Below are 138568 nucleotides of genomic sequence, written 5' to 3'. Positions count from 1 at the left end.
CACTACAACAAAAATGACCTTTAACGGCATTTAAAAGTGTCAGTAAAGATAATCTAAGCTGACACTTTACTTTTCCTCACACCTCGGACAAGTGTTGTCCCTTCTAATGTGGGGATAGGTTCGTACTATTCAAGGTGTTAGGAAAACTATGCTATTATAGCATCTCATCTGCCAACAAAAATCCATTTTCTTAACAATGGAAAGTATCAGAATATTGTCGAAGTTGTTGAGCTATGCTGACACTTTTAACTGCCCGGATTTTTTTTTTTTAAATAAAGAAGCAACCTGATTGTGCTTCCTGCTATACATTCCGTCAACCATATACCCAAAGGACTTGTAAAATTATCCCAAAGAATAGAATATTGTCGTAATTTAAAAGCAAAAGCAAAAGCTAATGCTCAAATAAAAGCAAAAGCTAATGCTCAAATATCATTTATTGAACTAAGTGTCAGTAACAAGTACTAACATAGCTAATCGAAACTGGGTTACAGAGATTGGCACATAACTGGGTTACAGAGATTGGCACATAACAAGTACTATTATAGCACCCATAAACTGGGTTACAAAGATTGGCACATAACAAGTGCTATTATAGCATCAATAAACTGGGTTACAGAGATTGGCACATAACTCTGAGGAATGACATGACCAGCTGCTGCAATTGGTGAACAATCACGTATTGCATTGCCTTGTGGCATGAGCCTAAAGACGAGAGATGTCCTGCAGGGCAAAGTGTACTGATCAGTTGAGAAATTTCTTCAACCTATGACATTCTTGGGCAACTATCAAATTACACTTAAGCACCAATATCTACCTTCCGCCACTAGAACGATGTGAAACCGCAGGCCTCAGACCAGCTGTAGCATGGATGAGAGCCTTGCCTGTGAGAAATAAAAGGTCCCCAAGAACAAAGCCACTATCAGCCAGGTACCAGCGGCCATGGGGGTCACAAACCTGGAAATAATAGGAAAGAACTGGTGGATAATTAATCAAGAAAAACAAAGTGTTGAAGCATTACAATTCCAAAAATGATCTAGTTGAAATGTAGAAAAAATGTATAAGCAGTTAAAAAGGAATCCAGGAAATTAGTATATATTGTTGCAACCTAACTACTGATCATTAAAAAAAAAAGTCCAAATATAGGTTACAACACCTGAAGTCCAGGAGCATCTGAGGAAATTAGCGTCAACAGCCCCTTCTCTACTTCACCAATTCGACTCAGCTTTCCACCTCCCGTAGATCCTTTTCCATTTAGTGAGTGTGTACTGGAAAAGGTTGCAACAAGCACTGATGAACTAAATTGTTAGCAGGCAATGGGCTATCGTCAAGCAAGTGGTTGAAAACACTGCTGATACATTCTAAATACAGATAAGAAAACACTAAAGTAGACCACTAAAAGCAAGCATATATACTCCAAAAAACATGACTTCTATTTTAAGTTCAAAATAGAAGTCATCTCTAAGAAATCCCCACAAGCATCTTGATATGATAAAAAGGAATCAATCCAAGAAAATGATCAAGAAATGTAGGCCACTAACTCTCACTCCTCCTCGGCTATTTGCCCCTTCTCACTGACATAGATACCATCAAGGAACTTCCGGATATCTTTGTTCTTCACATGGCATTTCTGTCCACAATAAGAAAAGGTTGTATATTAGCTATTTAGCCAGATGAACTACATTTTAAAGACAAGTGACAAGGAACAAAACTTGTAGATTCAAATATCATAAATATGGCACAGAGTGTCTCTGACTTGGTTTATCAGGGCAGCAGATCGGGAAACAAGCTCAATGTCATTGCCATCCAACACCAATTCGTCCTTAACCTTCTCAGACCAGATAACAGTGACTTCTTCAAGCATATCCACCTTCCTCACCTGATGCAGAAAACATCACACATTACAAAATGTTTCCCTATCAGAAAACATCACATATTTTTTTGGTTCTGATCTAACATTTAAGGGACTGACTGCAAGTAATTAATTATAATTCATGACTAACATATGAAAACAAATAGAGTATATCGCTCAAATATTGCAATTTGACTTCGAAATCAATTCTCATGCTTTCTTAACAAATCCAACACGGTTAGTTTATCTTCCATTTTAGAGATAATTTCAGAAATCTCTCTTTAAGGTTTCTAACAACTCCTTCATCTTTAGGTTTGATCATCCTTTAGGTATTATTAAACTTACATTATACGCAAGAAAGATATATGCATATGTATAATCCTCTCTCTCTCTCTGTATCTGTCTCCGTCTGCTGCGATTTCAGCAGCGGACTTTTGTGCATACCAAACACATAACTAAACTTACAACCAATTTATTAGCCAACTCCTGACTTTGGCTGGCTAATAAATTAAATTAAAGAGTTCCAATGGTAGCAGCAATCAGTTGAATTGAAGCTGTCACAAAATGATCGAAGCAGGTTTTGATAACTACCCCTTCCATAACTAAAGGAAAAATATCCAAGAGCCTACCAATACCAATTGTACAAATAGCCACTTAACAAGACTACAAAAGAGTCCTTGCCTTGATAACAGAGGCCTATCTCTTTCTTTATTTTAATGCCTTCTCTCTGTCAAACATTGTCTCAATTGCAACATTCTTTCCCTACATTTCTTATCCACTTCGATTTGATAACAAATTTAATTCGTGATCATGTCATTGTCATGCATCATCATTGTAGGAAGACCTTTCATATATTGGCTTTAATTCTTCTTTTAAGCCTATAGATTATCGCTGACACGAATAGAAAAATACCTTGTCCGCTGCTAGATGTTAGGAGTACATAATATAGATGCAGACTTCCCAATGGCTTCTCGTCACTCATCAGGATAACATTAACAAACTACCACTAAGGACCGACGTTGTCTTAGTCATGTGCACTTTGGAATCTTTTACAGCATCAATACTACCTTCTACTTTGGAATCTTTTTTCAGATGCCAACACCACCGGCATCCACTCCTCAACCACCAGAACTTCTGCAGCAACCACCACCATCATCCTCTCCTCCTATGCCAACAACCACAGCTTCCACCACCTCATCGTCCGCCGCTCTTCCACCACCCATCACCGCCACCACCTCCACCTCTTCACTCCCTTCCACAACCATATCACCTCCTCTACCTTTTTTACCTTCTCCTTCCCAAAACCCTCAACCCCCAACATCCACCCTCAACCCCCAAATCACCAACTGACACAAAATAATTATCCAAAAAGAACTCAAAATCAGACAAAAGTAAACAAAATGAAATTAGAGAAAAATTAGAGAAAAATTAGCGGATGGTTTACCAAGACGAGAGTGCTGGTGCTGGAGTAGGGTCCAGGAGGAGGCGACATTTGCCGCTGATCGCTGAAATCCAAGAAAGAATAAGTGCAGATGCTGCGAATACCGCCCTAAATCTAAGGCCTCTCTCAGACTCAGAGCCCTAATTTTCGGCGGACACCAGTTTGGAAATTAGAAATGTTGGGGAGATCGACCAGGGCTTCCCCTAGCTTCTGCATTATTCAGTAAGGCAGAGGACAGGAGAGTGGCCGAGAGAGGCGGAGGGCATAAATTGGTAAGAAAATTCTGCGGGGAAAGCAAAATTTTGACCAAGAGTTTTGAGAGAGAGTTTGCCGAGAGAGAGAGAGAGAGTTTGTGAGAGAGATAAGAAGAAACAAAATTTCACGAGGAGGCAAAATGAAGTTTTGAGATTCACTTAAGTGTTTAGGCAAAGAATCTTCCGCTAAAATTAAACCACGTCGTTTTGTGTTTTAATTTTTCTTGATGTATCTCACATTTTCACAAGTGTTATGATAGAGAGCCTAAAGATACATTATTATTTTTATATCAGATAAAATAAAATAAAAATTAGAGCATATATTATTAAGTTGATAATAAATGTCATAATAGAAATGCTATAATGACATAAACCAGTAAGTGTCCTTATAGACATGTCAGAAAAGGTCATTTTTGTTGTAGTGATATGGCAAAGCTGCACTGGGCACCACTTTTTCTCCCACTTTCTTCTTTAACAATGACACATGGAAAACGGGGTGAATCTTCGAGCCTTCTGGTAATTTCAACCTATAAGCGACAACTCCAATCCTTTCTGTGACCTGATATGGTCCGTAATATCTGGCAGCAAGTTTCATGTTCTTTCTAAGAGCCACAGAGAGTTGTCTATATGGCTGTAATTTCAAAAACACCCAGTCTCCTACAGCAAATGTCCTTTCTGATCTCTTGTTATCTGTATACTGCTTCATCTTTGCTTGAGCTTGCTCCAGATTTTCCTTTAGCACTTCCTCCATAACCTGTCTGTTCTGCACGTAGTCTTCCACTACTGCTACATTGGTTTGCAAGTAGGGTCCGATGGCCAGTTGTGGAGCCTTGAACCCGTAAAGAGCTTCAAAAGAGGTCATCTTAATGGAGGAGTGGTATGAAGTATTGTACCACCATTCTGCAAAAGCCAGCCACTGGTGCCAAGACTTGGGTTTCTGATGAGCCATGCACCTTAAATACATTTCTACACACTGGTTCACCCTCTCGCTTTATCTATCACTTTGAGGGTGATGCGCCGAGCTAAAGTGCAATTTAGACCCCAAAAGTCGAAAAAGTTCCTGCCAAAACTGGCTAGTGAATACTTTATCTCTATCAGACACTATACTTTGAGGAATTCCATGCAACTTACAGACTATATCAAGGAAAAGTTTGGCTACCCCAGCAGCACTAATTGGGTGGGAAAGACTCAAAAAATGGCTATAGTTAGTCAACCTGTCCACTACCACCATAATTACATCCTTCTCCTCAGATTTTGGAAGTCCCTCTATGAAGTCCATGGTGACATGGCTCCAAGAGTATTAAGGAACTGGGTGAGGTTGTAACAGCCTTAGTTAAGCAACATTCTCATGTTTGCACCTGCTACACACATCACACTCCTGCACCACCCTTTTGATATCCTCCAACATGCGTGGCCAGTAGAAAAATTGTTTAGCTCTCAAGTAGCAAGTCTGTGCTCCAGAATGCCCCCCCCCCATATAGGAAGCATGAATTGCTTGGATCACTTTCCTTTTTATGTCTCCTCCTCCTCCAATATAAATTTTTCTGTTATACTTCAATATACCATTTTGGTAGCTATACTCAGTGTTCTCAGTAGGAGCCAACAGTAAGTTTTGAATTCTAGTCTGCACATCTGCATCCTCGCTGTAGCTGTCAACCACTTCTTGCAACTAGGCTGGTACCACGGTGGTTAAGACTGCACACTCCATTTGATCCACCCCTCTCCTAGACAAGGCATCAGCTACTACATTCTCAGCTCCTTTCTTGAACTGTATCTCATAACTCAATCCAAGCAACTTAGTAAGCCATTTATGCTGCAAGGGAGTAGTGATACGTTGCTCCAGTAAGAACTTCAAGCTTTGATGATCAGTTTTAAGGATAAAGTGATGGCCCTCCAGATAATGTCTCCATTTGTTGATAGCAGTTACCACAGTTAGGAGTTCCTTCTCATAAATAGACATGCCCAGGTGCCTTGGCCCTAGTGCTTTGCTTAGGTAAGCTAGAGGTCTTTTCTCCTGCATTAAGACTGCCCTAATACCCCCATAACAAGCATCTGTTTCCACAACAAATGGCTTGATGAAGTCTGGAAGTGCCAACACAGGAGTGGAACTCATAGCTATTTTTAGCAAATCAAAGTCTTCCTCTGAAGCATTAGTCCATACGAATGCATCCTTCTTAAGCATGTCAGTCAGTGGCCTAGCAATGGCCGCATAACCTCTTACAAATTTCCTGTAGTACCCTGTCAACCCTAAGAATCCTCTCATCTGTTTCACTGATGTTGGCTTTGGCCAGTTAGTCATACTCTCAACCTTACTGTTATTTGCAGCCAGCCCCTCAGAGCTAATAATGTGGCCAAGGTATTCCACTTTTGGCTGTGCAAATGAACACTTACTTCTTTTTGCAAATAGCTGCTGAGCTCTCAACCTCTCCAGAACAATTCTGAGGTGCAGTTGGTGCTCCTCTAAGCTTCTACTATATACTAAAATATCGTCAAAAAATACAAGTACAAACCTCCTCAATTCCTGCTTGAATATATCATTCATCAAGTTTTGGAAAGTAGCTGGCGTATTAATTAGCCAAATGGCATGACTTTGAATTCGTACAAGCCTTGATGTGTTCTGAAAGCTGTCTTGAAGATATCCGTGCCTTTAACCCTTATTTGATGGTAACCAGCCCTTAAATCAATCTTCGTGAAGTATTTTGCTCCATATAGTTCATCTATGAGTTAATCAATCAAAGGCATAGGGTACTTATCCTTTATAGTCAACTCGTTCAGCTGCCTATAGTCTACGCAAAATCTCCAACTTTCATCTTTTTTCTTGACCAACAATATGGGCGAAGCAAAAGGGCTATTGCTAGCCTGTATAATCCCATTTTCTAGCATTTCCTTAACCAGTCTCTCTACTTCTGCTTTCTGAATGTAAGGGATTCTATATGGCCTTAACTTGAAGGGCTGAGCACCCTCCTTAAGAATGATTTGGTAGTCATGGGATCTTGGTGGGGGTAGTCCCTTAGGTTCTGCAAAGACATCCTCAAATTCAGCTAGCAAATCCACCACTTCTTTAGGGACAGGTTCATCCTCCCCTTGTTAACTCTCCGTACTGGAACATATACATCCCAAGACTCCATAATTGTGTTTCCTGAACCACTGTTTTGCCTTACTGCCTCTCAACAAACTCAACTTCCCGTCACAACACTACTTAATGTTACTGTTTGACCATTTTTATTGAACTGAATGAACAGTGAGTTGAAATCAAAAACCCCTGGACTATATTTCTTCAACCAGTCTACTCCAATCACCATATCACTTCCCCCTAACTTCAATGTCCTCACCTGACGCTGGAACTCCAATCCGTCCATTCTCCATATCAAAGGGCTACAAATATTCCTACTATACAGCTTTGTGCCATCAACCACAGTTACTCCCAGGGGTTTGGTAGGCTTCAGTTTGCACTGTAGTTGCTTGGCAAGTCCTTCATCAATGAAACTGTGAGTGCTACCACTATCGATGAGGATAGATATTTCGCTATTCTTAATAAAGCCCTTAATCCTGATAGTTTTGAAGCTCACATTTCCTGACAAGGCATTCAAGGAAATTTCAACTTGTTCATTATTCTCCAACAGTTGACCCTGGTCATCCAGACCACCCTTCTCTAAATCTTGTATCAAGTATTCTTCAGAATAAGAATCATTAGCTAAAATGAAATTAATATGTCTAAACTGGCAGACATGACCAGGGGTATATTTCTCATCGCATTTGTAGCACAACCCAAGCTCTTTCTTAGTCTGAAAGTCTTTTGGCGAAATTTTTTGGAACTGGTTTGGTTTTTTCTGGTAGTTGGGATTGGCTGGTTGGTTTCTTGGTAGTTTTGGATCTTTTGAAGGAGCAGAAGAGGGAAACAAGTTCCATTTGTTAGAGGTTGATGTTGAGCGGCTTGTGTTTTTTTGAGTAGAAAGTGTACTGGGATTTGGCTTGGTTATTGGTTTGGAATATCAATTAATGGCAGTGACAGTGATTTCTTGTTGGATTGCAATTTATGTGGCTGAGGTTAAGGTATCTGGTTTTAGCATCTTCACCATGGATTTAATTTCTGCTTTTAATCCACTAGTGAAAATAGCAACATAAAATGATTCAGACATGTGAGGAAGAGAAGCCATTACCAGGGCTTTGAGTTCTTCAAACCTTTCCACATATTCTTCTACGGTTCCTCGTTGCTTGATTTTACTAAACTCTTCCACAACATCCCCTGGTGTCCCTTCTCCAAATCTTCTACAAATTTCAGTGGCCAACTCTTCTTATGGAAGATCATCCTTCCCTGCTTGAAATCCATGGAACTACGTATCTGCTTTCCCCTTCAAGTACATTTCAACGATAGGGCTTTCTGGTCCTCTGGGACCTGATGAATATGGAAGTATTTCTGAGCCCTCCTCACCTATTCCCTAGGTCTTTCACCTTCAAAGCTGGGGAAATCGATTTTGGGCAGTCTTTGTCCATTCCTCTCCTCACTCCTGTTCGAGCTCCCACATGGACTTCCATTTAAGTTCCCGCCAGAATTTCCTGCTAGATTTACTCCAGACTCCTGCGATTGAGATCCTTGACTGTTCCCAGGCCTCTGAGAATTTCCCAAGGATTGTTTTTCCTTGGCGAAGTTCTTAAAGTCTTGTGACAACTGAACCATCATGCTCATCAGATTGTCATATTTAACATGCAGATCGCCTACTGACCCCCTCCCCCAAGTTCTTAACCGATGCTCCTAAATCTGTGAATTCTCTATCCAGTCTCTTAACATTCTCTTCTGAAGATTTACTTCTAGTTTCCGCCATTGCCGCAGGATCGACTTGCTCTGATACCAATTGTCACCAAACTCAAGCTGATTCCAATGGCTTCTTGACAGAAGTATTGGGATTCAGCCTGAGGGATAGAATAGGGACGTGATAAGGTGGAGGGAGAGAAATGTACGATGGAAGAAAAGTTAGAGGAATCGATAGAGGAAGGAATTATTCCATTCACTCTAGGAAATCTGTTACAAAATATCAGTCGAAGTATCCAGTCCAGATGCAGACCTACTCTACTAATACTAGTGCTTGCGGATTGCATGCAAGCTGCATGTAATTAACTGCTGACCTAGGCTAACTCTGGAATATTCCTTCTAACGACCTCCCTACACGACAAATGAACAAACGACACCTTACTATAATAATGAAGGGAATAATGAAAGGAACGACACCGTAATACTAATATTAATGACAGCTTACAATTAATGACTCAATTGTAACCCTAATTCAGTTTTGTCCTATGACATCTGACTATGGTTAGCAAAACAGTCTTGCAAGTTACTCTGGCAGAACAAAAAGTTAGCCGAAACGTTAAAGGCAAAGGAATTGACTAGTCAATGGCAACTTGGGCATTTTGAGAAAAATCGTTCTGGCAAAACAAATAATCGCTTCGGCTGTTGCCAGCCATCAGAATATGCTAAGAAAATCAACAGACAGAAGAAATAATAAATTCATAAAAAAATTCTCAAGAAAAGAAAAGGTTTGGAGACTTTTTTTTTCTAGCAAGGAATGAGTGGGATTTAAGAAGTAGGAAAGGATAGGGGAATTAAAATTCAAAACCTCTGTGTTCTATGAAATAGATTTGGAGATAGTTGTTTAAGGGAAGAGGAGAATGCAATAGGTAGTCTTGGACAATTGCCCAATTTGACACAGCTTACTCTCCATCATGCTTATGAAGGGGAGATATTGTGTTTTAAGGTTGGAGGATTCCGTAAACTCCGGCAATTACAGCTTGTGCAGTTAAAAAGACCGAAATGGGTAAGAGTGGAAGAGAAATCGATACCTAGTCTCCAAAAATTTGTTATTGCTGGATACAAGCTTATGGAGGGCTTGCCTTTGGGCCTCCAAAACTTGACCGAGCTTAAATTTCTTGGGTTGACTGAAATGTCTGATAAGCTAATCCACAAAGTACAGAATTTGAAAAAACAAAGTGAAGATTATCAAACAATTTCTCATATCCCTCAAGTTTGCACTGGACACTTGATAAATGGTGAATGGAAAACAGAGTTAATTCACAAAACTTGACCGGGCTTAGATATCTTGGATTGTATGATATATCTGACGAGCTAATTCACAAAGTATGAAATTTGGATAAGCAAAGTGAAGATTATCAATCAATTTCTCATATCCCTCAAGTTGTCATTGGATACTGGACAAATGATCGATGGGAAATAGAGTTCCTCTAAAAGAAGAGTAGGTAAAAGACAATCTCAATATTTGACTTACAGTCTTCGATGTCAATTATATTTTTAGGGAAAAAAAATCTAGTTGTGGCCTTCTTACTTTTTCGTACTTCTTATCTTTCTAATAAAGGCGTGACTCTGGATTGTTGTTCAACCACATTTAGTCCTTAGATATGTATGTGTTTTATGTGCATAAAGATTTGATTTGTAAAATTGTCTTGATTCTTTGTAATAAATCCTTTTCTTTTTCCTTTTCTTGTGTCTTTTGTTTTTTGATTTTGAAAAAGTTATTTTTTTTGCTCAAAAACAAAATTCGAAACAGTGTTCTAGTATCACTCTTTGGATTAGGATAGAGGTGGCAATTTGTCCCAAGTCCCAATGGGTTATCCATGCCCATGGGGACTTTGGGCGGGAGGGTATTGTAATTTGATATTGAGTTTAAAATAGGACAAATTTCAATTGTACCCATTAATTGATGAAAAATTTTGGGAAATACTTGGGCCCAATATCTCACCAAAAAATTTAATTTATTCAAAATTTATCTCTAACAATTTTTCTAGTCATACCAGCGAATATAATCTAGCAGTCTTCCTAGTCATTATCCACAAGAATTTCTAGCATTTCAGTCAGTTTAGACCTGCTATCATTGGACAATGATGAGAATAAATATTCAACACCCTAAGTGCCTTAGCCATCTTGATATCTGTTGGAATATAGCTATATATCTATCTTTTCCTTTATTTGTTAATCCAATTTTTGGTGGGAATAATGAGTATAAGGCACTTGCATGTTTATTTTCTTGTTAGCTATTTCCTTTGCCTTTTTGTTTTCATGCTTTTAAGGAAGTGAAAACGTCAATTTCATATATGAATAAACCAAAATGTTCATTCTTTTGGTTTAATCCAGGGAGAAGATATGTTCATTTTTACCAAAATGTCATATCTTTTTTAAGCAATTATTGATCATTCTAGAGTGTAAATCAATGTTATTCAGGCTCAGTGGACTAATTTGATTACCCAATGCTGCTACTTGCTAACTCAAAGATCATTTTTTATGGTAATATGATTTTGTCCGAAATTGCATTACATTCCCCATTTGATGAAAAAATGAATTCATGAAAATATAAATTCACAATAAGACTAAGAGAAATTTAATAAATCAAAAATATTAAAGTTATATAAAAAATAAAAAATGAATTAAATATTTTCAAGAAACGTGAGGGACTATATTTAGCATTTTTCCTAATATATTATTAATGATGTTAAAGTCCAAAAAGTGGGCAGAGAATGCTTTCAAATTGCTTTGACGATCAAGACTGGGTCCCTTGCCAAGTCCAAATTATGTGATACAATAACAGATATTAATGTATCATCCTATATATCTCTAAGTCACTTTCATCCGATATTCTAGAAGAAAAGATCCCTGCAGCGTTTCATCCGATATCTCTAGCTGCTTTAACTCACGCGGATATCTTTTATGATATCATTCTTCTTTTCTCAAGAACAAATACATATCTTGACAAAAGTTTATAGAACCAGCTGAGTTGGCCACTAGGAATTTAAAGCTCTCCTTGGATGTAGCGCTTGCATTCTTATCTAGGCTTTTCTAAAAATTTAGCGGGTGCCAGTCTGGTCTGATGTGTTAGGAAATTGGCTTAATTTCTTTTAGGTAGAATTCTTATTTTATGTGGAAGTAACTAGTTTCCTAATTGGTTTTAGTTACTTGAAGTAGTAGTCAAGTAAAACCCTATTTAGCTAGATGAGTTTAGGAAATAGTATTGGTTTTCAATTGTTATTTGGTTTTTTGGCAGTAATGTTCTCTATAAATAGGTGGGTTGGCATACTACACAAGAGACACACAAGGAGACACAAGGGGCATCATGTAGCCTTATACATGGGGTGTGAAAGAGGGTTCTTGGGAGATGAGAGATGGTATACAAGGGTTGGGATTGGGTTCAAGTTGTATTCTTTTATAGGGTTTTCCTCTCATAATAAAGAACAGGTTTCTCTCCATGAACGCAAGCTCAATGGTGGAGCCGAACCACGTTAAATATTGTGTGTCGTTTATCTTTCATGCTTGTAGCTTGTTCCTCATTAAATTGTTATACACTTGATATCTCAATAGTTGTTTATTCCGCGTTTGGATCCTAACAAGTGGTATCAAAGCTTGCTTGCGAGACTGGGCTACTCAAGGTTCGTAGTTGGATCCTAATTAACTATTGAGATCAAGTGGATTGGTAGTTGTTACTAATTGAACAATTTAATGAGTGGTATCCTTGTTTCAATGGCTTGGTAAAAAAACATTGATGATGAAGGATGGAAAATCGAAAAGCATGGAGATGCTTGACGGTAAATATAGGCAGGTGATTCAAGGATCAAGGAAAAGGTGGAGTCCAATGTTGATTTTGGACGTGAATCAATGGAGACTTTCTCACACCTTCAACGGTTGATACTTCATCCCGGTGGATTTTAGATTTTGATTATGTTTTTTGGGTGGTGTAGCACGTGTCCCAAAGAAACAAAGAATTCTAATTTCTATGCGCCAGAAGACTCTGACAGTTACGAGTTTTTCGTTTTAGGTGGAGTCTTGGAAACCACACATGGCGAGACAGTCCTGAAGATGGGAAGAAGTATGGTGATTTTACCACTTGGTTGCCTCAATAGTTAGGGTTAGAGCTCACAGAAGGGGATCCCGGATTGCAAGTGGTGGTGAGAAAAAATCCTGCAAAGGGAGATGGTGAATTGAGTCACCTTCTCACGAGTCAACTGGAGGTTAGACTCGGGGCAACTACACATGTTCGTTTGCCGATTGAATCAATTTGGTGTCAGGACTGTATTGATTTGGGTGTGTAGTTTGGTACCATATTATTTGGTAGTTAAAGGCAAATGGTTGCTAAAAGAAATTTTTGCCAAGGTGGAGATTTGTTAGGAAATTGGCTTAATTTCTTTTAGGTAAAATTCTTATTTTGTGTAGAAGTAACTAGTTTCCTAATTGGTTTTAGTTACTTGAATTAGTAGTCAAGTAAAGTCCTATTTAACTAGATGAGTTTAGGAAATAGTATTGGTTTCCAATTGTTATTTGATTTTTGGGAAATTTACCAAATTGGTCCCTAACATTTACCAAAAACACTTTTTTAGTCCCTGATATATAAAATCAGCCAAAATGCTCCTTCACATTTAAATTGTGAGCCAATTTGGTCCTATTGCTCGTTTTTGCTCATTTCTCCGGCTAAAAATAGCACGCCCCTCTCACGTGGTCATATTTTTAGGGGCAAAACCGGAAACACATTTCATTACCGGTTAAAAGTAAAAGGATAGGGGACCACCACCAAAATACACATTTTACCTTTGGCTCTCAAATTACCCTTTACCCTCTATGGAGCCACCGGAAAACGACGCCGTGGCTGTTGCATCAGCTGAGAAAATCATCCTCCGCTGGGACTCCACAGCCTCCGAGGACGCCAGGGACAGAATGATCTTCGACGGCGATCGATATGAGATCGACAAATACTTCCAAGCCGTGGATGAAATCCAACGGTCAATGGAATCCGCCAGCATCTCAGACGACTCTGCTAAGGCCAACAGCGTGATCCAGATCGCCATGGCCCGCCTGGAAGACGAGTTTCGCAATATTCTCATTGCTCAAACTTCCCCTCTCGAAGCCGACACTCTGACCGATCCCAACTCTTGTTCCTTCCGCTCCACCGCTTCTATTGGCAGCAGCGACGGCCACTTGAGCTTGCTGCCGCCGCCGCCGCCGCCCCTGCACACCGAGGAAGACGACTTCACCGAGACCAGCTTGGCAAGTTTGGTAAAGAAAATGTGATCCTTCCAGGAAACTTAGCCTTTCTTTTCGTGTGATTCCTTTGCCTAAAAGGGGCGGCTCAAGCATCATGTATGGAAGGTGCACAAAGTATTCAGGATGCCACAAAAAACTTCACTCATTCAGCGAAATCTTCTCGCCAGATCAGGGCATAAAGCTTGTGAATTCTCCATTTTCCAATCTAAGGGCGACCATTCACTCTTAAGTTGAATTGTCCAATTTTCAAGATTGATTATAACAAAATTGTCCATTCACTCTCAAATCACCTTTGGTTCCATATGCTTGTTAATTCGGGGATGCAAATAGGGTTTCTTGAAAGGGTAATTTGAGAGCCAAAGGGAAAGGGTACTTTGAGAGCCAAAGGTGAAATGTGTATTTTGGTAGTGGTCCCTATCCTTTTACTTTCAACCGGTAATGAAATGTGTTTCCGATTTTGCCCCTAAAAATATGATCACGTGAGAGGGGCGTGCTATTTTTAGCCGGAAAAATGAGCAAAAACGAGCAATAGGACCAAATTGGCTCACAATTTAAATGTGAAGGAGCATTTTGGCTGATTTTATATGTCAGGGACTAAAAAAGTGTTTTTGATAAATGTTAGGGACCAATTTGACAAATTTCCCTTGATTTTTTGACAGTAATGTTCTTTATAAATAGGTGGGTTGGCATACTACACAAGAGACACACAAGGAGACACAAGGGGTATCATGTAGCCTTATACATGGGGTGTGAAAGAGAGTTCTTGGGAGATGAGAGATGGTATACAAGGGTTGTCCTTGGGTTCAAGTTGTATTCTTGTATAGAGTTTTCCTCTCATAATAAAGAACAGATTTCTCTCCGTGGACGTAGGCTCAATGGTGGAACCGAACAACGTTAAATATTGTATGTCGTTTATCTTTCATGCTTGTAGCTTGTTCCTCATTAAATTGTTATGCACTTGATATCTCAATAGTTGTTTATTCCGCGTTTGGATCCTAACATGATGTTAGGAGGTTAGGCATTGAGTTCACATTCAGCCTTGAATTTAATCACATCTTTTACTTGACATCAGTTGCAGGCTTTCGTAGTATTCCATCAAATGCAGCGTAGATGCCAATCCAAATTCCAAACTAAGTAAATGGAAAATTTGACTTAAAGGATTACATGAATTAGCAGTTCAAAAAGTTGACTATTGGAGGTGATATTCTTGCTAAATGCAAAGGCTCAACTAAAGACAGCAGTGATACTTAAATTCCACTCTTGCACATTTTCTTCCCCTGTTCCTCACTCACTTCGATGCATAATACCAAGGGAAAGGTCATTTTCGTGTTTATGCCATGAACAGTCAACTTCTTATGAAACATCAACTCAGGAGATGATGCATATGCTTTTGTTGCATATATGCGTTAACTATCATATATTCTGAGTAGTTAACTATGCATATCTGCTTTTCTGAGCTTTAATTCTTGTAAGTAATGGCATATGAAAGGAAGAATTTCAGGCTAGGAAGCTCATCTCGTTTTTTGTTTTCTACTCTCTTTCATATCTTTATTATTGCTTCTACTGCTGCAATTCATTTTGAGACGAGTAATGAGACAGACTACCAATCTCTGCTTGACATCAAGGGTCTAATAAAAGGAGATCCATTCCAGGCTCTAAGCTCCTGGAATGATTCCATTCATTTTTGTGATTGGCGTGGAGTCACATGTGGCCGGCTTCATCAAAGAGTCACTGTCTTGAATATGTTATCACTTCACTTGGTTGGTTCTCTTTCTCCCTCCATAGGAAACCTTACCTTTCTCAGAGAACTCAATATTCAGGATAACAATTTTCATGCTATGATTCTTGAAGAAGTAGGCAGACTTTTCTGGTTCAGCAATTGTAACGAGTGTGTTTGGATTGCACATTATTTACACACACACACACACATATATATATATATATATTTTTTTTTTAGTGTAAGCAGGAAGACTCGAATTCGAGACTTCTTGCTTACACTCCCTCCCCCGTACCACTCAACCCATCCCTCTCCCATCTTATTTACACATATTGACTTATTTGCATCATCAATATATTTTTCAACTATCTTTTTTTCTCATATTCATTAGATCAAAAAAGTAGTACTGTATTTTTTTTTTTACAATATTATCTCAAACACACTTGTTGACAGTTGTAAATCAGAACTTTCTTTGCAATATCCAGCGCCACCACCTCCGTCTTCTCACCCTTCTTCTTTCCTTCACCAGCGCCTCCCCCTCCACCGTCCGCCTCCAACGCCACCACAAATCGACCCCTTTATTATATCCCTTCCCATCTATTGGCTTCCCAGAGCAAGACTGGTATCCTATCCGCAGCTAAACTTTCAAGGAAACAAGGGCAGGGCAGTTATAATTAGCTGTTTTGAAATCACCCCATTGATCTATTTATTTGTTATTTTCATTTGGTCAGGTTAAGAATTAAAGTTGTGACTTTTTCTAGTATATTAATCGATGGATAACGAACGAACTGACAATTACCACTTGCCTATATTGAGTTGTGTAAAGGGTCTTGCTTTTTCTTGCAAGATATCTGTAAATATTTGTATGCAATTGAAAATTTGGAAACGCTCTTCTACTATTGTCCAACATTTTATAATTCATGGTTATTCTGTTTGTAGTTTTTGGAGTTCTTGGCTTTTCTTTTGATTATTTTCAAATTCGAATTTTTGAATCACTTAATTGCATGGGGGAAACTGTACATTGCCACTAATATTACCAGTTTTTCTAGAAATACGACTATGTTTGAGTTATTTAGTTCAGGATACGTGCGGGCTTTGGTCGCAATTTTTTTTTTTTTTTATCTTTGCTGTGGCCATGTTGTGAGTTTTGTCAAAAGTTAGCATTAGGTACTCTTCATGTTCTTGTACACGTGTAAAGCCCAGGTGTAGTTTTGGCTATATTGCTCCGTACTAATGTTTGAACAAATCTATTTTATGACTCAGATGATTTTGACATGGAAAAGTTTTAAAATAGTAATAGTAATAAAGACTCTCTAAAATTAATTGTATGAGTATGTCATTTTAAGTCGATTAGTAGAATCATGGTTTTGATAAGTTGTACATGTTGGTATATGGGCCCTTCTATTCTACTTGATCATTTTTTTAAGGGTAAACATTTGATTGCAATTGCATTTTGACCAGGTTTAAATTGTTTGTTTTCGAGCAAATGCATAAATATTTTTTTTCACTTGATATGGACAATGAGAACATAATAACGAATAGGGAATAACATAAATGCTTGATTTCATGTAATTTAATATTTTGTTAGCTGGTAATTATACTACTAACATGAATGCTTGTTTAATAAATGCATTACTTATTCTTAAAGTAAAGGAAAAATGTCAAAGTTCCCAGTATAAGGTAAACAAATAGCACAATACAAACAAATAAAACAAAATTAAAAACATATGTTGTCCTACGACATATTTAATGATAATTAAGTTAAGTCCGTACAGATTTTATTGATGCTTGTTTTAATAAATAAACACACCCAATTCTAACATCTAAAATTTGATTATGCTAAATTTAGAGATATTATTATTATTTTCTTTATAAAAAAAATTCTATCAGCTGTATGTTTCAAAAATCTGTTAAAAATAAGTTATTACCAATCAATGATGTCTGTATAATTGGGCAACACAAAGAAAGTCTATCAATTGTACGTTTCAATCATATATATTAAACCCGATCCGGTCCGATGGTCGAACTAATCAACTCGATGAACTTGTCACTGGGTTGGGTTGGGTCTCTAATTAGACCGTCTAAGCACAAAACCCGTTGACTGGTTAATGACTCAACGGTTCAATTGGATTAAATTGGAACCCGCCCGGTTTTGTGGACGAATCGATTTTGTGGAAAAAATTTTAACAAGCTCTTGCTAATATTCGAATTCGAGACTTTAGGCATATATCTATGACATGCTTACCACTAGACTATTTTGTCATATACTATATGAACGTTTTGTCAATTTTATCTTTATTTTTTTATTTTTCAAAAGCAAATTTATTTGGAATCTTTTAATTAAAACTTATGACCCCCCAAATTCTATAAGTTATAAAATGAATTTTAAAAATAACATATTACATAATTTATTTTAAAGACAAATATTGTTTTTAATAATTGTTTGCACTTAAATTTCGTAAATAACCTTGATAATTACATTAAACACAGATAAAATTTTACACTTGAAATTTCATGGATTACTAATTAAATTAATGTTTTGTCGATTCTTTTATGAATTAATTATTCTATAGCGAATTAAATTAAAGGAGTATTTGCTATGACATTGTTTATTATACTTTATATCATATATCCTATGTAAAAAATTATAAAATATAATATTTAAATATATTTAGTGACCCACTGATTTAATCAATCACTTACTAGTCGAATCAGTGATCCGTTAACCCATCTCCCTCGTTGGATTCTTTTCTGAGTCGGGTTTAATAACTTTGGTTTCAATCTAATCGTAAATTCAAAGAATCAATAGTTTAATCAAATCCTATTTAATACAATTATTTAAAGAAATTCATAGTTGTTTAATTCCATTTGAAAGGGAATCTTCTTCAACAAGTTGTCAGGCACGTCACCATCGTTGTAGTTCGACAAACTATCACCCATAAATCTCTATAGACAATTGACTTTTGCTTACAAACTCCGTGTACAAAAATGCCTCCACACACATCAATTATTCCACTAAAGTCCCTGGCCAATTAAGACCCTTAAACATGTACAAAACTGTGGAAAAACCAAACGGTCAAGGATCAAGGGATTTTTTTCATCGATTGGATAGCCGTTTTCCGTCGGAAAATTGTGTCATTTTTCATGATCACATTTTTCTATTATCTTTTTTCCTCATATACATTAAATCGTTACAATAATTTTTCTACAAAAAATCCTAGAAAATGCAATCCAAACACCAAAGTTTTAGTTTCTTTTTGAAACATATGTTAGCAATTATTTTCTTGAGAAAATAATTTCTAATTTTCCATGCTCTAATGTTCTTGGATATTCTATTATTTTCCATGCTATTTTAGGCGTCTCAAATCACACATATTTAGTCACAAGTTGTTATTGGAGTTAAATGAAGTTTTTTGGATTCTTGCTTCAGCTGTATACGAGATATGTGATTCTGCAATTTTTAATGGGGCCGCAAGGATTCAGCAGAGTTGGATAAATTTCTTTTTTCTGCTCGAGAATATTCAGCAGAGTTGGATTTCTCTTGTGGAAATTACCAACACAGAGTGTAATTGCAAAGAATATTTTCTCTAAGATAAAGTGCACACTATTATTTGAAAGGTTAATAAGACGTAGACAACAGAGGGAATTTAGAGGAACAAAGATTAAAAAGGAGAAATTAAAGAACACTTACCATAAGTACGAATTCGTACCACAATAGGATTTAAAAAAAAAAAAGCAATTGATGGCGATTCCTTGAAAATGCGAAATGCAAAAAATGCAACAATAGCTTTTGAACACTGTATCGTGATTTTAATCCAATTACATTTTGCCACATCGTCTAATGATTCAAATTATTGAATAATCTAACAATTCATAACTCTCATTCAATAATAAATTTAGTTCTTGTTTGGATTGCATTTTTCTGAACCTTTTGTAGAAAAATTATTGTAGCGATTTGATATATGTGAGGTAAAAAGGTGATTAAAAAATGTGTCCATAAAAAAATATAGAATCTTCTCTTTGAAAACTTGCAATCCAAACACTTTCGATCAATATAGGATTTGAAAGGTACTACAAAATTCCCCTAAAAACAAATATTAACTCTGTATTATACCCAAATTAAGAGAATACATGTTATCTAGTATTTGAAAATATTGACGGTGAATCCGCCTATTAGTAATCTGCCGCCTCCATTGTTTTACTTTGCCTCCATCATCCATGTCGCAAGTTCCTCTTATATCTCATCTTTGGTATTCATCTATTCATAGATTTCTTTAGGTTCTTGAATATCTAAATAAAACTAATAAAAAATAATTCTTTTTTTTTTTTATGAATTCTTGTTCGCTTATCACTTGTTAAACGGCAGCAAGAATATAAAGTTGCTTTGTTTGCGATTTATTTGATAGTAGTGTTGGTGATCACAGAATCCATAGCAGCGCAGAATTTATCTATAAAAATCATAACTTGGTCTAATTCAAAAAAAAAAAAAAAAGAAGAAGAAATCTAAAAGGTTCTACAGAAACAGCCTTGCAAGTTTGACCCAGAGCACAAAGTTCGATGAAAAAATATTCAACAGCTAGAAGAAATAATATTGATGAAAAAAAAATCTCAAGAAAAATAAAGAAAAAAATTTGGAGACAAATGGTTGCTAAACAGATTAAGAAAAGGAAAATGTGATAATCCTCAATTTACAAATACTAAATTTGCTATTATAAGTTTTTCATGTTTACGCAAAACTGTAAAAGTTTATATTAATATGAGCAATAACGTTTTTTACAAGAGAAAAAGCTCTCAAGTACATAAAAAAACCTATACTATATACAAGAGATACAAATATACATAATCAGTTGAGAAAATTTAACAGACAATCCCCATTCCAAAGCTATCAGACAATTTTCATGAGTTTCAATTATACAGATTCATCTATGGTGGAAGCTGACTCACCTACGCATGGTGGGAAGAGCAAAGGAACAACACATCACTGTGGAGTAGGGCAGAGAAAAGCTATTAAAAGTAGTGACCGGAAAGTAGAAGAAGTTTCACACAAGGTTCATTGTACTTCTAGGAGAAATAACATGTACGCCGCTCAACAACTTATGGGCATTTGTATGCACCCAAAAATTGTCATTAATTTTATATAAAATTTATTTTTTATGTAATTAAATTTATTATAAATTTATCAAAGAATTTTGGTTTATAAGGTTATTGTAATTTAGTAGTTACAATATTTAGAGTTGTTATATTGACAAAATGTGATTAAATAGTCAGAGCAAAAATTAGTTTTTCTTTAAGGATAAAATAGAAAGTTTAAAAAATGGCATAAAAAAGTTTACACTAACAGTGATCCCTCTAACTTTATCTGTTGCATAGATAGTGGCTTTTAACTGGAATCAAAATTATAGATGAATTATTAGAAACATAATTAACATAGTGCTTCAAGAAACCAGAATCGTGACATAATTAACCTGGTGGATTTTAATTTAAATTTAGAAATTAGATAAGTAATCTTATACGTAACATTGTGATTTTTAAATCGAAATCGAATTTGTAGATTTGTAATCATAAACATAGCTAACATAGTACTCCTAGAAACTAGAATTGAGATTGTAGATAAAATAATCATAAACATAAATCACATAATATAAAGGTTTCAAAGATTGAACATTTCAACTATTGAAATAACTAGATGGTTATCAACTTAATTCATAGCTCCGCAGCTAGTTGTACTGGACATGACAAGTTATGAATCACAAATTTGACTAGTAAAGTAGTGTCAAAATTTTTTGGCTTTTTAAATATTAACATTGCCTAATGATAAGGATAACCAAATTATAGTAAAAATCAAAATTTACATAAAATAAATAAAACTTTAGTTGATTAAATGGATGTTTCTTTGAATTGTAAGTACACTCGAGAACTTAATATATTATTAACTTATCAATTAACTAGTAACTCTTTAAATTAATAAAAATTGTATAGTCTCAAATTTATTAATTTGTAGAGGTTTTACAATAATTTTAATCACTTGCATACGCTTATAATGTGTCTTGTACACTAGTATAATATAACTTAACAAAAATACTAGAACAAATTGAGAGAGTGAAGAAAATTTAGAAGAAAATGAAGTAGGAAAATGGGAAAAAAATGTAAAAGGTATACCTATATATTTTTAGGGACCGTTTGGTTTAGGGGTTTCGGTATTTAGAATTACAATAATTTCAATACTGCGCGCTTGGTCTAGTGTAATGGGAATTGAAATATTGGAATCATACCTTAAAATTTAGCCGTTCATGATTCCCGACCAAATTAGGAGGAATTGATCAAAACTCTCATTAGTGGACCCTCTATCCATCATTCCATTTCCCTTTTCAATTCCAAAGCAAGAACCAAGCGCCCCTTAGTTACCAAACATTTCATGGGTTCAACAAAAATCCACTATCATTAACTAATGTTAGTGATAGTGAATAGAGAACTTTTAGTAAACAGTTAGTTTTAGTTACTTGGTTTAGTAATAGAGTTGGCCACCATAAGAGAAATTGGAGGAATTTTTTACAATCATATGCACAGAAATTGAATATTAGTAAAATTGGAAAATGATGCCATCGGATTCATGTCTTGAGAAAAGGAATTTGGCATTTATGTCTTATTGTCTCTCGGCTCTTTATGTTCTCCCAATTGAGCATTTAGCTCGATGATGATTAATTTATCAACCCAATCTAATGTACGTGCATAAATCCAATTTAGTCTTATAGAAAGTCCCACATTCCTCTGCTATGTAATTCACCTACGATTGCCTGCGGGTTGGCTAAGCCCATGTGGACCCATAAGCGTTTGACAATGGTCCCAGGCAGAGTTGCTATGATTGTAGTGGTTCTAACCAAGGTGGGAGGAAATTCCCACTTTGCACGCTAGATGCAACCATACCAATTATACATATAAAAAAGAAGCAAACGTAAAAGGGATAATTTCAGAAACTTCTCCTGAGCTTTCTGACAATTTCATTGAGTTCTCTTAAGGTTTAAAAAATTACACTTACCTTCTTTGATTTGATAATTTTAGTAATAAAACCTTAAAATAATATCGAGTTGAACAATTTTTAAACGAATACTCAAAAATGCCCTTGTGGAATGAGTTTAAATTTATTTTCCTATACAATTATAAGATTATTTAGTATAATTATAAGGAAAATGTGCCAAATTTTTCATGTCCATATCTACCATTTGATAAACAACTATAATAATAATAATAATAATAAATTTATTACTCTGATATGATATTTTTAATGGTATTTTATTATGGATTTAGATTTATAATATAGAAAAGAAAATGTTGAAATAATTCATTTAGAATTTATAAATTTTTTAAGGAGTGGGATTATCATAATTTAGTAGTACCTTTGGCCCATTTCCTTTTGATTTATTGTTAATTTTAATATCAAAAAATAGAAAACAAAGATCAGCAAAAATATTGGATTATATATAAAATTAACTCGTCAAAAAAATCACTTGTTTGGCATTTGATTATAATAGAAACCTAGAGATAATAGTAGTAGTTCTACAGTTTTATTAACAAAAAATTTTAAAAAAGGAATAAGAAGGAAAAAGATTGAAAAAATAATTTTAAAACTCATTCTAAGTATAAGCATATCAAGTAAGAGGATTTTATTAAAATATTTAAGGATAAAATTATTATTTTAAATGATATGGGAGGTATGTATAATTTTTTAAATTCTAAGGGAGTTTAGTGAAATTGTCAGAAACCTAAAGGAAGGTTTCTGAAATTATCCCAACATAAAAAGCACGAAATCACGCGCAAGTGCACGCGTTTTTGTTTTATATACCAATTATACGCGTTTTATTTCTAAAAGGAAAAGGTATTGACACACACAACAGAACAACGACTTCTTACCTAACAAAAGCAAATAGACAAATAAATGCTAAAGAACGACGACTTTACGCCCAACAACAACTCCTGGATAATGACACGACTTCATACGTAACAAGGACCGAAAAAAAAAAGGGGGAATGACTTTATTACAAAGAACAACGACTTCATCCCCAAGTTTACATTGGACCATAGTTAATAAAATACGTGATGGGTATAATATGAGATATTATATATATGCATAATATACTGAATTTTTTTGAAAAAATATGAGTAAAAGTTCGACATGAAAATATGTGTTCGAAAAAATTACGCATATAAATTCTTACATGAATAGTGTGAACATATTTGAATGTTACCAAACTAAAAAAAAAAGGGATAAATTTATTATAATTTTCGAAGACTATACTACATGTATACCAATTTTAAACTTATTTTTATGTATGAGACGTTAAATTTATTAAAATTTTATCACTTTATCACTTAAATATGTATAAATCTACAATTGTTATGATATATGTTGTTGTTATTTTATATATAATTCAAAAAATATGTCATTATCTTTACTCAAATCTTAAAATTTTTTAAAAATTTATTATGCATTATATATGGTTAATTGAAAAGTATAAATATTTTTTAGAATATTTTTAAAATATATGAAATATGAAAATTTTTTGAATGAAACGTACGAACATGTGTTAAATGGATATAATACAAGTATTTACTGACTATGCATTGGATACAGAAAGTCTAGATTGTACTCCCTTCAAGGCCAAAAGAAAAAAAAAAAGATTGACGTTGATTGTGAATTTTGGCATCTAGGTCTACATATTCGGTCTTTTCCTTTTTTTCCAAATTTTGATTTACTCATCTTGATTTTCATGTTAAAATCAACTGGGGCTAGCAAGCAAGGAACAACAGAAGAAAGATCAGTTCGGGACCGGGACATAGTAAAGGAACAAAGACCGGGTAAGTCAAGTCCTCCAGATTCCAGGCATTCAGCTGCCACTTTCCATCGATGGAGCCCAGTAACGCAAAAGAAAGTTTGATTTGTTGAATTCTGCATGTCTATCTATATTCTAGCCACTCGATATTCTACGGACAACTTAAATTCAAGCCCCACAAGTCACAGAAAGGAAAGGACGACTTTCCTGAACATGATCTTGATATTTCCAGCAAGCTAGTTAACCCTCCCCTTTCCAGAAGAGAAAACAGCATACTTTTTCTTGTGATTATTTTGGTAGGAAAACCGACTCCTGTGAAATTTATCTAAGGAATATGGCTGAGAGTGTTGTTGGCTTTTTAATTAATCAGCTCTCCACCTTACTTTCCCAAGAGAGCACGCTTTTGGGAGGACTTCGACCGGATGTTCAGTTCATCAAAGATGAACTCGGCAGCATGAAAGCTTTCCTCCGACAAGCTGAAGCAAAGGAGGACAATGACTCTCAACTCCAAGAATGGGTAAAGCAGGTTCGAGAAGTTGCTTATGATACAGAGGACGTTCTCGATGATTTTGCCTTCCGCTTTGCTCTTGGTGATGCAGATGGATTCTTTGGCCGTGTTGGCAAGATCTACAACTCGATTAAAAATCTGAAAGCCCGCCATCGGATTTCTTTGGAGATAAAAGATATCAAGGCCAGAGTTGTAGAGATTTCTGCAAGGCATCAGAGGTACCAGTCTCTGTATGGTACTCAAGAAATAGGCTCCAGCTCTTCGCACGTGGCAAGCGCAGATTGTGATATTCGTGACCAAGCACTCCTAATTGAAGAAGCTAAGCTTGTTGGCATCGATCAGCCCAAAAAAGAGCTCATCTCCAAAATCCTTGATGACCATTCCCACTTGAAACTAGTTTCAGTGGTGGGAATGGGGGGACTCGGTAAGACCACCCTGGTGAAAAAAGTTTATGATGATGCTACAGTGAAGAAACAATTTCAGAGCCATGCCTGGATAACTGTCTCTCAGCATTTTCAATTCAATGTCATCATCAAGAACTTGATTCAACAATTGTTTGATGAAATCAGACAACCGGTCCCTCCCCAAGTGGAATCCATGGATCGTGTTAGACTAAGTGAATTTGTCAGAGACTTCCTCAAAGAAAGAAGGTACTGTTGGAAATAGTTTCTAACGAGAATGTTGAAATTCATTGTCCCACATTGAAAGAGGATAGAGTGCTCATTGTCTATATATGCATCATTGTCTTATTTTCTTTACAAACTTGTTCCAAAATATTAGTTTGGAGGGAAAGTTTGGTGGGAAAGTTATTTTCAGTTTATATCTCATACACTTGAATATGAATTGAAAGATATATAAAATCACACTTGGATAAGGTGTTAATTAGAGGTAGTTAATGACGGTTACATTTAGCAAACATATCTGTTAATTGGTTAGCTACCTATACACCTATTCAATAAGGATTGCATCCTCTGATGGTGCCTTAGATAGGTGCTTCAATCCTATTAAATAGTAGGATTTTGACAGAATTAAATTACTTTTTACTTTTCATTGATAGTTCTTAGACTTTGTTATATCTTAGAGGTAATTTGTCTAATAGAGGCAAATAATACCTTAAGGAAAGTGCTTTCACGCCTCAAAGTCTTTGCATTTGTCTAGTTTAGTTTTGTTATTTACTACAATTATCTGCATTTGTCTAGTTTAGTTTTGTTATTTACTACAATTATCCAACAGGTACATCCTTGTCCTTGATGATGTGTGGAGTCTAAATGCTTGGGAAACTATCAAATATGTATTGCCTGACTGCAATATTGCTAGTCGTGTTGTTTTGACAACACGAATAGCTGATGTAGCTTCTGCGTCTTGTTTGGCATCCCATGACTTTGTTCATGAGATGAAGCCTCTCTCTTCTGAAGATTCTTGGACTCTTTTTTGTGATAGAACATTTCAGAGTAATAGCTGTCCTCCAAATTTAGAAGAAATTTCTAGAAAAATAATGAAAAAATGTGAGGGTCTACCGCTTGCAATTGTTGCAATTGGTGGTGTTTTGGCTCTGAAAGACAAGGTCAGGATAGATGAATGGGAGATGGTGCTTCGTGGCTTTGGTGGCGAGGTAGATGGTAGTGGGAAGATTGATAGAATTAGAAGGATACTCTTTCTTAGCTACAATGATTTGCCTCACCATCTCAAAAACTGCTTATTATATCTAAGCATCTATCCTGAAGATCATCCAATTATTGTCGATTATTTGCTTGATAAATGGATAGCACTAGGATTTATAGGGGAGAAAGAAGGAATGACAACCACCGATATTGCTATGAGCTATCTCAAAGAACTCATCAACAGAAGCTTAATCCAAGTTAAAGAAAAATGGGATGATGGCAAATTGAAGGAATGTGGTCTTCATGATTTTCTACGTGAAATCATTGTCTCAAAATCTAAAGAGCAGTGCTTCGTAGCCATAGACACTGGATGCTGCACAAGATGGCCTGACAAAGTTCGACACCTAACAATCCATAACTTCACTGAGAATCCTCCACAAGGCTTCAGCAGCTTAAAGTGGCTTCGGTCGGTGGAAACATTTGGGTATGAAGATCCTCTCACAACTTCATTTTTGTCCAAGTTTTTACGTGGTGGTTCCAAGTTCCTGAAGGTTTTAAATTTAGAGGGAACTGAACTGGACAACATCCCAAAGGAAGTTTTCAAACTATTTCATCTCAAGTATCTTGATCTAAGTAGCACTAGAGTTAAAATCATTCCAAAATCTGTTGGGCTGCTTCAAAACCTAGAAATTTTACTTCTGAACGGAACCACTATAACGGAGTTGCCTGTGGAAATTCTGAAGCTAAGAAAACTCCGTTCCCTTACAGTAGGCAGAATGGATGATTTTTCAAATAACTTTGCAGTTTGGGGCTTTAAATCTCCGGATGGAATTGGAAAGCTTACTTCCTTGGAGAGTCTGGCATATATAGAAGCAGATAGTGGTAAGATAGTAAGGGAGGTTGGGAAGCTCATTCAATTGCGAGAATTATTCATAACAAAGCTCAGGAGAGAAGATGGAAAAGAGTTGCTCTACTCCCTCTTGAGGCTGACCAACCTTCGAGAGTTACACATCTGCTCTGTTAAAGAAGAGGAGATCCTTGATCTCCAACATTCCATCTCTCCAAGACTTGGATTTCTTACGAGTCTGTTCTTGAATGGCCGTTTAGAGAGAGTACCAGAATGGGTGATATCACTTCAATCCTTGAGCAAGTTAGTCTTGCACAATAGTGCATTGAGTGAAGATGAGAATGCAATTGGTTGTCTTGGACATTTGCCCAATCTGGCATCGCTGACTCTCCATCGTGCTTATGAAGGGGAGACATTGTGCTTTGAGGCTGGAAGATTCCAAAAACTCCAAAGATTAGAACTTTGGCAATTAAAAAGACTAAAATGGGTAAGAGTGGAAGATGAATCGATGCCCACTCTCCAAGAGTTTTCTATTCTTGGTTGCAAACTTATGGAGGGCCTGCCTTTGGGCCTTCAAAACTTGAGCGGGCTTAAATTTCTTCGATTGTTTGATATGTCTGATGAGCTAATCCACAAAGTACAGAGTTTGGATAAACAAAGTGAAGATTGTCAGACAATTTCTCATATCCCTCAAGTTTACACTGAACACTGGATAAGCACTGAATGGAAAGAGAAGATTGGTAAAAGAAAATCTCTTGCGGTCGTCAATATTTGACTTATGGTGTTTATTGTCAATTACATTTTCAAAAAATCTAGTTGCGGCCTGCTTACTTTTTCCTACTTATTATCCTTGTATTAAAATCATGACATTGGATTGCTATTCAAGCACAATTAGTTCCTTAGATAAATATATATGTGTTTCTACGTGTATGAAGATTTGATTTGTACAATTATTTTGATTCTTGGTTAAGAATGTTTTGGTTTAGCAAAAAGATATAAAGACAAGTAGCATCTAAACATTATGAGATTGATTGCCTCTCACAACCATTGCATGTTCAATTTTCCCTCTTCTATAATTGAAAATGGAGATTAAATTAAAGGGGATAAATTTTCATTAGGAGTAGGTAAACCTCGCTAATTCATAAAGGGTATACATTATTTCCTAGACTTCAACAAAATTTTTGGTGAGGTTTTCCTTTTTTATTTATTACCAAATCCTTTTTTTTGTGGCTTTCTTTTATTCCAAGATAGTGTCCTAGCATCATTTTTTGGATTAGGAACCCGAATCTATACTTGATGGACTAAAAGGAAAAATAAAATATTTTTGCGAAATGTGAGGAACTATATTTATAATTTTCCCTGGTAATAGATTATTAAGGATGTTAAAGTCCAAAAAGAGAGTGGAGAATGCTGAGGTTTTCAAATTGCTTCAATGATCAACACTGTGTCTCTAGTCTCTTGTTAAGTCCAAATTCTATGATAATAATTGATGTTATTGTATCATCCTATATATCTCTAAGTCACTTTCATCAGATATCCTGGAAGAAAAGACCCCTTCAGCGTTACAATCCCCTACCTAATTTAGAAACAATTGCTTTAACGTACGCAGATATCTTTCCATAATATCATTCCTTTTTTTTCCCCTTGATATTATAATTCATCTAAGTATCTAACCAAGAAAGCTACTCCAATATAAAACAAATACATATCTTGACAAAAAGTTTATAGTATCATATTATATTTTGATATAATACATGTATATATATTGTTATATTATATATTCACTAGTTGACTTGGCCAAATCCTGGTGGGAGGTTAGGCATTGAGTTCACATTCAGCCTTGAATTTAATCACATCTTTTACTTGACATGAGTTGCAGGATTTCGTAGGGTAGAATAAAGAAAGTTAAAGTAGCATTCCATCAAATGCAGCGTAGATGCCAACCCAAATTCCGAATTATGTAAATGGAAAATTTGACTTAAAGGATTACATGAATTAGTAGTTCAACAAGTTAAAGAAATTTTTGTGATGTGTATAAAAGAAGTCAACAAGAAACTCCTATTTTCATTCCAAAGTTGATTAGTTACTTCTTGGAACTTTACTTCTAGTAACCTAAAAAGAGTTATCTACCTTGATTTTTCTAATTCTTTTGTACTCGTAAAATTGATAGATCAATAAGGACACCAGTTGTACAAGCTGTTGAGGGAGCAAGAAGATGGACAAATTTATTCGAGAAAATTGTTCAAAACGTTCCTCACATTTTGCAAGATAACCTTTATAGTCCCTCATTTTTAAAAGTGTACTTTTATATCCCTTACAAATTTACATTGATCAAATTTGATTTCTATCTACGTTTTCGACTAGTTTTTTGTTGGAATCCACCACGTGCCTTGCATGTGATCCTTTTTGAAGGGCAAAATTATGTAAATGAAAATTTACATAATCCAATCCATAGTCTCTCACATTATACAAAATGAATTTTTTTGCCTCTCAAATTTCACAAAATGAATTGTTTCATCCCTCACATTTCACAAAATGAATTTTTTCATCCTTCATATTTTATAAAATAAAATTTTTCATACCTCATTGATCATGTTTACTAATAACTTTTATATTTATTTGATTTCACCTGAATAATATGAATGGCATGTAATATATCTCTATTTGATTTCTCCTAAACATACTGTTCAAATAAAATTAAAATAGATATATACAGGGGTTTGAAAAATTATTAATTTTTCACTCATGTTCATTTCCTTTTACTCGAAAATTGAAAATAAAAAGACATTTAATCCTAAACATTATCAAGTATTTATATTGAATCAAATTTGGACTGAAAAACAAACATAGGAAAAGTATGACAAAAAGAAATAAGTGATTGACACAGGCAAGAAATTCAACTGTTAGTCTTAAAGATGGCGAGTAAAAATTTCAAATTTAAACTGCAATTTATTAGCGTGACTGTAGAATTCGAATTAAGACTGATCAATTAGATGGCCTTATTACACAACTCAATAAATGAATTATTACCAAAATAGAAAAGGTTACAAATATTGAATAGATTCACATGTTGAAATCAAATAGATATTTTATATATATGTGGATTTAAAACAAAATTGTTAGATTTAAACTCATGCATATATCTATTGAATATCATATGCACAACGACAATTAGTCTGTTTAGATGAAATCAAATAGAGTTATATTATATGCTATTCATACTGTTTAAGTGAAATCAAATAGATATATACATGAATTAAAAAAATATTATTCGTATACATGGTCAATGAAGGATGAAAAAATTCATTTTGTGAAATGTGAGGGATGAAAATATTTATTTTGTGAAATGTGATGGACGACACAATTTATTTTGCAACATATAAGGGACTATAGATAGATTATGTAAATTTTGATTTAATAATTTTGTCCCTAAAAAATGATCACATGCAAAGTACGTGATGAATTTCTGTCAAAAACTAGTCTGAAACTTAAGTAGGGATCAAATTTGACCAATATGAATTTATAAGGGACGTAAAAGTACACTTTTAAAAGTAAAGAACGAAAAAAGTTATTTTACAAAATATGAGGAACGTTTTGAACAATTTTTCCAATTTATTATTCAGAAGAATTGCAATTGCAAAATAAGAATCTGTTGGGTGCGGGAAGAGCACAAGAGGTTGAATATGCGCACATTTTGGTGCCAGTTCCAGGGAAGGGAAGGGAATGCAGGAGTTCAAAACTCTTCAAAACAAAAGTTTGACTACTCAATTAGTGGCTGAGTATTCCTTTTGTTGTACAAAACAAAACTTCTTGTTCTCTACAAAATGAGTTTTATTGACTATCAAATACTACTAATTATGGTAAGATGAATTTTAATTGTATTTGGAATTTTAGTGTCAGGTTTTGATATATTGATAACTATTCTGAATCGGCATTCTAAAATCCTCACTTTATATTTTAAAAATTGCGATTACCTAAGCGGATTGGAATTAGAAAATGTTCATGTAATCCATCCAGATGTGATTTATGTGATTCTCAAGAACCCAATTTGGAAAGGCTACAAAAAGTTGAATCCAAAAAGATGGGATAACTCATGTACAAATTAAGAAACAAATAAATATCAGAAGAAATTAAAGCACAAAAATTTACAACCTCAACAAATCGAAACCGAAATTGGCAAAATAGAAGGCTTATTTCACTAAATATTGTTGTTTTTAGTTGAAATTAAGGGGCCGTTTGTTAACCTCCATGTATTTAGGGGGAGGGAATGTAAGTGAGGGTCCTTGAAGCCCTCTCGTGTATTTACATTTGTACTTTTGGTAATATGAAGAATACTCCAGTTTTGTTTCTTTTAAGGAAATAGAACATTTTTACTTCAAAAACCACGGGATTTGGTACTGATTTATTTTTATTAGTGCTTATGTTTCTACAATTATCATTTCTCTACTCACAATTATGTCTATATATATATTGTTTCCCATTTAAAAATAAAAAATTAAATTAAAAAAAAAAGCAATAGAAGAAGAAAAATGGCATGCCTTCATAGAAGAGTTTAAAGGGGAATTTTTTTTCCCTTTAGTGTTTATGAAATCAACTTCAGAGGAAATTAAAAGGGATAATTTCAGAAACCGCCCTTTAGGTTTTTAGCAAATACAGAGAGTTCCCCTCAAGTTTCAAAAATTCCACCTACCACCCTTACTTTTAAAGTTTATGTAACAATATAGACCCAATGAACTATGATTTTTCACAAATATCCTAAAATACCCTTCTTCAAAGAATAAAACAAAACAAAACAAGGTTTTAATTTTTAATTTCTTGTACATGTCATACTCACTAAAACAAACAAAGTCCAGCAACTCTAACTCATTTCAAAATTCATTACTTGCTAATTCTTGCCTAATACAACTCACTACCACCACTACCAATATTAAACTAAGAAATGCCCCCATGTCCCTAAGAACATAATTCATTATTGCTTTAGCACTCTTAGAAATAGAGACAAAATTTTACCTTTATAGTAAAACGACAATCAATAGGTAAATAAAAGAGAGAACCAATGAGTAATTGCTAGCCTTTTTTGCTTAACAAACATAATAGTCACTTCTTGATATTCCAACTCTCAATTTCACTTTTTTTTCCTCACTGCCACCTTTTTCATCTTCTCTTAGTGTAACAATAAAATCCACGGTTTGCACCTTGTTAATTTGGTAACTTCAATTGGTTAACATTTGTAAAGAGTAAAACTATTGGAAAAAAAAAAAGAAAGGGTCTAAAATTTTTATAAAATGAAAGAGACAAGAAGACAAAAATACAGATAAATTGCAGAGATAGTAAAAAATTGATAGTGGTGCGGTTGGTAATAATGGAGTGCGGTATTTGATGAGAGGGAGAAGCGGTTATAAGAGAGAAAGAGAAAAGAATATGAAAGAGGGAGGAGGGATGGAGAGATGAAAATTAGAAAATTGATGGAGATTATTTTTTGAGATTAGTAAATGACAAGTAGAATAATCAGAAGTATTTTTGGCTTTAATTGTCCCTTTATGAATCAATTATTAAGTGGATGACATTTTAGTCATTTGATTGGTCCAAGGGAGGTCTCTGTAATTATTAAAACTGTAGGGGAGCCGAGTGAAATTGTTAAAAATCTCAAGGAAGGTTTCTGAAATTATCCAAAATTAAAACGTTGGAAATAGCCAGCAACCGATCATAACAGTTCCTAATCAGAACTTTCTCCACAATTTCCAACGCCACCACCTTCATCTTCCCGGCTAATTGATTAGAATATAGGTGTAAAAAAAAAAATTCAGACACTTGCGGATCTGACAGGGATTCTGTATATATCTATGGGTGCCGGGCTCTGTCAGCCCGGCACCTGACACCAAACAATTTTTTTTTTTTTTTTATAAAAGGCACACGGGTGCCGGGCCCGGCACCTGACAAAGACTGCAAAAGCTGGCTGCCGGGCCAGTCAGAGTGCCCGGCAGGCTTCAAAAAAAAAAGCTGGCTAGCGCTCCTTGTCCCTTGGCTTCGCTTTTCTCATGGCCACCAGTTTTTTATTCCATCCCACAAGCAAGCACTTAATACTATGTGAATTGACGTAAAATCTAACGAGGCAAAGATTCTTTGACAGCCTACTAGCCTAGCCTATTGTAAAGGGGTCCGTTTGGATTAGCTGTTTTTGGGGTTATTTTTTAAAAATAATACTGTAGCATTTCGTTTTTGAAATATAAGTCCGTTTGGATTAGTTGTTTTTGGGGTTGTTTTTCAAAAACTATATGAAAAACTTTTACTGTAGATGCTTTTTGGATTATTTTTAGAGGTATTTTTAAAACATATTTTTGAGTATTTTATAATTTATAATTTATATAATTTTATATTTATATACATTTATGCATTTATAAAACATTTATAAATATTTATAAATAAATATATTTATATATTTATAAAAAAATATATCAATATATTATAAATGTATTATATTATACACAATACATAATATAAATATATTTATAAATGTATAAATGTATATTATTATAAATGTATAAATTATAAATGAATATTATATAAATGTAAAAATTATAAATTATAAATTTTATATTTTTAAATAAATATATATTAATGCATTTATAATACATTTATAAATATTTATAAATAAATATATTTATATATTTATATAAAAATATATAAATGTATTATATTATATATAATACATAATATAAATATATTTAGAAATGTATAAGTGTATATTATTATAAATATATAAATTATAAATTAATATTATATAAATGTATAACTTAATATATCATAAATATATATTAATATTAAGTATAAATGTATTAATATAATTAATATAAATATATAAATGTATTAATATAATTAATATAAATATGTAAATGTATTAATATAATTAATATAAATATATAAATGTATTAATATTATGTATAAATGTAAAATTAATATTATGTATAAATGTATTAATATTATATAAATGTATAAATGTATTATAAATGTATTATATTATATATAATACATAATGTAAATGTATATTATAAATATACATAAATATATATATTATGTATAAATGTACATTTATATAAATGTATAATCTATATAATATAATATAATATAATATATATTATTTATAATTTTATAATATATTTTTTAATATAAATATATTATAAATATATAAAAATATATATTAAATAAATAAATTATATATAATATGAATACATAAATATATAAATATATTATTTATAAATATATAATATATATAATATACATTAATATTAATTATAAATATTTGAATATTAATAAATATGGTGTTTATATAATATTTCAATTTGTAATATTTATTGTATATTTCATTATATAAATATTTATATAATATATAAATATATAATATAAAATTTTGCAATTTGTATAATATACATAATATTGTATATATATAATATAATATACATAATATACATTTATACATTATTACATATTATGTATATTATATATTATACATAACATTATTATACATTATTATACACAATAATGTACATAATAATGAAAGTACTTTAATAATGTATATATTATAATATAATGTACATAATATATTATGTATAAATATTTATACATTTATGTATACAATATTACATATTATGTATATTATATTATGTATAATATTAATGTATATAAATATTTATATAATATATAATATATAACATATAAATATATAATTTTCAATTTGTATATTTCAATTTATATTAATATAATATATATATAATATAAATAATTCAAATAGACAAATTGAAATATACATATTAAATTTGTATATTTGGAGTTGTTTTTGATATAATGTTTGGATATGGGTGTTTTTGGAATTGTTTTTGAAATACACATTTACTGTAGCATTTGGAATGTGAAAAACAGTTTTTCAAAAACAGGGTTTAGGGTTTAGGCTTTTAGGGTTTAGGGTTTAGGCTTTTAGGGTTTAGGTTTACATTTATGTTCATCTTACATTGATTTTTTTATTGCATAATTTCAAATAATTATAAAATCTTTATTTCAATTAAAACTTAATAGACAACTAATTGAAATTCCAAAAAAAATAACTGTTTACATATTATTCAATCGACTTAACGTTATATAGTTACTTATAATATAATAGAATATTTAATTAATTATTTTAATATACCAAATAAAGTATTGAACATTAAATAATGAATAAATTTTTAAAAGGACTTTTATTATAATTTTAATATATATAATAATTTTCATCCATGCATAATTCGTTTTTTCGAGTGTCCAATATACTTCTTTATGTATCTCCACATTTGCATTGCTTCTGCTTATTGTGCGCAGAAAAGTGAACTTTCCACCATAGAAATGTAACCAATGTTTAATTCTTACCTCCACTTTAATTCCGTGGATGGAAGAATATTGTCAAAAATGCATTCTTCTGTGGCTAATTGATTAGAATATAGGTGTAAAAAAAAAAATCAGACAGGTTTAAAAACAACAGATATGTTCCTTTTTTTAAAAAAAGATATCAGCCTGGCACCTGACAGATTCCCTATTTTTAAAAAAGATATCAGGTGCCTTTTTTTTAAAAAAAAAGATGTCAGGTGCCGGACTGGGTCAGCCCAGCACCTTAATTAAATACATTTAATCAAATCTCTTTAAATTAATTCATTCAATTAATTAAACTAATTAATCCACTAAAATAATTAAAATAATTGTATACTAAAAAACGTAAACTAATTATCAACTATCTTAACAAATAAAGTGAATCGCATTAAACTAATATCACTAGTTTCGAAATTAAGCTATGCGAATTACATTAATTTTATGTATTTATTTTATTAGCATGGATATTATTTCAAATACTTAAATTGCCCCGACTAAATGGCTATCTTAATCAAAACTCAATTGCACAAATTCGTTCAATTAATCCATTCAATTAATTAACCTCGCCAAATACATCTAAATTCATTTAATCATACCTCTTAAAATTAATTCATTCAATTAATTAAACTAATTAATCCACTAAACTAATTAAAATAATTGTATACTACATAACGTAAACTAATTATCAACTATCTTAACAAAAAAATGAATTGCATTAAACTAATATCACTAGTTTCGAAATTAAGCTATGCTAATTACATTAATTTTATATATTTATTTTATTAGCATAGGTATTATTTCAAATATTTAAATTACCCGGACTAAATGGCTAACAGTTATCGTACGTAAATTTTTCTTTTGGTTCAGCTTTTTTGCTTCACAGGAGCTGCCTTCTTTTCACTTAACAAATTGCTGAGCTTTTTTTCACTTAACAGGAGCTTTCTTTCCTCCGCAATTTAGCTTCCATTCCCAACTCCCTACCGCCTCTACGTATATCCAACAGTGCCCCTGTAACCCCTCCTCTTTCTTCCCCAACAAAAAGAAGGCTCTATAGTTTAGTACCTTGTTTCGCATTTTTTTTTTCTAAACAATTTACTGGCAGCCAGCTTTTTTTTTCAGCCTGCCGAATTTTTTTTTTTAACAATTTCTGCCCGGCAGCCAGCTTTTGCAGACTTTGTCAGCCCGGCACCCATGTGTCAACTATAAAAAAAAAAAAAAATTTTTGGTGTCAGGTACCGGGCTGACACGGCCCGGCACCCATAGATTTATACAACCACCCTGTCAGACCCGCAAGTGTCTGACTTTTCTTTTATACACCAATATTCTAATCAATTAGCCCATCTTCCCGCCCTTCTTTCATTCACCAGCTCCTCCCCCTCCGCCGTCCGCCTCCAACGTCACCACAAATCCACCCCTTTATCATATCCCTTCCCGTTTTTTAATCTGCCACCGCTATTGGCTTCCCAGAGCAAGACGGGTATCCTATCCTTAGCTAAACTTTCAAGGAAACAAGGGCAAGGCAGTTATAATTAGCTGTCTCGAAATCACCCCTTGAATTTCTTTATTTGTATTTTTCATTTGGTCAGGTTAAGAATTAAAGTTGTGACCTTTTCTAGTATACTAATCGATGGATAACGAAAGAACTGACATTTACCGCTTGCCTATATTGAATTGTGTAAAGGCTTTGCTATTTCTCGCAAGTTATTGATGCTTTGAGTGCTTTGAGTGCTTTCTTCCGCATAACAAGCTCCAAAGGTAGTATGTCATCCTCAGTTTCATCATTAGTAGAATTTTGAGTGATACTGGCAATAATTTCTTCTAAACTTGATACCTTTGAACTTGTATCATTTTTCATTCAGATAATTCATTAGATAATTGATTAAATGAGTGTTTTTTTATTGAAATGTGAGTACACTAGACAGATTAATAAATTATTAATTTATCAATTAATTAATACCTCTTTAAATCAATAGAATTTGTATCATTCCAAGGTTGTTATTTATAGAGATTTTATTGTAAATAATAATCAGTAATAATAATACTTCTCACAGTAGAAGAAAAAGACTTTCTGAAACAATTTTTTGGATTGTACATTCGCATATGAAAAATTTTACACTCGAATATATAAGCGATTGTCCCATCTTATGCCCTGATAGCCATAATGCTCTACTGCAAGAATAAAAAGAATTGAAGTCTCAACCTTGAGGAGAGGTTTATGTGCCTTCAGTCATTGAACAGGTTTAGTAAGCATTCATAAGATTGTAGTACATTGGAAATAATACGCTCTCAGGAAGAAAAAAAAAATTTTAGACAAAACATTAAGGTTCCTTGATAAAACATCAATAGAAGAATCGCAAAGCATCAGATACAAAATTCTAGTCAAGCTTATTTAAAACTTATTCCTCTCTAGCATAGCCAAATTCCAGTCACTTTACTCAAAGTTCACTCAATTTTCGCCAATTATGCCTTTCTTGCATCTTTGATCTTCCTCGATTTGTAGTCTAGAAGGGTCGTTCTTCATCCACACAGAAAGTTGCAATCGAGGTCCGTAACCAGCAAACGTTTTATGAACTAATTAAAACATAATTGCCCTCTTATTAAGACAATTGACTTTTTTTTGGGGGGGGGGGGGGGGACAGAGATGCAAGAAGAAACAGAAAAAAGAAATGGTTTTACTGTAGAATTCAGAGAAGGCTATTGCAACAACCTATAAAAGGTTTAGTCAAACGTATCGTCAATTGTTTAGTTTCCAATTTCCATTGCATTTGATATGCAGTATGATGACAAAAACCTTAGAATTTAAAGATTCCTTTCCAACAAAACAAATCAAAATTTTATCTGTGCCTTCTATCATAGGTCAGTATCAATTCCTCTATGCTTGGCACATTTCTTAGGCCATGCTCAATATGCTTTTCCCTTCAAGGTAGACTAACGTTTCACTTTTTCACCACGATGAATTTATGTTATTTTGCAACAAAGTGTAAATTCCAAGAACAATATTCTTTGAAATTCATATCATTTTTGAATTGGCTAAGGTCATGAAAAACGCATATTCTATGCACCAGGAAAAAAAAGAAAAAGGAAAAGGAAAAGGAACAACATAAATGGGGAATTGAACATTTCTCAAGAATATCGTCATATTGTATATCTTCCAACTTAAAGAGTCAAAATTTTATCTTTGCCTTCGTAGCATAAATGAATATGTATTCTATATGCTTGAGCCATTGCTTATATTATTCTCAACCTTTCATGATTTCACTACCATTATGTTACTTTGCAAGTATTATGCCAATTTAAAGACAATCCTCTTTGAAATTGATATGATTCTTGAATCGGATAGATTATGTGAAACACATCCTTTATAGCACAAAAAAAAAAGTACATTTTTTCCTTCAACTCTTGCAAGGGAAAAGGGGGAAAGGGAGGACGCCATTGACTAATGCCTCTACTTCAAGATCATGTTCTTTTTCTATCTAGTGGTTTTACTTAGAATTATGGATAGATGTTTCTTTTTAGAGCAAGTTAAGAAAATAAGAGAAGGGAATTGAATATTATCTCAAGATTATTAGATTCTATAAGACAAATACCTTCCTTTCCTACTTAAAGTATCTAAATTAAAAAAAAATTAAATTTTCTCTATGCCTTTCTTAGACCAAGAGAATACCTATCCTTTGCCTATTTCTTAGGTTATGCTCTCTATTCTTTTTCTTTTCAAGTAGACTAATCTTTCACTTTTTCTCTACAATAAGTTTTGGTCATTCTGGGCATACTACCAAAGTGCCAAATAAAACTCAACCTGTATACTGGGAAAGGAAATAAAAACATATTTTCCTAAATTCATATCATTCTTGAGTGGCTATTCTTTTGAAATCATATCATTCTTGAGTAGCTAATCTTTCACAACCTCTGTACTACAAAAGAAAAAAGAAAAACAGCACATTTTCCGAATTTTGCAAAAATTCTCAAAATTTTCTTGATAAGAAAACTAGCACTTCAGAAATTTTTTTCAGCAATATGGCTGAGAGTGTTGTTGGCTTTCTAATTAACCAGCTCTCCACCTTACTTTCCCAAGAGACCAAACTTTTGGGGGGCCTTCAACCAGATGTTCAGTTTATCAAAGATGAACTCGGAAGCATGAAGGCTTTCCTCAGACAAGCTGAAGCAAAGGAGGACAATGATTCTCAACTCCAAGAATCGGTCAAGCAGGTTCGAGAAGTTGCATATGATACAGAGGATGTTCTTGATGATTTTGCCTTCCGCTTTGCTCGTGGACATGCGGATGGATTCTGTGGCCGAGTAGGAAAGATCTACAGCTCAATAAAGAATCTAAAAGCCCGCCATCAGATTTCTTTGGAGATAAAAGATATCAAGGCCAGAGTTGTAGAGATTTCTGCAAGGCATCAGAGGTACCAGCCTCTGTATAGTACTCAAGAAAGAGACTCCAGCTCTTCCAATGTGGCAAATGCAGATTATGATATTCGTGATCAGGCACTCCTAATTGAAGAAGCTAAACTTGTTGGCATCGATCAGACGAAAAAAGAACTCATTTCTGAAGTCCTTGATGACGATTCCCACTTGAAAGTAGTTTCAGTGGTGGGAATGGGGGGACTCGGTAAGACCACCCTGGTGAAAAAGGTCTACGACGATGCTGTTGTGAAGAAACAATTTCAGAGCCATGCCTGGATAACCGTTTCTCAAAATTTTCAGTTCAATGTCATCATCAAGGACTTGATTCAACAATTGTGCGAGGAAATCAAACAGCCGGTGCCTCCGCAAGTGGAATCCATGAATCGTGTTAGACTGAGTGAATTTGTCAGAGACTTCCTCAAAGGAAGAAGGTACATCCTTGTCCTTGATGATGTGTGGAGTCCAGATGCCTGGGAAGCTATCAAATACATATTGCCGGACTGCAACATCGCTAGTCGTGTTGTATTAACAACACGAATTACCGATGTAGCTTCTGCATCTTGTTTAGCATCCCATGACTTTATCCATATCATGAAGCCTCTCTTTTATGATGATTCTTGGACTCTTTTTTGCAATAGAACATTTCAGAGTAATGGTTGCCCTTCAAATCTAGAAGAGGTTTCTAGAAGAATACTAAAAAAATGTGAGGGCCTACCGCTTGCAATTGTTGTAATTAGTGGTGTTTTGGCTCTGAAGGACAAGGACAGGATAGATGAATGGGAGATGATTCTTCGTGGCTTTGACGGCGAGGTAGATGGTACCGGTGAGATTGATAGAATTAGAAGGATACTCTTACTTAGCTACAATGATTTGCCTCACCATCTCAAAAATTGCCTAATATATCTAAGCATCTATCCTGAAGATCATCCAATTGTTTCTCAACACCTATTTACCGATCCTTTGAGAGAGCCCTTTAGTTTCTCTTTGGTATCTTTCCTGACGATGGGATATCAAGGAAGAACTATTTTGTGGTATTAGGAAATACGACAACTAGAATGATACGTGTGACTTGGGGACTATAACCTTATTTATAGGTAACATTCCTGTTACCTTTTGGAACCCTATTTTAGTCCATCATAGAAATAGTAGCCCTTAAGTCTCTACACATTAAAGGTCCACTTCCTATTAGATACATTAAATCCAAACTATATTTGATCACTTTAATTGAGTTTAACCTTAATTGACAGTTTGCAATACATAATTATTCACATATAAGTCCAATGTTAAATTAAGGATCCAACACTAACCTGTACTGAAAAAAGGAGAAGCTAACAGGAGAATCCGAAGAGAACAAAAGCTATAGAAGAACAAGATATTTCAAAAGTCATGTACAGCAGAGGATCTTCTAAGTAAGGAAAAGAAAAAGATTCCAAAAAGGAATAGATTCGTAGTAAAAAGAAGGAGCAAGGCAAAAAAAGAGATAAACCATGAATTTAGAACAAAGCAAACGAAAGAGAACAACGAAAAATTCAGAGCATGCAGTAAACCATGCCTACCAGCTGTTAGCCGAAAGTTGCAGAGATGCAAGCAAGCTTCTAAACAGGAAGAAGTCTAGTTAATCGTTTACGAAAGAGAACAACAAGCAAAACTAAAACAAACAACACTAATCATAATGCAGGGCTCCCAAAAACCAACGGGCAACTGACACTGAGAGGACGAAGGATGTACGAGATTTTTTTCAGCAGTCTCAGCAGCAACGAAAAGGAAAAAGAGAAGAAATAGCAGAAAGCCATTCTTTGTCAGCATTTCACAGCGTCTAGAAAGGCAATTTTACACAAACAGGCCGGTCAAAGCAAGAGGGCCTCTAATGCAGAATCTGCAATACTAGCATAATACTCAGGGTAAAATTGTCATTTCAGTTTCCATGACCACCTAACCGTTGTCATTCAAGAAGACATATCACACCTGCTACCATGTGGCATAACCATTACTCTCAGAACTCTCTTCTTCATATCATCAATCTTATATATTTATTATATATTATTATAGGCCTATGTGTCACTGTAAACCAGGCCTTATAGTCCTCTGTTATAAGAAACCAAAATGGGAACCGAACCAGAATACAACGCAAGGAAATTGGAGAAGAGAAGATGAAGTTGGACGAACACTCTCCAACCAATCATGTTTGCCCACATCACCAACACTACACACTCTTGAGGCATGGCATTCACCCTTTTATACATATGCTAATAACGTGACGGGTATAATACGAGATATTATATATATGCATATTATATGGAATTTTTTTGAAAAAATATGGGTAAAGTTTGACATGAAAATATGTGTTTGAAAAAATTACGCATATAAATTCGTACATGAATAGTATGAACATATTTGAATGTTACGTAACTAAAAAAAAGGGTAAATTTTTTGAAAACTATACTACATTTATACCAATTTTAAACTTATTTTTATGTATGAGACGTTAAATTTATTAAAATTTTATCATTTTATCACTTAAATATGTATAAATCTATAGTTGCTATGATATATGTCGCTATTATTTTATATATAATTCAAAAAGTATGTCATTATCTTACTCAAATCTTATAATTTTTTGAAAAAATTGAAGTATAATACATTAAAAGTTTGTTATGTGTTATATATGGTTAATTGAAAAGTATAAGTATTCTTTGAATATTTCTTAAATATATGAAATATGAAAAATTTTTGGAATGAAACGTACGAACATGTGTTAAATGGATATAATACAAGTATTTACTGACTATGCATTGGATACAGAAAGTCTAGATTATACTCCCTTCAAGGCCAAAAGAAAGTCTACATATTCGGTCTTTTCCTTTTTTTCCAAATTTTGATTGATTTTAACTTTCATGTTAAAATCAACTGGGGCTGGCAAGCAAGGAACAACGGAAGAAAGAGCAGTTCGGGACCGGGATATAATAAAGGAACAAAGACCGGGTAAGTCAAGTCCTCCAGATTCCAGGCATTCAGCTGCCACTTTCCATCCATGGAGCCCAGTAACGCAAAAGAAAGTTTGATTTGTTGAATTCTACATGTCTATCTATACTCTAGCCACTCGATATTCTACGGACAACTTAAATTCAAGCCCCACAAGTCACAGAAAGGAAAGGACGACTTTCCTGAACATGATATTTCCAACCAGCTAGTTAACCCTTCCCTTTGCAGAAGAGAAAACAGCATACTTTTTCTTGTGATTATTTTGGTAGGAAAACCGACTCCTGTGAAATTTATCTAAGGAATATGGCTGAGAGTGTTGTTGGCTTTTTAATTAATCAGCTCTCCACCTTACTTTCCCAAGAGAGCAGCCTTTTGGGAGGACTTCGACCGGATGTTCAGTTCATCAAAGATGAACTCGGCAGCATGAAAGCTTTCCTCCGACAAGCTGAAGCAAAGGAGGACAATGACTCTCAACTCCAAGAATGGGTCAAGCAGGTTCGAGAAGTTGCTTATGATACAGAGGACGTTCTCGATGATTTTGCCTTCCGCTTTGCTCTTGGTGATGCAGATGGATTCTTTGGCCGTGTTGGCAAGATCTACAACTCGATTAAAAATCTGAAAGCCCGCCATCGGATTTCTTTGGAGATAAAAGATATCAAGGCCAGAGTTGTAGAGATTTCTGCAAGGCATCAGAGGTACCAGTCTCTGTATGGTACTCAAGAAATAGGCTCCAGCTCTTCGCACGTGGCAAGCGCAGATTGTGATATTCGTGACCAAGCACTCCTAATTGAAGAAGCTAAGCTTGTTGGCATCGATCAGCCCAAAAAAGAGCTCATCTCCAAAATCCTTGATGACCATTCCCACTTGAAACTAGTTTCAGTGGTGGGAATGGGGGGACTCGGTAAAACCACCCTGGTGAAAAAGGTCTACGATGATGCTGCAGTGAAGAAACAATTTCAGAGCCATGCTTGGATAACTGTTTCTCAAAATTTTCAATTCAAAGTCATCATCAAGAACTTGATTCAACAATTGTATGATGAAATTAGACAACCGGTCCCTCCACAAGTGGATTCCATGGATGGTATTAGGCTCAGCGAATTTGTCAAGGACTTCCTCAAAGAAAGAAGGTACATCCTTGTCCTTGATGATCTGTGGACTATAGATGCCTGGGAAGCTATCAAATACGTGTTGCCTGACTACAACATCGCTAGTCGTGTTGTATTGACAACACGAATTACCGATGTAGCTTCTGCATCCTGTTTAACATTCCGTGACTTTATCCATAAGATGAGTCCTCTCTCTTATGAAGATTCTTGGACTCTTTTTTGCAATAGAACATTTCAAAGTAATGGTTGCCCTTCAAATCTGGAAGAAGTTTGTAGAAAAATACTAAAAAAATGTGAGGGCCTACCACTTGGAATTGTAACAATGGGTGGTGTTTTGGCTTTGAAGGACAAGGACAAGATAGATGAATGGGAGATGATTTTTCGTGGCTTTGGCAGTGAGGTAGATGGTAGCGGTAAGCTTGATAGAATTAGAAAGATACTCTTACTTAGCTATAGTGATTTGCCTCACCATCTTAAAAACTGTTTATTGTATCTAAGTATCTATCCTGAAGATCATCCAATTGATGTCGACGAGATACTTGGTAAATGGATAGCACTAGGATTTATAGAAGAAGAAGAAGGAATGATAGCCACTGATATAGCTATGAGATATCTAAAAGAACTCGTCAACAGAAGCTTAATCCAAGTTAAAGAAACATGGGATGATGGCAAATTGGTGAATTGTGGTCTTCATGATTTTCTGCGTGAAATCATTGTTTCAAAATCTAAAGAGCAGTGCTTCACAGCCATAATCACTGGATATTGCACAAGATGGCCTGACAAAGTTCGACACCTGGCAATCCATAACTTCACTGGTAATCCTCCACAAGGCTTCAGCAGCTTAAAGTGTCTTCGGTCCGTGGAAACATTCGGGAATGAAGATTCTCTCACAACTTCATTTTTGTCCAAGTTTTTATGTGGTGGTCCCAAGTTCCTAAAGGTTTTAAATTTGACGGGAGCTGAATTGGACAACATCCCGAAGGAAGTTTTCAAACTATTTCATCTCCAGTATCTGGATCTAAGTGGCACTAGAGTTAAAATCATTCCAAAATCTATTGGGCAGCTTCAAAACCTAGAATTTTTAATTCTGGCCGAAACCACTATAATGGAGTTGCCCGTGGAAATTTTGAAGCTAAGAAAACTCCGTTCCCTCAACCTATACGGAATAGGTGATTATTCAAATAACTTTGCACTTTGGGGCTTTAAATCTCCGGATGGAATTGGAAAGCTTACTTCCTTGGAGAGGCTGCATAATATAGAAGCAGACAGTGGTAAAATAGTAAGGGAGATTGGGAAGCTCATTCAGTTGCGAGAATTATCCATCACAAAGCTGAGAAGAGAAGATGGAAAAGAGTTGCTCTACTCCCTGTCAAGGCTGACCAACCTTCGAGAGTTACACATCTGCTCCATTAAAGAAGAGGAGACCCTTGATCTCCAACATTCCGTCTCTCCAAGACTTGGATTTCTTACAAGGTTGTGGTTGAATGGGCATTTAGAGAGAGTACCAGAATGGGTGATATCACTTCAATACTTGGGCACTTTAGTCTTGCTGAATAGTGAGTTGAGTGAAGATGAGAATGCAATAGGCTGCCTTGGACATTTGCCCAACCTGGTACATCTTTTTCTCCTTCGTGCTTATGAAGGGGAGACATTGTGTTTTAAGGCTGGAAGATTCCAAAAACTCCAGAGATTAGACCTTGTGCAATTTCAAAGACTAAAATGGGTAAGAGTGGAAGAGGCATCGATGCCCGGTCTCCAAGAGTTTGCTATTGTTGGAAGCAAACTTATGACGGGCTTGCCTTTGGGCCTCCAAAACTTGACCGAGCTTAAATTTCTTCAATTGTTTGACATGTGTGATGAGCTAATCCACAAAGTGCAAAATTTGGATAAACAAAGTGAAGATTATCAAACAATTTCTCATATCCCTCAAGTTTGCACTGGACACTGGATAAATGGTGATTGGAAAACGGAGATCCTCTCGGAGAAGATAGGTAAAGGATAATCTCTTGCCGTCACAACATTTGAGTTATGGTGTTTGTTGTCAATTAGATTTTCAAAAGATCTAGTTGCGGCCTTCTTACTTTTTCCTACTTATCGTCCATGTAATAAAATCATGACTTTGGAATGCTATTCAAGAACAATTAGTTCCTTAGATGGTTAGATATACATGTGTTTCTACGTGTATGATGATTTGATTTGTACAATTATCCTGATTCTTGGTTAAGAATGTTTTCGTTTATCAAAAAAATACAGAGACAAGTAGCATCTAAACATTATGGGATTGTCTGTTACAACAATTGCAGGTTCAATTTTCCCTCTTCTATAATTAATATGAAGAATAAATTGATATGGATAATTTTTCATTAGGAGTAGGGAAACCTCGCTAATTCATAAAGGGTATATGCATTATTTCCCAAACTTCTATAGGATTTGTGGTGATTTTCCTTTTTTGATTTATTACTAAATCCCTTTTTTTCCTTGTGGCCTTCTTTTATTTCGAAATAGTGTCCTAGCGTCATTTTTTGGATTAGGAACCCGAATTTATACTTGATGGACTAAACGGAAAAATAAAATATTTTTAGGAAATGTGAGGAAATATATTTATAATTTTCCCTAATAATAGATTATTAAGGATGTTAAAGTCCAGAAAGAGCGTGGAGAATGCTGAGATTTTCAAATTGCTTCAATGATCAACATGGGTCTCTAGTCGCTTGTTAAGTCCAAATTCTATGATAATAATTGATGTTACTGTATCATCCTATATATCTCTAAGTCACTTTCATCAGATATCCTGGAATAAAAGATCTTCGGCTTTACAATCCCCTACCTAATTTAGAAGCAATTGCTTTAACATGCGCAGATATCTTTCCATAATATCATTCCTTTTTTTCCCCTTGATATTGCAATTCCTCTAAGTATCTAACCAAGAAAGATACTCCAATATAAAACAAATACATATCTTGACAAAAAGTTTTAGTATCATATTATATTTTGATATAATACATGTATATATATTGTTATATTATATATTTTCACTAGTTGACTTGGCCAATCCTAGTGGGAGGTTAGGCATTGAGCTCACATTCAGCCTTGAATTCATCAGTTGCAGGCTTTCGTAGGGCAGAATAAAAAAAAGTTAAAGTAGCATTCCATCAAATGCAGCGTAGATGCCAACCCAAATTCCGAATTATGTAAATGGAAAATTTGACTTAAAGGATTACATGAATTAGTAGTTGAAAAAGTTAAAGAAATTTTTGTAATGTGTATAAAAGAAGTCAACAAGAAACTCCTATTTTCAATCCAAAGTTGATTAGTTGCTTCTTGGAACTTTACTTCTAGTAACCTAAAAAGAGTTATCTACCTTGATTGTTCTAATTCTTTCGTACTCATAAAATTGATAGATCAATAAGGACACCAGTTTGTATGAAGCTGTTGAGGGAGCAAGAAGATGGACAAATTTGCAATTGCATGTTTGGATTGCATTTTCTTGGATTTTTTTGTAAAAAAATTACTATAGTGATTTGATGTATGTGAGAAAAAATGTAATAAGAAAATGTGATCACGAAAAACGACGCAATTTTCCGGCGGAAAATGGCTGTCCAAACACCAGGAATCTGTTGCCTGTGGGAGGAGTACTGCCAGTTCCAAGCAAGGGAAGGGAATGCAGGAGTTCAAAACTCTTCAAAGCAAAGTTTGACTACTCAATTAGTGATTGGGCAACCCTTTTGTTGTTCAAAACAAAACTTCTTGTTCTCTATAAATGAGTTTTATTGACTATCAAATACTACTAATTATGGTAAGATGAATTTTATTGTAGCATTTTAATTGTATTTGGAATTTTAGTGTCAGGTTTTGATATATTGATAGCTATTCTAAATCAGCATTCTAAAATCCACACTTTATATTTTAAAATTATCTATTACCTAAGTGGAATCGAATTGGAAAATATTCATGTTATCCATCCAAATGTGATTTATGTGATTCTCAAGAACCCAATTTGAAAAGGCTACAAAAAGCTGAATCTAAAACGATGGGATAACTCGTGTACAAATTAAGAAACAAATAAATATCAAAAGAAATTAAAGCACAAAAATATACAACCTCAACAAATCGAAAACCGAAATTGGCAAAATAGAAGGCTTATTTCACTAAATATTGTTGTTTTTAGTTAAAATTAAGGAGCCATTTGTTAACCTCCATGTATTTAGGGGAGGTAATGTAAGTGAGGGTCCTTCAAGCCCTCTCGCGTATTTACATTTGTAATTTTGGTAATATGAAGAATACTCCAGTTTTGTTTCTTTTAAGGAAATAGTGTTATGAAACAACTAAAAGTGTGGATGTCTCTTTGTATTTCTAAGAGGATTAATTTATGATTTATGACTACATTATGTATAGAAGTTACAATCCATAATTTTATTCATGTAGTGGAGAAACCGTTTCATAAATTTCTTCATATTCTTGTAATAGTGGGTGTTTTATAGGATTGATGTACCTTTAATCTTATAGTACCTATAAATAGAGGTACATTGACATCCTTTGGGATAACTTTTGGTATTGATTGGAATATAAGAATATCATTCTCCCTTTCTCTATTTCTTTCTCTAATATTTCTATTCATAGTATAGTAGTTTATTAGTTTTACAACACATTATCAACACGAAATCTCTACTTTTGAGCAAAAGGTGAAAACGGAAGCTCTACCTTAAACAAAGGTGAAGCACAAGATTTTGTCGAAATTCTGCCCATATTTCTTTAAGAAAATTCTGAGAAGAAATGGATGTCAAATATTTAGGATTAAATAATGGTAATGATGTTATTTGTCTCATTGATAGTGCTACTACGCACACTATATTGAAAAATAAAAAATATTTTTCTTGTTTGAAAATAAGAGAGACAAACGTTAATATCATTAGTGGTAGTGCAAAATTGATTGAAAGCTCCGAAAGAGCCACTATATTTCTCCCTGAAGGGATTAAAATTATGGTAAATAATGAACTATTTTCTCCCAAGTCTCGAAGAAACTTATTGAGTTTTAAAGATATCCTTGAAAATGGATATCATATTAAGACAATGACTGAAACAAATGGTGAATTTTTATTAATCACAAGTATCATTTTTGGGCAAAAATGCATAGTAGAAAGATTATCTTCTTTTTCTTCTGTCTTATATTATGCACAAATTAGTGCAATTGAAATTCATCATCTAGTAGACCAGAAGTCTATTTATTCCAATGATTTTATAGTTTAGCATGATCGTCTCCGGACATCCCGAATCTATAATGATGAGATGAATAATTGAGAATTCACATGGTCACTCATTGAAAAATCAAAAAGTATTAAAAGCCGATGAATTCTTTTGTGTTGCTTGTTCTCAAGGAAAATTAATTATTAGACCATCACAAGCCAAGTTGGGACTGAATCCCTTACATTTCTAGAACGAATTCATGGTGATATATGTGGGTCTGTAGATCCACCATGTGGACTATTTCGATATTTTATGGTGCTAATTGATGTATCAACTAGATGGTCATATGTATGTTTATTATCTACTTGCAACCTGGCGTTTGCGAGATTGCTTGCTCAAATAATTAAATTGTGAGCACAATTTTCAGATTATCCAATAAAGAAAATTCGTCTAGATAATACTGGTGAATATTCGTCACATGCTTTTGACGATTATTGTATGTTCATTGGAATAACTGTTGAACATCTTGCAGCTTATGTTCACACACAAAATGGTCTAACCGAATCACTTATTAAACGGCTACAATTAATTGCTAGACCATTATTGATGATGTCTAAACTTCCTTCATCTGCTTGGGGACATGTCATTTTACATGCAATAATACTTGTGAGAATTAGACCGACAAGTTATCATATTTGTTCTCCTTTACAATTAACTTTTGATTATGAATCCAATATTTATTATTTACGAATATTTAGTTGTGCGGTGTATGTCCCAATTGCACCACCCCAACGTAGTAAATTGAGCCCCAAAGAAAATTGGGATATATGTCGGATATGAATCACCGTCAATTATTAAGTATATATGGAACCATTAACAGGTGATTTATTTACTGCAAGATTTACAGATTGCCATTTTGATGAATCACATTTTCCGACATTAGGGGGAGATAAAAATCAACCTAAAAAAAATTACTTGAAAAAAATCGTTGAATTTCCTTGATTCTCGTACTAAAGAATGTAAAGCAGAAGTTCAAAAGATTATATATTTGCAAAAAATTACAAATCAATTGCCAGATGCATTTAATGACTCCAGAAGAGTTACTAAATCACATATTCCTGCTAACAGGGGTCGAGTCTGTGCAATAATAATTATTAAAAAGTCCTAGTTACCATCACAATTAATTATAGAACAAATCCAACTACTGGAGCAGGGACCCTAGGTGTGCAATGAATTACTTGATTTACCCTGTTTCCGAAGAATTTGCTTGATCCGATATATCAGAATTGTCTATAAAAATATTAAATTTGCGTACAATGGCACGTAGGGTCGATTCCACAGGGAACGGATAGGAAGTTGTTTCTTTCTAATAGAACAAAATTGGGGGATATTTAATGGAGTGAAAATGAAAATAAAATAAACAAAATTTAAAAGCTAATTCACCAAATACAATTTACTAAAAATAGCAATTAATGAAATTCTATCCAAAGGATCAATTTCTCAGGTACGGTCCAATTAAATGATCATCGATGCAAAGATATTTCATTCATTTATCACTACGTTGGTTATTGTTATCAACAAGGTCTGACAACCAGTTTTTCCTTACTTTTCTGACAGTCTAAGGTACGACCATTGACTGCTTCTCTAACCAGAAAATAACCCTAGGTACGACTATAGGAATTTAATTATCCGGTTGTATTAAAGTTAGAAGAAGCTAACCCTAACCAATAAACACGCTAAGAGGGTTTATTTAAACTAGATCTTACGTTTCACCAACATAAAGTCAATTATGATGGTTGCCACTAATTGTCAACTAAACGAACAATTACAGATTCAATTCAGTTAGCGTGGCAGTAGACTATTAGATTAAATTAAATATCCGGCCGTTGATACTCAATTAATAAAATACCCATAAACAATTAATCCAGAAAATGCATGAATAGTAAGTAATTGGAAGAAATAATGAAAATTCAATTAGATCTCACAGATATTATGGACCACGCCCTCGTGTCGACCTTTGGGTAGAGGAAAAATCTAGTCGCTGCTCATCGTATCAATCTCGCGTGATTTGATTGATTCCATCCACACAAACATTAAAGAATTGGGAACGATGAAGTAACGAAGAAAGCAAAAGGAAAAGTCTTGATTGTCTCTAATTTTTTTTTCTTTTTGTTCGTACTGAAGCAAAGTTAAAAAAAAAAAAACGATAGTCTAATGGAATTCGTACCAAAAGCAAAAGTAGCGAGTAAATTCGTCTTACAGGGAAAACAAAACTAAAGCCAATCTAATTGGTTTGACGTGAATCTGGCTTTTTTTTTTATATCTTCCAAGTAGCCGCCGCTAGCAGAAGCAAAGAAACGTCAGGGAGCAAGACTTTGTCTAGGGGTTTTAATCCCATGCATCTCCGCGGTTCACGTGGACCTGATTTCCTAATTGGCCCTGTTGCTACCAATCCTGCAGGTCCGGCTTTTGGGTATCCTTCTACAGTTTCTGGCGTGGACACGCTCTGAGATGAAAAGTTTTTTGAAAATTCTCTCAAAGATACCACTTTTTACACCAACCGCCTGTAATTTACACAAATATCAAATATGAGCAAAATCTCAATACTTAGCACCGTAAGTAACCAAAATTATGACCAAATAACATCGCAAATGGTGCCGAACAATTGCTCTATCACCTGCTGAAAATGCTCCGATTAAAATCGATGTCCCTGAAGGACAAATTACAAGTGCTATGAGTCCAAAGCACGCCTGAAGCGTGGGAGATCTCTTGGTTCCAAAGATAAAAATTCTCAAAAGAAAATAGGAGTAGATGAATCAACAAATAGTGACAAAATTCAAACTCCTGAAGAGGTCACTCCCAAAGAGCCAATTCTTGAAGAGAATGAAATTTTAAAAAATTTAATAAATTTTGTCACTTCAAGAAAAAGTTGGAACCGAAAAGAAATAATTATTAATAGTATTTTTGCATATAATGTAGCACTTGATATTATGGCAGAGGACGAGAATCATGAGCCTAGATCGATTGATGAATGTCGAGGTAGAAATGATTGGTCAAAATGGAAAGATGCGATCCAATCTGAATTGGACTCACTGGCTAAAAGAAAAGTTTTTGGACCTGTAGTCCAAACACCTGAAGGTGTCAAGCCAGTAGGATATAAATGGGTATTTGTGAGAAAAATAAATGAGAAAAATGAAATTGTGAGGTATAAAGCAAGACTTGTAACCCAAGAATTTTCACAAAGGCCTGAATTTGATTATGATGAAACGTATTCACCTGTAGTGGATGCTATCATATTTAGATATTTTGTGAGTTTTGCAGTACATGAAAAATTAGATATGCGTCTAATGGACGTCGTTACTGCATATTTATATGGGAATCTTGAAAATGATATTTATATGAGAATCCCTGAATGATTCAACATGCCTGAAGCATGCAAATCAAATCCGAAATATTTATTCTATTAAATTACAAAGGTCTCTGTATGGGCTCAAACAATCTGGACATATGTGGTATAACCGCCTCAATGAATGTCTTACCAAAGAAGGTTATACCAACGATCCAATATGTCCATGTGTTTTTATCAAGAAAAATGGATCAAATTTTGTGATAATTGCTGTATATGTTGATGATCTAAATTTGATTAGAAGTTCTGAAAAGATTCAAAATAGTGTTGAATATTTGAAGAAAGAATTTGAGATCAAAGATTTTTGAAAGACAAAATTCGGTCTTGGTTTGCAAATTGAACATTTGAAAGGTGGAATTTTTGTCCACCAAACTGCTTATATCTGGAAGATATTAAAGCGATTTTATATGGATAAAGCACATACATTAAGTACCCTAATGATCGTCAGATCATTAGATCCTAATAAGGATTCTTTTAGACCATGAGAGGAAAATGAGCAGATACTTGGTCCTGAAGTACCATATCTCAGTACAATTGGTGCACTAATGTATCTTGCTAATTGTACAAAATCTGATATATTATTTGCAGTGAATTTATTAGCAAGATTTAGTTCCTCACCCACAAGACGACATTGGAATAGTATTAAACATATTTTTCGCTATCTCCAAAGAACAATTGATTTTGGTTTATTTTATTCAAATAAATCCAAATATGAATTGGTTGGTTATGCTGATATTGGATATTTATCTGACCCACATAAAACAAGATTTTAGACTGGCTATCTATTTACATATGGAGATACAACCATTTCTTGGCGATCTACAAAACAATCATTAGCTGCCACTTCATCGAATCATGCTGAAATAATAGCAATTCATGAAGCCAGTCGAGAATGTGTTTGATTAAGATCAATGACTCACTATATTCCGAAGAGTTGTGGGTTATCTTCCGAAAAAGAAAATCCTCCAACTATACTATATGAAAATAATGTAACTTATATAGCTCAATTGAAAGAAGGATATATTAAAGGAGATAGGACAAAACATATTTCACCAAAATTCTTTTTTACTCATGATTTGCAAAAGAATGGTGAAATTGATGTGCAACAAATCCGATCAGATAATAATTTGACGGATTTATTTACCAAGGCATTGCCAACTGTAACATTTGAGAAATTGGTAAAGAGTATTAGAATGCGACGATTAAAAGATCTCAAATGATGTTTGCATCAGGGGGAGAAATTAATACACAAGAATAGTGTATTCTTTTTCTTTCACTACGATTTTTGTCCCGATGGATTTTTCCCTAATAAGGTTTTAACGAGGCATATTCTTTGTGTAATGGACATCCAAGGGGGAGTGTTATGAAACAACTAAAAGTGTGGATGTCTTTTTGTATTCTCAAGAGGATTAATTCATGACTTATGACTACATTATATATATAGAAGTTACAATCCATAATTTTATTCATGTAATGGAGAAATCATTTCATAAGTTTCTTCATATTCTTGTAATAGTGGGTGTTTAATAGGATTGATGTACATTTAATCTTGTAGTACCTATATATAGAGGTACATTAACATCCTTTGGAATGATTTTTGGTATTGATTGGAATATAAGAATATCATTCTCCCTTTCTCTACTTCTTTCTCTAATATCTCTATTCATACTATAGTAGTTTATTAGTTTTACAACAAATAGAACATTTTTACTTTAAAAATCATGGGATTTGGTACTGAAATTTTTTTTATTAGTGCATATGTTTCTACAATTATCATTTCTCTACTCACAATTATGTCTATATACATTTTGTTTCCCATTTAAAAATAAAAAATTAAAAAAATTTTAAAAAAAAAGAAACAGAAGAAGAAAAATGGTGTTTATGAAATCAACTTCAGCGGAAATTAAAGCGTTCGAAATAGCCAGCAACCGATCATAACAGTACCTAATCAAAACTTTCTCCACAATTTCCAGCGCCACCACCTTCGTCTTCCCGCCCTTCTTCTCTCATTCGCCAGCTCCTCCCCTTCCACCGTCCGCCTCCAACGCCACCACAAATCCACCTCTTTATCATATCCCTTCCCGTTTTTCAATCTGCCACCGCTATTGGCTTCCCAGAGCAAGACAGGTATCCTATCCTAAGCTAAACTTTCAAGGAAACAAGGGCAGGGCAGTTATAATTAGCTGTCTTGAAATCACCCCTTTAACTTATTTACTTGTATTTTTCATTTGGTCAGGTCAAGAATTAAAGTTGTGACCTTTTCTAGTATACTAATCGATGGATAACGAAAGAACTGACAATTACCACTTGCCTATATTGAATTGTGTAAAGGGTTTTGCTGTTTCTCGCTAGATATCTGTAATTATGTGCATGCAATTGAAAATTTGGAGGTGGGAATTATTTGGTTAATCATCTATGCCTGATATGTTAAACCCATGTGGAAACACTCTTCTATTTTTTTTTTTAATGAAATGGATGTTATCAAACATTTTATAATTCATGGTTATTCTGTTTGTAATTTTGGGAGTATACTGTAATTGCTTTTCCATTTCCCTTCTTATCTTCTTTTGATTATTTTCAAATTCGAATTTTTGAATCACTTAATTGCATACTCCCCTATTCCCAGAATGGGGGAAACTGAACATTGACAGTAATATTACAGTTTATCTAGGAATGCTACTATGTTTGAGTTGTTTAGTTCAGGATTCCAGTGGGCTTTAGTCGCTAATGGTATTTTCTTTATTTTTTTTGGTAGCTATTTAGGGTAGGAATAATGGTATTTTCTTTATCTTTGCTGTGGCTATTTTGTAAATTGAGTCAAATGTTAGTGTTAGGTACACTTCATGTTTTTCTGCATATGTGTGAATTTAAGTAGTTTTCTCTAGGGACAAAATGCAGAATATTTGTCATTCTCATACCGCACAATTACAAGAAATTTACACCTTGGGGATTTGAGGCACTTGAATTTTCTTTTGGTGTATGCTAGTTAGCAAGTCTTTTTCATGGGATGATAGACCACTTATTTGATAGTGAGAATGATTAATCTTCTGTAGTTTTGGCTGTATTATACTGTACTAATTTTTGAATAAATCTATGATATGACTCAGATGATTTTGACATGGAAAAGTTTAAAAATACTTCTAAAACTACTTGTTTGAGCATGTGATTTTAAGTTGATTAACTGAATTGTGGTTTTGATAAGTTTTACATGTTAATATATGACCCCTTCTATTCTACTTGTTCATTTTTTTGAAGATTAAACGTTTGAGTGTTTGACTACAATTACATTGTGACTAGGTTTTAATTATTTGTTTTAGAGATGCTCCAAACTTAGTGTTTTAACCTGTTGATTACTGCTAGTTCTAATATTGATTTTAGTTTCTAATATTGCAGGGTCACGTCAATCCTTGTTGAGTGGTAACAATGGTGTCCAACTTAATTAATGCCAATCCAGTTGTATATGAGAAAAAGGATCGTCGAACCCGAAGTGCGGTAAATGACGTGGATGAATATGTTGGTGAACCTATTGACCAACAAGAAATTTTTGATATCCTTTTAGCTTGGTTACTTTGTTTGAAACAGTGTGTACGCAGATTAAATTTTGCATCTTATATCTTTGCTTATTATGATGTAAGATTGCAGCCTGTTTGAAGTATAATAATGCTTTTTGAACTGAATGATCTCTTGAGCTAACCAGTGATTGTATTCTTTGCATGTCTACACTAATGAGCATTCGAGAAGGATAGGCAAAATGTGGTTATATTACCTTTCGACGTGGTTTTATAAGAGTCTGTATATTGTAACTTTCAAATTTAATACATGAATGGAAAGCTGTTGCAGATTATCAATGCTTTGGTTCATTTGGAATTTTAACACGTTCTATTATGCATAGTGTAAATTAGTCTATCAAAGTTTTGATTGATGCAAGAAATCTTGGCACACAGGTATACTCTTATTAATGAAAGGAAAGGTAACAAGCAGATAATGATACATTTTCCTGTTGAAGGGAAAATCACCATTTTGGGAAACATAATTTCAGAAATGCATTGAGAGGCTTCTGTTCATCATTATTGTCCCGTGACTTGAGCACTTCCAGGTGCTACTCCTGAATTTTCACTAGCGGCATGTATAAAGTTTGCATGAGTATGCATTATAACAGCATTGGGCTTTTAATTCCCTCACTTGCAAATTGTATTTGTTATTTTTCAGAAAAGCATGCACAGATGGACGTGCATAGACACTGAACTGTATCTTAGTTTTTTCACAAGGTTAATCTTTGTCATTCACTAATGGACTATTGATCATATATTATTCATACATGGGCTGCACCTATAGTGCAAAAACCTTGCTGCTTCTTAACAGTCTAACATCATCTTAGAGACATAAAGGATCCAGAGCATCCTTACTCCTTGGAAGAGCTGAAAGTCATTACAGAAGATGCAATTGAGGTGGATGATAATCAGAGCTATGTAAGGTATGAAACTTGGTTGTGTATGCTTGCAAATTAATGGACAGGCCTTATTTTTTGTGTTATTAGATTGTAATAAAGTTTTTCGATTCAGGGTCACATTCACTCCAACAGTTGAACATTGCTCTTTGGCAGCAGTTATTGGCCTGTGCTTGCGGGTGAAACTCATGCGATGTCTTCCTTCACGCTTCAAGGTATGATGATGAATCTTTTTTGGCTTTGTTCAGAATTTTTTTTTACTTGAATGTGCAACATATGTACTTAAATCTGTTTATTTTTGTTCCCAGGCTAATATTTATCTTTTTGTGCATTAGTGTGCCTCAAGTAGAAAATGATTTTGATCAAGAATCACGTACAATTTGTTATCTTCACTTGATCTGAGCGATAATCTGCTCTGTCTGTAGTGTGACCTGGATTTTTTCACTTGAATGTGCAACATATGTACTTAAATCTGCTTATTTTTATTCCCAGGCTAACATTTATCTTTTTGTGCATTAGTGTGCCTCAAGTAGAAAATGATTTTGATCAAGAATCATGTACAATTTGTTATCTTCACTTGATCTGAGTGATAGTCTGCTCTGTCTGTAGTGTGAACTGGATTTGATAGTAACAAGTGGTGGAATTCAGCTAACTGTTTACCTAATACACGAATTTATTTTAAGAACATTGTTTCAGATTCGGGCAATGGTACTGACAAAGTAGAAGATTGCATGGTAATATTTTTTTTTTATTTATCTTTCATTCATTGAGGACTGTGCAGTTCTTCCCGACAAACAAGAACCATAGATGCATAATGATCCTCCTTCCATCCCACTGAATGTGTTATGCTTACTTTTCTTGAACTGTCCCAAAATTATGCCACGTGCCTTCTCAAGATTTACACTTTTTCCCGTTTCTACCCTTCACATTCCAATCGGTTTCACATGCTTGGTGGGTCCCATTGACATGCAGATGTCTTTGAACAAAGAGGTGCAAGGTCGTGCATGTGATGTGATGCACACACGTTCAAATGATAGCAATTGTCAATCACACATCAACATGAACCTGATTCTGTGGAAGTTTCATGCCCAACATGGCATCCATGTCAAACTTACTATAAAAAGACAACAGAATTTGACTGTGGTTTAGGGGTGAAACTGGAAAAGAAAGCTCAACCTGTTTCTCTTTACCCTATACAGAAATTTTGGAAGTTCCCAAAAGTGACAAAATTCTTGGAATGGATGGAGTGTCAAATACAACTGCAATGTCAGGACAAAATTCCACATGCATTTATGATATAACATGCTCACTGTTTTGGAATATTAAGTTTCAACTTTTTCTCTTTACATCATTTTGTACTACTTTTCACTGTCGCTTTAATGTATGTCATAACTCATGGTGGTTCTCCTGCATGGTTTGTTTGCATTGGTTTTCATTTTTGCCTAATACAGGTGTATGCTTTCGATTCTTCTTGTGTTGTCCCAATAAGCAATCTGTTCACTCTTCACCTATGCAAAATCTTTGTGCAGGAAGTTTCATGTATCTTCAATAATGTTAGAACTTAAAATTATATGGTTTTACCAAATTAAACAAACATCTTTTGCTCTAAGTTCGAATAATGTTGATGGACAATGTTTGCATTCTACTGTGAATGTAAATATAATGTAACAGGCGACCTCCATAACGAATAAGTTGAAGAGTCGAACATTTTGGACCTTGTAACCTTGTGCTGCCTTGGTTGGGATTAATGGGTGTCATACATATCTGCCTTGTAGAAAGTGATAACCATTAACTTCTTTATGGGACTGAACCTGGAATATATTTGATTTAGGCTTGGAGTAAGATAACTGTGTATCAGCCGGTTGGTTCATGGCCTTGTAAGCTATTATATTGCACGGGGCAAACACCATTTTTGCATATAGACCTTTGCTATTGTAGTAACTATTTTGCAATCTCAGTCCATGTTCTTAATAAATTTGTCTACAAATTTTGTATGATGACTGGCTTTGAAATATTTATGAGAAATTTGATAGAAATATGGCCATAGATGGTAATTTCTCGGTTCATTTTTAACAATTCCAAATTTTAGTTCTACACAATCATGAATTTAGATGGCAATTATGAAACTTTAAAACCTTTAAATTGGTTTTTGCTTGCCAGTGTACGGTCTGTAATGTTTTGAGAGTTTCTAGCGGTTAGCTAGCTTTTTAATAGTTGTTGCCCGTGTTCTGTATTTTGGGTGACACATTTTCACTTCTCTAATCCTATTAATGTTTGTTTCCTTTCCAGGTGGACATTAGAGTAGCACCTGGAACACATGCAACTGAAGCTGCAGGTCCTCTCTCTCTCTCTCTCTCTCTCTCTCACATGCATACACACACAAGCTGTATCTTGTTATTCATGTAAGCAGCTTGATTTCAAAGACAAGTGGCTGTTTACAAACTGGTCTATTATGTGCCTGTTTCAACTCTGAATGACATATTTTGGTGTGTTTCAGGAAACTCATGCTGTATTTTGTTAAGCTCTTGTGCCTCTGTGCTTATTGATTTCTTAATAAGGCTAAGACATGTAGAGTTACCTTTTCCTATCCCTGCCCTCGTCCCTGTCCCTGCATCCACATTTTGCGCCACCCTGCAGAATCCTTCCCCTTTTTTCGGTGTTTTGTGTGGGTGTGCGCGTGTGGTGGCAATGAGAAGATGGTGAAAACAGTGTTTGATGGTTGTGGAAGATTTCAGTTAGCCCCGTGAATGTGTTTACCTGCACTACCCGTTGGCCCATCATGGATCTTGCTTCTTGGCAGTCCATTTAACGTCCCTTAGATTCTGTTCGCTACATGCTTTTTTAGTTATTGATGTTGGCTACCGGGTACTTCTAGTTTTTGTTCCTCTTATGTGTAGATGCTGAATTATGTTGTTTATAACGTTCTTATGTTGCAGTGAATAAGCAGTTGAATGATAAAGAAAGAGTAGCAGCAGCTTTGGAAAGTCCAAACCTATTGAATATGGTTGATGAATGCCTTGCTCCGTCTTATGCCTCATGAGCAATGTATGTGAAGTTATAGCTGATCAGTGAGGAAGATCCCAGGCATTCCGCAGCTATCTCTGCTCGCCTTGCATTCAGCGGACTGTTTTTTCTAGGATAATTTTCCTCGTTTTCTATGAGTCTCTCTTTTTAGCTATTAATTTGAAGTGATTTTTCTGCATTTCTCCTTACATTACTCGATTGTTCAGATGTAATATTGGCTCTGTAGGCCGTATCATATGAATAAAGTAGTCACCTAAAGAACACATTTGTAAATTGCAATTACAAGTTTGCCAACACTTTATTTTCGAGGAATCAAATGATGCCTAACAATGGAGTCATGTTGAACAAAAAGAAATGATCCAGAGCCTCTGTGATGGATCTCTCTTTGCCAATATCAGCGCAAAATCTTCCCCGCTCTTCTTATTTTCAATTGTTTTTTCCCCATACACGTGCAATATAAAGCTTCAAAATTTTGGATAAATAGGAGCTGAATAGTCTCAAGTGAAGTGCAGGATCATCTGAATATCCGCAAGAAAATAGCTGTCTCATTTCTGTTGGATTAATTCTAGCTGTGAATGCATAGTCGAAGATCTGTATACAAATACAAAAACAGGCAGAAGCAAGGATGCTAAAGAGAGAATTTCACGCCCTCATCATCCGTAGAAGTTCCTTTAAATATGACAAGCTTCCCTTTGTGTTCTAGCAGTTTCAGAGCTCGCATTAGAACTGATCGGTCGATTCCATAGAGCTCTGAAGTACAGCAATACGAGGTGAGAGTTAATAACGAGAAACTTCAAAAACAGGATAGAGCTTTATAAAGTGTGTGAAAAAAGCAGTCTCAGATGAGTCATTACCAAAAAAAATTACTGCATCACCATTACATTCTAGTTGGCTATGCATTCAGGATCAAGAAAACCGTTGCATAATTCTACTGAAGCTCAATAGCCTAACCGTATGAAACATTTAATGAAGTGCTCAAAAGCAAGGATCTCATGGTGATGAACAGTCGAGTAGCATGCAACATTATCACAACATGATAACTACGGGCTTAAGGAACTAAAAGTGAATTTTCACAAAAGGTTTTAGCATTGCAAAACAATAAACAGCCAATTACCTGTTCCTCGGGATTCAGTCCCTGAACGAATTTCTTCAACTGTCATAACATTGTCCTCCAACCCGTTCTCTTTCACCTAATTAAAAACACAAAATATCATTAGTCAACCGTTTATTCATTACCAGTGTGAACTGTGCTTTGTAGAATGACTCACAAAGTGCACAATCAAGTCAGCCCACTCTTGAATTCGATGCCAAAGGATTAGACATTTTTTATGACCTTTGTCTGTCCATTCTGCACGTCCTGCAGGATAAGAGGATTAATCAAGCCATGAGGATTGCAAGATGCGAGGCTTCAGATAGTATATTCAAAGAAAAATGCAAATTGAAAAAAATTCACACAAAAACAGACCGTCTGAAACAAGGGCTGAGAGAAAAGCCACTCTAGCTTCATGACTAAGAGATCCTGGACAGACATATATAGAGCGTGAATTGACAGTGACAAAAAATGACACAAGGACACCAGCAAGAAAATGGAAGATCAGAAGCCATTACCACATTTCCCAATTTAAACATGAACAGTGCAGTTAAGTTGGACATGGTATAACATCACTAAAGCAATCAGTATCCATTATATGCTAGTTGAACCAGTACGTTTTAATTTGTCACACAAGTGACAAAAATATAATGTTGTGGCTATGCTAAGGTGGGAAAATGACCATACTATGAAACTTGATATTATCATCCATGAGCAATACCTTAGTATCAGCCATTTGGATATCATGTAGAAACAAGTGCAGTTTCTTTCACATGTAAAACGTTTTGCTCATAAACAATTAGGCCACATTCAAGTAAGATTCAGACCAACTTTGCTGCAAATTGATTCATTCTAAGTTTAGCATGCGGAGATATTCAGCAAGACTAAGAAAACCTAAACAACAATAAAGTCAACTCAATCCTGCGAATGCATATCATTCAAAAAAGAGCTATAATGAGAAGGCCATTTCATAAGAATCTGACATAAAACAAGATTTGCTTTTCTCACAACCCACTTATAAACTTGTGACAAACTATAATTGGATACTCATTCTAATTAGCACAGCTCTACTCTAAAAATCACGATGTCTACCTGTGCATCATCATCAGATCATCCCATTATATTTAAACAAAAGAACATGTCCAGACAACTATTATATGGAGCATCTGTAGTAATCTAAATTACTAAACCCAATTGGAATAACATTCATGCCACATTTGAACTCTATAGTGAAAGTTATATCAGGTTGGGAAGGAAGATGACTCCATGATGCCAAAACCCAAGCCTAGTTAATTCAAATAGCAGGACCTATTGATTCATATAAGACTGTTTAATTCTGCGATAAAATGCCCACTTCAACTAGAACTCGAATAGGACATAAGTAATCACAGTTTGAAACATGGAGCGGATTTATTTAAAACATCCTAAACAAGGTCAAACTCTTGATGCCTAAATATAGGATTTCCTGGATTAATGAAAAACGTACGAAACACTAAGACACTTGATATAATACAGACAAGTACATTTTTTGCCAGAGTATCTTATTCCTCATTACGGACTCATAGCTTCTCAGATAGGCTCCAGATGAGGATGCCAGTTGTACCCACTACTGATGTAAAATTTTCCACCATCAATTATCATAAAACTAAAAGTGATTATGCCTTAATATCTCAAGGATGCTAGTAGCTGCATGAGCATGTGTTGAAGCCAAAAAAACGTCAAAATAGGACAGTTCTTTTTGCATATACATTTGACCATGGAAAGTAGACTAAACGTCTTTTGATGGTTTTCTTTTTCAATCAAGACACTAGGATAAGGAAACATGGAATAAAACCAAGCCACACCGGAAACTGAAGATATAAATTGGATATATAAGCTATGAAATATAACAAAGTTTGTCCAATAAAATTTATGTCAATGTAAGACTGACATATGAATATACAGTTGAAATAGGTTCTGCTTATGCTAAGTGCCTCATCTTGAATTCTTTTTACAACAAGAAGAAAAGTATACATGAGTCCCTACATACACGGATAACACAAACAAAAAAGTAGATACTGTACACCAGTATGTAGTTATGCACTTGGAGTGTTCAATTATGTCTTGTATACATGAGATGTGCAGTATTTCTTGCTGAGAGGAAATTTAACATCCAGACAAAACAGCATGAGAACATACTTACTCTCAATTGCACAATTGCTGAATAGAGGAAAGTCTTCCTCCAGTCCGATTATAAAAACTTTTTGAGCTCGGCAGTACTCAATTATTAGCTCTTTCCATAGTTGTACCTGCTTTTCTCGAGTGTCCCTAACTGGTTGTAAACTAAAAAGTGGAAGGAGGAGAGAGAGAGAGAGTTAGAGAGGTTTAGTACTTAGTGGAACGTGATAATAACAGTAGACGTCAGCTATGGGATTCAAAAATTTTACAATGATCAAAAGATCAACCTTCACTTTTCATAGCTGGATAGATTAATCTAGACAATGTATCAAATGAAAACGAAACAGAGATTACAGAAGAGTTTGAATTGAACTACTGAAACACATAATTGAAATTTTAAAGGCAACTCAAGATGATGGCAGGAACATCTACTAGCAGTATTATTATCTGACAACTGTAGGATTCAACTTGAATTTTGTAACTATGTAATCAAATATAAACTGTAGTTGTTCCAAGAACAATAGTGCTGGCAAAGTTCTCAGTTATATTTACAAAAGGCATTACACGCCTGTATGCTGAATTAATTGATAGGTGAAGAAAAGGCAGATAATAGGAGAATTCAACAATATAATAGGACGCCTGCAAGGCAATTTAAGAGAAAGTGAAACCATACATGGAGCTACACAAAGAAGAGATTGATACAAAGCATGAATGACAACAATCCATAGTTCTTACAAAAAGCTCTGCATCAATAACATGTATCTTAACTTCGTCTTGCTTACCCAAAGTATCCACAGGAGATGATTTTTAAATATGAAACTAATGAAATTTGAAAACAAAAAAAATGGTATTAAACAAGTGCAAAACATTGCTGCATAAAAAGTGATCCAGAAAGAATTCTATACAACACTTTCACAAAAGATCACTGCTTATCAAATTTCACTAAAGTTCATTAAATCCAGCCAAGAACTCGTGATTGTATCAAGTAATTTCACTTTATTTCCGTCTTTATTGTCTCAAGCTTTCTTTCTCAAACAACAATGTGAAACTAAACACCAGATTCAGCAGAGCCCACGAGAAGAGAAGCTAGAAATCAAGGCAACAAAGATGACAATTTCCAAATAAAACCCAAAACTTTCCCATAAATAAGGGGAAAAACCAAAAAGAAAAAGTTAGGCAATTATCAAACCAAAACTCACAAATTGGAAAGCCAAAAGGGATCAAGAAATTACGTAAAATAAGGTGGATAGTTGAAAAAGTGGGGCAGCTTAAATTCCCCCAATTTCTGCATATCCCAGCTGTTCTTCAAATTCCTCTCCGATTCAAAAATATTCTGCAAAAACATATACCATCAATCAATAGCCAAAAGTGACTTTCAAAATGGGTTTTAAGAATTTTTTGCTAAAATTTTCCCTTTTGGGCCTAAAGCAATGAAGAGACCTTACCGACCGGTAGAACAAGCTTTGTCTACTGGAGTGGAGGGCGATGGGCGTATTTAGAATTTTCAGTTTTTCGAATTTGGTTCTTTCTTCTTTCTTCTTTTTTTCTTTTCCTAACACAAACGAATGGAAATTTTTGTAGTTATAATCTTCTGAAATGCTGCTGGTAATTGGTAAGTTATACTAACATTAACAATTTGGTTTTGACTTACATATATTTATTTCATTCAGATTTAGTTTTAATATACGAAAAATAATTTCCCATTTGTATATGCTTTGTAGAATCAAAATTGTATACACCCTTGGTGCCAATTGACCTACGCTGATAAGAATGCGCCTATGAATTACATGGAATTTTCTTTTTTTCAAATTCTTCCACAAAACGTTATATTCACATATATTATATCACTATGAAAAATAAATGAACATTTTCCTGTATAAAAAATTGAACTAATATGAAATCATATTTGATCAATTTCTCGAAAACTGCAGGATATTAAACTACCATTCCCTAAGGAGAAAATAGTACTAGTAAATAACAGAGCATGCACTTGAAATGCATCCTTGTAGATGTTAACTTACAAAGAAATCAAAGGAAATGATATATGCAATGTACCTCACTTTTTAGCTCCATACACTAAAATCTTATCTTTTGTTAGGTCAAAAGATTCACCACCTCAATAAATTTGGGAAGTGTTAATTTGGTTCCTAGTTCAGAATTGGAATTAGAATCAGAATCTTCAACCCAAGTATGTGTTATGGTGATTTTTCATTGCATGTCTAATTTGGAAGTATAATGTATTTTATTTTAAGTTAATGATATTTGCACTCCACGAAAGGGGAAAAAAAAAAAAAAAACTCTAGGTCCTTTACCATTTTTTCCTACTTAAAAGAATGAAGCACAAACCTATAAAATGTTTTAGGAGACAAATTGGCCCCTCTATGCATTTACTGCTAATTAACTTTCTCTCTTTTGTCTTTTTTATTTTATCAATTTTCTCCACTATTAAATTAGTTTCAAATTGTTGGACTACTAATAATGAATTAAATTTCCGATGGCTATGATTTTGAGAATGTCATGTGACTATGAATTATTTTATAATCCTTGAATAAAGTACCAATCTTTTGTAGTTTGAAATTTTCTATGACTTCATTTTCATGGAGTTTTACAACTTTAAAAGTATTGTAGTTTTTTTTGGTCCTCTTTCTGAAAAATTTTAAAATTTTAGTAGTTGAGAGTATAGACATCTCCATGAAATAAATATAAATTAATTATCGACAATGGCTTGAGGGGTAATTTTGGTATTTAAATTATTAGAGAGTATAATTGTGGGTGTTTGTGTTATTTTAAACCATAATAAGTAGACGAGGAGTATTTGGAGCTTTGTGCCAATACTATTACTCTTATTTTATTATAAAATTAATTAATTTCAAATCCAAATTATATGTAGGAAAATGGTAAGAGATAAGAGTAACATTGGATGATTGGTGCAATGATGTACCAAATAATAATTATGGACATCATTAACTTCAGTAAATATTGCCACTTGTACCAATTCACCCTACACATCCTTACTCTTCCTTGCCAACGAAAATTACAAACTAAAATACCACTGAAACTTATACACTTGTTTGTGGAAATTTAATATTGCTTTATCGTGTATAATTAGCTCGCTGGTCTATTAATAGGAAAATATGGTTCATTGGAAAGGAAAAGAAAAAGAGGGAAAAGATCATATTGCCTCTTTTCTTTTCTTTCTTTTTTTTCTTTCTTTTTTGCAAACGCCATAAACAAGTTAGGACGATAGTCCAAATTTTATCAATAATAAAAAGAAAACAACAATGAGGAGGAGGGTTTAAACCTAACCTTCATTACGTGAAAGAAAATAGTAAAAAAAAGAAGTACTACTTCCTTACATTAAAGAGTTTGACCTAGCTAGGGGACATTGCCTCTTATTTAATTTGATTAAATAAATTAAACCAACACCCTTTCCCCCAACCCCAAAAAGAAAAAAAGATTGAAAATTGATCAATGTTTTTTCTTTTCAAAAGTCAAAAGGATCAAGTGATCAACTTAACCTCATGTCCTCAACCTCCAAATTCCAAAAACAAGTCAAAATGGGACATGAAGGCATTGAAATAACAAGTCAAATTGCCCGACTCCAAATCCTTCAATATCCTTGCCTAGTAATTGTAGTTCCTGCCAAACTTTCAATCGAGCATTCAATTTCTTCGGCTTGTTTTGGCTTAAAATCAAAATGGTTTCTAATTCCAAACAATTGTTGAATTTAATCTTGACTAGCATAGCCTATAGCCAACAAAGTAGCCAATAGTTGTTGACTTTAAAAGCGTTAGAAGTAGTGCCGCCATTTTTAATGTACTTCCATGCGATCTACTCTAAAATCAATAATTTTTTCTTTAGGGAAAAAATTTATATGTATTCTTAAAGTGTTCATGACTAATTAATTCTTGCTCCCTATTTTATTTGCAACTTTAATCTAGATTAATTTTTCGGCAAAATGTACTACACGAGTAGCGGAAGATGACGAGCTTAAAGTGAATTTAGAGGGTGTCATTATTTCTAAGTATGGAAAGTCCAAAATCTTTCCGGAAATTTGAGACCGGATGCAGCAGAAGCATTAGCTGCAATTGAAGGAACGTATGCAGGATTGAAGTTTCATGATGGACAGAATACTTTGGAAGGTGATGAAGCAAATGTTATTAATGCACAGAAGGAGGCAGAAGATTATGTATCTGATGCTGGGAACCTGATTGATGATGCCAAAGTATACTTCAAATGAATTCATGGGTGTAATCTTCAATGGGTTAGGAGAGAGGCCAATGAGGCTGCACATTTTTTGGGACAGTTCACAAGAGAGGTTGTGGATAGTATTGAGTGGAATGGTAAAATCCCTCCCTGTATTCATATGTGTTTTACAGGGATTTGGATAGATTGAAGCAATTAGAAAGGGAGTTTTTTTACTATGAAAAAATTTAAATTTTTAAAAAATACATATATTTACACCAATAGTTTTAGATTTTTGATACATATACAAAAGGAGAATTTTAGCATGGAGGAAGCTAGCTAGGGGTATGAAGGGCCTACTTGCCCCAAGACCTAGAAATTCTAATCCCATCCCTATCAAATTTGAGAATTTTCAAAGAGTTATTTCTTTTAGAAATAAATAATTGCCCCTACAAAAATTCACAAGAATTGCACATCTATGCTATATAGTCTATATAATACTAAATCCCCCACCCCCCTCCCCCCATGCAAAACCCCATAGTAAAGTTCTAGTTCCGTCTATGGATTTCAAGTTTGACCATAAAATTTTATTTCATGCATTTAGTTGTGTTTACGTAGAGAATTTTTACATTGTGGTATAAGAAAAACTAATTCATTCTAATACGAATTGGTAAACTAGAAGGAACTAAAACTACCATCTTTACGAACTAAAGGAAGTGCATCTAGAAAGACTTGGGAGGAAAAAAATGGAAATATCTAATAAAATATGGACCTGCTGATCAGTAAATTCTATAAATCCAGTCAAGTTTGAAATTACACTCCTTATAGAGTGAATGGCCAAAAATGTTACTAAACTATTAAGTATGATATGGATCAAATACCAAACATTTGATTACGGCTTCCCAGGCTACCTTGAAGAATGGCTGATTTGACTATCTGTTTGGGCAACGTGTGAAACAATTTCTCAAAACCGTGATCATTTTTGATATCCTCTTGGCTTGAAGAGTTTGCTTTTGGGAAGTTGGATAATTCTTCCATTTGAAGGTCAGAGGTCAGAATTGTGGTTAACGTATATTATAGATGCATATGTGGATAATTTTTGCTAGTTGGCAAGAAGTCAACTGTGAAGAAGCTAGATATGTACTCGCTCATAAATGTTTTTTCCAGAAGAGCAAAAATTAAAGTAAAATTTAGAAAAAAATATTCAATTAATGAAAGAACATAAATGTGGTTTTGGTGCCCATTTATTCAATTACCTTTCTATCTTTTATCAACTCAAAAGATTGTAAAAATCTCCATATTTTCAACATCTATTAAATTTTTATTTTTTCGCAGCATAAATGGCAAAATGTGGATATCTAAGCAAGGAAATAAAAATCAAATTGCCAGGTTTTTGACTATGAATTCCAACCATTGTCTTTTATCTAAGAGTTTGACAGCAACTGCTTCTGTCTTTCCTGTATCTTCTTAATATCTTGTCTGTCGAGGGTAGACGAGATTGAACTTGCGACTCCATGTAAGGTTATGGAAGTAGATTTAGAGTTTATGTTCGTTGGAGATCAAATACTCAATACAATTGTCTTCCTCGACCCGAGTAACAGAATCTCCAGTTCTTTCTAGTGGAGTATATTAGCATAGCTCACCTTAAACTGTTGTTTATAGAAAATTTTAGGTTGCTTTTTAAAAATATAAGCATGTTAATCTTTCGTTGAAGGAAAAAGTGCGAAAGATTGCATTGGCTCTGATTTAACTTAAAATTCAAAATACATGGTTTTTTTTTTTCATTTTAAATAAAAGATGGATCAATTTCCACATGGCATAGAACTTTTTAGACTCACATATACATTCCAATGACATTTGCAGGTAAATCCTGTACAAAACTCAGTGTCAATTTTTGGTTTCAGAAAAGTTCTGGATAACATATTAAACTAAAGATATCACAAAGTCTGGTGATATTATTGTATATAACATGTAAACCAAAATAAATGTTGGTTTGGAGGTTGCCTAACATGTTGTTTTGGAGAAGTGCCAATCTAAAAGAGAGTTTTATTAGCACTCCAATATTAGCTTCCAATATTCAAACTCACATACCAAACACAAGCTCTCCTACTATGTAGCAGAAGAATATGCCCTCCTATTTGAGCTTCAGTTGAATCAGCATATAAATAACAACCCCCACCATTTACACTATCTAGTATTAGACTATTAGCTGCCAAAACTTCAACTAAACATTAAATTCCATCGGCTTGTTTTTGGCAGAAAATTAGTACTGTTTCCTTTAGCAAAGACTTGTAGAATTAATGAATCTTGCCTACAATAGCCTACAGCCAACAGCAGTTGGCATCGATTGCGTTTAGAAGTAGCATCGCCAGCACTTTCAGCACTTCCAAGAGACTAATTCTCTGATAACAATAATCTCAAGATCTTAGCCATGAACTTAATTACACCGTATCAAAAAGGATAAGTTTTAAATAAAAGAATAATCTGCCAAAAAAAAGAAACAAGAAAATTTTGATCTACTTGTTCAAGTTAAGAATTCCATACACTTGCAAATTGCTTGCAGGTTGAGTCTTTTATTTTCGCCTTATCTGAACTAAACCACCTGGAAAGTTTCAAAAGCTTTATTGAAGCTTTACAGCTTGCAGGTTATATGTTGACTTTGCTATCTTAGTACCATACAGGCTACTGTCTCGAGGTGTTTTCCCCTGTTATTCTCTTTCTGGTGGTGGACCGAAATGCCGAGGAGTTTGGTTAGTGTTAGATCAGGTGCGCCATGGGTTTGGTAGGGGTCCAGTTGGTGTTATTAGACCAAGGAACCAAGGGTTAGCAGGGATCCAGAATGCAGTTTGAATGTTGAAGAAGAGTGGGTCCATGTTTGGGAGAAGAGGTGACCTTAGGTGATAAGATGGGTTTATGTTGAGTATTAAAGTAGGTTCGAAGAAGGGCTTGCAAATTTGGGTTTAATGTAGGGGTTACTCATGAAGGGGGAGATTTGTTAGATTCATGAGTAAAAAGATTACGTCCCACATTGGTCAGAAAAATAGAGAAAGAGTGATTAATATGTAAGTAAGGGTCCAAGACCTAATGGCTTAAGTTTTTGGATCAAAATTGGGTTCCTAACTTACATATTGGACTCTTTAGTAGACTCTCTTGAGATATTTTTCCCTATCAATTGATACTTTTGTGATATTAGCTCGTTAGGACTCCTAAGAAAAAAGGGTGGAACAAGTTTACAATTTTTTTTTTTATTTTTTTATATATCGGATGCAAAATCAAGGTGGAGATGTGGTAGCATTAAATAACATGCAAGTGGTTTTCCATCCTCAGTGTCTTTTGGTCAGATGCAATGGGCTGAGAAGCTAAATTTCGACCGTCCTATAGTAGTAGCGCAACTACTGGTATGAAGGCCAAGTTTTGTTTTCCTTTGAAGTCGAAAATCAGCAATAATCTTGGTTCATATAGTGTACAAATTTCAGTCGCAATTTTGCCTATATAAAGAGGGACTTTCAAAAGCCTTGGATTGCACCACACTACATTGCTTAAACGTCGAGAGACAGAGAGCTCAGGGAGATTTTTCCATTTGTCTAAATTTATTTATATTTCTTTTTTGTATTGTCTCTTTCCTGTTTTGGAATTTGTCCTAAACTTTGTATGCTTCTTTATTGGAATTTGCTCACCTCCTGCTGTAGACATAGATTTAATTGACTGAACCACGTAAATTTTTATGTTATCATCTTTTATTATTTTCTTCACATTTTATTATAATTCTCGTTATTACTTTTGTGGGTTATCAAATTAACTTTTCGTAACAATCCAGGCTGGATTCTAACACGTGAAATGTCGAATACCCGTAAAATGATATCTTCAACTGAAGTGGAGCAAAAAGATGATCACTTTAAAGAGTTTTTCCAGAGGTTGCAACCAAAGAAGCTTGTAGAAGGGGAGCTGCTGGCTAATTACCAAGGCATTTGGTTTGCTGCAGATATACTTCGAGCTACATTAACCTTTCAAAAGCACTTCAAAGCCAATGACTCTGACATTATTTTGGCCACCATGCCGAAATCAGGAACCACATGGCTTAAAGCCCTCACCTTCAGTATTGTTAACCGCAACAATCATTCAGTTGATGAGAGCCCTTTGCTCTTCTCCAACCCTCATTATCTGGTCCCTTTTCTCGAGATGTATCTGTACAAAGATGGTAATATTCCTGATATAGATGCTATGCCTTGCCCGCGAATCCTTGCGACTCACCTACCTTATCAATTCCTTCCAGCACCATTTCGGATTGTTCCAACTGTCGAATCATCTACCTTTGCCGAAACCCTTTGGATGTATTCACCTCTTCGCTGCACTTTGCGCTGCAAAATGGTTTTGCATCAAGGCCATTGGCTTCTCTTGATGTACCTTTTGAAACATTTTGTCAGGGCATATACCCTTATGGTCCATTCTGGGACCATTGTTTGGGATATTGGAATGCAAGCTTGAAGAACCCTCAAAAAGTGTTGTTTTTGAAGTATGAGGATCTAAAAAAGGATATCAATAGCTCCGTGAAGAAGATAGCTGACTATTTAGGTCATCCATTTTCAGCTGAGGAAGAGGAAGCAGGTTTGGTTGAAGAGATAGCAACGCTTTGTAGCTTCGAAAATCTTAAGAATTTGAACTGTAACAAAGAGGGGGAGATGCAAACTGTTTTCGGAGTTAAGCATAATTCCTTTTTCAGGAAAGGAGAAGTCGGTGATTGGGTGAATTTGGTTCCTCCATCCATGGCCAACCGACTCGAAAAACTGATGCAAGAAAAGTTTGGTGAATCAGGGTTGACACTGGATATCCATGGCAATTCTGTCTGAAGAAGATGAATGTTGGATAGGACGGATCCATGTTTCAACAGTTTTTCCTCAAAAAACAAAGAAAACAAAATAAAAGGCCTAATTCAGTTACGTTCAAATTGTTTGTTGCTTCAATTACAAACATAAACCCAAGTTTGTATTAATTCAATGTGCGTGTTTGTTGCTTATTGTAAGACCGAAATTATCAGTTTTGGACCATGGTATTATATATCTACGCACATGCGAGTTTTTCCAGTACTTACTAAAATAGTTTATCACATTTTTATCTTTTCAATCATTTTTTTATCTAACATACGACACATTACAAAAAATATTACAGTGATTATTCTAAATAATATTTCAAATAATTTTCTATCCAAGCATACTCTTTATTTATTGTTTGCGGAAATCAACTATCCAACATAAACAAAACATTAATTAGTTACAATTTGGGGAATCACTATTTATTGTGTGACCAGTATTAATATCTCAAATCCCTGATTTTTGGATGTGTGATCTCACTTAATCCAAACAAGGATGTTTGTTTACACCACCCATTCGACTAATTCTTAATCATTAATTGTGTTGGTTCACTGCAGACTAAAACCCCAAAAAAAAAACTTAATTCTTTTTTTGACCCCCAAAAGTGAGAAGGGTACTACTATCGGTAAACAAAATTTTGCGCACAATTCTATGAGCAAAATCATTATTTGATTGGTTGATACCCTAAAAATATCCCTTGCTGGAAAATTTTTTTTTTTTAAAATCATTATTCGATTGGTCCTCTCTCGAGGGTAGGAATAGCGGCCCCCACTTCTTCTAGACTTTTTCAATTTACGTAGAATTCAAACACAATTTACAAAACCATCACCAGACTAGAAACCCCCAACAAGACTTAATACCTTTTTTTTTTTAAAAATTTTTCGAAAATGAGAAGAGTACTACCAGCATACAAAAGTTTGAGTACAATTCTAAGAGAAAATCATTATCTCCATTTGAAGAAGTTAGAAAAAGAGTTAAACGAGTCAAAGTGGGAGTGAAATTTTTTATTGTACTCTAAATTGCTCAATTCCTTAGTTTGGAAAAGGCAATGCAAGTAATCTCAATTGGTCCACAAACTTTGCCATAAGTTAAAATTCTTCCCAAATAACTTATTTTGTAGCACCATGTATTAACTTATTACAACTAACTTTGTTAGTTTTTTCAAATTTGTACGTCTACACATTATATTTTGAATTTTTGTGTTGTTGGCCGAATGTTGACTGTTAATAGCCACCGACATTGTAGCTGTCCCTGCCTCTTATCCATAATGTGTTAGCTGGAAATGTTACACGTGCACAGATGTGTATGGTAAACATGGTGTAAAACAGAACATTTCTATCAAATTTAATGAAAGGTAAAGGATACTAACGCACAGCAATAAGCAACAATAACTTAAAGATCACGGGTGATCTTGAGGTTGGGAGCTTCAATCTTGATTTGTATTAGGGCATTTGTTTTATATTCTTAATTTTGCAGTTAGAACTTTTGAGCTTAAATTTCCAAAGGTGGCAGAGAGAAATGCCCAGATGAAACATGCATAACAGTCTAGTGCTCATCTTTACGAGATACATTTGCCATGGAATTCCATCGTCAACCCTGATTCACCGGAATTTTCTTAGGTCAGATCTTTAAGTTGGTTGGCCATGGAAGGAGTAAAGTGCCATTGACTGAATCTTAAATTCGCTGAACATTGTCACTGATTGGACCTAAACGAAATAAACTTGAAGATTTAGGCTATAAACTTTTTAAAATTAAGAGTTTAAAGTACAAAGTATCCGGAATACAAATTTAAGATACAAAGTGAAAAAATGATAAAAGTTTAAGGGTATAAAGTGAAATTAGTCCAATTAGGATTAGCCCTTAAGCAAGGGCCAACGCTCATCAGATTAATGACTTCCTTGGATCTTGTTTCATTTTCCTTGTCATTTTACGCACCAAGCCTGGCAAATTTTAGTAAATGAATTTTTTATATGAAATTCGTTTAAACCGTTTTAGTATTTTGTCAAATAAATTTTTTCGTCCTTTAGTTTTTAAATAATAACTTTATATCTCTTGAAGTATTGAAAGGTAGCCTCTAACTAGCATCTATTATCGTTCCTCTAACTTATATGCCTTGCTACCTGATATGGATAGTACGGCATATAATGATAATAATAATAACTACTCCTATTAGTTTTTACTGCACCAATTTTAAAATTTTTTGTAATGTGAAACTTTACATCGAGATGCACATTAAAGACATACATATTATGATCACCTAACTTGTGGTACCTCGCACATTAAAGCACCTACTTTATTATCTATAGCCAGCTATGATCCAATGGAATTAATATAGAATCCTTTTCCACCAATTACATATGACAAGACTTCAAGTATGGTTAGCCTCTCACTCTCATCGACTGTGTGATTGATGCACACTGATATTTGACATATAAAAGAGAGGTCTCTCTTAGTAGTAATATTTATTTTGTAACTTTTATTGATGATTTTGTCAGAAAAATTTTGTGTTTTGTTTTGAAATCTAAAAATCAGGTTTTATATATGTTCAAAGATTTTCGTAGCAAAGTTGAGAGGGACGCTAACAAATAGTTAAGTACCGAGGATCATTTGAAAACTACTGCAAATTTCATGGGATCAGACTAGAAAAGACAATATCAAAAGCTCCTCAAAAGAATGAAGTAGCGGAAATGATGAACAGATCTATCATTGAACAGGTCAGATATATGCTCTTCAATGTTGAGCTGTCAAATTCCTTTTGGGGTAAGGCAATGAAGGCTACAGTTGATTTGATTAATCTCTCTTCGTAAGTTCCTTTGAATGGTGATATCCAAAGAGAGTGTGGACTGGAAAAAATATGTTCTTTAAGCACTTGAGAGTTTTTGGTTGCCGAACCTTTGTTCATATTCCCAAAGATGAGAGGTCAAAAACTTAATGTGAAATCAAAATAGTGTATTTTCTTGGGTTATGAGCATAAAGATTTTGGCTATAGACTGTATGATCCTATTGAAAAAAAGGCGACCAAAAGCAGAGATGTTGTCTTTTTTGAAAATCAAACCATTGAGGACATTGATAAAAATAAAAAGTCAAGATCCTCAGATGACCTTCTTGCTAGTTCAAATCCAGATCCAGTTTCAGTATCAATTGATTTTGATCATAGGGGAGCTGAAACAGAACAGTGAGAGAATATTGATGAAAATGATACTGCTACTAGGGGCGGGCAAGATTATCCGCTAATTGGGAAGTTGGATAATTCTTCCATTTGAAGGTCAGAGATTAGAATTGTGGTTAACGTATATTATAGATGCATATGTGGATAATTTTTACTAGTTGGCAAGAAGTCAAATGTGAAGAAGCTATATATGTACTCGCTCATAAATGTTTTTTCCAGAAGAGCAAAAATTAAAGTAAAATTTAGAAAAAATTATTCAATTTATGAAAGAACATAAATGTGGTTTTGGTGCCCATTTATTCAATTACCTTTCTATCTTTTATCAACTCAAAAGATTGTAAAAATCTCCATATTTTCAACATCTATTAAATTTTTTATTTTTTCGCAGCATAAATGGCAAAATGTGGATATCTAAGCAAGGAAATAAAAATCAAATTGCCAGGTTTTTTTGTCTTTTATCTTGAGATACATATATTTAGGCCATGAACTTACAAGTTAAACTACTAAGAGTTTGACTGCAACTGCTACTGTCTGTCCTTTTTCTTCATGCGTGGTTATGGAGGTAGATTTAGAGTTTATGTTCGTTAGGGAGATAAAAAACTCAATACTTTTGTGTTCCTCGACAAGAGTAACAGAACCTCCAGTTCTTTCTAGTATATATTAATATATTGCTTTATAAAAATATAAGCATGCTAATCTTTCGTTGAAGGAAGAAGAGCAAAAGATTACATTGGCTCTGATTTAACTTAGAATTCAATGTACATGGTTTTTTTCTTTTCAAAGAAAAGATGGATCAATTTCCACATGGCATAGAACTTTTTAGACTCACATATACATTCCAATGACATTTGCAGGTAAATCCTGTACAAAACTCAGCAGTGTCAATTTTTGGTTTTCAGAAAAGTTCTGGATAACATATTAAACTAAAGATATCACAAAGTCTGGTGATATTATTGTATATAACATGTAAACCAAAATAAATGTTGGTTTGGAGGTTGCCTAACATATTGTTTTGGAGAAGTGCCAATCTAAAAGAGAGTTTTATTAGCACTCCAATATTAGCTTCTGAAGAAGCGCTGAACTTCCCCGGACCGAGCTGACCTGATGAGCTCGGCGTGCTGATGAGGAAAACGTGTCCAAGCCCTGCAAAATAAACGAGAAGAGGTCTATAGGATGACTAGCAGAGGAGCCCCGAGGTTGTCCCCGGGGGCACTCCGACAGTCAAGTTAGTCTTCCGGTGAGTGGAATTCACAAGGAGTAAAACAGTCGGGGGTAATTTGTCAGTAGTGAGCGTACCTTACGTAGTTGGTGTGCGTTACCATTTATATCTGCCTGTGAGTCCGACCTCTGTATGTTTCGGGACCTGCCCGAGATAGTCTCAATCCCGTGTTGAGGGGGATTCTCTCCACCCTCCGCGGGATTGTTCTTCCGAACTCCCAGGGAGCCCTAGCAGCGGCGTGTCCCAAGACGGTCCCCATGGGCCTGGGGTCCGAGCCCAACTCTGGCCTCCCTGGGCTGCCACGTGTCTGGGCCCAGGACGGGGCCTCTGCACTAGCCCCCTAGATTAGGTGGAGCTTTCAGGCAGACCTAATCTATACTCCTGCCACGTGGGAGGCCAGCGCTGCCCTGCTCTGCTAGAGTCACCTCTGGTGCAGTGCTGTCACCGAAAAGCTGCGCCCGCGTCCTTTCGGTTGTCGCGTCTCCTCGGTTTCCGTATCGTTATTAAATGCGTTCACATGGGTCGGTTCAAATTCAAGCAACCGTTTCCCCCATTTTCACTCCTATAAATAGGACTGCCAGATTTCCTTCCGACTCTATTTGCCATTTTCTTCTCTTCATATATTTTCTTACTCCCGAAAATTCCAGTAGCAAGATTTTCGGCTTACAGTGTCTAGACTCCGGCGATTCCTCCATCTTTTCCCCATTTCGTTCACCAGTAAGTCATTTTTCCTCCTCCTTCGCCCTTTTTTTTCTCCTCCTTCGCACTTTCTTTTCCTCCTTTGCCACCTTCTGCATTTTATGTCGGATTGTTCCGGCGTTACCTCCACCGCATCCCAAATTCCGGCCCATCGTAGAGCCCCCAAATTCCTCATTTCTTCCTCGTCTTCATCTTCATCTTCATCTTCATCCTCTCCTCCTCCTCTCTCTTCTTCCTCTGCTTCTAATCCCAACTTCCACATTCCTGACCTGCTCGAGCCCATTGATATCATAAGCTCTCCATCTGCCCATTCTCCTTCCGCCCGTATTCTGGAGGAGGTGGCCGAGTTCGATACCCTCATCGAGCGGCATGCTACTTCCATTCCTTCCCCCAGGTCCCCGCATGACTCCCCTGGCGGAGCCCTGGGAGGGGTAGGCGAGAATAGGGATTCCTCCGAGGGGACCCCTACTCCTGAGCAGGGGGATGATCCCGAAATCGACTACGGTCAACCTGACCATCAAGAGGTCACCCTCTCACCCGGGGGAGTGGCCGAGCTGGCCGGGTCCTTCTCAATTCCTCCGGCCTTCGAGCCGAGGGCTGTCGGGTCTAACGACCGAGCTAGCCGACCCCCCTCTGACTTTGTGACCATCTACAGGGAGTAGCTGGTCGCGGGGCTCCGGCTCCCCATTCCCTCAACCCTGGCCGAGATCCTGAGCTATTGGGGACTGAAGATCACCCAAGTCCACCCCAACTCGATCAGGATTATCATTGAATTCCTGATCTATTGTCAGATCTGCTCCATCCCCTATTCTCTTTCTCTCTTCCGAGCTTTCTATACCCACAAACTCTACCTTCCTGGGTGGTATTACTTCTCCCGCCGAACAACTAGCAAAGTTCGGGGCGGGAAGGGCACCCAGGATCTTCTTTTCGGAGTCCCTTTTCTTCCATAAAGAATTGGATGGGGGATTTCTTTTTTGTTAAATCCGCCCACTTTCCCCCTGAGGTGTGGAAGGTCGGGGAGGTCGAATCCGACCCCTATCCGGAGGACTTGGACTCCGAAACTCTCAGCCAGCTTGTGAGCTCCAAGGTGAAGCTCTATACGGCCAAATTCTCCACCGAGCAGATTTCTGCGGCTGGACTGATGGGGACGTTGTCCGGGTCCCCTGGAGAGGTGGTGCCCTCTCCTGCCGACGACGACGCCCGTAATGCCGCCTCTGCGCTTATGTAGTCCGCCGTTTGCTTCTTTCTTTCACTGTCCTGTTTGTGCTAACTTGGTGACATTTGCTGCAGTGAGAAGGCTTTCCAAACTATTGGGCGCGCCTTCCGAGCCGATCACCCCAACCCCACAGCCAGAGGCCGCCCAGAAGACCTCCGAGGCCTCTCCGACTCCTGAGGGCAGTTCGGCTCCCCAGAAGAAGACATCTCAATCTCAGTCCCCCTCTAAGCAGGTCGCCAGCAAAAAGAAGGCGACAGGGCAGAAGATGGGTCGAGGGGACGAGCCTTTCCAACCCGAGAAGAAGCTCACGCCAGTTCCAGCACAGCGCCCTCTCCTGTTGACGTCGGGGGGCCCTGTCCCCTTGGGGGTTGGCTCCGCGGAGGAGCACACCCGGGAGACGCCTCCCCCCAGCTTGTGGCATTTTCGCCATGTGGCCCCTGTGAAGCCGGGCCAGACCCCCTCTATGCACGACCCCCGTCGCTTCTGCCCGTCTTGGGAGCTTTTCATCAACGACCGAGCCCAATTTTTCGAGGTGGCTCGCGAGTTGGTTGCGGGCTCGGTCCTCCCTCACGATAAGAGGTGGATGGAGCTCGCCAGCCCATCCGAGCTCCAGGATATGTACTTCACCGCCCAAGCTCAAGTAAGTTTCCTATCCCTTAGGCCAGTTGTGTCCCCGATTTTCGGCTAAGTCGCGCAATGTGCTAACTTCTTCTTTCTTCTCCTCAGGCCAATGTTGCTGGAGCCGCCCTGGCAATCCGCTTCTCCGAACTTGGAGAAACTGCAGAAAAAGAATCGGGAGACAGGGCAAAAACTTGCCCATGCCCTTAAGGAGACGGACTCCCTTAAGGCCAAATTGGGCAAGGCCGAGAAGGTGCTGGAGACGGCTCAGGTCCAGGTCGCCTCCACCAAGTCAGAGTTGGACCAGGAGAGGAAGGGCGTGGCGTAGTTAAAGGAGGACCACGCCATTGAGCTCTCCGGCATCATCAGCCGGGAGCGCAAGAGGGCTGTTCGGGAGTTCATCTCTTCCGAACAGTTTGCTGAAGACGTCGCCCCCCTCAACCAGCCCATCCTCCAGGTCGGCTTCACGCGGCCCTTGGACCAGGTGAAGGAACTCAACCTGCCCGACTTCAACTTGGCTGATTTCAAGGACTACAATCCCGTAGCTGAGGAGAAGCTGGACTGACTCTTCGACGGGTACTGCAAGGGGCATGCCCTGAAGAACCTGGTGAACAGGCTTGACGTGGGGGCCGAGCTGGTGGAGGTCCCCTTGGAGGAGGACGAGGGTCTCGGCCGGGCTCCTGGTAAGGAGCCGGTGGTTTAGGGGTCTTAGGGCCTGAGCTGTATATTTTTTCCTTTTCATTTAGCTTGGTAGGCTTTATAATAGGTAGGTTTTGAATGTACATATTATTGAGTGAAACAACCTATTTTCAGCTTCCGATTTTCGCTTGCGCCGAATTCTAGCAACCAAAGCGGTATGCCGACCTCTTGGGTCGAGCACTAAATTGATCCACTAAGGCAACGTGCCGACCTCTCGGGTCGAGCATCCACCAAACTCTAAGCTAACAACTAAGTTGTCAGGGACACCAAACCATCAAACTATCAGGCTGATTTAGCAATCGAATTCTAATAATCGGAGCGACGCGCCGGCCTCCTGGGCCGAACACCAAACTTCTGGGTTTTAAGTTACGCCGATCTCCTGGGTCGAACGTCAAACCTGATTTACTGAAGCAGCGTGCCGGCCTCTTGGGCCAAGCATCCGCCAAACTATAAGCCAACAACCAAATTGTCAAAGGACGACAAACTGGGGTTCCATCAAATGATTGTCAAAGGACGACAAACTGGGGTTCCATCAAATGATTAAACTAAATTAACAACCGAATTCTAACAACCTGGGCGGCGTGCCGACCTCCTGGGTCGAGCGGTAAAATTTTAAAGACAGTCCTGCCGAACTCCTGGGTCGAGCGTCGAGATTTTAAAGGCAGCCCTGCCGACCTCAGGGGTCGAGCGTCAAGCCCTCAGATTTTAACAAACCGTATCAAACTAATTCACGGCGTGCCGACCTCCTAGGCCGAGCATCAAACTCTCAGACTTTAAAGCTTTAAACCCTGCCGACCTCTTGGGTCGAGCATCAATTCTCAAACTTTAAAGGCATTCCCTTCACTACCATTCAGAGCCCCCCCACTAGGACACTTAGCATGGCCTGAGTGTACTAGTGCAGGAGTTAAAAGTTAAACGACATTGATAATGAGAATGTACTTAAAACTTGAAAGCCGAACATTTATTTAATGATGAACTTGTATGAGAATTCCAAAGAATACAGTAAGATACCCTGACCCAATCTATCCTACAAACAATCGCAAGTTCGAGAAGTGCCAAGTGCGAGGTATCTCAATTCCATCTAATCTCGCAAGCTTGCAGCAACCAGCTCGGCTCGCTTCCAGGACTTTGTACGGCCCCTCCCAGTTTGGGTCGAGTTTGTGGGAACTATGAGCTCGACTGATTGAGTTCTTTCTTCAGACGAGGTCACCCGGTTGGTACTGCATATTCCTCACCTTTGCGTTATGATAGCGGCCGAGTTGGCTCTTGTACTTAGCCATCCGTATCGCCGCTTCCTCGCGTTTGGCCTTCAACATGTCCAAGTTACACCTCAATTCTTCATTGGCTGATGCAACGAAATTCTGTGTCCGAGGCGAGGGGAGGCCGACCTTCGCGGGCACCACCGCCTCTGCCCCATAAGTCAGGGAGAACGGGGTCTCATGAGTGGCCGTCCTTGGCGTGGTGCGGTAAACCCAGAGGACGCTAGGGAGTTCATCTAGCCAGTTAGATTGGGCCAATTCCAGCCTAGTCTTCAGCCCTTGCAGAATGGTTCGATTAACATTCTCTACTTGGCCGTTGGCCTGGGGGTGACCGACCGAGATGAAATGTTGGCTGATCTCGAGTTCGGCGCACCAGCTCCTGAAGGGGTTTTCGGCGAACTGTCGCCCATTGTCTGATATCAAGACATGCGGGATCCCGAAGAGGCAAACTATGTTCTTTCAGAAGAACTTCTGAATTGCCCTTCCAGAGATAGTGGCCAGGAGCTCGGCCTCCATCCACTTTGTGAAATAGTCGATGGCCACCACGAGATATTCGTACCTTCCGGGAGCTCGGGGAAAGGGACCCAAGAGATCTATTCCCCACTGGGCAAAGGGCCAAGGACTGTGGATGGGGACCATCTCCCGAGTGGGTTGGTGACGCAGCGAGGCTGCACCTGGCAAGCTCGGAATTTCTGAACAAGAGCCGCGGCATCCCGAAGCACCGAGGGCCAGTAGTAGCCTAGGAGCAGGCATTTTTTGCCCAACACTCGGGACCCCACATGTGCTGCGCACAGGCTTTCGTGAACTTCTCGGAGGACATAGTCGCCTTCCTCGGGAGTCACGCACTTTAACCAGGGAGACAAATACGACCTCCTGTAGAGGGCCCCCTCAGCGTAGGCGTATCTGGTAGCCCTGAATTGGAGGCGGCGAGTCTCGGTTTTATCCTCGAGGAGGACGCCCGAGTTGAGAAATTCCACGATGGGGGTCATCCAAGAGGCCGGGCTGCCTATTGCCAAGATTTGGATCTGGTCGATGCTTTTTTGCTTGACCACCTCCACCAAGATTTCCTTATTCAGGTGGGCAAACGAGGAGGACGCTAGTTTTGACAGAGCGTCCGCGCGCTTGTTCTGTGATCTCGGCACATGCTCGATTTCAAAAACATCAAACAGGGTTATCACCTCCCGTACCTTGGCCAAGTATTTTTTCATGATTTTCTCCTTGGCCTCGTACTCCCCGCGGATTTGGTGGACTACGAGTTGGGAATCGCTCCGAACCTTGATCGCGGTTATACCCATCTGGTAAGCTATCCGCAACCCAGTCAATAGGGCCTCGTACTTTACCTAATTGTTGGACGCCGGGAAGTCAAATCTGGGCGAGATGAGCAGCAGGCCGGTTCCGCTCCCTTCTTTGCTCGAGACCCCGTCCACGAACAGTACTCACGGCTCTCCTGGTCGTGCCTCCTTGAGCGGAGAGATCGGCTCGGCCAGGGACAAGTTAGCTCTCTCAGCAAGGAAGTCCGCCAGGGCATGAGCTTTGATAGCGGTGCGGGGCCGATAGCCGATGTTATGCTCGACCAGCTCGACGGCCCACTTGGTCATCCGGCCCGAGACATCAAGTTTGGTGAGTATCTGTTGTAGGGGCTGGTCAGTCACGACAACGATGCTGTGAGCCTGGAAGTAGGAACGGAGTTTTTGGGCGGCGTGCACCAGGGCCAGGACCAATTTCTCGGCCGATGTGTACCGCGTTTCCGGCCCCTATAGCGCACGGCTGACGTAATATACCGGCCTCTGAGCCCCCCTGTCTTCCCGCACCAAAATCGCGCTAACGGCCTCGTCGCAAGGGGACAAGTAGAGGAACAGGGTTTCCCCCTGCTGTGGGGCGGTCAGAGTGGGCAGCTCGGCCAGATATGCTTTCAGGTCGGTGAAGGCCTTTTGGCACTCCTCGATCCATTGAAAATCCTTGGGCGCCTTCAGAATCCGAAAAAAGGGTAGCCCTCTCATCACGGAGCGCGAGAGGAACCTGTTCAGGGCGGCCATCCTTCCAATGAGCCGCTGGACCTCCTTTACGTTCTTTGGTGGGGCCATGTCCATGATGGCCTGGAGTTTATCCGGATTGGCCCGGATCCCCTCTCGGGACACCAAGAACCCTAGGAACCTTCCCGACCTAACCCCGAAAGTGCATTTCTTCGGGTTTAGTCGCATCCGGCTCTCCCGTAGGATGTCCAATATCTCCCTCAAGTCGGGAACGAGCCGCCGGTCAGTTCGACTCTTGACGATCATTTCGTTCACGTAGACCTCCATACTCTTGTCGATCTGATTTTGGAACAATTTGTTGACCAGACGCTGGTAGGTAGCTCTGGCGTTCTTTAGCCCAAACGGCATGGTCCGGTAGCAGTAAGTTCCTTTCTCAATGATGAAGGAAGTCTTCTCCCGATTTTCTTCGACCATCTCTATCTGGTGGTATCCCTTGAAGGCATCCAGGAAATACAAGACGTCAAAACCCACAGTAGAGTCTACTAACCTGTCAATCCTCGGCAAGGGGAAGCAGTCCTTTGGGCAGGCCTTATTGAGATCTGTAAAATCCACGCATATCTTCCAGGACTAGTCCTCCTTCTTCACCAGGACGGGATTGGCTAACCAGGTCCGGTAGTATACCTCCAGGATGATTTTGGATTCCAGCAGCTTGCTGACCTCCTTCCTGATCACCTCATTCCTCTCTGGGGTGAAACTCCTCTTCTTCTGCTTTACCGGCTTGAAGCGGGGATCCACGTTGAGGCGGTGGACGGCTAGGTCAGTTGGGATCCCGGGCATGTCCTCAACCGTCCACGCGAAGACCTAGGAGTATTCCATCAACAGGGCTTTCAAACCCTCCTTCTCCTCGGGGGGTAGCGACGCGCCGATGTGGAGGATCTGGTCGGGCCTGTCCCCCCTCAGGGGGAACCCCTCGATCTCGTCATAGGTGCCCAACTGCCGAGCCTCCTCCCCCGGGATATAGGACTCCAGGCTGGTCGTCTGGCCGACCACCTTCTCCTGCCCCCGGAGCATGGCCAAGTAACAAGCTCTGGCCACCTCTGGATCTCCATGCACCTCAGCTATTCCTCCCAGGATGGGAAATTTGACGCTGAGGTGGAGAGACGAGGGGATAGCTTGGAGGGCATTCAAGGCGGGTCGTCCCAAGAACACATTGTATGGGGATTGTTGTTTGACCACCACGAAGTTGACGGGGATGGTCCGGTATTTGGGCGTCTGCCCTACTGTGACCATCAGGGTGATCATCCCCTCCGGATTGATGGGCGGCCCAGTGAAATCCACTAGGGGTGTTCGAACCTGGGTTAGCTGTCCGTCCTCCAAGCCGAGCTCCTTGAACACCCGGTAAAACAGGATGTCCACTGCACTCCCCCGGTCGACGTACACTTTCTTTACTCGATAGTTATTGGTTACGACGTCTATCACGATGGCCTCGTGGTTTCCAGACGCCAGGGGAACCGCATCCCTTGGTTCGAAGGTGATCTCCTCATCCATGCGCAAGCGCTTCAGGGAATCATCCCCCTCGGGGGGAGACCGCCTGTTCTTCCGAGCTGCATGGCTGTCCCCCCGTGGGGCCCCCAGTGATGGTGTTTATCACCCCTACTAAGTTCTGGGTGTTCTGGTCGGGGGAGTTGCCCCGAGGAACGTCACGCCGCTCAGGGTGGTCGCGACACTGGCCCTCGCCCCTGTCTCCGCGGTAAGTGCGTCCTGACTCCTAGCCTGGTCGATTTTGCCGCACGAATCGCCCCAGGAAGCCGCGCTAGATCAGATCTTCGATCTCCTTTCGCAGGGCTCAGCACCCCTCCGTATCATGCCCAACATCACGGTGGAAGGCACAGTACCGGTCCTGGTTTCTCTTGTTCCGGGGTGTCCCCATCGTAGGCGGCCGTTCCCCCAGGCCCTCCGCCTCCATGATAGCTAGGATTTGGGCTCTGGGCCGAGTCAGGGGGTGTACCCTTTTTCGGGAAGCGGTGGCTGAGCGGGGGCTTTCTTCTTTGAGAGTCGGTCAAAAACGTTCTTCTTGGCCGGGCCGTTCTTATTTTCGGGGGCTCCACGTCCTCTCCGATCGTCGAGCTCTCGATCCGACTCCCTCTTCAGGCGTGCCGCCTCCTCTGCATTAGCAGCTGCGTGCGTCCTGGTCAAGAGCTCCTCCAGGTCTCCAGGAGGCTTCTCGGCGAGCTTGTAGAAGAGTTTCCTCCGCCCTGAGCCCGTTCATGAAGGCAACCATTACCACCTTTTCATCCTTGTCCCTGATCTGCAGGCTCTCCGTGTTGAAGCGAGTCATGAAATTTTTTAGTGACTCGTCCGGCTTCTGCCTGATTGCCATCAGGTGATCCGCGTTCTTCGAATAAATCTTTGAAGAGACGAATTGGGCGACGAACTGCCTGGCTAGCTCGGGAAAGTTCCGGATGGACCCCGGTGCCAGACCCTGGAACCAGAGTCGGGCCTTCCCCTTCAAAAACATGGGGAAGGTCTTGCAGCGGATCTCATCCGCGGCCGTTTGCAAGCGCATGTGTGTCAGGAAGATCGAGAGGTGATCTTTCAGATCGGTAGAAGCGTCATACAATTCGATGTTCGGGATCTTGAATTTCCGGGGTAGCGGGTAGTTCTCTATCTCTCGAGTAAAGGGCGAGACTGCGTAGTTGTCCTCGTACAATTGCGGCCGCAAGATCTGCTCGAGTTCGTCCCGGACAGGTTTTCACTGGGGAGGGTCGCGCGGCCGGCTCTTGACAGACCGGACTGGGGAACGCTCAGACTCGTTCCGCGCAAGCTTTCACGATGAGGGATTCCTTGGTCGGCCCCCAGCGGACCGGTCGCGAGAATACCTCTCGCTATCCCCGACCACCGAGGCCCGCGGCCGAGGAGGAGTCCGGGGCCGTTTCCTCTTGGGGGGTTGGTCCCGTGACTCATCCTCTGAGGGAACGGGAGGTGATTCCCTCTCCTTCCCCTTCGCCTTGGAGGTTTGTGCGCCCCCGGCTTCGCCCCCTCCTTCGCTTGTCGAATTATGTCCTCCAGCATGGGGAGGTTCTCCGTCACGAACTGAAAGATCTGCTGTCTCCGTTCCCCAGAATGGGCTGAACCCCTGGCGTCTCGAGCCGCCTCAGTCTCCCTTCGCCGGGACCCCTCGCCGGTTCCAGAATCGGTGCTTTCTACGGTTCGCTTGGAGCGCGTTCTCGCCATCAACACAACTTCGATTACCTTCGATTCCCACAGACGGCGCCAACTGAAGAAGCGCTGAGCTTCCCCGGACCGAGCTGACCTGATGAGCTCGGCGTGCTGATGAGGAAAACGTGTCCAAGCCCTGCAAAATAAACGAGAAGAGGTCTATAGGATGACTAGCAGGGGAGCCCCGAGATTGTCCCCAGGGGCACTCCGACGGTCAAATTAGTCTTCCGGTGAGTGAAATTCACAAGGAGTAAAATAGTCGGGGGTAATTTACCAGTAGTGAGCGTACCTTACGTAGTTGGTGTGCGTTACCATTTATACCTGCCTGTGAGTCCGACCTCCGTACGTTTTGGGACCTGCCCGGGATAGTCTCAATCCCGTGCTGAGGGGGATTCTCTCCGCCCTCTGCGGGATTGTTCTTCCGAACTCCCAGGGAGCCCTAGCAGCGGCGTGTCCCAAGACGGTCCCCATGGGCCTGGGGTCCGAGCCCAACTCTGGCCTCCTTGGGCTGCCACGTGTTTGGGCCCTGGACGGGGCCTCTACAGCTTCCAATATTCAAACTCACATACCAAACACAAGCTCTCCTACTATGTAGCAGAAGAATATGCCCTCCTATTTGGGCTTCGGTTGAATCAGCAATATAACTAACAACCCCCACTATTTACACTAGCTAGTATTAGACTATTAGCTGCCAAAACTTCAACTAAACATTAAATTCCATCGGCTTGTTTTTGGCAGAAAATTAGCACTGTTTCCTCTAGCAAAGACTTGTAGAATTAATGAATCTTGCCTACAATAGCCTGTAGCCAACAGCAGTTGGCATTGTGTTTAGAAGTAGCATCGCCAACACTTTCAGCACTTCCAAGAGACTAATTCTCTGATAACAATAATCTCAAGATCTTAGCCATGAACTTTTTTTTTTAAACTAAACTTTTATTGCCAACAAAAACACATTACAATGAGCCAGTGGTATACGTCTAACTAACCTTGGTAGAACTACCTTCGGGTACCACAAAGTCGGACCGAAGGAACTGCTAGCCTATCTAACTGTAGCGCAGACCGTGCCTTCCGTGGGAGATCTGCCGTCGCCGTGAAGATAACATCCCGCCGTGGCCCCGACGATGCTAGGGCATCCGCCACCGTATTTGCCTCCCGAAATATATGGGCCACCGTATTTGCCATGAACTTAATTACACCGTATCAAAAAGGATAAGTTTTAAATTAAAGAATAATCTGCCAAAAAAAAAAAGAAACAAGAAAAATTTGATCTACTTGTTCAAGTTAAGAATTCCATACAGTTGCAAATTGCTTGCAGGTTGAGTCTTTTATTTTCGCTTTATCTGAACTAACCCACCTGGAAAGTTTCAAAAGCTTTATTGAAGCTTTACAGCTTGCAGGTTACATGTTGACTTTGTTATCTTAGTACCATACATGCTATAGTATTTTCCCATTTCATTAGTTTTAAATACCTCAGGAGTTAACTAATCCAAACCCAACAATCATATCAACTTTCACTTGAAGATTCGCCAATTCATATACCAAAACGGAGCAAAAAAAAAATGATGATGATTATGAGGATTTCTTTCAAACGTTTTAATGAACAAAAGCTCTAACATAATACCAGCAATTTTGCCTAGAGCAGGCACCGATACTATTCGTTTGGCTAAAATAATTAATTGCTCTTCTCCATAAAAGACTTTTTTAAAATACTTTCTTTGAATTAATTAAATTTAACTGCCGTACATAAGTCAGTGCTGCTCTTTCAGTGCGTAGTTCATCATAGTTAATATATTAGCAGGGCATAAATTTTTTTCAAGGCAAATTGTAAGTCTTTATTGATATACTAAAGGAAATTACACAAGCAGAAGGTTGGCATTGCAAGTGCAATCCACACAATAGCACAAAGACAACTACCTAGAATTTAGTGTGTAATGATTTTGTTTTTATTTAGAATTTGATGTATTTTTCGTCGAAAATATTGTTTTGATTCTCACAGTATCCTTCAATCGAGATAATAACCGTGAATTTTATCTTTTCAATTTTGTTGTGCATTCACTTTCTCAAAATATTACTTTCCTACGAAAACAAATTTTGAAAGCATGCATATTTTGTAGCTCAAAGACAATATCACACTATATTTAATTGGTAAAATGTACTTCTAACTACAGGTGAAAGATATTTAATTTGTAACTATAAAATTACGAGAAGGTCGTTTGTAAGATCAGCAATTGTTCTACTATTTTGAAAGTAAAAGTGTTTATGTTCATACATAAAAAAATGTTCATTTTTAAATATGCCATTGACATATATGCATCAAATTAAAGGCCAATAATTTAATTTCTAGGAATAGCCTCACCACAACTTTAATAACTTCTATGATTAGCGAAAGATGGCTTGAGATAGCGTAGTTATAAAAATTTAAGAAGTTTTGGAATTATGAGTGACTCAGTGCAATAATAACTAAAACTTCAACTATCTATTATGTCAAGGGGGATGGTCTCGCCAAAATTATAAAGGAAATATAGAAAAATAAAATTCCGAGAGATGTAAATTTTCATCTTTCTAGATACATGTTTTTTTGGAGCCAAGTTGTAATAGTATTTTACAGATCGGGAAAGGAAAGTTTGTACAAAACTAATGGCCTCTTAAACTATTGACCACCACAAAGACCTTTAAGTGTCTTTGTGGGGTGGGAGGTCAAGGTTCGATCCTTGCCTCCCATCACTTGCCACTAATATGCAGCTTCTCCAAATCCAAACGAGTGTATATTGCACCTGTTTGATATGATGATAGTTCAGTTCTCATCAATTTTCCTTGATTCAAATGGATCCTCACTTTAATAGATTAGTGTAAGTGTAGGAGTAGTGCCAATTGACAAAAAAAAAAAAAAGAAAGGAAAGTTTGTACAGGAAACACATAGAGTTACTTAACTCTATAGCAATAACTCTATGTTAGGGTTTTATTTTTTTTGGGGTAATTAGTAATTCAGTATCTACCCCATTTGAGCCATTTATTGCGCCATATGGTTACTAGTAGCAACCGGTGCCCGGTGTCAAAATCAATTGACCATTAGTGGAATAGTTCAAGATCTTATTAATGTTATTGGAAGCCATCTATTGCACCATGTGGTTACTAGTAGTAACCGGAGGTGCCCTTGGTCTAAAATTATGTGTGATAAAGAATTTGGATTCTATCTCAAAATCAATTGTCCATGAGTGGAATAATTCGAGATCTTATTAATGTTACTGGAAATTCTTAAAACATTGAGGCAGGATATTTAGTTCCTTAACACCCCCTCAGATGTAACTTGACAAATGGGCTTAAGCCAATATAGAAAGAACCAAGTTCCCGGTGAAACTATAAACGAGGGTAATATTACCCTGGTTTGTCCTTGCGTCTGTTTGTTGGGTTTTGCATTCGTCTGTTACCCCATTTATAGTTGCGTTTGTTTCTTTCGCCATACACTTTTCCTTTTATCTAAATTTGAGTTTCGCTTTTGTACTGTCTCTTTCTTGTTTTGGGACTTTAGGAATTTTGTCCTAAACTTTGTGTTCTTCTTTGTTATAGTGGAATTTGCTCACCTCCTCCCTTGAAGGTAGGTCTAATTGACCAAACCACATAAATCTTTGTATCATTGTCTTTTATTATTTTTCTCCACATTTTATTATAGCCTTCATTATTACCAATTTGATGGAGTCTCAGGTTGCGAGACTGGGCTACTCTCTCGAGGTGTTTCCTCCTATTATTCTCTTCTTGGTGGTAGACCGAAATGCCAAGGAGTTTGGTTAGTGTTGGATCAGGTGCGCTATGGGTTTGGTAGGGGTCCAGTTGGTGTTATTAGACCAAGGAACCAAGGGTTAGCAGGGATCCAGAATGCAGTTTGAATGTTGAAGAAGAGTGGGTCCATGTTTGGGAGAAGAGATGACCTTAGGTGATAAGTTGGGCTTATGTTGAGTATTAAAGTAGGTTCGAAGAAGAACTTGTAAATTTGGGTTTAATATAGGGGTTACTCATGAAGGGGGAGATTTGTTAGGTTCATGAGTAAAAAGATTACGTCCCACATTGGTCCGAAAAATAGAGAAAGAGTGATTAATATGTACGTAAGGGTCCAAGACCTAATAGCTTAAGTTTTTGGATCAAAATTAGGTTCCTAACTTACATATTGGACTCTTTGATAGACTCTCTTGAGATATTTTTCCCTATCAATTGATACTTTTGTGATATTAGCTCGTTAGGACTCCTAAGAAAAAGGTGGAACAAGTTTACTATTTTTTTTTATTTTTTATATGTCGGATGCAAAATCAAGGTGGAGATGTGTTAGCATTAAATAACATGCAAGTGGCTTTCCACCCTCCGTGTCTTTTGGTCAGATGAAATGGGCTAACAAGCTAAATTTCTACCGTCCTATAGTAGTACTAATATGAAGGCCAAGTTTTGTTTTCCTTTGAAGTCGAAAATCAGCAATAATCTTGGTTCATATAGTGTACAAATTTCAGTCGCAATTTTGCCTATATAAAGAGGGACTTCAAAAGCCTTGGATTGCACCACACTACATTGCTTAAACGTCGAGAGACAGAGAGCTCAGGGAGATTTTTCCATTTGTCTAAATTTATTTATATTTCTTTTTTGTATTGTCTCTTTCCTGTTTTGGAATTTGTCCAAAACTTTGTATGCTTCTTTATTGGAATTTGCTCACCTCCTGCTGTAGACATAGATTTAATTGACTGAACCACGTAAATTTTTATGTTATCATCTTTTATTATTTTCTTCACATTTTATTATAATTCTCGTTATTACTTTTGTGGGTTATCAAATTAATTTTTCGTAACAATGCAGGCTGGATTCTAACACGTGAAATGTCGAATACCTGTAAAATGATATCTTCAACTGAAGTGGAGCAAAAAGATGATCACTTTAAAGAGTTTTTCCAGAGGTTGCAACCAAAGAAGCTTGTAGAAGGGGAGCTGCTGGCTAATTACCAAGGCATTTGGTTTGCTGCATTTATACTTCGAGCTACACTAACCTTTCAAAAGCACTTCAAAGCCAATGACTCTGACATTATTTTGGCCACCATGCCGAAATCAGGAACCACATGGCTGAAAGCCCTCGCCTTCAGTATTGTTAACCGTAACAATCATTCAGTTGATGAGAGCCCTTTGCTCTCCTCCAACCCTCATTATCTGGTTCCTTTTCTCGAGATGTATCTGTACAAAGATGGTAATATTCCTGATATAGATGCTATGCCTTGCCCGCGAATCCTTGCGACTCACCTACCTTATCAATTCCTTCCGAGCACCATTTCGGATTGTTCCAACTGTCGAATCATCTACCTTTGCCGAAACCCTTTGGATGTATTCACCTCTTCGCTGCACTTTGCGCTGCAAAATGGTTTTGCATCAAGGCCATTGGCTTCTCTTGATGTACCTTTTGAAACATTTTGTCAGGGCATATACCCTTATGGTCCATTCTGGGACCATTGTTTGGGATATTGGAATGCAAGCTTGAAGAACCCTCAAAAAGTGTTGTTTTTGAAGTATGAGGATCTAAAAAAGGATATCAATAGCTCCGTGAAGAAGATAGCTGACTATTTAGGTCATCCATTTTCAGCTGAGGAAGAGGAAGCAGGTTTGGTTGAAGAGATAGCAACGCTTTGTAGCTTCGAAAATCTTAAGAATTTGAACTGTAACAAAGAGGGGGAGATGCAAACTGTTTTCGGAGTTAAGCATAATTCCTTTTTCAGGAAAGGAGAAGTCGGTGATTGGGTGAATTTGGTTCCTCCATCCATGGCCAACCGACTCGAAAAACTGATGCAAGAAAAGTTTGGTGAATCAGGGTTGACACTGGATATCCATGGCAATTCTGTCTGAAGAAGATGAATGTTGGATAGGACGGATCCATGTTTCAACAGTTTTTCCTCAAAAAACAAAGAAAACAAAATAAAAGGCCTAATTCAGTTACGTTCAAATTGTTTGTTGCTTCAATTACAAACATAAACCCAAGTTTGTATTAATTCAATGTGCGTGTTTGTTGCTTATTGTAAGACCGAAATTATCAGTTTTGGACCATGGTATTATATATCTACGCACATGCGAGTTTTTCCAGTACTTACTAAAATAGTTTATCACATTTTTATCTTTTCAATCATTTTTTTATCTAACATACGACACATTACAAAAAATATTACAGTGATTATTCTAAATAATATTTCAAATAATTTTCTATCCAAGCATACTCTTTATTTATTGTTTGCGGAAATCAACTATCCAACATAAACAAAACATTAATTAGTTACAATTTGGGGAATCACTATTTATTGTGTGACCAGTATTAATATCTCAAATCCCTGATTTTTGGATGTGTGATCTCACTTAATCCAAACAAGGATGTTTGTTTACACCACCCATTTGACTAATTCTTAATTATTAATTGTATTGGTTCACTGCAGACTAAAACCCCAAAAAAAAAAACTTAATTCTTTTTTCCCCCTAAAGTGAGAAGGGTACTACAATCGGTAAACAAAATTTTGCGCACAATTCTATGACCAAAATCATTACTCCCTCCGTCCCACTTTGACAGTCCTGTTTTCCTTTTTCGTCTGTCCCAAATTATAGTCCACTTTCCAATTGAAGAATGTAGTTGTATTTTAATTTTTCTAAAATACCCTTATTTAATGTAAGTTGTTGTTACTATAAACCTACCCCATTTAATGAGAGTTGATTCTTGTTTTACCATCAATTCAAGTTCTCATAAAGTTGTACCGTATTTAATGTGAGGGTATTTTAGGAAAATAACAATCTAAATTTACTTTTCCAACAAAATTAACTACGTTTTCTTAAACTGTGTGAAAAAAGAAAACAGAACTATCAAAGTGGGGCGGAGGGAGTATTTGACTGTTGAAACCCCAAAAATATCCCTTGCTAGATTTTTTTTTTAAAATCATTATTCATTGGTCCTCTCTCTGGGGTAGGAATAGTGGCCCCCACTTCTTCTAGACTTTTTCAATTTACGTAGAATTCAAACACAATTTACAAAACCATCTCCAGACTAGAAACCCCCAACAAGACTAATTAATACCTTTTTTTTTTTTTTAATTTTTCTAAAATGAGAAGAGTACTACCAGCATACAAAAGTTTGAGCACAATTCTAAGAGAAAATCATTATCTCCATTTGAAGAAGTAAGAAAAAGAGTTAAACGAGTCAAAGTGGGAGTGAAATTTTTTATTGCACTCTAAATTGCTCAATTCCTTAGTTTGGAAAAGGCAATGCAAGTAATCTCAATTGGTCCACAAACTTTGCCATAAGTTAAAACTCTTCCAAAATAACTGGTACAATTTCGTAGCACCATGTATTAACTTATTACAACTACAATAGAAAGTACATGTTAGTTTTTTCAAATTTGTACGTCTAGACATTATTATATTTTGAATTTTTGTGTTGTTGGCCGAATGTTGACTGTTAATAGCCACCGACATTGTAGCTGTCCCTGCCTCTTATCCATAATGTGTTAGCTAGAAATGTTACACGTGCACAGATGTGTATGGAAACCCCAAAAATATCCCTTGCTAGATTTTTTTTTTTTAAATCATTATTCATTGGTCCTCTCTCTGGTGTAGGAATAGTGGCCCCCACTTCTTCTAGACTTTTTCAATTTACGTAGAATTCAAACACAATTTACAAAAATATCACCAGACTAGAAACCCCCAACAAGACTTAATACCTTTTTTTAAAAAAAAAAATTTCGAAAATGAGAAGAGTACTACCAGCATACAAAAGTTTGAGCACAATTCTAAGAGAAAATCATTATCTCCATTTGAAGAAGTAAGAAAAAGAGTTAAACGAGTCAAAGTGGGAGTGAAATTTTTTATTGTACTCTAAATTGCTCAATTCCTTAGTTTGGAAAAGGCAATGCAAGTAATCTCAATTGGTCCACAAACTTTGCCATAAGTTAAAATTCTTCCCAAATAACTGGTACAATTTTGTAGCACCATGTATTAACTTATTACAACTACAATAGAAAGTGCGTGTTAGTTTTTTCAAATTTGTACGTCTACACATTATATTTTGAATTTTTGTGTTGTTGGCCGAATGTTGACTGTTAATAGCCACCGACATTGTAGCTGTCCCTGCCTCTTATCCGTAATGTGTTAGCTAGAAATGTTAGAAATGTTACAGGTGCACAGATGTGTATGGTAAACATGGTGTAAAACAGAACATTTCTATCAAATTTAATGAAAGGTAAAGAATACTAACGCACAGCAATAAGCAACAATAACTTAAAGATCTTGAGGGTGATCTTGAGGTTGGGAGCTTCAATCTTGATTTGTATTAGGGCATTTGTTTTATATTCTTAATTTTGCAGTTAGAACTTTTGAGCTTAAATTTCCAAAGGTGGCGGGATGGCAGAGAGAAATGCCCAGATGAAACATGCATAACAGTCTAGTGCTCATCTTTACGAGATACATTTGCCATGGAATTCCATCGTCAACCCTGATTCACCGGACTTTTCTTAGATCAGATCTTCAAGTTGGTTGGCCATGGAAGGAGTAAAGTGCCATTGACTGAATCTTAAATTCACCGAACATTGTTACTGAATGGACCTAAATGAAATAAACTTGACGATTTAGGCTATAAACTTTTTAAAATTAAGAGTTTAAAGTGCAAAGTATCCAGAATACAAATTTAAGATACAAAGTGAAAAAATGGTAAAAGTTTAAGGGTATAAAGTGAAATTAGTCCAATTAGGATTAACCCTTAAGCAAGGGCCAACACTCAACTTGTAAGGTTGGAGCAGGATCCTTTTCTCCAAATAACCCTTACTCTGAGTTTTTTCGAATGAGGGTTGATGCAGCAGGCAAAAAGGGACTTTCTCCTCTTCAAAAAATCACGGCAGCTATCTGACAGTTAGCATATGGAGCACCAGCTGATCAGTTGGATGAGAACATAAGAATGGGTGAAACCACTGCAATCGAGTGTTTTTCACAATTTTGCCGATGTGTGATTGATATTTATGAGGCACAATACTTGAGAAGGCCTAATGCTAATGATGTTGAACATTTACTTAATTTGCATTCCGAGCGGCATGGCTTCCCTGGCATAATTGGTAGCATTGACTGCATGCACTGGCAATGGAGGAATTGCCCCATGGCATGGAAAGGTCAATTTACTTGAGGTGATCAAGGATCTCCCACAATAATGCTAGAAGTAGTCGCATCAGCCGATTTATGGATATGGCATGCATTTTTTGGCATCGCGGGGTCTAACAATGACATCAATGTGCTCAATCAATCTCCACTATTTAACGACGTATTGCAAGGATACGCTCCAGATGTTCAATTTATGATAAATGGCACCCAATACAGTAAAGGGTATTACCTATCAGATGACATATATCCAGAATGGGCAACATTTGTTAAAAGTTTCACATCTCCTAGAGATCCAAAGAGGATCAAGTTTAAGCAAATGCAGGAGGCTGCACAAAAAGATGTTGAGCGAGCATTTGGAGTGCTCCAATCTCGTTGGGCTATTGTACGTGGTCCTGCTCGATGTTGGTATAGAGCAAAACTCAAAGATATAATGTATACATGCATCATATTGCACAATATGATTGTCAAAGATGAAAGAGATGCAATAAGAAACGGGGATGCTGACGATGACGATCCAATGATTCCTGTGACTCAAGATTTGGCCAAAAATTTTCAATATTACCGTCAGAGGAACACGGAATTACGTGATTAAGAAGTACATCATCAACTTCGATCAGACTTGGTCGAGCATATTTGGGAACGATTCGGAGACAATAACAATGAAAACTAGTATTCATTTTGTTATTAATTGTATTTTATTTGATTTAAATTATGTAATATTATGTTATGGAGGTCAAATTAATTACATAAAGAATTATTAATTAAGTATGGATTATTATGATATAATCGCATTTGAGGTATCACATATTTGTTTAATGTTCTGCATAATTATTTTTCAAAAAATAACAATATATTATTTTTGATAGATAGAAAAAGATATATTGTTCAAACTTAGAAATTAATAATATTATTTTTAGAAAAATAAAAAATTCAAAAGGCAAAAATTTTAATGAAATTTAATACTTTATTTTTTAAAAATAACAAAATTATTTTTAAAAATTACTTTATTTATTTATGGGATGTGAGTTATGCATTATTAAAATAAATATTTGATTTAATTGTGGACTCATACTATTACACCTTGTGGAGTGTAATCCATTATGAGTGAAAGTGTAATAAAAGAGGAAAAAGTGGAATACTGACATGGCATGTGGATTACACTCTAAAGAGTGTAAACCATTGTAGATGCCCTAAGCTCATCAAATGGATCAGGGGCCTTACTGTCTGGTTCTTAACAAAAGTATCTTTATCAATGCAATTCTATGTTGATAAATTAATAATCAATGTGATATAATTTTCGTAGAAAATTACTATAGCTTAGCTAAAAATTTGTATTAAATAACTGTCATGTGGATATTTTCATGAGATTAGGTTTGTTGACAGGGAGTTTCGTTCATTTATAAGGGGAAACTCTGCCAAAATTTTTAATAAAAAAAAAGTATTGACGAAATAAAAAAAAAATGTGATAATGAATATTGTTGTATGCAAAGAGATTAAGAGTAATGATATATTCAGAATCTCTTTCCTATACCAACTTTTCTTGCCAACCCTGGATTGTTAAAGTAGTGAACATGGAAAAATAAATGGTTCAATGTTTTTCATTTAGTAATTGAAGGGGCTACAGAGCTTCCGGGCTGGATATTCTCTTTACATCAAGAATCTAGAAAGCAAGATTTTACTCATCGCTGAAAGGATTTCAAATGCAGATTTGTGTCCATACATTACAATGGTTATAAACCGTACATTAGTTTGGGGGACCAGTTGAGTAGTTTCAAATTGTTTCCAGATAATTTATGCAAATTGCTCATAAATTACCAACACATTGATTTTAATTGGAGAAGGAGAAGAAGGCGTGAAACAATGAGGTCAGGTCTGTAGGCCTCTTAGTTTTCGGTGTTGGTTTGGTTTTAAGGATCCTGGTCAGTGTTGGTATCTCTATTGATATCAATTGCTTTCTCTTTAAAATTCTATGTTCCTCTTTTCCAACATATACTTTTGCCTCAGTATTCTATATCAGCCAATGACTTCCGTGATAAAATTAACCAAAAATATGGCTGAAACTTTTGCACTTCAATGCAGATATTGGACTCAGTTTTCTTTTGTGTATACAAACAAAATTCTTCGCTGAAATTTTTGATTTTTCCGCTTCTAGTTGTGGTTAATCGATATTATCTCGTTTAATTTCAGGATGCTAATTAATGCCACAATAATATTTCACATTGATAAATGAACACATTAAGTTCTTGTAGCACTATAATGCATTTGCATGTGTGTTTGTTGAAAGGTTAGCAGTCTTTTTGTGATACAATTCATTAGAGCTTTCAGTGAAACTTAATCCTTTTTAATACTTCGCAGTTTATTGAAATTTTTTAATGTAATTTTTATCATTAATGAAATAATTTTTTCTTTATAATGGTCTCAGCACGCAGCACCCAATTGGCTGCGCCACTATGGAATTGGATATGGAATATTTATGATCAACTATTTGGGTTTATCACACATAAATCGTAAAAGTGTTAGGTGTTAGTTTATAGGTGTGTGTGTAAAGAGCATATTGATCACAAGAAGTTTACCAAAAACAACTTTGACACAATTTTATCCTTGTGATCAAGTCCAACCTAGTTGATGCTGGAGTTCTGGGGTTCAACCCTCGCCTCCCACAAAAAAATTGCCACAACATGTGGCTGGTCTTAGTTGATCATTCCCCCCTTCCCTTAGATTAGGTTAGAGTAGGTTATAGGACATCTATAGTTGTGAAAAAAAAAAAAAAAAGATCAAGTCCAACCTAGAGTTCGATGTCTGAGGCCTGATACAACAACTTAGCCTGATTATATGTTCAGATCTCGTAATGTAGCCAGCTTCAGTGATACATTGTCTTAAGACCTCACTTGACAAGTTTCCAGTTGTCTGTTTCACTTATTTAGACGAACCAAAAATACTCATCTTTGAAATTCGTGCCATCTCTTGTCCATCAGAACAGTAGATGGATTTTGATTGTATCCTATGCAACGGCACCTTGATTTGAAACTGATACAATTCCAATCCTAATAAAGCAACAACACGGCCTTGATTTTTTATGGGGATACGATTCAAATAAAAAAAAAAAAGTTTACTAGTAATATGTCACGTGCTTTGCACGTGAATATGATATAACATTTTTTATATACTACATTTTTTTTGATAAATTTTGATTGTTAATATTCTAAGAAACTTTGATGGACAAAATTTAGTAATTGCCATTCATACAAAATGTAAGCATATAAAAAAAATTAAACATTTATCTTACATTCGACCATACATTTTTTAAGATGGAAATTTAGCTAAGTTATTGTCTATTTTACTACAGTTGCAGCAGAAAGTACGGATTAATTTTTCTGCAAAATGTAAAGATTTATCCACACGAGTAGTGAAAGAAGACGAGTCCAAAGTGAATTTGGAGGGTGCCACTTTTTCTAAGTATTGAAAGTCCAAAATCTTTCCCGAAATTTGAGACCGCATGCAGCAGCATGAGAAGGACGTTCCTACGAGTATTTCAATTTAAGTATTTAACAAGTTTAAATTAATGGCGCGACTAACGATTGCCAGTCAGCAATCATTTGGAGAAGTAGTGTACTATTAGGCGTTAATTTTTTTTAAAAAAATATAATTAATTTGGAATAGTGTTTAAATGTAGGGGGTGCAATAATTATGATTGTGCATATGTAAATAATAAGTTAGATGTAGTTTTAGAATAATTCTCAAACTTATATACAACATCTCTATGATGTCAATTTTCAAGTTAAGGATGGTTTTATTGAGCCAACAAGTCTTTGACTGAGTTAATTTTCAGGTCAGTCAACAATTTTATCTAAAATCTTGCTAAGGACACAAAAGGGCTAAAGTCTATTTCACTCCTAAAAGTTCTTCCTTTTTCTTCTTTTCTCAAAACCCTCACTCTTTTTTTTTTTTTTTTTTTTACCCTTACGATCAATTCACTAGTTCTTCAATTAAATGCTATATTCCAAGTCAGGAGTTACCATCACCATCATCATTTGTTGCAGTCTTTAACGTTGTCGTTGTTATCACTACCATCATAATCGTTCTTACACTCGCTGTTGTCATCAATTGACAGTCATCGTTACAAGTCATTGATTAGACAATTTTTCTCATTCCGTAAGTAGTCACTTTTTTAATATTATAAGCTATCAAATTAATAAAATCTCAAATTTATCTTGGATTTGTAACTAATCTATTTCTTAATTTGTTTTTAACCTAGGAATTTTGGCAATTTTAAAAAGCAAATGATAATTTTTATTATTATTGAACAATACCCTCTACCCAATTCTCATTTTTCCTTAAGTTATGCCCTACTTTGTAAATGTTAACTTCTACTTTGACCTTATAGGAAATTTTCCCTAAACAAATTTAGAAAGGAAAAAAGAAATAGGAGAAAATAATAAAGTAATAACTAAATAAGACATTGAGACTTTCCAATTGTCTTCCCTTCCCTAACAATTTTGTTTCGTTCTTTAATTTGCTGGCATAATTGTTTCTCCAAATTCAGATTTTCGCATCCAATTTACAATGGAATCCCCAAATTTGCCGGAGCCAAACCAAGTAACGGATAAAAAAATTAAATTGCCCAAAATCCCAAATCAAATTATTCCTGCCTTCAAGACTACCAGTAAAATCATTGTGTCGATTCAAATGTGTGGTAGTCAGTCATGGCAGTCTCTAATATCTGATCCCAAATTCAGTCTCAAAACCAACGTTTCCCGGGCAATTTTCTGGAGTGGAACCAGCCCATTTCTATACTCTGTGAACCTTGATCTTCTTGCTGCAAACATCCTCAACCCATTAGCAGAAAACCCATGTTCTCCTAATCAAAACCAACTAATTCTTGGTTCTTGTAGCGGCTTCATACTCTTCAGCTATTCTACCTCAATATACTTCTGGAATCCCTCCATAGATCTTGTAAAGAGGTTCTCCAAATTTTGTTAGTCATAGTTTCTTAGAATATATAATATTAACAATCAGTATTTAGCAAAGAAGTTTATCATATAAAAAATGTTATATCTTCAAAGAATATATCCACGTGCAAAATACTTGGCATATTACTAGTTCTAAGAAAGGTAAAAAACACATGGCATATTACTAGTACTAAGAAAGGTACAAAATCTTAATTATGGGTCACAAATTGGCATTTTACCATGAAATTCAGTGGGACTTTTAACCATTAATTAGTGGACACAAGTTTGTATCCATCTTGACTTAAAGCTGTTTGGCGTTTGTGGCACTAATCTATTCTGTATCCCCAAAATTTGCAGTAGTTACACTGGTTCTTTAATTTTTGAGATTTTTCTCCTTTAAATTGTTGTGCTTGTGCTTTTGAAATGGATGCCATAACAATTTCAGTAGTTTTAGAATTCATGCTATGAAGACGAATTTCTTCTTAGATCAATTCATCTAAAACTAATCAAAATGTAGACAAAGGATGATGGTGTAAAAAATTTGCTCGCATAGGTTCATAGTCATCATGTAAATCCATTAGAAATTGAACTAATCTCATATTGTCTCTATATTTGATAAAAAAAAAAAAAAAAATTAGCATCTTCAAGGCATCGCCATTCAGGCTCAGAGACAGCCAACTACTGTTCCCAAAGATTATTCATTTGAGAGTGGAAGGAGTCATTGGACCGACCTGACTCTTGACGAGCTATTGTATTTTAATGGCAAATTGATACTGATGAGCTAAATCGGTTGTTGTATACCTTTCTATCAAAAAATTCCAAACTTCTTTTGCACTGTCAAAACTATGGAAAAGGTACTAATGGAGGGAGTAGAAGTATTGATTAGCCAAGAGATCCCATTCTTCCCGTCTATCAGTATATTTATTAGAAGATTCTTCCTTTTCTTGAGTGGGCTAGACACGCTTCCCTATGTTGACTCACCGTAGTTTGCGGCCTTTAAGAAAGCTTGGCATCTAAAACAATTGAGGTAGGATGCGAGACATCGGAATCAGGATTAGATACAATTACGATAAAGCATTGGCCCAGTAATGACGTAGTGCTTGATTGAATGATGTCTTGGTGCTAATTGGCTGTGAGAGGCACCGAGATGATTGTTGTATTAGATCAAAATTTATAATGGAATGAAAGACAAAGAAAAGTAATAAATCAGGCCCCAAGTTGGAGCTCTAATACAATGATAAAGTGGCGAGTAGAGAGGAGAAAATGAAGAGAATGTTAAATTAGATAAAATTGTGTGTGTCTACAAATACATGACGTGGCTTACATAGATATGGTAAGATATGATAAATATAATGGTTGTGGTAGTTAGTAAATGTTGTAAATACATGTGATTAGTGAATGGTAGAATATACTAATATAAGATAGAAAATTCAAGACATATGAGTTAGTTAGTAGCTATATTTACATTTAACAGTATGAATGACACAATTCACAGTTGAGTTGACCTGTCCTTCCCAAGAATAATATCATCTAAATTTGAATCAGCATCCCAGCAGCTCACTTGTATCTCGATTTTAATTTTGAAATTTCATGAATAAAACTTGTGTTTCAAACCACCCTCAACATGATTCTCAGGGGATTATCTTATTCTAAAACGATCACTTTCATTGGATCATCACTCCATTACTCTCTTTCATTGTATAATTTATTTACATATCATAAACTATAGCGCAACTTGAATGAGTGGATAACATATTGGACTGTTGATCTGTCCTAACTTGGATGTCTAGATAATATATTAAAGGACAGTTGATCATCTTTATATAAACTTCAGCATTTCATTAATGGTGCAGCACATAAGTATTGGCTCAAACTTTGCTGATATCAATCCAAAAAAAAAACACACACACACACACAGATTTTCGTTCAAGTAATCCAGGAGATGTCATCTTCAACTGAAGTGGAGCAAAAAGATGATCACTTTGAAGAGATCTTCCAGAGGTTGCAACCAAAGAAACCTGTAGCAGGGGGCCTGGTGGCTAATTACCAAGGCGTTTGGTTTGATGCAAATTTACTTCAAGCTACATTAACCTTTCAAAAGCACTTCAAAGCCATTGACTCTGACATTATATTGGCCACCATGCCGAAATCAGGAACCACATGGCTTAAAGCCCTCACCTTCAGTATTGTTAACCGCAACAATCATTCAGTCGATGAGAGCCCTTTGCTCTTCTCCAACCCTCATTATCTCGTCCCTTTTCTCGAGATATATCTGTACAAGGATGGTAATATTCCCGATATAGACTCTATGCCTTGCCCACGAATCCTCGCTACTCACCTCCCTTATCAATTCCTTCCTAGCAGCATCTTGGATTGCTCCAATTGTCGAATCATCTACCTGTGCCGAAACCCTTTGGATGTGTTCACTTCAGTGTTGCAATTCTTGCTGCAAAATGGTCGTATTTCAAGCCCATCGATGTCTATTGATGTACCTTTTGAACAGTTTTGTCAGGGCATACACCCGTATGGTCCATTCTGGGACCATTGTTTAGGATATTGGGATGCAAGCTTGAAAAACCCTCAAAAAGTGTTGTTTTTGAAGTATGAGGATCTAAAAAAGGATATCAATAGCTCCGTGAAGAAGATAGCTGACTTTTTAGGATATCCATTTTCAGCTGAGGAAGAGGAAGCCGGTTTGGTTGAAGAGATAGCAATGCTCTGCAGCTTCGAAAATCTTAAGAATTTGGACTGTAACAAGGAGGGGGAGATAAAAGCCGCTTTTAGAGCCAAGCATAGTTCCTTTTTCAGGAAGGCAGAAGTTGGTGACTGGGTAAATGTACTAACTCCTTCCATGGCCAACCGACTTGAAAAATTGTTTCAAGAAAAGCTTGGGGAATCCGGGTTGACGCTGGAAATCAACAGCAAATAGATCATTATGCGTGTTTCATGTGAGATTTCTCATTAGATTGTCATGCATGTTTCATGTGGATATCTCTCTCCCCTCTTGGACTAGTTCAGCAAATCTGATCAACGGTTCAGCTCCAAAAACGAGAAAACAAAAGAGAAGACCTAATACGCTTATCTTCAACTATTTGTTGCTTATTGCTGTGTAATGGTTGTATCAGTTACTTTTCATTCAGTTGTTGTATGATAAAATATCATATATGCGTGCACCAAAATATCTTTATCATTTTGACTGGGTTCATTCGCTTCCTTGCTTTTTTCAAGCCGAAATGATAAATATGCTCATAGAATCGTGCTCAAAATGCTTCCTGATAGTAGGACTATTCTCATTTGAAACTCCAAGAAAAAAGGACAAAAGAAAATATTTGGGACTTAAGTCACATAATGCATTTTAGTCAGGAGAACTTTTTGTAAATCCTGTTTTGTGTTGTTTTTAATCACTAACGATGAAGTATATTGTGGTTTTCCTGTTTAGAGTTTTTGTTTATCTGAACCACAAGTTTTTTTTTTTTTTTTTTTGCTTTCGTGCTTTGTTGGGGTGCCTTCATAAGCTCATGAATAATCTGTTCAACCATGTTACCATATACATCATGTAAGTGTTCTTGGGGATTAAACAATTCACCATATGTTTCCAATTTTGACTTTGACTCGATTATCTGCTTTTTTTACTTTTCCAAATGGAAATGACGTCCTCACAGAATTGTAGCTCAAAATTTTGTGTGATAATGGTAAACATCTCATTGGAAATATGAGTGACTCAGTGCAATAATAACTAAAACTTCAACTATCTATTATGTCAAGGGGATGGTCTCTCCAAAATTATAAAGGAAATATAGAAAAATAAAATTCCGGGAGATGTGAATTTTCATCTTTCGAGATACTTGTTTTTTTGGAGCCAAGTTGTAATACTAGTATTTTATAGATCTGAAAAGGAAAGTTTGTACAAAACCAATGGTCTCTTAAACTGTTGAAAAGGTCTTTGTGGGGTGGGAGGTCAAGGTTCGACCCTTATCTCCCATCACTTACCACTAATATGTGGCTTCTCTAAATCCAAATGAGTGTATATTGCACTTGTCTGATATGATGATAGTTCAGTTCTCATCAATTTTCCTTGATTCAAATGGATCCTCACTTTAATAGGTTAGTGTAAGTGTAGGAATAGTGTCAATTGACCAAAAAAAAAAAAAAGATGAAAGTTTGTACAGGAAACACAAATAGTTGCTTAACTCTATAGCAATAACTCTATATTAGGGTTTTATTTTTTTGGGGTAATTAGTATTTCAGTATCTGCCCCATTTGAGCCATTTATTGCACCATATGGTTACTAGTAGCAACCGGTGCTCAGTGTCAAAATCAATTGGCCATTAGTGGAACAGTTCAAGAGCTTATTAATGTTATTGGAAGCCATCTATTGCACCATGTGGTTACTGGTTACTAGTAGCAACCGGAGGTGCCATTGGTCTAAAACTATGTGTGATAAAGAATTTGAGTTTTTATCTCAAAATTAATTGACCATGAGTGGAATAGTTCGAGATCTTATTAATGTTATTGGAAATTCTTAAAAAATTGAGGCAGGATATTTAGTTTATTAACACCCCATTAGATGTGACTTGACAAATGGACTTAAGCCAATATAGAAAGAACCAAATCGCCGGTGAAACTATAAACGAGGGTTATATTACCCTCTTTATAGTTGCGTTTGTTTGTTAGGTTTTGCATTCGTCTATTACCCGTTTATAGTTGAGTTTGTTGCTTTGGCCATACACTTTTCCTTTTGCCTAAATTTGAGTTTCACTTTTGCATTGTCTCTTTCATGTTTTGGGAGACTAGGAAGTTTGTTCTAATCTTTGTGTTCTTCTTCGTCATAGTGGAATTTGCTCACCTCCTCCCTTGGATGTAAGTCTAATTGACCAAACCACATAAATCTTTGTATCATTGTCTTTTATTATTTTTCTCCACATTTTATACAGCCTTCGTTATTACTTTTGTGGATTGTCAAATCAACTTTTCCGAATTACCTGTGGCCGAATCCTAACAAATTGTTATTAGAACAGTTATCCCGAGCTAAGTTTTTTGACAATCGTTGTGACAATAATGACAACCTCTATTGAAAAATTTAAACAAAGTGTCAATTTTGGTTTGTGGCAGTTTAAGATGAAAGCGCGCTTTCTCATCCAAGACAGAGTGGAAGTAGTGCTGCTCAAAAAGGAGAAAAATATAGAAACAATTACAGATGAGCAATTCGAAGAAAGGATAATAAGACTCTCTCGGTAATTATTCTAACCCCTCTCTGATGAGGTTTTGCATGAAGTTGCTCAAGAAAAGACAACCAGAGACTTGTGCGATATATTGGAGCTTTTGTACATGGGGTTTTGTGTGAAGTTACTTAAGAAAAGATAACCAAAGACTAGTAAGATTTTTTGGAGCTTTTGTACATGAAGAAGACGACGGTGAATTGGCTCTACTTTAAGCAAAGTTTATATATGTTTCATATGTCTAATCTTTTTTTCTCTATAATTTTTATAATTTTGCATCTTAATAAATTTGATTTCATTATTATAAATTTGGCAAATATAGACATTACAATTATGGATGAGGATTAAGCTCTGTTATTGTTGTGGTCTCTACCCTAGTCATTTAAGCATTTTAGAGAAACAATGCTTTATGGTAAAGATTTAATTTCTGTGTTTCTTACACAGAAATTAGGTTTATCCTTAATCTAAAAAACATATTAAGAAGGATATTATTGGGAAAACTAGAGAGAGTCAAACAGATGCCTTGTTTTTTCGGGGTAGTTCCACGCATAAAAATTCGGTGTGCAAATATTGTTGCAAAAAGCACCATTTAATCTCTAAATGCATTAAATTGAAGAAGAAAGAAAAGCATAAAGAGAAAAGTGATTTGAGAAACTGCTGAGGCTAGTATTGTGGCTGATGAGGGTGATGGAACTATTCTTTTTCTTTTTTTTTTTTTTCAAATGAGCTATACCATTAATCTCGAATGGCCATATGAAACTATTATCTTAGCAAGTGAAAATAATTTAAGGTCAAACAATGAGTAGCTTTTAGATTCGATTGTTCGTATCATGTGCCTATTAGGGATTAGTTTTTAACATATGAATCAAGTGAAGGTGGAGCTGTTTTAACTGCCAAGAATGCTGTCTGTAAAGTTGTTGATAACAGTTCAAATTAAAATGCATGACAGTACCATTAGGATGCTCATTGGTGCTAGATATATTCCACATTTGAAGAAAAATCTCATCTTTGGGCACCTTTGAGTTTAATGGAGGTAGGTACGCAGCCCAAGGTGGAGTTCTAAAAGTCCTTGGGATCTATTAAGGCTTTTGTGATTTTGGCTGTCCATTGGATCAATTTGCTAAATCTTTTTTCGTTTTTGGACTCGTTAGAATTTATTAAAACTTTTATAATTTATCTATTGAGATCCATTGATACTTTTGTGATATTAGCTCGTTAGGGCTCCTAAGAACAAGGTGGAACAAGTTTATTATTTTTTCGATTTTTTATATATCGGATGCAAAATCAAGGTGGAGATGTGTTAGCATTAAATAGCATGCAAGTGGCTTTCCATCCTCCATGTCTTTTGGTCAGATATGGTAGTAGCTCAACTACTAATATGAAGGCCAAGTTTTGTTTTCCTTTGAAGTCGAAAATCTGCAATAATCTTGGTTCATATAGTGTACAAATTTCAGTCGCAATTTTGCCTATAAAAAGAGGGACTTCAAAAGCCTTGGATTGCACCACACTACATTGCTTAAACCCCGAGAGACAGAGAGCTCAGGGAGATTTTTCCATTTTTCTCAATTTATATTTCTTTTTTGTATTGTCTCTTTCCTGTTTTGGAATTTGTTTTAAACTTTGTATACTTCTTTATTGAAATTTGCTCACCTCCAGCTGTAGACAGGTTTAATTGACCGAACCACGTAAATTTTTATTTTTTTGTCTTTTATTATTTTGTTTACATTTTATTATAATTATCGTTATTACTTTTGTGGTTTATCAAATTAACTTTAACAATCCAGGCTGGATTCTAACACATGAAATGTCGAATATTTGTAAAATGGTATCTTCAACCGAAGTGGAGCAAAAAGATGATCACTTTAAAGAGTTTTTCCAGAGGTTGCAACTATAGCTGTCAAACAAACCCATTTAACTAAGTTTATACATACCCATCAATGAATAGATGTGTATGGGTATCTTAAATTTTTGTATATGGGTATAAATGGGTTACCCAATAATACCCATTTAATAATAAATGGATATTATTGGGTAACACATTAAATCCAATTAACCCATTTAGAATCATCTTCCCCCAAACCTCCTATCTTCCCCCACCCATTTTTTTTTTCAAAATTTTCACTTTGTCATGATGTTAACTACTTTTGTTACATTATTATTATTATTCGTTGGTTTTATCTTATCATTTTATTTTCTCTTAGTTTGTTAACTTGCTTTTTTTCAGCATTACCAATTTATGACAAGTTTTAGCCTCTTTTCTTATTTTTCCAAAATGAAATTTTAAATTTACACACGAAAAAATGTTAGAAGTTCAAAATTTTTGGATTAAGTTTTTATGTTAACTTTTATAGTACTTAGTTCAAATTTTTATATTCTTATTGTTTAATTATTAAATAGTATGTAATTTTGCGACATAGAGTACATATGGGAAAAAATTGATAATTAGGTTTATTGAGCATTATAAATAAATGTTTAAAACTAATGATGGGTGCAAAGGATGGTATAAATTGATAACTTAGTTTGCAAATATGAATTTAAATGAATTTACAAAAAGTTAAAATAAATGAGTTATAAATGGGTAATTGGGTTACCCAATTTATTTTTTGACTTACCTATTTATACCCATCTAATTAAATGGGTATAAATGGATTGACTCATTTATACCCATTACTCATTTTACCCAACCCAAACCTGCCCTAATCACCCATTTTGACACCTCTAGTTGCAACCAAAGAAGCTTGGAACAGGGGAGCTGCTGGCTAACTGCCAAGGCATTTGGTTTGGTGTAGATTTACTTCAAGCTACAATTCAGTGACGGAGCCAGGATTTTTTTTGGGGGGGGCCAAAATTTTTTCCTAATAAAATTATTTTAATATATTATGTTCAAAATAATTTTCTTCTATTTAAATATATGACATCTAATAATATCAAATATTAAATTTAATTATAAAGATATGTCTATTCATAAATATGTGGTACAATCATAACAAAAATTAACAAAAAAGATAACCTTTGATTAAATATCTTATAACATTACAATTTACAAACCATCCAATTTGCACATCATGAGAAAATGCTCTCCAATATGTCACCTATGCAATAGATATATATATATATATAACCATGTAATATAAATGTAACTATTTTCAATTGAAAAAAGATAAAAATTATATTAACATACTTTGAAATTTCAACATCTTTTCTTAGAAGTAAATTGAGCTCTACGTTCTTTCATAGAACTAAATTCATCTATGATTGAATCACTGCTAAATTTTTCAGCAACTTCCTTTTCTATATACACAGTTAAACAATCATTCAAGAAATTATGGAACATTGAGTCAATTTAATATGGAACATCAAATTATATGTTTAATTTTTGAAAGTTAAATAATTAGTACAATAAAAAATAAATAACTTTTTTTGAAGAAAAAAATTAATTCAAAGATGACTAATTCATATATATATATATATATATATATCAACTCTCATAATATAAACTAAAATTGTAAAAATTTAGGGGGGACAATTTTATTTTACACACATATTTACATATTATGAATTAAAATTTTCAAAACTTAAGGGGGCCATGGCCCCCCTCTGCCCCCCCTTGGCTCCATCATTGAGCTACATTAACCTTTCAAAAGCACTTCAAAGCCAAACATTGTCACTGATTGGACCTAAATGAAATAAACTTGAAGATTTAGGCTAGAAAGTGTTTAAAATTAAGAGTTTAAAGTGCAAAGTATCCAGAATACAAATGTAAGATACAAAGCGAAAAAGCAATAAAAGTTGAAGGGTATAAAGTGAAATTAGTCCAATTAGGATTAACCCGTGAGCAAGTGCCAACCAATGTTTTAAAAACCGGACCGTTAATTGAACCGGTGAAGTGAAAGGGTCGAGGTTCAACCGGTCGGACCGGTTCAACCTCGGTTCAATGAATTTTTTAAAAAATAATTTATATAAATATATATATGTACAAAATAAGACATGTAATGGACTAATTTAATATTTTATATGATGAAAAGTTTACTATTTTTTAATAACTTGGATTTTTAAAAATAAATTTTTTAAATTATAAGTTAAAACAAATAAATTTCATCTCAATTTCAATTATATCTAAATCCAACCCCAAAATATCACAATATTTTGAAATTATACAAAATTCATGTCTGTGAGAAATTAGATATTATGAACTTAAATTTTAATTTACGTTTTGGAATTTAGAGATTGCAATTTAAAAAAGAAAATTTGGAGTTCGAAGGAAGTCAAGAAAATTGAAAATAGAAATGTAAACTTGATAAGAAACAAAAAATAAGATAAAAGTGAGTGGTTGTGGCATTAAATAATTTGGGTTAAAAAAAATTCTTTTTTAACTTTTTTCAATTTAATGGACAAAAACAAAATTAAAAGATGGAAGAAAACATCAATAAATTAAAAATAAAGAGGTTTGATTAAAAAGGGAGTGACAAAAGAAAAGAGGATCGAGAGAGAGAGAGAGAGTTGAAAATTAAAAAGAAAGAGCCATAAGAGGATGAGATTTTGTAAGAAAAATGGAAAAAAGAAATATGAGTGTTTGCTTTATATAAATAAGTTATAAAAAAAAACTAATAAGATGTGATGGTGCAACGGTTAATACATTGGTCTTTTATTACAAAGGTCTTGGGTTCGAATCTTGATAGCTGCATTTTACAAAACTTAAAAAAAAAAAAAGAGGGAAAGCTGAAAACCGAAAAACCGCCGATTCAATCCGGTTCGACGGTTTTCACGGTTCAACCGGTCTTTGACCGGTTTTCTAGCAAAGTCAACAATGTCATTGAACCGGACCGGTGCCATGGCCGGTTCGCGGTTCAACCGGTCGAACCGACCGGTCCGGTCCGGTTTTCAAAACATTGGTGCCAACACTCAACTTGTAAGGTTGGAGCAGGATCCTTTCTTCTAATAACAGGCGCGATTTTCTCCCATCTTAATTTGCGAACATTGACTTCCTTGGAGCTTGTTTCATTTTCCTGGTCATTTTACGCACTAAGCCTGGCAAATCTTAGTAAATGAATTTTTTTATAGGAAATTCGTTCAAACCGTCTCGTATCTTGCCAAATAAATTTATTTTTCCTTTATTTTTAAAAATGATAACTTTATATTTCTTGAAGTATTAAAAGATAGCCTCTAACTAGTATCCAGGGGCGGATTTAACGGGTGCACCGGGGGCACGGGCCCCACTGCCCCCTTAAATTCCTATAACAATTATACAATTTTGACATAATTATAAAGGTGCCTCCAGAGATTTTTTAGAAAAAATATGAAAGAATGGGTCACAAAATTTATATCATTCACTTTTCTCCTCTGATTCCCCATTTTCCCCCACCAGGGCCAAGTACCAGTTATATCAGTCTTTCCTTTTTGTCCCCACTTCCCAAGTTCCCTTTCCTCCTCTGGTCCCCCATTTTCCCTTCACAACCGACGGCCCCTCTTTCTTCCCCCATTTGTACTTGTTGGTGAATTTATTTTTTATTTTTTTGCTTAAAAAATAAGAAAAAGAGTAGATAAAAAATTTTGGTGTTATTTTTGCCCCCACTAAGATTTTTTTCTGGCTCCGCCCCTGCTAGTATCTACTATCGTTCTTCTAGCTTCTATGCCTCGCTACCTGATATGGATAGTACGGCATATAATAATAATAAAAACAATAATAATAATAACTACTACTATTATTCCCTCCGTCCCACTTTAATAGTCATGTTTTTCTTTTTTGTCTGTCCCAAATTGTAGTTCACTTTTCAATTGAAGAATGTAGTTGTCTTTTAATTTTTCTAAAATACCTTTATTTAATGTAAGTTGTCATTACTATGAACAACTTTATTTAATATAGATTGTTAGTATTGAATATAACCTATCCCATTTAATGCATTTAGATTTTTCAAAACATATTGATATATGAAAAGCCAACTTTATTTAATGTAAGTGTATTTTAGAAAAATAGCAATTTGAATTTATTTTTCCAACAAAATTAACTATTTTTTCTTAAACAGTGTGAAAAAAAATTAGAATTATCAAAATGGGACAGATGGAGTAATTTTTACTGTACCAATTTTAAAATTTTTTGTAAGGTAGAACTTTACATCGGGATGCACCTTAAAGACATACACATTATGACTACCTAACTTGGGGTACCTCGCACATTAAAGCACCTACTCTATTATCGAATGGAACTAATATAGAATCCTTTTCCACCAATTAAATATGACAAGACTTCAAGTATGGTTATCCTCTCACTCTCGACTGTATGATTGATGATTACGTGGCAAACTTTTGAGTAACGATATGAATGACACAATTCACAGTTGAGTTGACCTGTCCTTCCCAAGAATAATATCATCCAAATTTGAATTAGCATCCCAACAGCTCACTTGTATCTCGATTTTAATTTTGAAATTTCATGAATGAAACTTGTCTTTCAAACCACCCTTGACATGATTCGCAGGGGATTATCTTATTCTAAAACGATCACTTTCATTGGATCATCACTCCATTACTCTCTTTCATTGTATAATTTATTTACATATCATAAACTATAGCGCAACTTGAATGTGTAGATAACATATTGGACTGTTGATCTGTCCTAACTTTGATGTCTAAAGGACAGTTGATCATCTTTATATAAACTTCAGCATTTCATTAATGGTGCAGCACACAAGTATTGGCTCAAAATTTGCTGGTATCAATCCAAAAAAAAAAAACACACACACACACACACACACAGATTTTCATTGAAGTTATCCAGGAAATGTCATCTTCAACTGAAGTGGAGCAAAAAGATGATCACTTTGAAGAGCTCTTCCAGAGGTTGCAACCAAAGAAGCCTGTAGCAGGGAGCCTGCTGGCTAATTACCAAGGCGTTTGGTTTGGTGCAGATTTACTTCAAGCTACATTAACCTTTCAAAAGCACTTCAAAGCCATTGACTCAGACATTATTTTGGCCACCATGCCGAAATCAGGAACCACATGGCTTAAAGCCCTCACCTTCAGTATTGTTAACCGTAACAATCATTCAGTTGATGAGAGCCCTTTGCTCTTCTCCAACCCTCATCATCTGGTCCCTTTTCTCGAGATGTATCTGTACAAAGATGGTAATATTCCTGATATAGATGCTATGCCATGCCCGCGAATCCTTGCGACTCACCTACCTTATCAATTCCTTCCAAGCACCATTTTGGATTGTTCCAACTGTCGAATCATCTACCTTTGCCGAAACCCTTTGGATGTATTCACCTCTATCCTGCACTTTGTGCGGCAAAATCGTTCTGCATCAAGGCCATTGGAGTCTGTTGATGTACCTTTTGAAACATTTTGTCAGGGTATATACCCTTATGGTCCATTCTGGGACCATTGTTTGGGATATTGGAATGCAAGCTTGAAGGACCCTCAGAAAGTGTTGTTTTTGAAGTATGAGGATTTTAAGAAAAATATCACTTGCTCCGTGAAGAAGATAGCTGACTTTTTAGGTCATCCATTTTCAGCTGAGGAAGAGGAAGCAGGTTTGGTTGAAGAGATAGCAATGCTTTGTAGCTTCGAAAATCTTCAGAATTTGAACTGTAACAAGGAGGGGGAGATACAAACTGTTTTTAGAGCTAAGCATAGTTCCTTTTTCAGGAAAGGAGAAGTCGGTGATTGGGTGAATTTGGTACCACCATCCATGGCCAACCGACTCGAAAAACTGATGCAAGAAAAGTTTGGTGAATCAGGGTTGACACTGGATATCCATGGCAATTCTGTCGGCCGAAGATGAATGTTGGATGGGACGGATCCATGTTTCAACAGTTTTTCCTCAAAAAACAAAGAAAACAAAATAAAAGGCCTAATTCAGTTACGTTCAAATTGTTTGTTGCTTATTGTTGTGTAAGTGTGTGTTTGTATTAATTACTTTTCATTAAGTTATTGTAAGACCAAAATTATCAGTTTTGGAACATGTTAGTATATATCTGTGCAAATGCGCGTTTCCCAGGGCTTACTAAAATAGTTTATCACTTAATAAAAGGGTACTACTATCGGTAAACAAAATTTTGCGCACAATTCTATGAGCAAAATCATTATTTGATTGGTTGAGACCCCAAAAATCTCCCATGCTGGAAAATTTTTTTTAAATCATTATTCGATTGGTCCTCTCTCTAGGGTAGGAATAGTGGCCCCCACTTCTTCTAGACTTTTTCAATTTACGTAGAATTCAAACACAATTTACAAAACCATCTCCAGACTAGAAACCGCAACAAGACTTGATACTTTTTTCAAGTTTTCTAAAATGAGAAGAGCACTACCAGCATACAAGAGTTTGAGTACAATTCTAAGAGAAAATCATTATCTCCATTTGAAGAAGTAAGAAAAAGAGTTAAACGGCTCAAAGTGGGAGTGAAATTTTTTATTGTACTCTAAATTGCTCAATTCCTTAGTTTGGAAAAGGCAATGCAAGTAATCTCAATTGGTCCACAAACTTTGTCATAAGTTAAAATTCTTCCCACATCGAGCCACTAACTAGCGTCTATTATCGTTCCTCTAACTCCTATGCCTTGCTGCCTGATATGGGTAGTACGGCATATAATAATAATAATACTAATAATAATAATAATTACTCCTATCAATTTTTACTATAATAATTTTAAAATTTTTTGTAAGGTAGAACTTTACATCGAGATGCACATTAAAGACATACATATCATGATTATCTAACCTGTGGTACCTCACACATTAAAGCACCTACTCTATTTTCTGTAGACAGCTATGATCCAATGGAATTAATATAGAATCCTTTTCCACCAATTAAATATGACAAGACTTCAAGTATGGTTACCCTCTCACTCTCATCGACCGTATGATTGATGATTACATTGCAAACTTTTGAGTAACTATATGTGATAAAGTGGAGGGTAGGGAGTGATAGAGTAGAGAAAAGAGAAAATGAAAAGAATGTTGTATTAGATAAAATTATGTATGTCTACAAGTACATGAGGTGCCTTATATAGATATGGTAAGATATGATAAATGTAATGGTTGTGGTAGTTGGTAGATGTTGTAAATACATGTAGTTAGTAGATGGTTGAATACACTAGATACAAGATAGAAAACTCAAAAAATATGAGTTAGTTAGTAGCTATATTTACATTTAACATCCCCCTCAAACTCAAGGTGATAAAGTGGAAACCAAAACTTGAGTTTGGAAATGAAAATATGAAACTGTCCTGTGAATGGCATTTTGTGAAACAATCCGCAATTTGGTCTGCAGACACCATAGGTACCAAAGAAAGAGTTTGTTACATAAGATGGTGCTGAACGAAATGGCAGTCAATCTCTATGTGTTTCATCCTTTCGTGGAAGACGTCATTATGAGCGATTTGATCAGCACTCTTATTATTACAATAGATAGGAGTACTGGTAGAGAATGGAACACCTATGTCATGAAGGAGCCAGCTCAACCATAGAAGCTCAGTAGCAGTATCAGCAAGGGCACAATACTTCGACTTTGAGCTAAATCGAGAAACAACTAATTGCTTCTTGTTTTGCCAAGAGATAAGGGAAGCTCCAAGAAAGAAACAGTAACCTGTTGTAGAATAACGGTCAGTAGGATCACCAACCAATCAACATCAGAATATGCTCGTAACTCTAGAGAAGAAAATGAGGAAAAATGCAATCCATGATAGATGGTTCCTTTCACATAGTCCATGATTCGAAGAACTGCAGCATAGTGAGTGGAATGTGGACTTGACATGAATTGGCTCACCAAGTGTACAGCATAAGCTATATCTAATCGAGTAACAGTTAAGTAGACTAGACTCCCAACTGACTGACTATACCAAGTAGGGTCACTTAGAAATTCTCCATCATTTGGACGTAACTTGATATTAGTTTCAAGTGAAGTGTCAGCAGTTTTGGAATATGTTATACCAGCACGAGAGAGAAGATTTGATGCATACTTTGTTTGGGATAAATAGTGGCCTATAAAAGGACTTGGAAACCTCAAGACCAAGAAAGTATGAGACTGTTCCCAAATTCTTCATCTCAAATTGTGTGCTAAGACATTCCTTTAAGGTTTGAATTCCTACTCTATCGTCACCAATGATCAGCATATCATCCACATAGAGAAGAAGCAGAATAATTCCGGATGAAAAGTTTTTTATGAATAATAGGAAATCACATGAACTACTGGAAAAGCCAAGTTTTCCAAGGGTGCCGCTAAATTTTGAATACCAAACTCGAGGAGTTTGTTTAAGACCATAGAGTGCTTTCTTTAGGTGACAGACTTTGTTTGGAAGATGATCATAGCCAGGAGAAGGAGACGTGTATACTTCGTCAGAAAGATCACCATTGAGAAAAGTATTTTTGACATCCATTTGAAAAATATCCTATTGACAAACGACAACAACAGCAGGCAAGGATCTTACAGATGTGAAACGGGCCATAGTAGCAAAAGTTTCTTCATAATCAATTCCATATTCTTGGGTGAATCATTTAGCAACCAATATTAGCTTCGTAGCGTTCGACGGAGCCATCAGAATGAATCTTGATTTTGTACACCCATTTGTATCCAACTCCAGACTTTCCTAGAGGTAGATCAACCAATTTCCATGTATGTGTTTGAGTGAGAGCCTGCAATTCCTTAGCCATTGCTTTCTGCCAAATGAGATTAGAATAAACCTCTCCATATGTTTAAGACTCATATAGGATAGTAAAGGCAGGATAATAATGGTAATCTCTTAAATTAGATGGAGCAACTCTTACTCTAGCTAACCGACAAGAAGAGGAAGATAAAGGTGGTGATGATAAAGATTCTACAAAATTTACAACCTGATCGGTATGGTTAGAAGGGTTATTAGGAGGGTCGGCAGATGAGTTGTCAAGACCTGCATCAGATGGCTTTTCTTCTGAAAATAGATTTATAAGATTATTAGTAAAAAAAAATGTGGAGAATTAGATGAGATATGAAATGTAGACATATTTGAAAAAGATTTATGATCCGAAAAGAGAACATGACAAGAGACTCCAAGACATTTAGCTAGAGGATCATAACATCTGTACCCCTTGTGTTGAATTCCATAACTTGAAAAACAACAAAGTCGGAATCGAGGTTTAAGTTTTGTTCGTTCATGTGGTTGAAGTAGAATGAAACAAGCACAACCAAAAACTTTGAGAACTTGATAATCTAAACGTGTGCCATATAAACGCTCATAGGGAGACTGATTTTGAATAGTTGGAGAAGAGACTCGATTTATGGTATAAACAGCTGTGAGGGTAGCTTCTCCCCAAAAAGGCTCATGGACATTAGTAGAGATTAACAGTGCCCACACAGTGTCTAAGATATGCTAATATTTTCTTTCAACATGACCATTTTGTTGAGATGTACCTGGACAAGACTTTTGAGGAACAATACCATCCTCATTAAGAATAGTAATAAAGGAGAAGTCTATGTATTCTGCTGCATTATCAGAACGAAAAATTCTTATTGCATTTGAAAATTGAGTGCAGATCATATTTCAAAATTGTTGATAAATGCGCAAGAACTCAAACCTCTATTCCATTAAATAAATCCAGGTAAAGCAGGAATAGTCATTAACAAATATAACAAAGTATCGAGATCCTCCCATTATAAGAGTAGGAGCGGGTCCCCATATATCAGAATGAATAATATCAAAAGGTTTAGAAAAATTGGATTCATTTAAATTGAAAGGCAAAGCATCTTGTTTTCCTACTTGACACGAAATACAATCAAAACACTCATCTTGAACAGGACCAGAAAAACCATGAGACATTAATTCACGGATACGAGATATAGACACATGACCTAAACGAGAATGTCATAATTGTAAAGATGTAGAATGACTATTTAGAACAGCAACACTTGCAGTAGCAAGAAGATTCAAAGAAGTTAACTCAAACAACTGACCCACTTTACGATCCATCCCAACTTGCTTGCCAATCTATAGATCCTGGATTAGACAGCCATATTTTAAAAAATTTAAACTTAGATAAAGATCACATAACTGACCAACAGACAATAGATTAAATGATAAATTAGAAACAAAATAAGTATTTTCGATGGTAATGTCAAGGGTGGAAACAATGCCTATATGACTAACTTCTAATGACAGGCCATTAGCAGTATGAACAATTAATGAATGAAAAATTGATATTTTGGATCTAAAAAATGTAGTATTAGGTGTTTTGTAATTAAAGCAACCAGAATCTATGAGTCAAAATGAACTACATGGTGTGGCAGAAAGAACAGATGAAGAGGCAATCTATCGACAAGATAGAACTTGGTTAATGGCGGTCTCTAAATTTGCAACAGTCAATGATGCATGGTGTACTGTGGTACTTGGATTAGAAACTCCATTTGATTGGACAGCTACCACAAGTTTGTACCCATCTCGATGTAAAGTTGTTTGGCATTTGCGGCATTCATCTATTCTGTGTCCCCATAATTTGCAGTGGGTACACTATTTCTTAGATTTTTTAGATTTTTCTCTTTTAAATTGTTGGGCTTGTGATTTTGAAACGTAGCCATTACAATTTCAGTAGTTTTAGGATTCATGCTATGAAAACGAGTTTCTTCTGAGATCAATTCATTTAAAACTAATCGAAATGTAGACAAAGGATAATGGTGTCAAAAATTTACTCGTGTAGGCTCATAGTCATTATGTAAAGCCATTAGAAATTGAACTAATCTCATGTTGTCTCTATATTTGATAAAAAAAATTTAGCATCTTCAGCACATCGCCATTTAGGTTCAGAGACAGCCAACTATTCCTAAAGATTATTCATATGAGAGTGGAAAGAATCAACAGACTGACCTGACTCTTGACGAAACTATTGTATTTTAGTGGCAAGTTGATACTCATGAGCCAAATTGGCTGTGGTACACCTTTATGTCAAAAAATTCCAAACTTCTTTTGTAGTGTTAAAACTATGGAAAAGGCACTAATGGAGGGAGTAGAACTATTGATTAGCCAAGGCATGATTTTGTGATTGATACTATCCCATTCTTCCAATCTATCAGCATATTTATCAAAAGATTCTTCCTTTTCTTGAGTAGGCTTGACACGCTCCCCTATGATGACTCGCCATAGTTTACAGCCTTTAAGAAAGCTTGGCATCCATAATTCATAATTAGCACCATCTAAAACAATGGTGGTAGGATGCGAGCCATCAAAATCAGGATTAGATGCCATTTGGATAAAGTGTTGACCTAGTAATGTTGTAGCACTTGATTGAATGATGTCTTGGCGCTAACTGGGTGTGAGAGGCACCGAGATGATTGTTGTATTAGATCAAAATTTATGATGGGAAAAAAGACAAAGAAAATTAATAAATCAGGCCCCAAGTTGGAGCTATGATACCATGATGAAGTGGAGAGTAGAGAGTGATAGTGTAGAGAGAAGAGAAAATGAAAAGAATGTTATATTAGATAAAATTGTGTGTGTCTACAAATATATGAGGTGCCTTATATAGATATGGTAAAATATGATAAATGTAATGGTTGTGGTAGCTATTAGATGTTGTAAATACATGTGATTAGTGGACGGTAGAATACACTAATATAAGATAGAAAACTCAAGACATATGAGTTAGTAGCTATATTTACATTTAACAATATGAATGACACAGTTCACAGTTGAGTTGACCTGTCCTTCCCAAGAATAATATCATCTAAATTTGAATTAGCATCCCAGCAATTCACTTGTATCTCGATTTTAATTTTGAAATTTCATGAATAAAACTTGTCTTTCAAACCACCCTTAACATGATTCTTAGGGGATTATCTTATTCTAAAACGATCACTTTCATTGGATCATCACTCCATCACTCTCTTTCATTGCATAATTTATTTACATATCATAAACTATAGCGCAACTTGAATGTGTAGATAACATATTGGACTGTTGATCTATCCAAACTTGGATGTCTAGATAATATATTAACGGACAGTTGATCATCTTTATATAAACTTCAGAATTTCATTAATGGTGCAGCACATCAGCATTGGCTCAAAATTTGCTGGTATCAATCCAAAAAATAAAAAACACACACACACACAGATTTTCATTGAAGTTGTCCAGGAAATGTCATCTTCAACTGAAGTGGAGCAAAAAGACGATCACTTTGAAGAGCTCTTCCAGAGGTTGCAACCAAAGAAGCCTGTAGCAGGGGGCCTGGTGGCTAATTACCAAGGCGTTTGGTTTGATGCAGATTTATTTCAAGCTACATTAACCTTTCAAAAGCACTTCAAAGCCATTGACTCTGACATTATTTTGGCCACCATGCCGAAATCAGGAACCACATGGATTAAAGCCCTCACCTTCAGTATTGTTAACCGCAACAATCATTCAGTTGATGAGAGCCCTTTGCTCTTCTCCAACCCTCATTATCTCGTCCCTTTCTTCGAGATATATCTGTACAAGGATGGTAATATTCCCGATATAGACTCTATGCCTTGCCCACGAATCCTCGCTACTCAACTGCCTTATCAATTCCTTCCTAGCAGCATCTTGGATTGTTCCAACTGTCGAATCATCTACCTTTGCCGAAACCCTTTGGATGTGTTCACTTCAGTGTTGCAATCATGGTTCAAAGTCCCGGTCGCGGCCTGGACCGTTTCACATTGGTTTCGGCATATTAGTCGCGGTCTCGGCGAGATGCGAATTTTTAAAATATTTAATATTCTAAAAATTATTAAAAAATATGATAAACAAAACTAATTAAAAAATTAGTCTCCTGAGGTAGTGGGTTCTAACTTTAGGCCTAGTAGCAGCTGCCCTGCTTGGGGGTTCAGTCCCACATCGGGGTTGTTAGGGGGTTTGGGTAGTATATTAGTCTCCTGAGGAACCACAAGAATTGCCGGCTTTTGTGGTTTTCTCGGGGTTTCGGGTAGTATTCTAACCAAAAAGTTTTAACTTGCTTGGTAATTAAAAAATTAACAAAAATAATAAAAATTCGAATTGACTCGGGATGATTCAGAGTGATTCGGTGTAATTCGGCCGTTTCAACCCTTCATGGTGACGTTTCGACGAGTCAAGTATTTCGGAATTGTATCGTTGCAGTATCGTATTGGGAAGGTCCGAGATGGTGACGACTCGGCCGAGTCGTCTCGGAATCGGCCGAGTCTTTGAATCTGTTAGGAAATTGGCTTAAATTCTTTTAGGTAGATTTCTTATCTTGTGTGGAAGTAACTAGTCTCCTAATTGGTTCTTGTTACTTGAAGCAGTAGCCAAGAAGTATTCTATTTAGTTTAGGAAATAGTATTGGTTTCCAATTGTTATTTGGTTTTTTGGCAGTAATGTTCCCTATAAATAGATGGGTTGGCATACCACACAAGTAGACACACAAGGAGACACAAGGGGCATCATGTAGCCTTATACATGGGGTGTGAGAGAGGGTTCTTGGGAGATGAGAGATGGTATACAAGGGTTGGGTTTGGGTTCAAATTGTATTCTTGTATAGGATTTTTCTCTCATAATAAAGAACAGGTTTCTCTCCGTGGATGTAGGCTCAATGGTGGAGTCGAACCACGTTAAATATTGTGTGTCGTTTATCTTTCATGCTTGTAGCTTATTTCTATTAAATTGTTGTGTACTTGATATCTCAATAGTTGTTTATTCCGCGCTTGGATCCTAACAAGTGGTATCAGAGCCTGGTTGCGAGACTGGGCAATAGAGCAAGGTTCATGGTTGGATCCTAGTTAATTATTGAGATCAAGTGGATTGGTAGCTGTTACTAATTGAACAATTTAATGGGTGGTATCCTTGTTTCAATGGCTTAACAAAAGTATTGATGGTGAAGGATGAAAAGTCGAAAAGCATGGAGATGCTTGATGGTGAATCTAAGCAGGTGATTCAAGGGTCAAGGAAAAGGTGGAGTTCAATGTTGATTTTGGACGTGAATCGTTGGAGGCTTTCTCACACCTCCAACGGTTGATACTTCATCCCGGTGGATTTTAGATTTTGGTTATGTTTTTTGGGTGGTGTGGCACGTGTCCCAAAGAAACAAGGAGATCTAATTTCTATGCGCCAGGAGACTCTGATAGGTATGAGTTTTTCGTTTTAGGTGGAGTCTTGGAAATCACACGTGGCGAGACAGTCCTGAGGATGGGAAGAAGTATGGTGATTTTACCACTTGGTTGCCTCAATGGTTAGGGTTAGAGCTCACAGAAGGGGATCCCAAATTACAAGTGGTGGTGAGAAGAAATCCTGCAAAGGGAGATGGTGAATTGAGGCACCTTCTCACGAGTCAACTGGAGGTTGGACTCGGGGCAACTACACATGTTCATTTGTCGATTGAATCAATTTGGTGTCAGGGCTGTATTGATTCGGGTGTGTAGTTTGGTACCATATTATTTGGTAGTTGAAGGCAAATGGTTGCTAAAAGAAATTTTCGCCAAGGTGGAGATTTGTTAGGAAATTGGCTTAATTTCTTTTAGGTAGATTTCCTGTTTTGTGTGAAAGTAACTAGATTCCTAATTGGTTTTAGTTACTTGAAGCAGTAGCCAAGAAGTATCCTATTTAGTTTAGGAAATAGTATTGGTTTCCAATTGTTATTTGGTTTTTTGGCAGTAATGTTCCCTATAAATAGATGGGTTGGCATACCACACAAGTAGACACACAAGGAGACACAAGGGGCATCATGTAGCCTTATACATGGGGTGTGAGAGAGGGTTCTTGGGAGATGAGAGATTGTATACAAGGGTTGGGTTTGGGTTCAAATTGTATTCTTGTATAGGATTTTTCTCTCATAATAAAGAACAGGTTTCTCTCCGTGGATGTAGGCTCAATGGTGGAGTCGAACCACGTTAAATATTGTGTGTCGTTTATCTTTCATGCTTGTAGCTTATTTCTATTAAATTGTTGTGTACTTGATATCTCAATAGTTGTTTATTCCGCGCTTGGATCCTAACAGAATCATGGTTGCAATTCTTGCTGCAAAATGGTCATATTTCAAGCCCATCGATGTCTATTGATGTCTTTTTGAAGAGTTTTGTCAGGGCATACACCCGTATGGTCCATTTTGGGACCATAGTTTGGGATATTGGGATGCAAGCTTGAAAAACCTTCAAAAAGTGTTCTTTTTGAAGTATGAGGATCTAAAAAAGGATATCAATAGCTCCGTGAAGAAGATAGCTGACTTTTTAGGATATCCATTTTCAGCTGAGGAAGAGGAAGCCGGTTTGGTTGAAGAGATAGCAATGCTCTGCAGCTTTGAAAATCTTAAGAATTTGGATTGTAACAAGGAGGGGGAGATAAACGCCGCTTTAGATAGCTGACATGAAATTAACTTTTCGTAACACTCCAGGCTGGATTCTAGCACATGAAATGTTGAATATCCGTAAAATGATATCTTCAACTGAAGTGGAGCAAAAAAAAATGATCACTTTAAAGAGTTTTTCCAGAGGTTGCAACCAAAGAAGCTTGGAACAGGGGAGCTGCTGGCTAAGTACGCAAGCATTTGGTTTGGTGCAGATTTACTTCAAGCTACATTAACCTTTCAAAAGCACTTCGAAGCCAATGACTCTGACATTATTTTGGCCACCGTGCCGAAACAAGGCACCACATGGCTTAAAGCCCTCGCCTTCAGTATTGTTAACCGCAACAATCATTCAGTTGATGAGAGCCCTTTGCTCTTCTCCAACCCTCATCATCTCGTCCCTTTTCTCGAGACGTATCTGTACAAAGATGGTAATACCGCGAATCCTACTGACTCACGTACCTCATCAATTCCTTCCAAGCAGCATCTTGGATTGTTCCAATTGTCCAATCATCAACCTGTGCGGAAACCCTTTGGATGTATTCACCTCCGCGTTGCACTTTGTGCTGCAAAATCATTTTAGTTCAAGGCCTTCAATGTCTATTGATGTACCTTTCGAAAATTTTTGTCCGGGCATAGACCCGTATGGTCCATTATGGGACCATTGTTTGGGATATTGGGATGCAAGCTTGAAGAACCCTCAAAAAGTGTTGTTTTGACGTATGAGGATTTGAAAAAGGATATAAATAGCTCCATGAAGAAGATAGCTGACTTTTTAGGATATCCATTTTCAGCTGAGGAAGAGGAAGCAGGTTTGGTTGAAGAGATAGCAATGCTTTGTAGCTTCAAAAATCTTAAGAATTTGGACTGTAACAAGGAGGGGGTGATACACACTTCTCTTAGAGCTAAGCACAGTTCTTTTTTCAGGAAGGCAGAAGTTGGCGATTGGGTAAATGTACTAACTCCTTCCATGGCCAACCGACTTGAAAAATTGTTTCAAGAAAAGTTTGGGGAATCAGGGTTGGCACTGGAAGTCACTGGCAAACAGATCATTATTCGTGTTTCATGTGAGATTTCTCATTAGATTGTCAAGCATGTTTCATGTGGATATCTCTCTCCTCTCTGGACGAGCTCAGCAAATCCTGATCAACAGTTCAAAAACAAGCAAACAAAAGAGAAGACCTATAACCTTTATCTTCAACTATTTGTTGCTTATTGCTGTGTATTGATATATACATTAGTTACTTTCATTCAGTTGTTGTATGACCAAAAATATTATGTTTTTTACCATAAATGTATCATATATGTGTGCGCATGCAACTTTTCTTGGGGATTAAACAGTTTACCATATCTTTGCCATTTTCACTCGATTCGCTCACTTCCTTGCTTTTTCAAAGGCGAACTGATAAATATGCTTATGTAATCAGGCTCAAAATGTTGCCTGATTGTAGTATTCTTCTCATATGAAACCACCAGAAAAAAAAGGACGAAAGAAAAGACTTGGGACTCAAATCTCATATTGGATTTTAGTCAGAAGAACTTTTTGTAAATTCTTTTGTGTGTTGTTTTTGATCACTGATGATGAAGTGTATTGTGGTTTTCCTATTTAGAGTTTTTGTTTACCTGAACTATAGGTTAATTAGGGCCTTGTTTGGAACCCAAGTTTTTGGCTTGGTAGTGACGGAATCCACCATTACTTGAGGGGACTATGTTGTCTGCATTTCTTGGTGACATGAGTTTCAGTGCTTTGTTGAGGTGCCTTCCTAAGCTCATCAAATGGATTAGGGGCCTTGCTGTCTGGTTCTTAACAAAAGTATCTTTATCAATGCAATTCTATGTTGATAAATCAATATTCAATGTGATAATGAATATTGTTGTATGCAAAGAGATTAAGAGTAATGACATTTTCAGAATCTCTTTCCTATACCAACTTTTCTTGCCAACCCTGGATTGTTAAAGTTGTGAACATGGAAAAATAAATGGTTCGATGTTTTTCATTTAGTAATTGAAGGGGCTACAGAGCATCCGGGCTGGATATTCTCTTTACATCAAGAATCTAGAAAGCAAGATTTTACTCATTGCTGAAAGGATTTCAAAGGCAAATTTGTGTCCATACTGTACAATGGTTATAAAACCATACACTAATTTGATGACCAGTTGAGTAGTTTCAAATTGTTTCCAGATAATATATGCTAATTGCTCATGAATTACCCAGACATTGATTTTAATTGGAGAAGGAGAAGAAGGGGTGAAACAAATGAGGTCAGGTCTGTGGGCCTTTTAGTTTTCGGTGTTGGTTTGGTTTTAAGGATCGGGGTCAGTGTAGGTATCTCTATTGATCGCAATTGCTTTTTCTTTAAAATTCTGTGTTCTTCTTTTTCAACATATACTTTTGCCTCAGTATTCCATATCAGCCAATGACTTCCTGGATAAAATTAACCAAAAATACGGCTGAAAGTTTTGCATTTGATTGCAGATATTGGACTTAGTTTTTTTTTTTTTGTGATCCAGAGGATATGCTAGCCCCCCACACTCGAGTCACTTTGGACCTGAGGTGACACACCAAACCAGAGGATATGTTAGCCCCCCACAACGTACCCAGTTTAGACGGGAATTCAAGTCTAGAAAAAAATTTGAACTCAGGCCTTTGTTCAGTTCAAGAGCCTGCTTTACCACTAAACTACCCCTTGAAGGCTATTGGACTCGGTTTTCTTTTGTGTATACAAACAAAAATCTTCGCTAAAGTTTCTGATTTATCCGTTTCTAGTTGTGATTATTCGATATTATCTCTGTTTAATTTTAGGATGCTCAATAATATTTCACATTGATAAATAAACACATTAAGCTCTTAGGACAATATGTTTTTGCTATAAAAATGTTGAATAATGTTAAGAAACTCTTTTGCTTTAAACCGACTGGTCTCAAAGGAATTATACTAATTTTTTTTCATTTTGATCTTTTCTTAATAGAGAAAACTTGTCATTTGCTAACAAGTTTTCTTTCCTCTTGTTGTATCCTAAGGGTAAATTGTCTTAATCCTATAGCAAAACTAGGTGTAGTGGGAGCAATTAAAACTTTAAGGATAGTGTTTGATCTTGTCTCAAGAGTTGTTCATTCTTCCCGTTTTATTGTGAGATTTTTGTTTAGAAAAATTTCTGCACTTTTAATGTGCACTTATATTCCCACCTCGCTTCGGATTGAAAGAAGGATTGGAGCCAATCTTATCTACCAAGGTGCAGGTGTTATTTTTTCATGGTTCTGATGACGTATGGGCATTTAATCCAGAAAAGGAGTCCGTCTTGGATTGGACATTGACCAATTACGAACAAAACCCGGAAACTTCTCAATCCAGTACCATGCTATGCTTCCGTGTATGCATGTTGAAAGTTTATCTTGGGTGAACTTCAATCCCTTTTAGTTCTTTGCACTTTTAGACTCCTAGTACTTATTCTAGTATCTATTGTAATTTCAAGATCAGGGCAATGCGCATTACCTATCAAGTCAGGGTATATATAGTATTGATGGTTCTTATAAATTGCCTATCAATAACCCGCCAGTCAACAGCGGATTCAAACCTAGTGCTCTTAACACAAGGGCCAATTTTCTACCCAGTTTAGCCGCATGATGTTTTAGAGAGGCACCCAATTGGCTGTTTTATTGTGGAATTGAGCCTAGTTCTATTAACAATATATTGGGTTTTTCTGCATAGATTGTGAACGTAGTTGTGTGTTAGTCTATAAGTGTGATAACCTCAATTCTTGAAGATTTGAACTACCTTTTAGGGTGAGAAACCTCGATAACACTAAGAGTGGCATTAAAGCATGATTAAAACAATATTTTGCTCTATTAAACAGCTGGCTTTTCTCATATGATCAGGTTGATGATCAAATCTCACCTCAGTTCGGATTGACAAACGTGTTGGAGCCAATCTTTTTTTTTTTTTTTTTTTTGAAACCAAGAACGCAGATGTGTTATTTGACAATGTTTGGAATGATGTATGGGCATTTAATCCAAAATAGGAGTCAGTCTTGCATCTTGTTAATTGAATGGCCAGACAAAACCCGTAATAAACTTATCAATATAGTACTATAATGCATTTGGATGTGTGTTGGTTGAAAGTTTAGCAGTCTTTTTGTGACACGATTCATTAGAGGCTAATTTAGAGCTTTCGGTGAAACTTAATCCTTTTTAAACTTCTCACTTCATTGAAATTTTTTATGTAATTTTTATCATTAATGAAATAATTTTTTCTTTATAATGGTCTCAGCACGCAGCACCCAATTGGCTGCGCCATTGTGGAATTGGATATGGAATATTTATGATCAATTATTTGGGTTTATCACACAGAAGTCGTAAAAATGTAAGGTGTTAGTTTATAGGTGTGTGTAGAGAGGATATTGATTACAAGAAGTTACCAAAAACAACTTTGACACAATTTTATCCTTATGATCAAGTCCAACCAAGAGTTCGATGTCTGGGACCTGGCACAAGTATACAACAACTTAACCTGATTATATGTTCAGATCTCGTAATGTAGCCAGTTTCAGTGATACACTTGACAAGTTTCCAGTTGTCTGGTTCGCTTATTTAGACCAACCAAAAATGGAAGAGGGGCAGGAACGGTACCGTTCCTGTCAATTTACGGCCAAGATTTGGCCAAAAAAGTTGTACGATCCAGATTTCATTTTGTATCTCGATTTTAATAACATGTGTGGGATCTATAAAATTTTGTTCTAAAATTACACGTTGTTATAAGTAAATTACACTATATACAAATAAAGTTATGACATGTGCAAAATGCACATAACTGCTAGGAACGGTTGCACCTGCTCCTGGTCCACCAAAAATACTCATCTTTGAAATTCGTGCTACCAGGCTACGTCTTGTCCATCAGAACAGTAGATGGATTTTGATCTGTGTTTTAAAACTCGGACCGGACCAGCCAGTTCGACCAGTCGAATTGGCCAGTCCGAGTTATGCTAAAAAACCGAGTAAGTAAAAACCCGGTCAAATCCGGTCAAAAATCGGGTTTGACCAGGAAAAAACCGAATTTTTTGGTTCAATCAGCATTTAAAAAAAACTCAAACTTTTTCAATATTATGTTTTGACCCCTAAATTATTAAAAATTATTAATATAGCTCAAATATTTCATACTTTATCAATGTTTTCTTAAAGTTTAGTGTTATTTTTCAATTAAATCCATAATTTTAATTCTAAACTTGTTAATGCTCATTAAATAATATAAATTACTACTTGATTGTTCTAATTTCTTTGCATTTTCTTGTTAAATATATTTGAAACATCAAATATATATAAATGAATATACCTTTATTAATATTAACATGTTATTAGCTATTTTAAATATAATATTTTAATTTTTAAATAATTTTTATTTATGACGTCATTAGATTCAACCCCTATTGAACCCGGTTAAACCCATTAATCCCTAACCCCTGAGCTTGACCGAGTCGATACCTGGTCCGGTTCTGAAAACATAGATTTTGATTATATCCTATGCAACGGTAGCTTGATTTGAAACTGATACAATTCCAATCCTAATAAAGTAACAACACAGCCTTGATTTTTTTTTTTTATGGGGGATTTGTTGTCATGCCCTTTTAGTTTACTAGTAATACGATTCAAATAAAAAAAAAGTTTATTAGTAATATGTGACGTGCTTTGCACGTGAATATATTTTTTGCAATATAACATTTTTTATATACTACATTTTTTTTTTGATAAATTTTGATTGTTAATATAACATATTCTAAGAAACTTTGATAAAATTTTGTAATTGCCAGCCATACAAAATGTAAGCATATAAAAAAAATTAAACATTTGTCTTACATTCGACCATTCATTTTTTAAGATGGAAATTTAGCTAAGTTATTGTCTATTTTACTAGAGTTGCAGTAGAAAGTACGGATTAATTTTTCTGCAAAATATAAAGATTTATCCACACGAGCAATGAAAGAAGACGAATCCAAAGTGAATTTAGAGGGTGCCACTTTTTTCTAAGTATTGAAAGCCCAAAATCTTTCCCGAAATTTGAGACCGCATGCAGCACAATGAGAAGGACGTTTCTACTAGGGGCGTGAATCGAAATCGAAATCGATAATTCAGAACTTTGAAATCGAAATTTTGGTATCAGAATTTTCGACCGATTTCGATTTCGAATTCACCAATTCCGAATTCAATTCGGAATTCGTTAAATTCCGATTTCACCGAATTCATGAATATAAAAATTATTATTATACAAATATTATATTACATATATATAAAAAAATATTATATATATGTGTGAAAACGAAATTGAAATCGAAATAGGAATTCCGATTTCACCGAATTCATCAATATAAAAATTATTATTATAATATAAATGTTATATTATATATATATGTATATATATATGAAAAACAGATTTGAAATCGAAATCGGAATTCCAAATTTCGATTTCGATTTCGAATTGTGTATTCGAAATCAAAATTTCTAATTTGAAAAATTTCATTACCAAATTCGACCAATTTGAAATCGGATATTCCGATTTCCATTCCGAATTACCGAATTCAAAATTGCAAATTCAATTCGAATTCGGTCGATAAATCGAAATTTTTCGATTTTGCACAGCCCTAGTTTCTACGAGTATTTCAATTTAAGTATTTAATAAGTTTAAATTAATGGTGCGACTAACGGTTGCCAGTTAGCAATCGTTTAGAGAAGTAGTTTACTATTAGGCGTTAAATTTTTTTTTAAAATATAATTTATTTGGAATAGTGTTTAAATGTAAGGGGTACAATAATTATAATTGTGCATTTGCAAATAATAAGTTAGATATGTAGTTTAAGTATTAGAATAATTCTTAAACTTGTATACAACATCTCTATGATGTCAAATCAATTTTCAAGTCAAGGATGATTTTATTGAACCAACTCAATCTTTGACTGAGTCAATTTTCTGGTCAAAACAATTTATCTAAAATCTTGCTAAGTACACAAAAGGGGCTAAAGTCAATTTCACTGCTAAAAGTTCTTCCTTTTTCTTCTTTTCTCAAAACCCTCACTCTTTTTTTTTTACCCGTACGATCAATTCACTACTTCTATTAAATGCTATATTCCAAGTACCAAGAAATCATACATATATTATACAAAATCTCTCTCTCATGAGAGCTCCTTTCTCTCTCTAGTAGAGAACTTTTTCCCCCTCGTGGGTGGTTAAACAACTTTAGCCTCCAAAATTTAAATTTCCCATAGTTTGGCTGGTCATATCTCCTCACATTGCGAGCCATAATCTTAAGTGATCTGTTCGCGGTGATTAACAATGGATAATTTTCAGGATTCAATCACTTTGATTCTGGTTTTGATCTGTGGTACCTGAGTTTTCCTATTCGTAGGAGTCTTATAGCGGTAGCATCTTATTAACCTTTAATTGCGAAGCTCGGCTTGCGTTAGGTTGTGCTCAGATCTTTTTTAGTAGTTTTGTTTCTTTCTCTAGTACTCGTGTCTATTCAGATTCAGTGATACTCTTTGCTGTTGATTTCGGTTTTCAATTTCTAGTGGTAGATCGTCTGCTTTCTGGTAGCCGTTTCTGCTAACTGTTTTTGCTATTTTTCTAGCTTCATCTCGGAACTGGAGAGCTGAAGTTCGTGGCCTGTGATTTGCGGCGAGGTTCCCTGGGTATTGCATCAATGGCTGAGGAGCTGGAAGAAGTGTTGAGGAAATTTGATTTGTCAGAAAAGGAGGTGGCAGGCATTCAAATTGAAGGGGAAGATACTTTCCAGGGGGTGGAGATCTGTCGGATGAGCATTATTGGCAAAGTGATTGGGGAAAAAGTGGCAAATATCACAGGTATTAAGAGCTTTACCAGTAATATGTGGATGTTTGCCAAGAACGTGAAGGTTGTAGAAATAGGAGTTAATTTGTTTCAGTTTATATTCATAAATCAGAATGATATGGACAGAGTTTTAAATAGGAGGCCATGGGTGTATGATAATTTACCTCTTGTTGTTATCCCTTGGAAGGAGGGAATTGAAAAAGATGCTAAAGCTTTTAGTAAAACTTGGATTTGGGTGCAGATCTAGAATCTCCCAATCCATTGGATAACTAAAGAAATTGGTCGTAAGATAGGAGGAGTTTTTGACTTAGTTAAAGAGGTCATCATTCCTAATGGTGGGGGTAAAGATGGTAAGCACTTGAAAATCTTAGTGGAAATTGATATTGAACAACCATTGCTAAGGGGAACTACGGTTAGGATGAATGGGGCAATGAAATGGATTGAGTTTAGGTATGAGAGATGTCCTGATTTCTGTTATTGTTACGGGAAGTTGGGGCATAATGAAAAAAATTGTAAAATGAAAGGCAACTATCTGGATAGGGAAACACAATTTGGAGCCTGGATGCGAGCTAGTAATGCTAGGAGTCCAAAAAAACAAAATAAAACAGATTCAAAATATGAAGGGGATGCTGGAGAGTTTATTAGGACTAAGGGTAATGGGAATGTGGTTAACAACTTATTTTTGACATGGGGGGGAGGTGAGGACACCTAGAATGGGCAAGAGGGGAAGGGAAGTGCGAGCAATACAATGTGTAAGGGAATCCTCCCAAAGGATGATGCTGTTGAACAACACAGGACACTCTGTGTGGGGAATGAGGGAGGAGAGGGAGTGGGGGGACAGGTAGGGGATAAGGAATCAGGTAAACACCCGAAGTTGGGAAGGGAGTCCTCAGATTTCAATATAGAAGGGGAGGGGGAGCTGAGTTATGGTAAGGGGAGAATGGAACAATTGGAGAAGGCAGAGGATGACACTATGTGGATTGATGGGGGGCAGGAGGAGAAAAGGATGAGTAAGGGCAGGGGAAGGGAGGAGGGAAAAGGAAAGGGTACTGGGAAATATAAGAGTAGTAGGGGATGGAGGAGGTTGGTGCAGGAAGTAGGAAGGAGAGTGCCTTTGGGGGATAAAAACTCTGGAATGGAGATAGAGAAGGATTCTGGGAAAAGGAAACAGGGGGACACACATGGGAAGGAGAATTATGGAGAGCTGGTGAGGGGGGATCAGAAAAAGCTTAAGGGGATGGAAGGGGATGTGGGTAGAGAGGATCCTCTGAAGGTGGTGGAGCCCAACCTTAATGGGGCTCCCAGCCCTCAATGAGAGCTGTGGTGTGGAACTGTCGAGGTGCTGGGAGCCCCTTGACAGTTTCCCAACTTGAGGAGGTTGTGAGACTCCACTCCCCTGAGGTAATTTTCTTAGCTGAAACTAAAAATAAAAAAGATGTTATGATTAAGATGAAGAGGAGATTGAAGTATGATAGTCTGTTTGTTGTTGAACCCAGAGGTAAGGCTGGAGGCTTGGCTGTACTTTGGAGAAAGGAGATAGAAGTTAGGAGAGTTTTGTCCACTGAGTTTACTATAAAGCTTAATGTGGTAGGGAAAGGGAATGAGGCAGATTGGTGGTTTATTGGGGTCTATGCTAGTAGTACTGATCAGGTAAGAGCACATCAGTGGAAAGTTATAGAAAATAGATCAACTATATGGGGTTCGAATTGGATCCTAGCAGGGGATATGAATGATATTATGTCTGGGGATGAGAAATGGGGTGGGAAGCTGAGAAGTGAGAATAGTTTTAGAGATTTTAGGAAATTTGTTAATGACAACCAGTTGATAGATATTGGTTATGAGGGGATCCCCTGGACCTGGTGTAATAATTGGGAGGAGGATGGGGAGGTCAAGGAAAGGTTAGATAGAATTCTGTGCAGTTGGGATTGGAGAAGGGAGCATGGTAAAGCTAAGTGTGTGCACCTGCAGAATGAGGCTTCTAACCACTGTATGTTGCTCTTGGATACTGAGCCAAAGCACAGAAAATGGAAACAGAGGTTTTCCTTTGATAAAAATTGGGTGCAGCATAAGAAGGTTAGGGGCATTATTGCTTCAGCATGGGGGAAACAGCAGAGGAGGTCTAGGGGTTTTAGGCTAAAACAGAAAATTAAAGAGTGTAGGATGGCATTGTTACAATGGAGGAGGCATTACAATGCCAATGCTAAAACACAAATATGGAGGATAAAGAAGGAAATAACTGAGGTTCATAGGGGACAGCAGGAAGATAAAAAGGGTAGGTTGAGTACCCTGAAAAAACAACTCACTGAGGCTTACAGGTAGGAAGAAACTTACTGGGGGGCAAAAAGCCAGAGTGCAATGGTTGAGGGAGGGGGACAGGAATACTAAGTATTTCCATACGGTGGTAGAGGGGAGAAGGAAAAGGAACAATATATCTACTCTGCAAAGGGAGAATGGTACTTGGTGTGAATCGGAGGGGGAGGTGGGGAGAAATTTCTAATATTATGATGATTTTTAAAAAAATTCTACAAATGGGGTATTTTTTGTATGGGATTCTGTAAAAGGGGTGTTCGCATTTATCAAATGCGAGTTCCTTGAGCTCGCATTTACCAAATGCGAACACTCCCTGAATTTTCCAACAAACAAAATACAAAAAAAAAAAAAAAAAAGAGGTCGAAGACCTGCATTCAAGGAATGCGAGGTATATGACCTCGCATTTAAGAAATGCGAGGTAAGGTCTTCATCAAGCGAGTGATACACGCCTGCTTCGAGTTATCAGAGAAATGAGGACGAAATTGTTGATAACAACGAAGGCCCAAAATGGCTCTCTCTACTCGTAATCATATCTGGGGTTACACTCTGGTCTGTCTGGGGTTATCCTGCATTTTTGTGCTCAAGCAAATTGTATTTCATATATAGAGTTTACAAACACTAGACGGCAACCCAACTTCCAAACCTTGATATATGAATAGCTCTGGAAGCGTCATTTCTTCCAGCCACATTCTTGCCTGCCTGCAGTCAACCGTTGCTGGAGATTTCATCCGAAATTCAGCTAGATCCCCAAGGATAGATTCTCAAGGTGTCCGAATTAGGCTAGCTCATATCAAAAGCAGCAAATAACAAGAAGGCACAGGCTGTCAATGTCCCCAAATTTAGAGCTCTGTTAGTTCCAGTGGAAGATGAGATCAATGAATTACCTCAGCAATGGCGGACAACTGAGATGCTTGGACTGGTTCTACCTCAGCAAAAGAGAAGAGAAAGTGACCGCCAATTTCTGCAGGCTACGAAACATATTTTAATTGGGTTTCAGATTGAGTACCTCGCATTCCAAATCTGCGAGCTTTCTGTTGCCTTTTTTACTTTTTTCCAAAGCATTTCTCATTTTTTCTGGAACACTAACCTCGCATTTGTGAAATGCGATGTCTATGAACTCGCATTTCACAAATGCGAAGACCCTCATGCTAGAACTAAGTTCAAAAATTGCCCCCCTTGTAGAATAATTTTTTTTTTCCATCACAATTTTAGAATTTTCTCGGGAGGTGGGAGATGAAATTAATGTGTATTTTGAGAAACTCTTCACATCCAGTAATCCAAGGCAGGTTGATGCAATACTCAGTGGTATTCCTCAGGTAATCACAGCTCAAATGAATAACAAGCTCACCAAACCAATCTCTGAGATGGAAGTCAGGAAAGCTGTTTTTTCCTTACATCCCAATAAGGCCCCTGAACCTGATGGTATGACCCCCTTTTTCTTTCAGCATTTCTAGGATGTAATTAAAAATGATCTTATAGCAGCCATATCTAGCTTCTTTCATTCTGGTCATTTACTTAAGGCTATTAATGAGACTATTATCACCTTAATTCCAAAAGTTAAAGCTCCTATTTCTGTGTCCCAATATAGGCCCATCAGTTTATGTAATGTTGTGTATAGAATCATTTCTAAGATCCTGGTTAATAGATTGAAACCTTTTCTGCAACACTGCATTAGTGGTAATCAGTCTGCTTTTATTCTTGGCAGACAAATCATTGATAATATTGTGATTACTCATGAAAGTATTCATTGTTTAAATCATAGACGAACTGGATCTAATGAGTTTATGGCTCTTAAACTAGATATGGCTAAAGCCTATGACAGGGTACAATGGCCTTTTGTAGTCAAGATAATGGAAAAAATGGGTTTCTGTCAGATTTGGATAAACTGGATCTTTAAATGTATGTCTTCTGTTGTATATTCTTTTAATGTGAATGGTGAGAAGACAGGTTTGGTTAAGCCTTCAATTGGTATAAGGCAGGGGGACCCACTATCCCCATATTTGTTTTTACTGATGTTTGAGGGGCTCTCTAGCTTGCTGAAGCAAGCATTGGGCAACCATTGTCTGATTGGATTAAAGATTGTCAAAGCCAGTCCTGCTATTTTCCACTTGTTTTTTTGCAGATGACACCCTTATCTTCTGTAGAGCCAGCATTAAGGAGGCTGAACAAGTGAAGAGGATCTTGGAGTTGTATGAAGCAGCATCAGGACAAAAGATTAACACAGATAAGTCATCTGTGTTCTTCAGCAAAAACACTGAGGAAAGCAATAATGCAGAGATCCTCAGATTATTAGGGGGAATGAAGCAGGTGGACCAGAGTAAGTATTTTGGGCTACCAATGGTGATTGGCAGATCTAAAAGACAAGTCTTCAATTATATCAAGGAAAGAGTGATGGGGAAGATCAAAGGGTGGAAAGAAAAGCTGTTGAGCCAGGCTGGGAAGGAAGTGCTGCTAAAGTCTGTGATACTAGCAATGCCTGCCTATGCTATGAGTTGCTGCAAGCTGCCTAAGAGCTTATGTCAGGATATAAGTGGTGAAATGGCTCGCTTTTGGTGGGGGGAGAGTGAGGGGAAGAGAAAGACTCACTGGGTGGAGTGGGGGAAGTTGGCTGAAATAAAAGGGAAAGGAGGTTTAGGCTTTAGGGACTTGCTGGATTTTAATAGTGCCATGCTAGCTAAGATGTTATGGAGAATTCTGACACAGCCCAATCTGCTATTAAGCAAGGTGTTAAAGGGGAAATACTTCAAAGGGGAAGCAATTTGGAAGACACAGATAAAGGCAGGGGACTCTTGGATATGGAAGAGCATTATGAGTGCAAGGGAGGTGATGGAAAGAGGGGTTAGGAAGAGAGTTGGAGATGGCACAACTGTGGATATCTGGAAAGATAGGTGGATCCCAGGTGAAGGTACGGGTATGGTAGCCACTCCAATGCCTGCAGGCTGTAAAATCCTAAAGGTACATGAACTAATTCAAAACGGAAAGTGGAACAGAGCAATGATGGAAACTCTACTTAGTGAGGAAGACTGCAGGAAGATAGAAGGAATTCCAATTAGTTTATGTGCAGGGAAGGATAAGTTGGTGTGGCCATTTACAAAATCTGGGCAGTATTCTGTCAAAACAGGATATATGCTGGCCAGATAAATGAGAGGGGAATGGAGAAGGAAGGAACAACATGAGGCTAGTAATAGTAGGAATGAACCTAATTCTAAAGCTTGGAAGGTGCTGTGGGGTTTAGGTATTCAACATAAACTGAAACATTTTATATGGAGATGTTTACATGGTGTATTACCAGTCAATGAGGTGATCAAAAGGAGAATTGGTAGTGGGGAGGATAAATGCAGGTGCTGTGGGGAGGGGACAGAAACCTTGGAGCATATGTTCTTCTTTTGTAGACATTCTGAAAATATATGGAAGGCAGCTCCAATTGATTGGGGTGGGCTTAAAGAGTTTAGGCATAGTTTTTGGCATTGGTGGAATAGCTTGATGGATGCACAAGACAGAATAGAAGGGAAGAACCACATTGCTTTGACTGTGAACATACTTTGGCAGTTATGGAAATCAAAGAACCAAGTACAGTTCAATGAGATGAGCAACTGCCCAGGGAGAACATCAGGTAAGGCTGTGCAGGAGTGGGCTGAATATAATGAGGTGAGGAATGGGGCTGATAATAAGGAGGTAATGGAGAAAGAACAGGGGGCAGGGATTAGCAGATGGTATCCACCCCCTCAAGGCTTTATAAAACTAAACACTGATGCAGCCTTGGGTTTGAAGGATAGGAGGATTGGGTGGGGAGTAGTGGCCAGAAGGGAGGATGGGGAGATTGTGGGGGTTTGGGCAGGGGGGAGAGCAGAAATGGTATCCCAGCAGTTGAGGAGGCCTTAGCTATCAGAAAAGCTGTGATAAAGGCTAAACTATGTGGCTGGAACAAAGTAGAGATACAATCTGATTGTAAATTACTGGTGGACAAGCTCAGGGGGAGGGATGTGGATGATCCAGTCACGAGGACTATTTTACATGATGTTCTGATTTTAAGCCAAGATTTTGATACGTGTCTTTTCTCTTTTGTTAAAAGAGGGGGCAATTGTGTGGCTCATAAGCTGGCAAAATTTGCCATAAGCTTGTATGATGAAATTAGTTGGAAGGATTCCTTTCCAATTTGGCTTAATTGTTTAGCCAAAAATGATGTAGGAGCAGTTGCTCCAACAATGTACTTTCCACTTAGCAATAAATCTGTTATCATTTGGAAAAAAAAATTAAATGCTATATTCCAAGTCAGGAGTGACCGTCACCAGCATCATTTGTTGCCGTCTTTAACGTTGTCGTTGTTATCACTACCATCATAATCGTTCTTATACTCGCTGTTGTCATCAATTGACAGTCATCGTTACAAGTCATTGATTAGACAATTTTTCTCATTCCGTAAGTAGTCACTTTTTTAATATTATAAACTATCAAATTAAATAAAATCTCAAATTTATCTTGGATTTGTAACTAATATATTTCTTAATTTGTTTTTAACCTAGGAATTTTGGCAATTTTAAAAAGCAAATGATAATTTTTATTATTAGTGAACAATACCCTCTACGCAATTCTCATTTTTCCTTAAGTTGTGCCCTACTTTGTAAATATTAACTTCTACTTTGACCTTATAGGAAATTTTCCCTAAACAAATTTAGAAAGGAAAAAAGAAATAGGAGAAAATAATAAAGTAATAACTAAATAAGACATTGAGACTTTCCAATTGTCTTCCCTTCCCTAACAATTTTGTTACGTTCTTTAATTTGCTGGCATAATTGTTTCTCCAAATTCAGATTTTCGCATCCAATTTACAATGGAATCCCCAAATTTGCCGGAGCCAAACCAAGTAACGGATAAAAAAATTAAATTGCCCAAAATCCCAAATCAAATTATTCCTGACTTCAAGACTACCAGTAAAATCATTGTGTCGATTCAAATGTGTGTTAGTAAGTCATGGCAGTCTCCAATATCTGATCCCAAATTCAGTCTCAAAACCAACGTTTCCCGGGCAATTTTCTGGAGTGGAATCAGCCCATTTCTATACTCTGTGAACCTTGATCTTCTTGCTGCAAACATCCTCAACCCATTAGCAGAAAACCCATGTTCTCCTAATCAAAACCAACTAATTCTTGGTTCTTGTAGCGGCTTCATACTCTTCAGCTATTCTACCTCAATATACTTATGGAATCCCTCCATTAGATCTTGTAAAGAAGTTCTCCAAATTTTGTTAGTCATAGTTTCTTAGAATATATTATATTAACAATCAGTATTTAGCAAAGAAATTTATCATATAAAAACTGTTATATCATCAAAAAATATATCCACGTGCAAAATACGTGGCATATTACTAGTACTAAGATAGGTACAAAACACGTGGCACATTACTAGTACTAAGGAAGGTACAAAATCTTAATTATGCACTG

At 36.4% G+C, this 138568-nt stretch overlaps 12 protein-coding genes, 2 long non-coding RNA genes and 1 pseudogene across 18 annotated transcripts; 11 read left to right on the top strand and 4 right to left on the bottom strand.

Annotated features, from left to right (window-relative positions):
- Window positions 1–486: 486 nt before the first annotated feature.
- Window positions 487–1233, bottom strand: LOC113779162. The gene is made up of 3 exons (XR_003469443.1): window positions 1154–1233; window positions 815–881; window positions 487–720 (listed from the first exon to the last, which is right to left on the bottom strand). It is a non-coding gene; the product is annotated as an uncharacterized LOC113779162 (long non-coding RNA).
- A 380-nt stretch (window positions 1234–1613) lies between these two features.
- LOC113781716 lies at window positions 1614–2776 on the bottom strand. Its single transcript, XR_003469661.1, has 3 exons — window positions 2762–2776; window positions 1754–1876; window positions 1614–1627 (listed from the first exon to the last, which is right to left on the bottom strand). It is a non-coding gene; the product is annotated as an uncharacterized LOC113781716 (long non-coding RNA).
- Window positions 2777–24205: 21429 nt separating this feature from the next.
- On the top strand, window positions 24206–27989 carry LOC113779185 (disease resistance protein RPM1-like). The gene is made up of 2 exons (XM_027324681.1): window positions 24206–25283; window positions 25867–27989. Exons 1-2 carry the CDS (start codon window positions 24460–24462, stop codon window positions 27854–27856), a joined length of 2814 nt encoding a protein of 937 aa, XP_027180482.1. The 5' UTR covers window positions 24206–24459; the 3' UTR covers window positions 27857–27989.
- An 11500-nt stretch (window positions 27990–39489) lies between these two features.
- On the top strand, window positions 39490–41664 carry LOC113780135 (disease resistance protein RPM1-like). Its single transcript, XM_027325949.1, has 2 exons — window positions 39490–40705; window positions 41561–41664. Exons 1-2 carry the CDS (start codon window positions 39490–39492, stop codon window positions 41662–41664), a joined length of 1320 nt encoding a protein of 439 aa, XP_027181750.1.
- A 1503-nt stretch (window positions 41665–43167) lies between these two features.
- LOC113780134 (disease resistance protein RPM1-like) lies at window positions 43168–46241 on the top strand. Its single transcript, XM_027325948.1, has one exon. The coding sequence runs from the start codon at window positions 43168–43170 to the stop codon at window positions 45970–45972; it is 2805 nt and encodes a 934-aa protein (XP_027181749.1). The 3' UTR covers window positions 45973–46241.
- Window positions 46242–54488: 8247 nt separating this feature from the next.
- LOC113779981 (protein AE7) lies at window positions 54489–60332 on the top strand. 2 transcript variants are annotated; one of them, XM_027325803.1, is made up of 6 exons: window positions 54489–54687; window positions 55954–56107; window positions 56929–57034; window positions 57123–57222; window positions 59297–59342; window positions 59944–60332. In XM_027325803.1, exons 2-6 carry the CDS (start codon window positions 55984–55986, stop codon window positions 60045–60047), a joined length of 480 nt encoding a protein of 159 aa, XP_027181604.1. In that variant the 5' UTR covers window positions 54489–54687; window positions 55954–55983; the 3' UTR covers window positions 60048–60332. The 2 variants fall into 2 exon arrangements, with proteins under 2 accessions (XP_027181604.1, XP_027181605.1); XM_027325804.1 differs by having other exon boundaries at window positions 55939–56107.
- A 149-nt stretch (window positions 60333–60481) lies between these two features.
- On the bottom strand, window positions 60482–64887 carry LOC113779980 (vacuolar protein sorting-associated protein 25). 4 transcript variants are annotated; one of them, XM_027325800.1, is made up of 7 exons: window positions 64719–64883; window positions 64511–64611; window positions 63304–63443; window positions 61497–61550; window positions 61300–61388; window positions 61146–61221; window positions 60482–60781 (listed from the first exon to the last, which is right to left on the bottom strand). In XM_027325800.1, exons 2-7 carry the CDS (start codon window positions 64567–64569, stop codon window positions 60660–60662), a joined length of 540 nt encoding a protein of 179 aa, XP_027181601.1. In that variant the 5' UTR covers window positions 64570–64611; window positions 64719–64883; the 3' UTR covers window positions 60482–60659. The 4 variants fall into 4 exon arrangements, with proteins under 4 accessions (XP_027181601.1, XP_027181599.1, XP_027181602.1 ...); XM_027325798.1 differs by having other exon boundaries at window positions 64724–64883; XM_027325801.1 differs by having other exon boundaries at window positions 64728–64883.
- Window positions 64888–71300: 6413 nt separating this feature from the next.
- Window positions 71301–72310, top strand: LOC113780133 (cytosolic sulfotransferase 15-like). Its single transcript, XM_027325947.1, has 2 exons — window positions 71301–71831; window positions 71888–72310. Exons 1-2 carry the CDS (start codon window positions 71301–71303, stop codon window positions 72308–72310), a joined length of 954 nt encoding a protein of 317 aa, XP_027181748.1.
- An 8837-nt stretch (window positions 72311–81147) lies between these two features.
- On the bottom strand, window positions 81148–82505 carry LOC113780132. The gene is made up of 2 exons (XM_027325946.1): window positions 81815–82505; window positions 81148–81623 (listed from the first exon to the last, which is right to left on the bottom strand). Exons 1-2 carry the CDS (start codon window positions 82503–82505, stop codon window positions 81148–81150), a joined length of 1167 nt encoding a protein of 388 aa, XP_027181747.1.
- Window positions 82506–91258: 8753 nt separating this feature from the next.
- On the top strand, window positions 91259–96215 carry LOC113780131 (annotated as a pseudogene).
- A 6365-nt stretch (window positions 96216–102580) lies between these two features.
- Window positions 102581–103743, top strand: LOC113781531 (cytosolic sulfotransferase 14-like). The gene has a single exon (XM_027327487.1). It carries the CDS (start codon window positions 102635–102637, stop codon window positions 103421–103423), a length of 789 nt encoding a protein of 262 aa, XP_027183288.1. The 5' UTR covers window positions 102581–102634; the 3' UTR covers window positions 103424–103743.
- Window positions 103744–112418: 8675 nt separating this feature from the next.
- LOC113781595 (cytosolic sulfotransferase 15-like) lies at window positions 112419–113649 on the top strand. The gene has a single exon (XM_027327557.1). It carries the CDS (start codon window positions 112492–112494, stop codon window positions 113491–113493), a length of 1002 nt encoding a protein of 333 aa, XP_027183358.1. The 5' UTR covers window positions 112419–112491; the 3' UTR covers window positions 113494–113649.
- Window positions 113650–119812: 6163 nt separating this feature from the next.
- LOC113780129 (cytosolic sulfotransferase 15-like) lies at window positions 119813–120895 on the top strand. Its single transcript, XM_027325945.1, has 2 exons — window positions 119813–120315; window positions 120892–120895. The coding sequence occupies exons 1-2, from the start codon at window positions 119813–119815 to the stop codon at window positions 120893–120895; spliced, it is 507 nt and encodes a 168-aa protein (XP_027181746.1).
- Window positions 120896–132128: 11233 nt separating this feature from the next.
- On the top strand, window positions 132129–136268 carry LOC113780128. Its single transcript, XM_027325944.1, has 3 exons — window positions 132129–133132; window positions 134401–134549; window positions 135250–136268. The coding sequence occupies exons 1-3, from the start codon at window positions 132129–132131 to the stop codon at window positions 136266–136268; spliced, it is 2172 nt and encodes a 723-aa protein (XP_027181745.1).
- Window positions 136269–137009, top strand: LOC113780127. The gene has a single exon (XM_027325943.1). It carries the CDS (start codon window positions 136269–136271, stop codon window positions 137007–137009), a length of 741 nt encoding a protein of 246 aa, XP_027181744.1.
- The last annotated feature ends 1559 nt before the right edge of the window (window positions 137010–138568 follow it).

This window comes from Coffea eugenioides, chromosome 8 (genome assembly GCF_003713205.1).
Source record: "Coffea eugenioides isolate CCC68of chromosome 8, Ceug_1.0, whole genome shotgun sequence".
NCBI classification, from domain to species: Eukaryota; Viridiplantae; Streptophyta; class Magnoliopsida; order Gentianales; family Rubiaceae; genus Coffea; species Coffea eugenioides.
The sequence above is the reverse complement of the archived record's forward strand: the minus strand, read 5'-3'. Positions and strand labels throughout refer to the sequence as shown.

Bases quoted from the DNA above. Each gene is read 5' to 3' on its own strand.
- LOC113780129 (XM_027325945.1), top strand. From the start codon at position 119,813: ATGTCATCTTCAACTGAAGTGGAGCAAAAAGACGATCACTTTGAAGAG.
- LOC113780133 (XM_027325947.1), top strand. From the start codon at position 71,301: ATGTCGAATACCCGTAAAATGATATCTTCAACTGAAGTGGAGCAAAAA. The intron at 71,832-71,887 runs GTTTTGCATCAA...ACATTTTGTCAG, and splicing joins GCACTTTGCGCTGCAAAATG to GGCATATACCCTTATGGTCC.
- LOC113780135 (XM_027325949.1), top strand. From the start codon at position 39,490: ATGGCTGAGAGTGTTGTTGGCTTTCTAATTAACCAGCTCTCCACCTTA. The intron at 40,706-41,560 runs GTGAGATTGATA...ATCATAATGCAG, and splicing joins CGGCGAGGTAGATGGTACCG to GGCTCCCAAAAACCAACGGG.
- LOC113780128 (XM_027325944.1), top strand. From the start codon at position 132,129: ATGAGAGCTGTGGTGTGGAACTGTCGAGGTGCTGGGAGCCCCTTGACA. The intron at 133,133-134,400 runs GTAGGAAGAAAC...CTTCACATCCAG, and splicing joins CAACTCACTGAGGCTTACAG to TAATCCAAGGCAGGTTGATG. The intron at 134,550-135,249 runs GTATGACCCCCT...GTTTTTTTGCAG, and splicing joins TAAGGCCCCTGAACCTGATG to ATGACACCCTTATCTTCTGT.
- LOC113781595 (XM_027327557.1), top strand. From the start codon at position 112,492: ATGTCATCTTCAACTGAAGTGGAGCAAAAAGATGATCACTTTGAAGAG.
- LOC113780134 (XM_027325948.1), top strand. From the start codon at position 43,168: ATGGCTGAGAGTGTTGTTGGCTTTTTAATTAATCAGCTCTCCACCTTA.
- LOC113779980 (XM_027325800.1), bottom strand. From the start codon at position 64,569: ATGCAGAAATTGGGGGAATTTAAGCTGCCCCACTTTTTCAACTATCCA. The intron at 63,444-64,510 runs GTAATTTCTTGA...TCCACTTTTTAG, and splicing joins AACTATCCACCTTATTTTAC to TTTACAACCAGTTAGGGACA. The intron at 61,389-61,496 runs GTCTGTTTTTGT...CTTATCCTGCAG, and splicing joins CTCAGCCCTTGTTTCAGACG to GACGTGCAGAATGGACAGAC.
- LOC113781531 (XM_027327487.1), top strand. From the start codon at position 102,635: ATGCCGAAATCAGGAACCACATGGCTTAAAGCCCTCACCTTCAGTATT.
- LOC113780127 (XM_027325943.1), top strand. From the start codon at position 136,269: ATGAGAGGGGAATGGAGAAGGAAGGAACAACATGAGGCTAGTAATAGT.
- LOC113780132 (XM_027325946.1), bottom strand. From the start codon at position 82,505: ATGGGTATAACCGCGATCAAGGTTCGGAGCGATTCCCAACTCGTAGTC. The intron at 81,624-81,814 runs GTGGGGAATAGA...TCTTGATATCAG, and splicing joins AGTCCTTGGCCCTTTGCCCA to ACAATGGGCGACAGTTCGCC.
- LOC113779981 (XM_027325803.1), top strand. From the start codon at position 55,984: ATGGTGTCCAACTTAATTAATGCCAATCCAGTTGTATATGAGAAAAAG. The intron at 56,108-56,928 runs ATATCCTTTTAG...TAACAGTCTAAC, and splicing joins TGACCAACAAGAAATTTTTG to ATCATCTTAGAGACATAAAG. The intron at 57,223-59,296 runs GTATGATGATGA...TTTCCTTTCCAG, and splicing joins GTCTTCCTTCACGCTTCAAG to GTGGACATTAGAGTAGCACC.
- LOC113779185 (XM_027324681.1), top strand. From the start codon at position 24,460: ATGGCTGAGAGTGTTGTTGGCTTTTTAATTAATCAGCTCTCCACCTTA. The intron at 25,284-25,866 runs GTACTGTTGGAA...ATTATCCAACAG, and splicing joins GACTTCCTCAAAGAAAGAAG to GTACATCCTTGTCCTTGATG.